The sequence below is a fragment of the Oncorhynchus mykiss genome, chromosome 5 (assembly GCF_013265735.2).
Source record: "Oncorhynchus mykiss isolate Arlee chromosome 5, USDA_OmykA_1.1, whole genome shotgun sequence".
Taxonomy (NCBI): Eukaryota; Metazoa; Chordata; class Actinopteri; order Salmoniformes; family Salmonidae; genus Oncorhynchus; species Oncorhynchus mykiss.
The window spans coordinates 10,255,298-10,373,665 of NC_048569.1; the positions used below are offsets into that span (position 1 = coordinate 10,255,298).

The window sequence follows — 118,368 nt, forward strand, 5'->3', positions numbered from 1 at the left end:
CTATACAACAGTCATAGTTTAACCTTCACATGATAGCAATACAACAGAACAGATTAACAGGAATTATTACATGTCAATCAATCAAATTTGATTTAAAAAGCCCTTCTTACAGCTGCCGATGTCACAAAGTGCTGTACAGAAACCCATCCTAAAACCCCAAACAGCAAGCAATGCAGGTGTAGAAGCACGATGGCTAGGAAAAACTTCCTAGGAAGGCCGGTACCTAGGAAGAAACCTAGAGAGGAACCAGGCTATGAGGGGTGGCCAGTCCTCTTCTGGCTGTGCCGGGTGGATAACAGAACATGGCCAAGATGTTAGTATATTTGTTGCCCTGAAGTGTAATGCATGAATCAGAATAGTTTCTAAAAATAACTCCCTGATAGCACTTACTTTCATACCAGCCTGTATCTTTAGCAGTGTAAATTAATACAAGAGAAGGACCAAAGTACAATATGTGCTTTATGACACATGGGTGGCCACCCATGGGTGGCCTAAAAAGATCCAACTTAAAGCCACGCTCCGACTAAGCCACACCTACAGTCGAGGGTTCCTCCAGAAACTCGTTGCTACATTGAAACATTAAAGGTTCCTCCAAGAACCCATCAACTATGTGTAAATATGAACTATTGACTGGCAATGGTTCTTTGAGTCACCACTAATTCTAATAGTGTATAGTGTATATTCAATGAAATTGCATAACACTTTATTTGTTGCCCTGAAGAGTAATGCATGAATCAGAATATTTTCTAAAAATAACTCCCTGAAAGCGCTTACTTTCATGCCAGCCTGTATCTTTAGCAGTGTGAATTAATACAAGAGAAGGACCTAGATACAATATGTGCTTTATGACACACATCTAGTGCTGCAGTGCATATACTCATAGATATTTACAACTACGGCCACTGCCACTACTGGGTCCAGTAAAATCCATACCAAGGCCCTTATTCATAAAGTGTCTCACAGTAGGAGGGTCTGATTTAGGATCAGGTTTTCCCTGTCTGCGAAATCTTTATTTATTATGATCTAAAAGGCTAAACTGATCCTAGATCAGCACTTCTACTCTGAGATCCTTTATGAATACCTCCACGCCTTTAAACATCAACAATTTTTCAATTTGCATAAAGCAATATTCTGGCTCAAAGATGTGCAAATAGGTACGGTATATCACCCACCAGTGGTAATGGTTTGTTGAGTCAATGTAGTGTGTAGCTGAGAACACATTGGGTTCTGTTTCAGCACTTCACCACTGAATATTACCTTCCATGTCTGTTGACCTGACATGTTCCCACATAAAAGGTTATATTTACTTCTATCTGAGAATAGAAATGTCCTGGAAGCACTGTCCCTGGCCTCTCTGTACTGAATGTACAAACATTCTGGAGCCTGTTGTGTAACATTTTTACTGTTAGAAGGTTCTCCCCTCACAAAATCACAGTGGTAAAAAAAAAATTTTTTTTTCATATACACCCATGTACTTAATGCAAGTATGAAAACAACAGAGCAACTCTCAGATAAAAGGCAATGTCAAATACTGTAACTTATGTATGGGGACAAATAGAATCCCATTCGGTAGAAAAGGCATGTCATCACAATATGTTACAGTTCATCTAATAGGAACGTTTGCCTGCTTTACTTTATGATTGTTTGACCCTTGAAAAGTGCATTCAGACATGGAGAAAAGTCAACAGTGTGTTGCTGGTATACTAGTACTGTCTCTTTAAGATCAGGCTTACTGCTGCTCCATGTCTCTGACCGCTACAGCTGCTGTTATTGTTGTTGGACACTTGTCTTCAATGTGAGCCCAAGGCACTGTGGGATACCAAGACCTGTCTTCACTTTCAAGGTCTTCCTAACACTCCTTGTCCTAACAGTCTTTTGATGTCTTTAAATGTTGCTGAATCTCTTTGCTAAAAATTCACACGGGAACTTTAATATTGTCTAATAATTCTCTTTGATTATATTCCAGTTCAAACTACTGAATATTTGCGGTAGATGGTATGATAATATTATTTTCACTTTCCCATGCTATTAAACGATTATAGTAATAACCTAAGGTTTCTACAATAAATCCCTTACTCCTGTATGTGCAAGAACAATATAATTGTGGTCATTTTCTACAGTTTAACTGGTTTTGTTATAGGTTCAATATCTACTAGTTTTATGCCAATGACACAGATGGAGCATACTGTAAAATTGCTATGAATGACTTTTGCTTCTACTTTCAGCCTTAGTGTTCTTCATTGTTCCGCACAATATTTAGGACTGAGAGAGAATGGGGGAAAATGTAGTCTTACGAATTCCTGTTTATGGATGATGTTTCTCTTGTCTGTTTGCCCAGCACTTGTTTATCCAACATAAAAATGCACAAGTTCTCTTTGTCTAGACATTCTAAGTCTTTGCCTTTTAGAATAAGTATACAAAAAAAGCCAAACATGCAATATACTGTTTATACAGTATAAATCATTCAAATAAATGGACAGTCCTTTTTGTTCTGCTCCTGTGTCATTTTCTAATGATGTAAACCAAGCTGTTATATCAAAGATTGTTTTCCCATGGTATTTCATCTCAGAGATGTACTAAAATGTATGGCCTGTAATTTGCCCTATCAACCGATGTTGTAGTTTAGGAAAAGGAAACTCATTTCTCAATTGAACACAGTAAGGAAAAATTAAATTGAATAAATAGTTTGGGTTGAGGAGTCTCATTTGTATCAATCAATTAATCAAATGTATTTATAAAGCCCTTTTTACACCAGCAGATGTCACAAAGGGCTCTGTAGAAACCCATTCTAAAACCCAAAACAGCAAGCAAAACAGATGCATAGATCCGATATTCTATTTTCATTCAGGCTAGTGGCAATCAGCAGTGAAAACAATAACAAATCGGAATCCCTGCCCCTGTTTCAGTAAAAAAGTTGAGGGATGGGGCTGGACATTTTTTACCACTCTCAAATTCATAAACAGAGCTATGGATGCAAGGACTGACCATCCATGATATCAACATTATAGTTTTAACCATGTTTTGAGTCTATAAAGTGGGTTCTAAAGGGTTGTGACTGTTGAACTAAGCTCATGAGGAATTTACGAGTTATATTCTTCAAGAATCAATGGGTGCATATAGTTCATTTATGAGTCCAAAAATGTCTGATTGCGCCTTTAAAGCTGTTTAGTTTAAGATTTTACATTTGTTTACTTCGAAATTGTTTGAGAGAAATCAGAATAATAACTTTTTTCTTGGCTTATGAAGTCAAACTTTTCTGCCCAGGCAATCCTTGTGTGTGTGTGTGTGTGTGTGTGTGTGTGTGTGTGTGTGTGTGTGTGTGTGTGTGTGTGTGTGTGTGTGTGTGTGTGTGTGTGTGTGTGTGTGTGTGTGTGTGGAGAAAGAGGAAGTGAGAGAGAGAGCGAAAGAGCGAGAGAGGGAGAGAGAGAGCGAGCGAGAGAGCGAGCACGTGCGCGAGAGAGAGAAAGCTTCCTCGCCCAAGGTAGAAGTGACATCTAGTGGATAAAGACAATAACTACGCTCATGTAAATATTAAATCAAGACAGAAAAAAATGTTTGCCTTGTCGTCAGACAAACCTCAGACAAAACACAATAGCTGCTAATCCTTATTGTAAAGTCTATGGTTATTACACCATCTAAATGTAATTTATATTGGGCTATATGGCAGTTCAGACAAATGCCAGATGGGCTGGTCCATCTTTAGCCCAGTGGGCCTGTCTTAATTGGGGCTCTTGCGCAAAATGATCATTGTTTGACTGAAAATGGGCTGGTGTGTTAGACATGCCTGGGCTGATTTCCGGTACCAAATTGCATTTGCTTAAGTCCTGCATTTGAATTGAATTTGGTTTATTTGGGGTAACAGACATATACAACAAAATGCACAATGTGGACCCAGAGGATATCACTTGAAAGTATTAATTAAAACGCTTGTTTCCAAAGTGGTCCTTGATGGTAAAAACAATAACACATAATGATTAAAAGACAAGACAAAACTACAAACAACCATAAATACATTCATTTATATTGACATTCTAAAAAAGTCCCACTAGTCACTGCACTTCTCCCTAACCTCAAAAATCAACCATATTCATTTCACATTAAATACACCTGACCAGAAGTAGGGGCACAAGGGGCAGTGGAGTGGTTTCTCTTACTTAGACAACCTTGTCCAAATTAAAAACTTTGCCTGCTTTTTAAAGCAATTTTTATTTCTTATATGCTTGATCTCCAATTTGTTGTCAGACAACCGATCTCTAACAAAATGCAATTCCTTAGTCAGGGTCTCCTCTATGTAAACTATATTATTCCCTGATGGCAGTATGGCTGAATCATCAGCATAAAGCAAGAGTTTACACTTTAATGTTTCTGGCATATCATTAACGTATAGAAGAAATAAGAGAGGTCCTAAAATTGATCCCTGCGGTGCTCCACAGGATATTTCTTTGGCCTCTGACAGAACATCACCAACATTACATACTTGTGTTCTGTTGATCAGATAAGACCTAAACCAATTCACTGTTACATCCTTTAGACCCATGCATTTCAGTTTCATCAGGAGAATATCATGGTCTGTAGTGTCAAAAGCTTTCTGCAAGTCTAACATGAACATACCTGTATAGCTCCCCTTCTCACTTTCCTGCTTTAATGTGATCAAAAAGGTAGACAAGGCAAGTAATCTGTTGAATGGACTGTTCTAAAGCCAGATTGGAGTTCATAAAGAAGTTTGTGCTCAAGAAGGTATCCCTCAAGTTGATTAAAAACGAATATCTCAACAACTTTGTATAAGGTGCTGAGGATCAACACAGGCCTGTAGTTTCCTACATTTGTTCTACTGCTCTTCTTGTGGAGCGGAAACACCCGGGCTGTTTTGAGATCCTTGGGAAATGTACCACTACTAATAGAAAGTTTTACAATATGTTATCATTTTAGCAGTGACACATGCACAATCCTTTATGAATCTTGCAGGAAGGTTATCCAGCCCAGTTGCTTTGTTTGTGCTCATTAAACATAGTAGTTAACTTTGTCCTCTGTTATCATGCACAGCTCAAATGAATCATTTGTTATACCTTTGCTATGGTAAAAGTTGTTAATGAAAGACTGGACATAGTGTCCAGAGCAGGTGGGTAACTTCTTAACCAGAGATGAGGCTATAGTGGTAAAAAAATGTGTTAAAATAATTAGCAACTTTTGCCTGGGAATAATATAATACATCATTAATATCCAGGCCAATACTACAGGACTTTACCTTACGGGGAGTTTTTGAGCCAATGTCCTTTAACATTGTCCACAGTTTACGAGGCTGATGGTAAATTGTCATTAATAGCATCGATATAATGTTGGGATTTGGCTTTATCCATTTTGTATCTTGCCTGGTTTCTACAGTTAATATAACCGGCATAATCTTGTTGTAGACGTGTCCTTCTGAATCTAGCCAGGTAGCGATCCCTTTTCCTTATGAGGTCTAAGATCTCGGAAGTGATCCATTTCTCCCTGAACGCTGTTTGATTCTAATTTGTTTCATCAGAGCCAGAGAGTCGAGTACAGAAACAGACATTTAAAAAGATATCAAGCTTGATCAAAATCATCACAGTTCAGTACATGAGACTAATCTAAACTTCCAAGGACCTCTACAAAACGTTATTTTGAGTATTGTTTCATAGACCGTACATTCGTATATTTATTACCTGGCTCTAGTAGCATTATGGATTTCTTACGGGTACAGCAGGTTACCATATGATCACTAAAAACCAATATTTAAGACTCCTGACTGACAGACGTTCTCTTGATCTGATACTGTCAATACACACCCGGGTTGGCTCAACAATCAGTTGTTCTTGTCCAAATAACTGATTATAGTTATACAGGGCATTTACTAATGTACTTTTCTTGGGTGGGTGATAACTGCACATTTGCCAAGCAGAATACATGCTCTATCAGCAAATACATTGTGATCACGGCCATTCGATTCAAGTAAATCATAGAAATGATTCTGCTTAGGAGGCCAACAAGTACAGGACGATATTTACGAAGAAGTACATCTACCCATGCAACCTCAAGACCATCCATTCTTAGATCTGAACGAGGGTTAAAATACACATAATTCCTAGTAAAAACACACATGACGCCACTGTTTCAGTTGCAGCCAATTCTATGAATGCTATAACCCGGTAGCTCAACCTCATCCTCCTCAATTGACCCATCGAGCCAGGTCTCAGTCACAGCAACTACTGCTGTTAGTTTTCACTTAGGGCCTATATTTAAAGATATTGAATGCAGCTCATCTATTAAGGTGAAAATGTAGGATTGTCCAACATTTCAATTAGACAATAAGAAAATACAAATTTATTTTTGAAGACTCCTTGCCTAACCAGGAGGTTTGGCAACCCTATTTGAATATGTTCATAACACTTTTATTTACAGATCAAACTGGGGTGCTTATTAATTAAATACTCCCATGATATCAATTAGCGACACATTCTATTCTCCTAATTGAATATCATTTGCATAATGAAAGGAGAACATGTTGAGGAGAATTCCTTGAGGTATTTTTGTTTTCACACGTCAGCCTGGAAACCAGGCGGAGCCAGGCAATCTTCCCACAGTCCTCCTTGCTGGTTCCCATGGTGACCGGCAGCACAATAATTATGAATGGAATGAAAATATGTCTCTCATGAGAGCATGGACCTCTATTGTTTTTTACTGAGAACAAACTCATGGGTCCTAGATTTATCTCACACGCCTTTATACTGTGAACTTTGTTCTTCGTACACGTTGAAACATAGAAAATCATGAATATCCCCCCCCCCCCCCCCCATTCCCTATGCTGCCTAAAGAGTATTGGCTGAGAGAAGCTTTTCAACTTGAAAAAAATAAACATTGAAAATGTATTTTCCCTTTCTTTTCACTCCTCCCGGACTCGGATATCACTCCTTCTGATATTTCTTAAGTTCTTTCAATTTTGGGGATTTGTTCCGTATTGTTTTTATATTGTTAGGTATTACTGCAACGTTGGAGCTGGAAACATAAACATTTCGCTGCACCTGCGAAAACATCTGTAAAATATGTGTGTAAGCGACTGATAACATTTTATTTGATTTGATCCCGTTTTCATTCTGTCAATACCAAATGCTCTTTTAAATCCAGTGAGTATCTAGTATACACAACATTATCAAAGGACACTTCCTGGTGCTTAGCGTCTGTCGACTGGCAGACGCCAAGCACTCTGCCTCTGAATAGAGGCCTTAAAATAGCCTCTCGAAGGGGGCCTTGTGGTTCAGGTGCATACTAATGCAGCCTGGGTAGCTGTGTGGCTGACTTGGGAGTGTGTCGCTCAGTCTGTCAGTGGCTCCACAATGAAAACATCCCCAGTCACCACCGGCAGGCTGCATTTTGACTCTCTGTCTTGCACATGCTCAGTGAGACTCCAGTCGTGAATCTTTTCATTCATGCTGTACATCTCTCTTCCTCCATCGCCTGGCTAGGCAAGCTGCTGCTGTAGCCTCCACCTTACCTCCACTCTGCTCTGTGCTGTCTCTGACAATGGATGATTGATTTCTCCATCCCTCCCGTTTATCCCTCGCTCCTCAGTGGGGAAAAGAAACAAGAAACAGGGGGAACACAAGACTGTCTTGGGGGAATTATTCTCTCTCTCCTCTCTTCTTTCCTGGGATGGATGGATGAGGATTTATATTGGTAATGTAACCCTTTTCAAGGCAGTAAAATACGTGAGAGAAGAGGGAGAAGAGGAGGAGGAGAAGTAGATGAGCGATGTCTTGGGCTACAGTGTGAGGGAGGTTTTCAACAGAGGCATATGTGCCTCTCTAGTCTCTCGTCTCAGTGTTGATTTTGGACAGATGATGATGTTTTAGTTTGACCATGGAGTTCAGCGCGTCATCTGTGTTTGACCAGCAGAAAGGTAAGCAAGCAGGCAACCAGTGTTGGATGTTACATATCACAATAAGGAAGAGGAACTGGAACAGGGGAGAGAGAGAGCGAGAGAGAGGGAGGGAGAGGGAGATGGGGAGTGATGTCGCTGCCGCTGTTGCCATGGAAATGCTGTGTTCTCTCTACTTGGTTTTGGCATCATGATGAGTAGATGCTGGGTTTATGGCTGTTGTGTGGGATGATTAGCTAACAAGATCTAGCGTGTAGGGATCTAGTGTGAAGGGATCTAGTGTGAAGGGGTCTAGTGTGAAGGGGTCTAGTGTCAAGGGATCTAGTGTGCAGGGATCTAGTATGAAGGGACATTATCCATAAAGCGTGGTCTTAAATGAAAAGGTTTTATACCTCTAAGTGGCAAACCCTTTTTTAACCCTCTAAGGGGATTCTACATTGAATATACCACGGTTTAGAGGAAATCTTGCAGTGAGAGGTACTGCAATCCCATTCACAATAACTAGGTACTGCAATCCCATTCACAATAACTAGGTACTGCAATCCCATTCACAATAACTAGGTACTGCAATCCCATTCACAATAACTAGGTACTGCATTCCCATTCACAATAACTAGGACTGCATTCCCATTCACAATAACTAGGTACTGCAATCCCATTCACAATAACTAGGACTGCATTCCCATTCACAATAACTAGGACTGCATTCCCATTCACAATAACTAGGTACTGCAATCCCATTCACAATAACTAGGTACTGCAATCCCATTCACAATAACTAGGTACTGCAATCCCATTCACAATAACTAGGTACTGCAATCCCATTCACAATAACTAGGTACTGCAATCCCATTCACAATAACTAGGACTGCATTCCCATTCACAATTTTTATTTTTTTATTTTTTTATTTCACCTTTATTTAACTAGGACTGCATTCCCATTCACAATAACTGTCCAGGAAGATTATCCAGCAAGAGCTCAATTTTATCTTCCTAGTTAGATATAGTAGATCTAGGGGAACCCTCATTTGTAAGTCATTCTACTCCTTATATTTCTATGAATCATATTTCTTTGATTGGAATTCCAATTTGAAATGGACTAATGTCAATATGACACCCTGGGGCCAAGGAAAGAGTAGCACACATTGGCTGTGGAATCAGGAATGGTGTGGTTGTGGTGTGGTTGTGGTGTGGTTGTGTTGTAAAGGTTGTGGTTGTGGTTGTGGTTGTGGCGTGGTTGTGTTGCGGATGTTGTGGTTATGGTATGGTTGTGTTGTGGAGGTTGTGGTGTGGTTGTGTTGTGGAGGTTGTGGTGTGGTTGTGTTGCGGATGTTGTGGTTGTGTTGCGGATGTTGTGGTTGTGGTGTGGTTGTGTTGCGGATGTTGTGGTTGTGTTGCGGATGTTGTGGTTGTGTTGCGGATGTTGTGGTTGTGGTGTGGGTGTGTTGTAGAGGTTGTGGTTGTGGTGTGGTTGGGTTGTGGAGGTTGTGGTTGTGGCGTGGTTGTGTTGCGGATGTTGTGGTTGTGTTGCAAAGCTTGTGGTTGTGGTCTAGTTGTGTTGCGGAGGTTGTGGTTGTGGTCTAGTTGTGTTGCGGAGGTTGTGGTCTAGTTGTGTTGCGGAGGTTGTGGTTGTGGTCTAGTTGTGTTGCGGAGGTTGTGGTTGTGGTCTAGTTGTGTTGCGGAGGTTGTGGTTGTGGTCTAGTTGTGTTGTGTTGCAGAGCTTGTGGTTGTGGTCTAGTTGTGTTGCGGAGGTTGTGGTTGTGGTCTAGTTGTGTTGCGGAGGTTGTGGTTGTGGTCTAGTTGTGTTGCGGAGGTTGTGGTTGTGGTCTAGTTGTGTTGCAGAGCTTGTGGTTGTGGTCTAGTTGTGTTGCGGAGGTTGTGGTTGTGGTCTAGTTGTGTTGCGGAGGTTGTGGTTGTGGTCTAGTTGTGTTGCGGAGGTTGTGGTTGTGGTCTAGTTGTGTTGCAGAGCTTGTGGTTGTGGTCTAGTTGTGTTGCGGAGGTTGTGGTTGTGGTCTAGTTGTGTTGCGGAGGTTGTGGTTGTGGTTGTGGTCTAGTTGTGTTGCGGAGGTTGTGGTTGTGGTCTAGTTGTGTTGCGGAGGTTGTGGTTGTGTTGCGGACGTTGTGGTTATGGTATGGTTGTGTTGCGGACGTTGTGGTTGTGGTGTGGTTGCGTTGCGGAGGTTGTGGTGTTGTTGTGTTGCGGACGTTGTGGTTGTGGTGTGGTTGTGTTGCGGAGGTTGTGGTTGTGTTGCGGACGTTGTGGTTGTGTTGTGCAGGTTGTGGTTGTGTTGTGGAGCACATTAAGTTGGTGGCACCTTATTTGGGGTGTTGTGGTTGTGTTATGGCGGTTGAGCCAGATTGTGTCATGTCAGTGGAACACCAAGACTGACTTTCAATGTAATGATTTGATGGATTGCATAATATATTCCCTCTTAATCAATCAATGAGAAAAGAAAGGTTCCCTCAATATATTAACGGAGGGATGTCCTGCCACTCCAGGACCTTGAAATGCTTCTTACGAAGCCACTCCTTCGTTGCCCGGGCGGTGTGTTTGGGATCATTGTCATGCTGAAAGACCCAGCCACGTTTCATCTTCAATGCCCTTGCTGATGGAAGGAGGTTTTCACTCAAAATCTCACGATACATGGTCCCATTCATTCTTTCCTTTACACGGATCAGTCGTCCTGGTCCCTTTGCAGAAAAACTGCCCCAAAGCATGATGTTTCCACCCCCATGCAACCCCAGATCGAGGGAGATTATCAGTGGTCTTGTATGTCTTCCATTTCCTAATAATTGCTCCCACAGTTGATTTCTTCAAACCAAGCTGCTTACCTATTGCAGATGCAGTCTTCCCAGCCTGGTGCAGGTCTACAATTTTGTTTCTGGTGTCCTTTGACAGCTCTTTGGTCTTGGCCATAGTGGAGTTTGGAGTGTGACTGTTTGAGGTTGTGGACAGGTGTCTTTTATACTGATAACAAGTTCAAACAGGTGCCATTAATACAGGTAACGAGTGGAGGACAGAGGAGCCTCTTAAAGAAGAAGTTACAGGTCTGTGAGAGCCAGAAATGTTGCTTGTTTGTAGGTGACCAAATACTTATTTTCCACCATAATTTGCAAATAAATTCATAAAAAATCCATCAATGTGATTTTCTGGATTTTTCCTTCTCATTTTGTCTGTCATAGTTGAAGTGTACCTATGATGAAAATTACAGGCCTCTTTCATCTTTTTAAGTGGGAGAACTTGCACAATTGGTGGCTGACTAAATACTTTTTTCCCCCACTGTATATGTACTGTATAACCACATTGATATATATAACCACATTGATATATGTACTGTATAACCACATTGATATATATATATAACCACATTGATATATTTACTGTATAATCACATTGATATATATAACCACATTGATATATTTACTGTATAACCAAATTGATATATGTACTGTATAACCACATTGATATATGTACTGTATAACCACATTTATATATATATAACCACATTGATATATGTACTGTATAACCACATTGATATATTTACTGTATAACCACATTGTATTTGTATCCTTGGCTCCTATAGATTCTGCTGAAGAAGTGGATCTGAACGTCGTTTACCAAGCAGCCGCCAATGGGGATGTCAACACATTAACAGCAACCATACGGGAGGATCCCTCCATTTTGGAGTACTGTGATGGTGAAGGTATGAACTGCTAGGGTAGGAAAACTCGGGTAACCAAAATCCCTGCTTTTCCAGAAATCACGGTTGGAAGATTCCTGGAATCAAGGTGGAATAAGCAGGATATCTGTGAATCCTCCAACCTCCACGTGGAAAAAGTTGTATGAAGTGCTTATGAAGCCTGTATGTACTGTAGTACTTATGAAGCCTGTATGTAGTGCTTATGAAGCCTGTATGTACTGTAGTACTTATGAAGCCTGTATGTAGTGCTTATGAAGCCTGTATGTACTGTAGTACTTATGAAGCCTGTATGTAGTGCTTATGACGCTTGTATGTAGTGCTTATGAAGCTTTTATATATGTTACTGTATATTAGTTGTATTAGTTCACTTGGCTTAAGTATGTCAAAGTGTACTAGTGACAAGCTCCCAACGTCCCACTGATCATCTGTCATGCAGTAGGATGCTGACAGCTGATCTTATTAACTAAAGAAGAAGACATTGCTTCAAATGAAACAGATATCTCTCAGTCATCAGAATCATAACTGTCTTCTTGATGTTCAGTACAGCATGGCTACAGAGCCTTGTTCTGGGATCATGGTTTCAGGACAGGAGGCAAGGAGAGGAAGTTACTTTTAAGATTGCACCTATATTGGCGCAGTGGTTAAGGACGCTGTACTGCAGCGCCAGCTGTGCCACCAGAGACTCTGGGTTCCCGTCCAGGCTCTGTCGTAACCGACCGGGAGGTCCGTGGGGCGACCCACAATTGGCCTAGCGTTGTCTGGGTTAGGGGGGGTTTGGACGGTAGGGATATCCGTGTCTCATCGCGCACCAGCGTCTCCTGCGGGCCGGGCGCAGTGCGCGCTAACCAAGGTTGCCAGGTGCACGGTGTTTCCTCCGACATATTGGTGCGGCTTGCTTCCGGGTTGGATGCGCGCTGTGTTAAGAAGCAGTGCGGCTTGGTTGGGTTGTGTATCGGAGGACGCATGACTTTCAACCTTCGTGTCTCCCAAGCCCGTACGGGAGTTGTAGCGATGAGACAAGATAGTCGCTACTAAAAGAATTGGATACAACGAAATTGGGGAGAAAAAGGGGTAAAATGTAAAAAAAATATTTAAAAAAATTAAATAAAAGATTGCACCTATATGTTTAATGTTCTCTGGCTGTAGGCTCCACCCCTTTGATGCATGCGGTGTCGGGGAGGCAGGTGGACACGGTGAAACTCCTGCTGAAGATGGGTACCTCCATCAATACCCAGGATGCCTGTGGAAGGACTTCGCTCTCCCTAGCGACATATCTGGTACCGAACAATATACAACACACAACACACAACACCTGCTCGCACACTCGTTTTTTTTTAATCCCTATTTTTTGTTAAGCTTCTACAATTATTATTATATAGATATAGCAAGTGTTTTATTTAATTCTGTGTCCAAAACTGATTATACTGACATTCCAATCTCATCTCATCAAATATCAAATACATCATCAAATACATATGGCTGTTCAGCACCTGACATATCGGTAGATAACTTTACATTGGGGCCCCACCATCAAATACATATGGCTGTTCAGCACCTGACATATCGGTAGATAACTTTACATTGGGGCCCCATTTGAATGCTTTGAAAATGCCTCTTCTTTCTTCCTTTCCTCCATCTGTCACGCCCTGACCTTAGTTCCTTTTTTATGTCTCTATTTTGGTTTGGTCGGGGCGTGAGTTGGGGTGGGCATTCTATGTTGTTTGTCTGTGTTTACTTTTCTATGTGTTTGGCCCGGTATGGTTCCCAATCAGAGGCAGCTGTCTATCGTTATCTCTGATTGAGAACTATACTTAGGTTGCCTTTTCCCACCTGGTGTTTGTGGGTAGTTGCTTTCTGTTTTTGTGTCAGCACCAGACAGAACTGTTTCGGTTGTTCTCTTTGTTGTTTTGCATTTTAGTGTTCAGTTTCGAATAAACAATATGAACACGTACCACGCTGCACCTTGGTCCTCACCTTCTTCCACCAACGGCCGTTACACCATCAACAATCTAACATGACACAGTTGACTAGTGAAAGCAATCCAGACACATCAGTGATTCATTACTTAAAAGGGAAGGATGTACTTTCAAGGTATTGGAAGCGGACCCTATGTTTGCCATCCTAATAGTCAGGAGTATGATTCATTTCCTATGAGGTTAGAGTCTAAACTGTACTGAACAACGACCATCCAAGTAGTTGACTGGAAGCTTTTACAGAGTGCATTGCAAAATTGTCAGAAACAATTGTTTTCTTTTTAAAACTAAATCCTTTGTGCATTGTCTTTGAGCGGCACTTTCAAAAAGTCACATGTTTCTGTCATAAAAAAACAGAAGTGCCTTGATAACCTCCATTTTTGTTTGTTTTTTAAAGGGGTGGCTCGAAGGCTGCGTGTGTTTGCTGCGAAATGGAGCCAAGCAAAACATCCCCGATAAAAATGGTCGCCTGCCTCTTCACGCAGCGACCGCTGAGATCGACCTCAAGTAATTCATTTAATACATGTTTAACGTGTAGCTATTATACTGACTATAGAGTACAGATGTAGGATCTTAATTTAATCCAATTTGTTAAAGCAGGAAAATGATCCTGCAGCAACAGGAAATGGGAATTATTACGTGGATTATAATTATGGACATTTTTTGTAGGGGTAGGTACATTTTTCGTGAGGGCAAATCAGATCAGAAATGTTAAAGTGGAAATTACAAACTTCAGAATCCTTTTAAAAACCCAAATACACTACAAGTTTGTATTTCCTACTTTGCATGAACATTCTCAGCAACAAAAGATCTCAGATCAAATTAAGATCCTACATCTGTAGGCATTGAAAACAATGGTGTTAGAAGAAACCGTTGGAGAAATGAGTCATAGGCGTAATCACGGCATAAAAGATGCTGAACAACAAGTGCGTTAGCAAGCATCCAGTTCAGGAAATATAAAGTCCACCTCTGTAAAATTACCCACAGATGGTATCAATAAGCACTCAGTCTCCATGTTACACTGAACATGTTGTATACATAAAAGAAGGCTAATGGCTCAGTGACTGCTGCAAGTTAAGTAGCTTATTTACTGGAACAGGAAAGCCTGGTTTACCAGGGTGTGTGTATGTATGTGCAGTCCCCATAGCGACCACAGACCTTTGCTTGATATGCTAAGGCAGCAGCAGCTGCTCCAGTGGTCTCTCTCTCTCTCTCTCTCCCTCCCTCGCTCTCTCGCTCTCTTTCTCTCACTCCCTCCCCCCACTCTCGCTTTTCCCTCCCTCCCTCCCTCTCTCTCTCTCTCTATCTCTCTCTCTCTCTCTCTCTCTCTCCAACCCTTATCTCGCTCACTCTCTCTCTCTCTCTCTCTCTCTCTCTCTCTCTCTCTCTCTCTCTCTCTCTCTCCCTTATCTCGCTCACTCTCTCTGAATGTGGGAAGACAGGGTCTGTCGATTTGGATCCAGCAGCCCAGTGCTGCATCTGGTCGACAACAACAACAGAGGCACTTTCTCTCGTCCTGCTTCCTTTCTCTCCCAAGCCATCTGGCAAAGCTATTAGCTGCCGGACTTGATAACAGCAGAGGCGTAGCTTAGTAACTTACCCTCAACTCCACAGCCGAGACTGAACAACAAAATATAAGTCTGTAGCATTTGGACACTCCTATTAGTACCATGTTTGCAATCCCTCCATGTGAGCCAGTTAGTGCAGCATAACAGCATGTTTCAGGGGATCAGTTAGTGCAGCATAACAGCATGTTTCAGGGGATCAGTTAGTGCAGAATAACAGCATGTTTCAGGGGATCAGTTAGTGCAGCATAACGGCATGTTTCAGGGGATCAGTTAGTGCAGCATAACAGCATGTTTCAGGGGATCAGTTAGTGCAGCATAACAGCATGTTTCAGGGGATCAGTTAGTGCAGAATAACAGCATGTTTCAGGGGATCAGTTAGTGCAGAATAACAGCATGTTTCAGGGGATCAGTTAGTGCAGAATAACAGCATGTTTCAGGGGATCAGTTAGTGCAGCATAACAGCATGTTTCAGGGGATCAGTTAGTGCAGAATAACAGCATGTTTCAGGGGATCAGTTAGTGCAGAATAACAGCATGTTTCAGGGGATCAGTTAGTGCAGAATAACAGCATGTTTCAGGGGATCAGTTAGTGCAGAATAACAGCATGTTTCAGGGGATCAGTTAGTGCAGAATAACAGCATGTTTCAGGGGATCAGTTAGTGCAGAATAACAGCATGTTTCAGGGGATCAGTTAGTGCAGCATAACAGCATGTTTCAGGGGATCAGTTAGTGCAGAATAACAGCATGTTTCAGGGGATCAGTTAGTGCAGAATAACAGCATGTTTCAGGGGATCAGTTAGTGCAGCATAACAGCATGTTTCAGGGGATCAGTTAGTGCAGAATAACAGCATGTTTCAGGGGATCAGTTAGTGCAGAATAACAGCATGTTTCAGGGGATCAGTTAGTGCAGAATAACAGCATGTTTCAGGGGATCAGTTAGTGCAGAATAACAGCATGTTTCAGGGGATCAGTTAGTGCAGAATAACAGCGTGTTTCAGGGGATCAATTAGTGCAGAATAACAGCATGTTTCAGGGGATCAGTTAGTGCAGCATAACAGCATGTTTCAGGGGATCAGTTAGTGCAGAATAACAGCATGTTTCAGGGGATCAGTTAGTGCAGCATAACAGCATGTTTCAGGGGATCAGTTAGTGCAGAATAACAGCATGTTTCAGGGGATCAGTTAGTGCAGCATAACAGCATGTTTCAGGGGATCAGTTAGTGCAGAATAACAGCATGTTTCAGGGGATCAGTTAGTGCAGCATAACAGCATGTTTCAGGGGATCAGTTAGTGCAGAATAACAGCATGTTTCAGGGGATCAGTTAGTGCAGAATAACAGCATGTTTCAGAGGATCAGTTAGTGCAGAATAACAGCATGTTTCAGGGGATCAGTTAGTGCAGCATAACAGCATGTTTCAGGGGATCAGTTAGTGCAGCATAACAGCATGTTTCAGGGGATCAGTTAGTGCAGCATAACAGCATGTTTCAGGGGATCAGTTAGTGCAGAATAACAGCATGTTTCAGGGGATCAGTTAGTGCAGAATAACAGCATGTTTCAGAGGATCAGTTAGTGCAGAATAACAGCATGTTTCAGGGGATCAGTTAGTGCAGCATAACAGCATGTTTCAGGGGATCAGTTAGTGCAGCATAACAGCATGTTTCAGGGGATCAGTTAGTGCAGCATAACAGCATGTTTCAGGGGATCAGTTAGTGCAGCATAACAGCATGTTTCAGGGGATCAGTTAGTGCAGAATAACAGCATGTTTCAGGGGATCAGTTAGTGCAGCATAACAGCATGTTTCAGGGGATCAGTTAGTGCAGAATAACAGCATGTTTCAGGGGATCAGTTAGTGCAGCATAACAGCATGTTTCAGGGGATCAGTTAGTGCAGAATAACAGCATGTTTCAGGGGATCAGTTAGTGCAGAATAACATCATGTTTCAGGGGATCAGTTAGTGCAGAATAACAGCATGTTTCAGGGGATCAGTTAGTGCAGAATAACAGCATGTTTCAGGGGATCAGTTAGTGCAGCATAACAGCATGTTTCAGGGGATCAGTTAGTGCAGAATAACAGCATGTTTCAGGGGATCAGTTAGTGCAGAATAACAGCATGTTTCAGAGGATCAGTTAGTGCAGAATAACAGCATGTTTCAGGGGATCAGTTAGTGCAGCATAACAGCATGTTTCAGGGGATCAGTTAGTGCAGCATAACAGCATGTTTCAGGGGATCAGTTAGTGCAGAATAACAGCATGTTTCAGGGGATCAGTTAGTGCAGCATAACAGCATGTTTCAGGGGATCAGTTAGTGCAGAATAACAGCATGTTTCAGAGGATCAGTTTGAAGGCGAGGCGCAGAATCGATATCCTTGATCACATAATGAATAGTTATTTGGGTTGGTTGCTATGGTGATGTGTAGATCTGTGATTCTGTGCAGTCCGACTGCAATGTAGTCAATATCAAACCTGCACCATTACTCTTGATACACGTTGTGCAGCTTTTGGCAACACAAACTTTGATTTGATTTGCAGACTCATGGCAGTCCTGCTGCAGCAATCGACTGCGTGTGAAATCAACCACCAAGACAACGAGGTATGAAAACTGTAACAGTGAGACCATAGTAACCTGGGAATACACAGTACCGGCATGGGACAGGATGGCAAATAATATAAAAAGAGCCTCTCCCTGATGTAATGGCATTCTACTAGCTCTGAGAGGGAAAGCATGATGAATGACCTAAATATGGAGAATGAATTACCATCTACGCAGTTATGTACCACAAGTAGGGCCTTGAGTTTTTCTGACCACCTGACAAGGTAAAGGCCCAAGCCCTAGTTTTAAGTTGATGTGTTCAGGTAAAACCATGAAGGAGTGATAAACTAAGATGATAATACATTCAGTGTTCTGGAAAGCTATGTCTAGTTTGCATTGCGACCAATTCTCATTGGTTCTCTGTAGGGCATGACTGCTCTTCATTGGGCATCTTTCCACAACCGTCCTGAGCATGTGCAGGCTCTCCTGCAGAAAGGGGCGGATCCCACACTGGTGGACAAGGACTTCAAGACAGCCCTCCATTGGGCAGTGCAGGTAGGAGACAGCCCTCCATTGGGCAGTGCAAGTAGGAGACAGCCCTCCATTGGGCAGTGCAGGTAGGAGACAGCCCTCCATTGGGCAGTGCAGGTAGGAGACAGCCCTCCATTGGGCAGTGCAGGTAGGAGACAGCCCTCCATTGGGCAGTGCAGGTAGGAGGCAGCCCTCCATTGGGCAGTGCAGATAGGAGACAGCCCTCCATTGGGCAGTGCAGGTAGGAGACAGCCCTCCATTGGGCAGTGCAGGTAGGAGACAGCCCTCCATTGGGCAGTGCAGGTAGGAGACAGCCCTCCATTGGGCAGTGCAGGTAGGAGACAGCCCTCCATTCGGCAGTGCAGGTAGGAGACAGCCCTCCATTGTGCATTGCAGGTAGGAGACAGCCCTCCATTTGGGCAGTGCAGGTAGGAGACAGCCCTCCATTGGGCAGTGCAGGTAGGAGACAGCCCTCCATTGGGCAGTGCAGGTAGGAGACAGCCCTCCATTGGACAGTGCAAGTAGGACACAGCCCTCCATTGGACAGTGCAAGTAGGAGACAGCCCTCCATTGGGCAGTGCAGGTAGGAGACAGCCCTCCATTGGGCAGTGCAGGTAGGAGGAGGCCTCCATTGGGCAGTACAAGTAGGAGACAGCCCTCCATTGGGCAGTGCAGGTAGGAGACAGCCCTCCATTGGGCAGTGCAGGTAGGAGACAGCCCTCCATTGGGCAGTGCAGGTAGGAGACAGCCCTCCATTTGGTAGTGCAGAAAGGGGAAAACTTACTGCCACTGTGGGATTTGAACAAGGCCTTTAAGGGGCCAGATTCCCAGACACAGATTAAGCCTTTTGGAGATTGTCATTTGAGCATGCCTTACTAGCTGTAAGTTGCTCTAGAAAAGGGCGTCTGCTAAATGTAGTATGTAGAATGTTACAGATGCACAAAAATCATACCCAAGACATGCTAACCTCTCACCATTACAATAACAGGGGAGGTTAGCATTTTTTTTTTTGGGGGGGGGGGGGGGGGTATGATATTAATGGCTCTGTAACTTTCTCACTAATCCTTATTCAAGATTCATTCAGGACTATCCATAATCATGGTAGCATCCACAATAATGTAGAAGTGTTAAGTAACATTCTATTCTTAATTACAAAATAATCTGAAACACAACCAAAACAAACAGCAAATGCATCCAACAAGTTTGTAGAGTCCCAAGCTTGATGTAATTATTGTGTGTTAGGAATATGGAACCAAATACGACATTTTTGTCTATTTTAATACACATACAAGTGAACTTGTCCCAATACTTGGTCCCCTAAAATGGGTGACTTAACAAAAAGTGCTGTAATTTCTAAACGGTTCACTCGATATGGATGAAAATACCCTCAAATGAAAGCTGACAGTGTGCACTTTAACCTCGTAGTCGTGGTATAATTTCAAAATGACACACAGAAGGTGTCACTGTCCTAATACTTTTGCTGGTCACTGTATTCATTTATTTGTTGACCCGTTTTAGTTTCGTTACTGACTGTTAATTATTTCTGGCTTCATTCGAGGTTTGCAATAATCCGCCATGTATGAAACCACATTGGCTGAAAGCTTTTACTCTACATATTGTAGTTCTAAAGCTTCTACACGAGTAGATTTGAAAGCTTGCGGGTACATGTGCATTACATACATTGAAGATAAATCCACTCCTAGACTCACACATCTGAGCAACCATGCAGTGATCATGCATTAGTTCTGTTTTATGTCATTTGTTTCCCATTGAGGATACCAGTGCCGCCACCTGGCCAATATTGTGACATGTGAATCCCAAAATAGTCTGAAATGAAGAAGTCTGTCTGGTGGGACAGAACACTGCAACACATTCTATAATGTGGTCAGAGTTGTCTTAGTCAGCTTTGTCAATTTGCCACATAATTAGGTTGTTAATGTCACTGCAATCATTCATAGCAGTGATGGTCAGAGGCTGTATGTATCAAGTGTCTCAAAGTTGAAATGCTGATCTAGGATGAGTTTAGCCTTTTTGATCACAATGAATAAGGTTAAATGGACTGCAGGGACCTATTCCTCAGTCAGCACACATCTACTGTAACTTCCCCTGCACTGTTGCATTAACAAAACCAATACATATCTTCATTACACACTTAAGTCATTTGATTTTTTGTTCTGAGTGCAAATCAGGCCTTTGTATGAAACAGAGGTGGTTCAGTGAACCATGCTTGCGTTGATGAGTAACCTTGCCTGAGACCTGAAGACTTGCCTTAGCTCCCTGCAGCTAACACAGTCTTACTCAATGGATGTAAAACCCTGCTGTTCTAATCATTATTCTCTCTCTCTGTCTCTCTCTCTCTGTCTCTCTCTCTGTCTCTCTGTCTCTCTCTCTCTCTCTCTCTCTGTCTCTCTCTCTGTCTCTCTCTCTCTCTCTCTCTCTGTCTCTCTCTCTCTCTCTCTGGCAGAGTGGCAGCAGATTCATGTGTTCTCTCATCCTGGAGCACAGCCTTGGCTCCTCGGTCATCAACTACGACGACGAAAACGGAAAGACCTGCGTGCACATCGCCGCTGCCGCTGGATACAGCGCCATCCTCTATGAGTTGGCGCGCTTTGCCGAGACTAACCTGCAGGCCCTGGATGTGGACGAACGGTAAACAAAAATGGCAGCACATTGTTTTCTTTGAAAGTGCCACCAGTCTATGTTTCCAGTCTCTGTTTGTCAAACAAAAACACATTGATTGTAAATGTTAAACAATTCATAAATCTCCATACACAAGGACTACTTTTAACAATTTCCACTGAACATTTTGCAAAAATGCATTTACTTGAAGAACAGTGCAGATGCAAAATTTGGTTTGTGCTGTTTGTGCCGTCATTCTGTTACCGTGGAATTTCCCATTACTGGTTGGTAAATTCATTGACTTATCATGAATAACTTCACCGTGGAATTTCCCATTACTGGTTGGTAAATTCATTGACTTATCATGAGTAACTTCACCGTGGAATTTCCCATTACTGGTTGGTAAATTCATTGACTTATCATGAATAACTTCACCGTGGAATTTCCCATTACTGGTTGGTAAATTCATTGACTTATCATGAATAACTTCACCGTTCACGATAGGCTGATTCAGTGGATTGAATAAGATCTGTTCATCCTCCAGGACCCCTCTTCATTGGGCGGCAGCAGCGGGGAAGGAGGACTGTGTCCAGGCCTTACTGCAACTAGGGGTGGAGACAGGGCCCAGGGACATCAACGAGAACACACCGCTCACATATGCAATGTACTGTGGCCACACTGCCTGCATCAAGCTCCTCTCAGCTGACAACAGGTTGAATAACGCTGCATTCCGTGTGTGTGTGTGTGTGTGTGTGTGTGTGTGTGTGTGTGTGTGTGTGTGTGTGTGTGTGTGTGTGTCTAGTTTCCATTAATTACAAGTGGAAAGGCCATGCAATAATTCTGTGTGCAGTCGGACATGTCGATTATTTGCAGATTAGTAAAGCCAAAAATCAATTGGAAAAGAAAATGCCTGCCATCCATTTTAAACCAGAGTTGTGAATAAGACTTCATGGTCTCATTGATTGATTGCCTACAGATCCAATTCAGCCAGAAAGCTGCCTTCCCAGGGCAGTGATCCATCCCAGCTGCCTTCCCAGGGCAGTAACCCATCCCAGCTGCCTTCCCAGGGGAGTGATCCAACCCAGCTACCTTCCCAGGGCAGTGATCCATCCCAGCTACCTTCCCAGGGCAGTGATCCATCCCAGCTGCCTTCCCAGGGGAGTGACCCATCCCAGCTGCCTTCCCAGGGCAGTGACCCATCCCAGCTGCCTTCCCAGGGGAGTGACCCATCCCAGCTGCCTTCCCAGGGCAGTGATCCATCCCAGCTGCCTTCCCAGGGGTGTGACCCAGCCCAGCTGCCTTCCCAGGGCAGTGATCCATCCCAGCTGCCTTCTCAGGGGAGTGACCCATCCCAGCTGCCTTCCCAGGGTAGTGATCCATCCCAGCTGCCTTCTCAGGGGAGTGACCCATCCCAGCTGTCTTCCCAGGGGAGTGACCCGTCGCAGAAGAAGGAGGGCAAGTTCCGCATGCTCAACCAGATTTTCTCTTGCAAGAGGAAGGAGCACTACACCACCCGCCAGAGAGAGCTGGGCCGCGACGGACACCTGAGGGAGGAGACCTCAGAGGTGGATGACATCATCACCATGTTTGATTGTCTGGCTGACTCCTCTTCAGCCAAGGAGCTTGAAAACGAACGCTCCAAAGTCAGGAAACGGCCTTCGATCGAAGCAGCGCAGAAACTCAATCCACTCGACATCCGAACGGCGAAGGACTACAAGGGACTGCCTCCTATACGGACGCAAAGCCTTCCGCCCATCAATCTGGGCACGTCTTTGTTGGCCATCTCCCAGAGTGCTGTGGAGCAGAGTCAAGCCACGAGGCCAATGGTCAACCACTTTGCACACCGTTCTCAGAAAAGCAAGAGTGAGCATGACTTATTTGACAGCAGGCCGAAGGGACAAGCGTTGGTCAGTCATTCCTGGAAGACCGAGGCCAATCAGTCCATTTTGGCCCACAAATCCTGGATATCACCCCCACCAGAAAGGCTGTTGGACAAACTGTACCATGAGACTTATGGACCTACTGATGTCATCTGCCCACACCAAGCCCCATACATACAGAAGAACGAACAAGGTATTATTACTTGAGTCTTTCACAAGGTAGGATGGGTTGAGTTTTTCACAAGGTGGGATGAGTTAAGTATTTCACAAGGTAAGATGGGTCGAGTTTTTCACAAAAAGGAGAGGCTAACAGTCTCTGGTTTAGCAGAGGGGATGTGTGACTAACTGAAACATAAAAACTTGTGGTGCATTCTCATGAGTTATCAAGTGAGTCATCTCACTGTCCTTTCACCAGAGCTAAGCAGCAGTTAGCAAAAAAGCCACATCCTGCTAAAATAATATACAGTAGATAGCTGCACTTGACTTCACTGTTCACACCCTGAGTCCGATTTGATTCAAAACCAGTAGCCCTAACCGTTTTTCTTGCCTAAAATAGCAAGGAAGTGACGCATGAGAAAACGTTTGAAGTTCTATGCAGTTGAGTTTTGATGATTCTTCTCAACAAGGGAACGTAACTTCTGCTTTACATCAACACAATGTATGCATCCAAGTGCATGCTAATAACATTATGTACTTCTCTTCACCACAGCTCCAAATACACACCTGCTAACTCTGGACAGGTTAAACATGAGGGAGACTGCACTAACACGGAACTGCTTGGCCCCCATTCGTGACCACTGTACACACCGGTGTAAGTCCTTGAAAACTTCAGAGCTCTGAATGCATGCATGAATTCGATTCCTTTCTGTGCTAAAACTACAAAGATTGATGTTATATTCTGTAAGGGAAATGTCCTTGGGGATGTATTGTCATATCTTAGCATCACTGCATCGCAATCTATACAACATGTTCCACTACAATTTCAGCATAGCCAGCTACTAGAAGTTACACATAGCTTTTGTGACACTCTGGGTCAAGTCTTGAGGCAGTATTCTATTTTATCTTTATTTAACTAGGCAAGTCAGTTAAGAACAAATTCTTATTTTCAATGACGGCCTAGGAACAGTGGGTTAACTGCCTGTTCAGGGGCAGTTGTACCTTGTCAGCTCAGGGGGTTTGAACTTGCAACCTTCCGGTTTCTAGTCCACAGTCCACTAGGTTACCCTGCCGCCCTGTTCCCCTCCAGAGTGGCAGAGTAACATTCAGTGCACAGGAAATATGTCCAAATGTTGAGAAGTGGAGGTGCGTCCTCTTAATATAGATAGCAAATTGATGAGCCTCCCGGGTGGCGCAGTGGTTAAGGGCAGCGTCAGCTGTGCCACCAGAGATTCTGGGTTCGCGCCCAGGCTCTGCCGTAACCGGCCGCGACCGGGAGGTCCGTGGGGCGACGCACAATTGGCCTAGCGTCGTCCGGGTTAGGGAGGGTTTGACCGGTAGGGATATGCTTGTCTCATTGCGCACCAGCAACTCCTGTGGCGGGCCGGGAGCAGTGCGCACTAACCCCCCCCCCCCCAAAAAAAGCTAATTGAGGATGCAAAGAAGATTATTCTAGGCCTTCTTGTAGAAATGATTGCCAACACATCACCAAACACTTTACAAGCTTTTCCCTCTGCAGTCTCCTTGCCACCAGACCAAGTCTCTAAAGGGGTGAGGAAGTCCAAGTCCCTGCCTCTCAACACTCTTTGTCGGGGACAAGGGGGTCTCCCGCCGCCAGTGATCTCCAAGACCCAGAGGCCAGGGATCCCCCAAAGCCTGTCCTTGTGCTCCTTCCTGCCCATGCTGAATGGAGACCCTCTGAGGAGCGTGCAGGTGCTCCCTGCCATCCCATCCCAGAGGAAATACAGCCCCACTGTGGGCCAACCCAAAATAGACACCCTCAGTAAACTGGACAACAGAACCTGATGCAACCGCATAGCTCATTGGAGGCTTGGGGAGATATGTGGTGGAGTGGACCTGATTGGAAACTGGACTTGGCTGGGTTAGCTAACAGCAGGATATTTTCTGTGGAATTTTGAATGAAATTTGTCCCTAAGTGTAAAAAAAATAATAATAATTGTCCCTGAGTGTAAAAACGGACTAAATTCATCAAGAGGAACTCTACTGTATGCCACAGTAAATTGCTCAAGACTTTGTTAATAAACAGCATCCTATTTTTACACGTTTATACTGTACTTAGTGGTGGAAATTCCACAATTCAAGGCATGCACTGTGTACTGTTTGATTATCTTACACTTTGAAATTGAGACTTTATGTGGAGGTTGTCATGTGACTGTTTCGCTAAATGAATAAAATATATGACATTTTTGTTATTTTTGGCTTGCGTTAGGATATTTTTCAGTTGTGTGAAGGAGACGAGGCACATTTGCATGATGCATGATCAACTTATTGATCCATTCCTGATCACCATACAGGAAATGTCCACGATCCTCCACTATTACTGGTCTGACTGCACCTCTTTTAATATGTTTTTAATTTATTCCCCTTTCATGTATGTTTTCTCCGTCCTGGCGCTAGGGCCGAGATCTATGTTGACCATTATCACTACTGTAACCACTCGGGAGGTCTGAGTATGTGGGAGTGGAAGGGGATGGGGCAGGAAAAGCAAGCATGTTCACGGTGGTAGTGTAGTGACATAGACTTACTACTGAGATCTGAAGACTCCCCCCAAGCTTATAGCCATAGGCTTTAGCTCAGTGGACTGCTACAATGTTGTTGTGGCAGGAGACCTGAGCACACAGTAGTTGGTCCCTGGTCACATTCACGGTGCTTATAAGACAACTGGGTACTCGGAGGTCAAATCATGACATCAGTGATCTTCAGGTCGGATAGTCAACAAGGGGGGGCATTACAAAAGAAGTTCATTAAAACCTGTAGTATTATTAATGAATATGATTTGTATGTGTAGGATTCCTGCCAATGTAAAACATTTGTATGTATGCTGTTTTGTATGTGACTATTCCTCTTTGGTTTGTTGATGTTTGTCGTTCGTTAAGGGGGAAAAAAGGAAAAAGGTTTGAAATCACGTAATGCATTAAATGTTCCATGGTATAGCTTCCTCTGTTCTCTGTTAGCATAGTAATTAAACAAAAAAACATAAGAGTGCTTGTTGTGGAGCTTGTAGTGTCAGGTAGCCTACATACAGCCACAGACAAACAAGTCAAGCTAGGCTCCGTGGGTGGTCATGTCCTGGGGTATAACTAAGCAATAAGGCCTGGTATATGGCCATATATCAAATATCACAAACCCCAGAGGTGCTTTACTGCTATTATAACCTGGTTACCAACCCAATTAGAGCAGTAAAAATAAATGTTTTGTCATATATACTGTCTGATATATACCATGGCTTTCAGCCAATCAGCATTCAGGGCTCGAACCATCCAACCAATAATCCCAGATTTAACAATGAGCCACATATTTCACCTGATGTATAAGGGTGCATTCGTAAATTCACCCTGACTGTCTACTCCGATTTCAGAGCACTCTCGGCTGAATGTGCCACAGCGCTGAATAACTGATGAATTTACGAACGCCTGACACCCGTTGAATATGCCCGGTGTCAGTAACCTTGGCAAAAAAGCGTCATTAAATTGTTGCCAGCAGCACAGTTACAATCACCAACGCTCTGGATAACATGAAAACAGCCTGCCCAGCTCTGCTAGGGTGAGTAAAATGGTCAGAGTGAAGTGTTCTCTCAATTGTGTCTGGAAGTAGCTTAGCAAGCTAGCTAACTTTAGCCAGTTAACTTGGTTTCTTGACTGCAGTTGAGGTCAGAACGCTCGGATCAACCCCTCATCCAGAGCGTCCAGTGTGCGCTCTGAACCCGTCGCTCTGAACCCGTCGCTCTGAACGGTCCTAGAGCGAATCGCTCTGAACCGTTACTCTGAACAGGCTGAGAGCGAATCGCTCTGAACGGTCCGAGAGCGAATCGCTCTGAACGGTCCGAGAGCGAATCGCTCTGAACGGTCCGAGAGCGAATCGCTCTGAACGGTTCGAGAGCGAATCGCTCTGAATTGATTAACGGACAATCTAACAATGCTCTGAATTTAGGAACTCTTATTTCTTGAACTGGATTGTTGGTGCAGGGCTTGTAAGTAAGCATTTCAAGGTAAGGTCTACTCCTCCTGTTGTATTAGACGCTTGTGACAAATAACATTTTATTAGATTTGATGAGAGGAAGCCCAGTATGAGAAAATGGCGCAAATATGGATTTTGGCCAACATTATGATACTTTTCGCATTGATGAAACATTAGATTTCAATATAGTTTCCAAAACTAAAATCTATTACGAACAGAGTGGACTATATTTGATCAATTTGACCCTGTACCAAAATACATTTTTTTTAAAAAGTGTTGGTTAGGAGTGCAAGGGCGAATTTAGTTATTGGACACGCGCACTCTACAGTATAGGCGTTTCCTAACGGAAATATGCAAGTATATGCCAGAACGGCGCCAAATGGATATCGTTAGTTCGTGCTGTCTCTGCCACCCTCCTTGCTTGTTCTGCCCACTATGACTCACTCATTTTTTCCCATTGGGTTAGTTTATACAAATCTTTGGTGTAATCATTAGCCAAACAGTTGCATATGTTGCAACTAAAGCTAGAGTTTCTATTGGACAAATTCAAGTAGATTCAGCCCCGTTTAAGAAACGTTTTGCAACAGAATTGGCGTAATGAATACGCCCCTGGCATATCGTGGCGCATTCAGTGTAAGTGGGTGGAGACTAACTGGAAAACAGTAAGGTAATGTATGCGTTTTGATTGGTAAGTATTTATGAGACAGACAATTCTTCTGGCAAATCACAAGGGAAACTATTCCGCGCAGTTAGTTTGCACAGATCTCTAGACAAGTATTTGTCAAACTGGACACATTCCTAGCTCAACGGTTAAGTTTATATGTCTGTATTATTTACGCTGGTCCCCCGAAGTATTATAACTCGTGATGATTATGCAATGTACTGCTGGAAGTGGCGACAATAAAGTAAGGTAGCCCCAGAGGAGGTATCTTATGGTTTTAGCTAAAATATGTTACATCCACATACTTTTATTTGGCGAAGTAAGATAGTATAGCGTTACAAAAAAAGGAGGAACCAAACAAGAAAAGTACATAAAAGGTGAGTATTTTTCTTGTCATATCTTGTCTGGGTCTTCTAGTTGGCTACGCTAACTAACGTCGTTCTGACCCTATAGGATAAACCTTTTCAATACATCTTTGTAACGCCAAACAACCCAATAATTTATATTAAGCTTGTAGGTACATGCTAACGCTACTTAGCTAACGTTTATGTTGCTCGATATTGTTTGCTCCCGAGTGTCGGTCGCAACGGTCTAAGGCACTGCATCTCAGTCACGACAGTACCTGGTTCCAGTCACTACAGTACCTGGTTCGAATCCAGGCTGTATCACATCCGGCCGTGATATGGAGGCCCATAGGGCGGCGCACAATTGGCCCTGCGCCGTCCGGGTTTGGCCTGAGTAGGCCGTCGTTGTAAATAGTAATTTGATCTTAACTGACTTGCCTAGTTAAATAAAGTAAAAAAAAAAAAAAAAAACTAGCTACATTTGATGAAGGTGTCAAATAGAACCACGTCTAAAGCTGAGAGGTTTCTGGACAGTGAGCAGCAAACACAATCAGCATTCTGGTATTTTCCTAGCTAGCTAGTTATCTAAAATAATCACGTTGATAACTCTTTCATATGATGAAGTTACTGTTACAAGTAACGTTAGCAGGCAGAGCAAGATAATATTGTATTTCTTTTGAAGCTGTCATATGATTGTCTGCCAAGAGTAAGTTAGCTAGCTACTGTTTGTTCCTAATAATATTGCTAGCTACAGTACCTATCCATACTTTTGTGGTTTTAGCTATACCTAGCTGGCTTCATCATTAGTTTCATTCACTATAGGCCCTAGTCAGAGGGAAGGTGTCATAAAACTGAACTGTGACTTATTGGTAAAGTACTCAATATAAAATAAGGTGCCTAACCCATGTACCAGTGATGGGATAAAATGTAAGTTAGTCTTAGTGAGTCTGTGAATTTGTGAATCTTCCCTCAGGCATCATGGACCAGTCATCATACCGTTTGCTGCAGATTCTGTCCTTGGCATGTCTGGCCTGTAGACTCACTTCTAGTAAGTGTACCACTACATTTAAAATTATATTTTTTGCAATTAAGCACTGCTCAGAAGGTGCTCTTATCCAGAGCGACTCAGTCTGATATGTTTGAATAAACCTCTACTGCACATAAACCCTTTAAAGTTGCTGTGTTGCATTGACTTGATGTGTGCTCTGGTCTTTTTCAAGGTTCTTTCAAAAACTACGGAACAATAATCCCACAATCTCCAACAGTGGAAATTGGGAAGGAATTCACCGCTACCTGTGTAGTCTATGAAGCTGCTAAAGCCACAGTGGATGACATCTACTGGACGAGTGGTGGCGTCATAGTGCCCAAAGAGCAGTACACCAAGATAAACGACTCAGCTGTTAACGTAACCATTCCTATCACCAGGGAAACTGGAAAATGGTTACTTTGTAAAAAGAATGAGTCTCCCTCATCCTTAAACAAAAGTAAAACAATCCACGGGATTGAATTGACCAAAGGGTGTAAGTATGCCAGGGATTTCACATAAATAAAGGGTTATTTCATGTAAAAATTTAACATAATGTCCACATAATGTAATTATATTGCCTGTAATTTAGGTTTGAATTTAGGTCTTCATTTGGTAAATATCTCTTTCAATTTAATTTCTGAGTAAATCATTTGGATACAAATGCTATAATTTAGTACAGAAATAAAATCCAAATTCCCCCAAAGGAATATTGTATGTGTGATTTTCTTTCATATTCACACTGAAGGACTTTTAAAGCTTTCTCTCAGTGTCAGGGTTGGGGTCAATTCAGTTTCAATTGACTTCCTGAATCGAAATTAATTGATCTCAACCTGCTCAGTGCAGTAGGTCAGTGGCTGTTAGTTTTGTTTCTCTCGCATGAAATAACAGCAGCTGTTTGGTTTCTTGGCCAGATCCTCCTGAGAAGCCTGAGAATTTGTCCTGCATGGCTGTCCAGTCCGACCAACAGATTTCCTCCAATGTGACGTGCACATGGCAGCCTGGGAAAATGGACGAGAAGATAAGCACAACATTCACCTTGTTTGGAAGTGTAATGTGAGTGTCCCTATACACGTGTGTTATGTTGTTTTACCAGGTTGGTCTCATTGCGATAAACAAATCTATTTTACAACAAAGTACTACAGTTTAAAGACATACATTTACACATTGAGCAGACATGAAGCATTGAGGAGGTGTGGCGCATTAGGGTCAACACATTGACCTTCATTGTCCAACAGAGTTTACTGTGGACTCATTCAGAGACTAGCTCTTGTAATTGCATGTCCTTTTGCAGCTCGTTCCAAGTGGATGGGGCAGAGAACTGGAGTGCTTTAAAAAAAAAAGTACGGGCTTTAGGCACAGTCAACAAGGTACGGTCATGTGAGCGTAGACAAAATTTGTCTGCAGGACAATGTAGGTACTCAGGTAAAATGAGAGCTGTCTCCGTGTGGCCTTATGAATGAAAACGTACCAATGACTTAGTCTACGAAGAGCCAAGGAAGGCCAGCCAAGTCATATCGAGGCTACAGTGATGGGTGAGAAAGTTAAATGGGGTTAGATACATGATTGACATCAACATTTAATTGTCAATAGCTTTCAATAATCAGTGAATGGGAAACCTGGCTCCAGTTCTGAGAACCCCATTAAAAGTGTGTGTGTCTTGTGTAAATTGCTGATTTTTAAAAAATTGTTTAAAAATGTACATCATTATTGTGATTGTCTTTATATATATTTTTTGTCTGGTTCCAAAAATGGTGTGTCAAGATTTGTTTGTGTTCTTCTGCAGTGCCATAAACCAGAACTACAGCACAAAAGCTCAGAGAAGCAGTGGATGCATCTACTTTGGCAACTTTCCAAACTATATGGAACTGGATATATGGGTAGACGTGGAAAACGTTTTGGGGAAGGTTCGATCGGACGTTCTGTTCATAATTGATCCTAATGAAATGGGTAAGTGGAGGCAAACAAACATGCCAAATGCCCTTACAATGATTATCTTCTTCCAGAGTTTAATGGTGTGTGTGTGTGTGTCTGTGACCTTTTTTGCAGTGAAAACGAATCCCCCATCAGACGTCAATATTATTTCAGAGAATAACTTTTCCAGGACCCTCTTAGTGAGCTGGAAGCACCCTATCCATGAAACTGTTGTCAAACTGAAATACAACCTCAGGTTCTGCACGGTGGGCTCTGGAGACTGGACTGAGGTAAATGGCAACAATCTCAGTGCAAGCTAAAGGGATGATTCACTGCAAATTCAGTTTGTTCAACGTTTTTTTTAACTTCAGAAGTTGACTAATGTCGAGATAAGTCTACATCCATCTGTTGTGTAGTCTTATCCAAAATGAATGGAAAGGATACGTTGCCATTAACAAAATGCCCATGAGTGGTTAGTTCAGGGGAAATCTGGGCAGAGCAAAAAAGTTTGCTGCAATTCTACACATTTTGCCATTGGGTGAAGACAAATGCTTGCAGTTTTTAATATCATCTGATGGTCAATGGGGACACCCGGTCAGTAATTCAACCATGCTTACTACAAGTTTAGATAGTCTAGCAGCCAGCTAACTTACCAATCTAAAACAATTTAGTTGACATGGTCCAATTGAGTGACTATTAGTGACTGACATAACGAGAGAGAAACCCTACTATTCTAACTCTCAACAGTAAGTTGAGACCCAGACTCAGTCTCCCCACTCAAATTTTATTGGGGAAATTGATCAGCGGGCTAATAAATATATTTTCAGTAACAAAAATGTATTCTTTTCAGTTGTTTGAAGCTGGTGTTCAAAACTGAAAGTAAAACGATGCAAAAGCGGAACGCGAGGACAGGAAGAATAAAAATACCGCACATCGAACGGTCCTACTGCTTATCAGAGTTGCTTTCATGAAAGTCTATAGCTCACATTTCTATGTGAATTTGGTCAGGTCGCCCACAAAGATCCATACTGAGCCTTTTATTAAGTCATCTATCCTATTCTCATTCTTAGGCGTTCTCAACAGGGAATCAAACATGTTACTCTCATCTGTGTTTTGTCGGAGCTGTTTCAAGTCAGCGTTCTGGTACGCACAAGTTTGTTGCCCCCTCATGTCCGTCAGTTGTCATATCCATTTAATTTACTCTTTTAGGTACCCCCAAATGACACTGAAAGTAGCAAGGAGTCTTTCCGTCTCCAATACCTTAAGCCAGACATGGAGCACGTAGTGCAGGTCCGCTGTATGCATCACACGGGCTACGGCTACTGGAGTGACTGGAGCGCGAACTCTACCGCCAGGACCCCAGAGGACAGTGAGTAGCCATGACAACAAGCATATGTCATACTATCATCTTTCATTTAACATTGTGGGCAACCATGTAAAGCTGTAGAACTCAAGTGGTGACAGTGTGTGTGAGAGTGATTTTTAAGTGCAATAATATTGAGTGTGATCCAGGTAGGTAGTCTATATGGACTGCCCATGTTTTATCATTATGTTTGAAATTGATTCTCTTCTTTACCCAGAGCCTACAAGTAAACCAGACTTATGGAGAGTGGTCATTCCCAGTCAAGGCAAAAGTGAGCGGCGAGTGGAAGTGATATGTAAGGTAATAAAGACCATGCTGACCCTACTATGCTGATTTATCACTAGCTATATGGCTTGAATAATTGTTGGTGCAGGGCTCTACAGTGCAACCATTTTACTAGTATATGCACCTAAATATTTTGCTCTGCGACCTGAAATTTTAATTTAGGAGCGCCAGTGCGCCTAGAAAAATTAAAGATTATAGCTTTAATACCTCAAATATTTTGAATTATGCTCCTACATTTCTTTGTGTGCGCCTATATTTTTCATCTTGGGCGTACATGTGCTCCTTGTAACAAAGGTCAGCATAGAACCCTGTGGTGATTTGTTCGTTGCCTTCTTCCCATCATAGGATCCAGTGGAGTCCAATGGAAGGATACGAGGCTACAACATCAAGATCCAAGATGGAGCCTGGGCGGTTGTGCCGGTCAATGGCTCTGAGCTGAACTCCAGGTCGCAGGAGAGGAAAATTATCCCCCTTTACCAGATTCCACTGTCTGACAAGAGAAGAGGCTCCATTGAATTGAAGGCCTGGAATTCTGTTGGCGAGTCTCCTCGAGCTTCTTTGGGCATTCCTAAATTGGCCCACGGTGTGTGACCTTGTCAGCTATATGTTTTCTCTATGTTACCAATAATAATGAATGATATTGGGTAATATATTATATTAATGTTTTATGTTAATACAATTCTCAAAGCAACAACTGAATGTTTGTCAAAAGAGACAATAGTGACGTCATGTGTTCTGCATGTTAACTGACTGGCCTTGAGATGCTCCTATCATGATGTCATGTTGTATCTGTGTGTGCCTTGTATTTCAGAGCCCCCTCCAGTGGCATCGCTCAGTTGTTTTAACCAGGACAGGAGGCTGTGGGTGGAGTGGCAGCCGCCCAATGTGGAGGCCACAGGGGTGACTGAGTATGTCCTGGAGTGGGTTTCGGTCAGTAACGGCGCGATTGACTGGCAGAGAGAACCTAGACACAACAGGAAGGCACCCATTAAAGGTAAGACTGAGACGCATGCTGATGGGTAGTAACTTCTAAACGAGAAATATCCTTATTCGTGTTACCATACTAGAACTGAGGTTATGGAAATCTACTGAGTGCAGGAAGAACATGTTATTGAAGGGCCACAGTTTTGGTTCCAGTTCAACCGATGAGGTAGGAAGCCGTGAATTGGGGAGGAGTGAGGAATTTGGGCCGAGGTCAGGTAAGAGGAAGTGAGAAAGAACAGGCATTACAAAAGTCTTGTCTAGCAACAGATGTATTGGCTGTCCAGATGTGTAAAGGAGGAGACTCTGCATAGGAGGAAGGTATAAATACTGGTTCTGGTGTAAACATGTCTTTGTCGTTGCAGCTGTTTGACCCAGTGGGTGAATAAACTTGGTTGGAGCTTTTCCTAGTCCCTTAGTTTCAACTTTTTTAAAAATGTTTAGTTAGAACCTAACAATGCCATGTTTTTAACTGACAATTGTCTTGTAGTTTGGCTACTCTGTGGATGTCTTTCTACAAGTTTTGATGATTATGTTGACTAGGGTTGAGTTAGATTAAAATGACATGTTAAATCAAACCCATCAACTAATTGATTATGAAAAAACTTGTTGATCAATCAAAACTGAGATGAAATAAATCCAAACTTTATTGTACTGTTCCCAATCAAGGTACCCTTCAGAAATTTAAGCTCTACAATATATCTGTGTATCCCATGTATTCTGGGTGGACTGGGAAACCATTAACCACTGCATGCTTTCTGGAACAAGGAGGTAAGAAATCGAACTAGTACTGGTCACTACACTACAGTATACACAGTGTAGTATCTATAGGAGTGGTTTCACAAATTAAGAGTAATCCTGGTTTTACAGACATTAAAACTAGTCCTGGACTAAAAAGCATGCTCAATGGAGAATCTCCACTGAAATAGCTCTTCAGTCCAGGACTTGGCTTTATCTGTGTCTCTGAAACCGCCACATAAATTTCAATCATTGATATACCAGTGTTATGATATTTGCTACAGTAGCTGGTGGCAAACATGTAAATGTTGAATAATGTTTACTGCTGTTTTCCCCACCGGATCTGGTTGCTGCAGCTCCACTGGAGGGTCCCTCTGTGAAAGTGAGGAGAACAGGGAAGAGCAACGCTGAGGTGGAATGGATGGAGATTCCGCTGGACAAACGGCGAGGCTTCATCACAAACTACACAATATTCTACATCACGGGAGGCAAGGAACACTGTAAGGAAGTCCACCTTTATTTCTATAGTACACCGAACAAAAATATCAATGCAACATTTCAACGATTTGGCCGAGTTACAGTTCATATAAGGAAATTAATCAAATTAAATGCATGTCTTAGGCTCTAATACAGAGATGCATCTGTTGGTCACAGATACCTTTTAAAAAGAAAAGGATCAGTAGATCAGAAAACCAGTCCGTATCTTGTTTGACCACCATTTGCCTCATCCAGCACGACACATCTCCTTCGCATAGAGCTGATCCGGCTGTTGATTGTGGCCTGTGCGAATATTGTCTCACTCCTCTTCAATGGCTATGTGAAATTGCTGGATATTGGTGGGAACTGTAACATGCTGCCGTACACACATTTTCAGCTTCCAGGAATTGTTTACAGATCCTTGCAACATGGGGGTCGTGCATTATCATGCTGAAACATGAGGTGATGGCAGTTGATGAATGTCACGACAATGGGCCTTAGGATCTCATCCCAGTATCTCTGCATTCAAATTGCCATTGAAAAAATGCAATTGTGTTCGTTGTCCGTAGCTTATGCCTGCCCATACCATAACCCCACCGTCACCATGGGGCACTCTGTTCACAATGTTGACATCAGCAAACCGCTCACCCACACGACGTCCACAAATTAAATTTTTTATTGGTCACATGCAGATGTTAATGCGAGTGTCGTGAAATGCTTGTGCTTCTAGTTCCGACCATGCAGTAATATCTAACAATTTCGCAACATCTAGCGTGTAAAGGAATGAATAAGAATATGTACATATAAATAAGGATGAGCGATGGCTGACGCAGTAGATGGTACAGTATATACATGATGAGTAATGTAGGGTATGTAAACATTATATAAAGTGGCATTGTTAACAGTGACTAGTGATACATTTATTACATCAAATTTTTTATTATTAAAGTGGCTAGGGATTTGAGTCAGTATGTTGGCAGCAGCCATTATGTTAGTGATGGCTGTTTAACAGTCTGATGGCCTTGAGGTAAAAGCTGTTTTTCAGTCTCTCGGTCCCTGCTTTGATGCACCTGTACTGACCTCGCCTTCTGGATGATATCGGGGTGAACAGGCAGTGGCTCGGGTGGTTGTTTTCCTTGATGATTGTTTTGGCCTTCCTGTGACATTGGGTGGTGTAGGTGTCCTGGAGGGCAGGTAGTTTGCCCCCGGTGATGCGTTGTGCAGACCTCACTACCCTCTGGAGAGCCTTGCGGTTGTGGGCGGAGCAGTTGCCGTACCAGGCAGTGATACAGCCCGAGAGGATGCTCTCGATTGTGCACCTGTAAAAGTTTGTGAGTGCTTTTGGTGACAAGTCAAATTTCTTCAGCCTCCTAAGGTTGAAGAGGCGCTGTTGCGCCTTCTTCACCACGCTGTCTGTGTGGGTGGACCATTTAAGTTTGTCCGTGATGTGTACGTCGAGGAACTTAACTTTCCACCTTCTCCACTACTGTCCCGTGGATAGGGGTTGCTCCCTCTGCTGTTTCCTGAAGTCCACGATCATCTCCTTTGCTTTGTTGAGGTCGATCAAGACCCTGGTGAGGACGACGAGTGCGCAGATTAGCTTCCCTGAGACGGTTTCAGTTTGTGCAGAAGTTCTTAGGTTGTGCAAACCCACAGTTTCATCAGGTGGCTGGTCTCAGATGATCCCGCAGGTGAAGAAGCCGGATGTGGAGGTCCTGGGCTGGCGTGGTTACACGTGGTCTGCGGTTGTGAGGCCGCAACTTGAGACATCTGTGGCATTTTTTTGTTGACACAACTGCACATTTTAGTGACCTTTTATTGTCCCCAGCACAAGGTGCACCAGTGTAATGATCATGCTTTTTAAATCAACCTGTTGATATGCCACACCTGTCAGGTGGATGGATTATCTTGGCAAAGGAGAAATGTGCTTTGTTGTGCGTATGAAACTTTTCTGGGATCTTTTTATTTCAGCTCATGAAACCTGGGACCAGCACTACATGTTGCATTTGTATATTTTTGTTCAGTAAATGAATAGAAAACATAACGCCTGTAACTCCTTCCCCCTTAATAAGAATAATAAAATAAAATAACAAATATATCCTATATTTTTGTTGGACAAGTTTGTTCACAACCAACCAGAAAATAACTTCCATCTCACAGCATGATCAATTTAAAGGAGTCCCTACTTAAAGGTGTCGCCTTCTCCAATATAAACATGGTGTTCTTAAAGGAATACCTCAGGATTTTGGCAATGAAGCCCTTTATCTACTTCCCCAGTCAGATTAACTTGTTTATACCATTTTTATGTCTCTGCATGCAGTTTGAAGGAAGTTCAAGTAGGGTAGGGTAGCCTAGTGGTTAGAGCGTTGGACTAGTAACCGGAAGGTTGCAAGTTCAAATCCCCGAGCTGACAAGGTACAAATCTGTCGTTCTGCCCCTGAAGAGGCAGTTAACCCACTGTTCCTAGGCCGTCATTGAAAATAAGAATTTGTTCTTAACTGACTTGCCCCAGTTAAATAAAGGTAAAATAAAAAAAATAAAGATAAAAGGCTTCATTGCCAAAATCCTGAAGTATCCCTTTAATCATACCTTTTTTTTATGAACATGTTGTTCTGACTATGGATCCCCTTTACTATTATTATATATATACCAGGAAGTACTGATATTTGTAAGTACAGTTAGTGCTGGTATTTGTCCAACTTAAACATTTACATCTGCAAACAAGAAAAACATGAATTTGAATGAATTTCTTTGTTTTTCAGCAATAGTTGTCTCCCCGGACACCTACTCTTACACAGTGGAGGGCCTGGCCAGCAACAGTAAGCAGGTGGTGCGGATCATGGCCTCTACAGTACGAGGCTCGACAAATGGCTCGGATCTGTCGTTCAACACTCTGATGTATGGTGAGTGAGGCATTGTTTAACGGACACTTCATGCTATATACAGTCTATTCAAAGTTATTCAGACCCCTTGAATTTTTCCACATTTTGTAGATTGAGGAAAATCCTTTTTAGAATCGTAATCCTTTTTTAAGAATAAGGCTGTAACGTACCAACATGTGGGAAAAGGGGGAAGGGGTTTGAATAACTTTCCGACTGTTCCAGTCCAGTACTGTTCAATATATTTTGTATCCCGATAATGCTTTGTCTATGTAACATCCTGACAATGACTCAGTCTGCAATAAGACCTCGAGTACTCAACACTTTTTAAGGTGCAAATACATGTAATAGTCACTACTTGATTCTATTCTGTGTGTCCTCCTAGCTCTTTTCCCTGCAGTAGTTGTACTAGATCTTCAATCTGTGTTTGTCCACAGGTTTTTTTTTTTTTTGTTTTGTTTTTTAAGGAATGTTTTCCTGACCAAGATGGTTGTCCGTTCGTTCTAGTGTCCTTTTTTTTAAATGTAATTCTATGTGTTTGTCCCTCAGCTCCTGGGCAGATGGAAGCCACCGTGGTGTCTGTGTGCATCGGCGTCCTGTTTGTCATAGTGCTAACTGTGTCCCTCTGCATGTACAAAATTGACTTGTAAGTCACAACCACACACTATTGAAGTGTTTGAAATAGAATGTACTGCTCTACATTTTACATTTTGAATGTGTACAATTGCTTCAGTGTGATGTTGAGTTGTAAGAGCGTTGACTCAGGGTTGCGTAACACAAATTCATTATAAACCCCCTCCCCCCTGAGTCAGACATATTTTAAGAATTCTGGCACGATTGCACTTTTGACTTCAGGTACTCAACAAACAATGTTTATTGAAACTTGTATGGCAGAAACTCTATAGGAAGAGAGACCGCAGATTCTTTCAAACAACTTTATTATCAGATTTGCAAAAGTGAATCGGATCAACCATCACTAAGAGTCGTTCAGAGTTGAAAGCTTCACGAATCAAGTTGTCTCCTTTTTTATGGAAAGTACATCCTTTTATTTTTGACAGGATGCAGATGTGCTGAAACAGGCCCTGGGAGCATGTAAAAAGTCATTTAGCTCGTCTGTGTAGATCAAGATAGCTGATATGGCCACGATTCTCTGTTCCTCCCTGCTCTTCCCACATAGCTAAATTCCTGCCAATCGTCAACACGTACTGCGGTCACACCCAAAAGGCTCATAAATCTAATACGCTCAGATTTTATGACTAAGTCACTCACACAAGACAAGTTTGTATCAGCAAAAAATACTATCATATAACAATGGACAATTCTTTTAAGTCAAACAGCATAGTATGTCATGAATATTAATTTCCTCCACACTTGATAGCAGATTAGTTCAACCATGCTCTCTTGCTGACGCGTTACTGCTGGGACAAACGCTTCATACCACACATCAGCGGGTCTGTGTTTTAACAAGTAAACACTCCCAAGGAAAAACATAGGACTGTGTATGGAGAGAATCTTATTCCTAGCGCCTTTGTCCATTGGTCAAGAGCCTTCACTCATGATAATACAAGTCTAGTGTGTGATACTAAATCGGCGTCCCAAATGGCACCCTATTCCCTATATAGTGTACTACTTTAGACCAGAGCCCATAGAGAATATGGTGCCATTTGGGATGAGTCCTAAACAACATGTTCTAATGAAACTCTGTCCCATTCTTCTGTAGGATAAAAAAGATCTGGCCACCGGTTCCAGATCCCTCCAACAGTACTATCGCTAACTGGTCTCCTGATTTCCCCACCAAAGTAAGTTGAAGTGCCTCCTGTGCTGATCTATGAGAGAGTTCAGAACATCACACTGGCTGAGTCACTTTTTTTGACTCACAGTACCATCTGTAATTTTTGGGACAGGGAAGCGTTCTTCCTTTAACTCTATACTTCAACAGTTTGGATTTGAAACCAAACAATGACTACGAGGTTAAAGTTCAGACTGTCAGCTTTCACTTGAGGGTATTTTCATCCATATCAGGTGAACCGTTGTCATTGTATTTTCACTTTTATTGAAAATAAGAATGTATTGTTTTTTAAACAGTTCTGCATGAATGTGGATGCTACAATGATTACGGAAAAAGTGTGAAATTTACAGACTCACAAACATCATACCCCTCCAAAAGACGCTATCCTCCCCTGTTATTGTAATGGTGAGAGGTTAGTATGCCTCGGGGGTATGATATAAAACGCTATCCTCCCATGTTATTGTAATGGTGAGAGGTTAGTATGCCTCGGGGGTATGCTATAAAACGCTATCCTCCCCTGTTATTGTAATGGTGAGCGGTTAGTATGCCTCGGGGGTATGCTATAAAACGCTATCCTCCCCTGTTATTGTAATGGTGAGAGGTTAGTATGCCTCGGGGGTATGATATAAAACGCTATCCTCCCCTGTTATTGTAATGGTGAGAGGTTAGTATGCCTCGGGGGTATGATATAAAACGCTATCCTCCCCTGTTATTGTAATGGTGAGAGGTTAGTATGCCTCGGGGGTATGATATAAAACGCTATCCTCCCCTGTTATTGTAATGGTGAGCGGTTAGTATGCCTCGGGGGTATGATATAAAACGCTATCCTCCCCTGTTATTGTAATGGTGAGCGGTTAGTATGCCTCGGGGGTATGCTATAAAACGCTATCCTCCCATGTTATTGTAATGGTGAGCGGTTAGTATGCCTCGGGGGTATGCTATAAAACGCTATCCTCCCCTGTTATTGTAATGGTGAGCGGTTAGTATGCCTCGGGGGTATGATATAAAACGCTATCCTCCCCTGTTATTGTAATGGTGAGCGGTTAGTATGCCTCGGGGGTATGCTATAAAACGCTATCCTCCCCTGTTATTGTAATGGTGAGAGGTTAGTATGCCTCGGGGGTATGCTATAAAACGCTATCCTCCCATGTTATTGTAATGGTGAGAGGTTAGTATGCCTCGGGGGTATGCTATAAAACGCTATCCTCCCCTGTTATTGTAATGGTGAGAGGTTAGTATGCCTCGGGGGTATGCTATAAAACGCTATCCTCCCCTGTTATTGTAATGGTGAGAGGTTAGCATGTCTTGGGGGTATGATATGTGTGTCTCTAACTTTCTCACTCATCATTATTCACGATTCTTTCAGGATTATCCATAATCACGGTGGCATCCACATTAATGTAGAAGTGTTTAGAAACATTCTATTCTTCATATTTACAATACAAGAGACTCCAAAATCACAATACATTATTTACCATGAATTTCTATTGGGCACAGAATAATCTGAAACACAACCAAAACAAACAGCTAATGCATTCAACAAATTTGTATTCACAAGCTTGACGTAATCATTGCGTGCTTTGAATATGGGACCAAATACTAAACCTTTTATTACTTTAAAACACAAGTGAAGGCTCTAAACGGTTCCCCGGATATGGATGAAAATACACTCGGATGAAAACTTAGTCTGCACTTTAACCTCAGTCATTGTATCATTTCAGAGCCAAACCACCACCACCAACAACAACAACATGTGTCACTGTCCTAATAACTATGGAGGCCACTAAAATTGATCTGTGATGAGCTATGAATATTTACTGGGATCCTATCTACTCTCCACTGATCGTAACGTCATTGTGGTTGTGTGAGCAGTACGTGTGGTTCTCCTAGACGACAGGTGATAGGACCAACAGGGCAAAATAATTCACACCGTTCAATTTGGAGTCACCTTAAATGTTTCTTTGCATTTTGTTATCAGTAGACATTTATCTACTTTACTTCCCTCACTACTTGGAGTGGCTATGGCCCTCCTCACGCTCTCTAGCTGTGGCCCTCCTCACGCTCTCTAGCTGTGGCCCTCCTCACGCTCTCTAGCTGTGGCCCTCCTCACGCTCTCTAGCTGTGGCCCTCCTCACGCTCTCTAGCTGTGGCCCTCCTCACGCTCTCTAGCTGTGGCCCTCCTCACGCTCTCTAGCTGTGGCCCTCCTCACGCTCTCTAGCTGTGGCCCTCCTCACGCTCTCTAGCTGTGGCCCTCCTCACGCTCTCTAGCTGTGGCCCTCCTCACGCTCTCTAGCTGTGGCCCTCAGGGTTGTGCTCAATTCCATTCAGTTCAAGATGAGAATTAAAAATATAATTCATAAGTTGCAAAATCCTTGAAGATAACGGTTTGTTTTTCAGTATGTAGTTAACGTTAGCTAGTGCTAGTCGGCTGTACCTGCGCCAAGGGTATTCCCTCTTCTATAGCTTGTTCTCCATCTTAAAAAAAAAAAAATGGTGGGCCAACATGTTTTCAGCACTTTTATTTCCATGACTGATCAAAACTCGTCGTCTCTCTGCAGCAGACATATAGTGAGCAACATGTTTGTCACATCATAACATCAGTAAAATCGCAGTATCAAAATACAATATATCGAATCACAATCATATCGTATCTACTCCCCTGTAAGGTGATGATATGGTGAGGTCCCGCTGTGTGGTGATGATATGGTGAGGTCCCGCTGTGTGGTGATGATATGGTGAGGTCCCGTTGCGTGGGGATGATATGGCGAGCTCCCTCTGCGTGGGGATGATATGGTATGGCGAGCTCCCTCTGCGTGGGGATGGTATGGTGAGCTCCCTCAGTGTGGGGATGATATGGTATGGCGAGCTCCCTCAGCGTGGGGATGATGTGGTATGGCGAGCTCCCTCAGTGTGGGGATGATGTGGTATGGCGAGCTCCCTCAGCGTGGGGATGATGTGGTATGGCGAGCTCCCTCAGCGTGGGGATGATGTGGTATGGCGAGCTCCCTCTGCGTGGGGATGACATGGTATGGCGAGCTCCCTCTGCGTGGGGATGACATGGTATGGCGAGCTCCCTTTGCGTGGGGATGACATGGTATGGCGAGCTCCCTCGGTGTGGGGATGATATGGTATGGCGAGCTCCCTCTGCGTGGGGATGATATGGTGAGCTCCCTCAGCCTGGGGATGATATGTTATGGCGAGCGCCCTCTGTGTGGGGATGGTATGGTGAGCTCCCTCGGTGTCGGGATGATATGGTATGGCGAGCTCCCTCTGCCTGGGGGTGATATGGTATGGCGAGCTCCCTCAGCCTGGGGATGATATGGTATGGTGAGCTCCCTCTGCGTGGGGATGACATGGTATGGCGAGCTCCCTTTGCGTGGGGATGACATGGTATGGCGAGCTCCCTCGGTGTGGGGATGATATGGTATGGCGAGCTCCCTCAGCCTGGGGATGATATGGTATGGCGAGCTCCCTCTGCGTGGGGATGATATGGTGAGCTCCCTCAGCCTGGGGATGATATGTTATGGCGAGCGCCCTCTGTGTGGGGATGGTATGGTGAGCTCCCTCGGTGTCGGGATGATATGGTATGGCGAGCTCCCTCTGCCTGGGGGTGATATGGTATGGCGAGCTCCCTCAGCCTGGGGATGATATGGTATGGTGAGCTCCCTCTGCGTGGGGATGATATGGTGATGATATGGTATGGCGAGCTCCTTCTGCGTGGGGATGAAATGGTATGGCGAGCTCCCTCTGCGTGGGGATGATATGGTATGGCGAGCTCCCTCTGCGTGGGGATGATATGGTATGGCGAGCTCCCTCTGCGTGGGGATGATATGGTATGGCGAGCTCCCTCTGCGTGGGGATGATATGGTATGGCGAGCTCCCTCTGCGTGGGGATGATATGGTATGGCGAGCTCCCTCTGCATGGGGATGATATGGTATGGTGATATGTTTAATATGGTATGGCTTGCTATGTTTAAAAAATAATAATAATAATTTTCTCCCAGATTTCATGGTTTCCAATTGGTAGTCTTGTCTCATCCCTGCAACTCCCGTATGGACTCGGGAGAGGCGAAGGTCGAGAGCCGTGCATCATCTGAAACACAGCCAAGCCGCACTGCTGCTTGACAAAATGCCCACTTAAACCGGAAGCCAGCCGCACTAATGTGTTGGAGGAAACACAATGCACCTGGCGACCGTGTCAGCGTGCACTGCGCCCGGCCTGCCACAGGAGTTGCTAGTGCGCGATGGGACAAGGACATTCCTGCTGGCCAAACCCTCCCCTAACCCGGACAACACTGGGCCAATTGTGCGCTGCCCCATTAGTGTCTGGGTCGCAGCCGGCTGCGAGCCTGGACTCGAACCAGGATCTCAAGTGGCACAGCTAGCACTGCGATGCAGTGCCTTAGACCACTGCGCCACTCGGGAGGCGAGGTCCCTCAGTATGGTGATAATATCGTGTCGTGATGTCACTGGCAATTCCCAGCCCTAATTACTATGGCTTTCTATTCACTAAGCACATGTTGCTAGATGCAGATGTGCATCCATTTCAGTCATTTTACCATTTTTCTTTTCTCAGTGTATAATAACATGGATGTGAAATGGACCTTACATAGAACTTGACTTAACCCTCCTTTTCAATCTCAGGCTGTCAGTCCCAAGGAGAGCGTGCTGGGCGACGTGAGTGTGGTGGAGGTGGACGTATTCGACAGGAAGTCGCTGTGCGAAGAGGATAAGGCGGGCCTGCCGCTCAAGAAGGACAAGTACCTGTCGGAGGAGCACAGCAGCGGCATTGGCGGCTCTTCTTGCATGTCGACGCCACGCCAGAGCGTCTCGGACAGCGAGGAAGGCGGTGACTCAGGCCAGACCACAACCAGCACCGTCCAGTACTCGTCGGTGGTGGCCTCCAACGGCTACAAGGGCCAGTCCCCCTGCACTCTGCCCCAGTCCCCCTGCACTCTGCTCCAGACCCCCCAGTGCGGCTCCTCACAGTCCCAGACGCCCAGCTTCGCCCGCTCTGAGTCCACCCAACCCCTGCTGGACAGCGAAGAGAACCAGGAGGGCAGTGGGCAGTCCCACCAGCGAAACCCCTACTTCAGCCGTTCACCTGTGGCTAGCGAAAGCAGAGACCCGGGGGACAGGAACCAGCTGGAGATGGAGGAGCAGGGGTTGGCTTCGCTCCGGTTCTGCCCTCTGGGGGAGGGGTCACAACAGACCACGCCCACAGATGAAGGACAGTCCCCTGACGGACAGCCAGGCCCTGTTCCTAGCTATATGCCTCAGCTGAGGGGCCACAGGCAACCGTGTTAGGAGAGGAGAACAAATGGTGACTTTAGTTCGAAGTCGTCTCACTTCATTCATTTATCCCTCCTTTGTGCCTTGGTTCATTTCAGACATTCATTTATCCCTCCTTTGTGCCTTGGTTCATTTCAGACATTCATTTATTCCTCCTTTGTGCCTTGGTTCATTTCAGACATTCATTTATCCCTCCTTTGTGCCTTGGTTCATTTCAGACATTCATTTATCCCTCCTTTGTGCCTTGGTTCATTTCAGACATTCCGTTCAAGATTTCAAATGATGAATTACGTCGGCATATTATTTTTGCACCCATCATGAACTTCCTACAGACATCCTAACTTGCCTCATTAAATATCTTTAAGTGGATGACAGTTTGGCTCCAAGCCTTCAGCTTGTATGTGGAGTTTTTGTTTTAACATTCCAAGAAGCAAATAGACCACTTTTTCATGTTATCATCATAGTGTAATACATGTGATTCTGAGACGCTATATCTTATAGTTAAGACTAGACGGGCAGTGTATAACATCTTTTCTCTTAGTAACCATCATCTCAATCAGTTCACATGACAGACACAGGTCAGGCATTACTAATCAATGATGAACATCTGATTTTCATCCTTACAACACATATGCTGTACATGAATGTAATTAACAGATCTCGTCGGTCTCAAACAGCAATGTCCCAGAGGGGCTAGGCACCAAACAGTAGAAAACAGGGAGGAGCTACATGGACCTGTCCAATAAGAAATGCTCATTTTTGCTAGTCGGCCCTAATGAAGATGACTGTGTTCCCAGGATGGTAGATTGAATGGTAAAGTGTTGCAGTGTGGCATATTTTCTTTCTTCATAGTAACTAGGACCATGTCTATGGACTGAATTAATGCCTCACAATGAAAAGTTTACTCAATTTAAAAGCCTCTTCAGTAGCTAGTGAGCTTTGTACTGTTTATCATTCGTTGTGTTAGCTTCACCTGTCGTCTGAAGAGCATAGTCTAGAAGTGGGCGCTGATCTCTACAAACTGGCCAAGTTGAATTTATAGTGCATTTGGAAAGTACTTGGGACCCTTTCTCCACATTTTGCTATGAGACTCAGATTGAGCTCCGGCGCTTCCTGTTTCCTTTGATCATCCTTGATGTTTCTACAACTTGATTGTAGAAACACCTGTGGTAAATTCCATTTATTGGACATCATTTGGAAAGGCGCGCGGCACACACCTGTCTATATAATGTCCGAAACAAAATGTGGAAAAAGTCCAGGGGTCTGAATTCTTTCCCAATGCAGTGTAGAATAGAAAAGAGGACTTAAAGGAAGCCAACATGTGACACTAACCAATACAACAGGACCCCTTGAAATATGCTACACTAGTCAGTGTATGACTGGTGACATGGTGTCATTTCAGGTAGGGAATCGGTAGAAAAACTGTTTGACAGATGTATATTTGCCTTTTTACAATGCCTTTAGAATTTGTATTCAAGGTCTACTTGACATGCCGTTATGAATTCTGCTCCAAGTCATCTTTAGACTTGATCTGTTGCCAAAGACCTTAATACCCAGGAATTACAAAATGTTTCATGTTCATTTCAAAACTCTATGAATTACTACTTTAAAAAAAAACACAATATTATATTTTAAATTGATCCGTTAATAAGGACATTGACTTGTGGTTAAATGTAACTATAAGTAAAGCAGTGCTATGCAAGTTCCCTGCCCATCTGGTTCCAGGTCAGATTTAGAGAGATTACTGGTACAGTATTATATGTACTGAAAAGGAAGATTGTGTATTATTTCTTACAGGTATATCTTTTTTTTTTTTTTTTATATGAATTTTTGTCTTGTCATGAAAAGAGTTTAAGATGTGTTTGTTTGGAATGTACAGATCTCAACTGGACCTCCAAATGAGTTTCTACAGCAAGGAGTATGCTCAGAAATTAATGTACGTTTACCTACATTTGAATGTTGCTACTTCTGAAAACTATTCTGACATCACTCAATTAACACTACGTTTCCATGTATACAGAGTACAGCCTAGTATTTCACTGCATGCAACCATAACATGCACCCTTTTTTTGGAGCAGTCTTAAGTATGAAATAAACTAGTTTAAATGCCTGATTTTTGTCTTCATCATTTCACAAAGTCAACAGTATTAACCACGTGAAAGAATCCAGTGTTATCCATGTGAAGGAATCCACAGTGTTGTGTTATCCATGTGAAGGAATCCACAGTGTTGTGTGTTATCCATGTGAAGGAATCCACAGTGTTGTGTGTTATCCATGTGAAGGAATTATTTGTTTATGCTTCTTGTCAAGCAGCATACAGGTAACTGCCAAAATAAAGGAAACCCCCCAACATAGTGTCTTAATAGGGCATTGGGCCACCACGAACCAGAACTGATTCAATGCGTCTTGGCATAGATTCTACAAGTGTCTGGAACTCTTGGAGGGATACGACACCATTGTTATATGAGAATTTCCATAATTTAGTGTTTTGTTGGTGATGGAAAACGCTGTCTCAGACGGACCTCCAGAATCTCTCAGAAGTGTTTAATTGGGTTGAAATGTGGTGACTGAGACACATACCTTTTAACCCCCTATGGTCCTGTGAGACCCCTCTTTCAAAGCCTCTGAGATCTCTTCTAGCCATGGTAGCCAAAATAATGGGAAACTGGTCGTGTTTATACATGACCCTAAGTGTGATGGGATGTTAATTGATTAATTCCGGAACCACACCTGTGTGGAAGCACCTGCTTTGTATCCCTCATTTACTGAAGTGTTTCCTTTATTTTGGCAGTTTCCTGCATCTTTAAAGGTATTTTTTTCCCAACAAGAACTTCATTAATAGAATAAAACCAAATATATTAATAAGTCAGAAATTCTGATTTTGTTACGCTCCGTCACATTAGAACATTTTGTTATGCCACAAAATGTCATCAGGCAGACCATAGACTTGGAGTGAGGACTCTGTGAATTATATTTTTTGTTGTAAAGAACAGTATAGCGTCAAAACAAGGGTGAGCTTCATGTCTCTAATCACTGGCTACGTCCCAGAATGCACCCTAATCCTTATATAATGCACTACTTCTGACTAGAGCCCTGTACACAGAGGACAAAATATTAGGAACAACTGCTCTTTCCATGACATAGACTGATGAGGTGAAAGCTATGATCCCTTATTGATGTTACCTGTTAAACCCACTTCAATCAGTGTAAATGAAGGCGAGGAGACAGGTTAAAGAAATTTTTAAGCCATGGGAAATTGAGACAGGGATTGTGTATGTGTACCATTCAGAGGGTGAATGGGCAAGACAAAAGAGTTAAGTGCTTTTGAACAGTGTATGGTAGTAGGTGCCAGGCACACTGGTTTGTCTCAAGAACTGCAACGGTTCTGGGTTTTTCACACTCGACATATGTATCAAGAATGGTCCACCACCCAAAGGATATCCAGCCAACTTGACAACTGTGGGAAGCACTGGAGTCAACATGGGCCAGCATCCCTGTGGAACTGAGACTGTTCTGAGGGCAAAAGGGGGCGCAACTCAATATTAGAAAGGTGTTCCTAATGTTTTGTACACTCAGTGTATACTGAAAAGTGCATGTATAATTTGTCAAATTGTTATGAAAAACAAATGAAATGCCTCCCTCTTCTGTCTGCATCATTTTACAAAGTGAATGAGTGCTTTACATTCAGTGAGACATTCAACATTAATAGAACAGAATATATTAGTCTGTCAGAGACTAAAACATGTGATTTTGCTTGGCTCCCATTCCTAACATTATTTTAAAAAATAAGTTATTATTCAATAAAATGTCATCGGGCAGATCATAGACTTGGAGTGATTTAGTTTTTTCTTTCCCATGACCCAGTGAATGATGTTATTTTAAAGAGCAGTACAGGGTCAAATCAAGGATGGGCTTCAATGTCTCTAGTCACTGGGTGTGTCCCAAATTGCACCCTAATAGTTATATAGAGCACTACTTCTGACCTGAGACCTACAAGCCCTAGTCAAAAGTAATGTATTTTATATGGAATAGGGTGTCATTTGGGACACAAACATTTACATTCTACTTTTGAGTCATTTAACAGACGCTCTTATCCAGAACAACTTACAGGAGCAATTAGGGTTAAGTGCCTTGCTCAAGGGCACATCCATAGATTTTTACCTAGTCGGCTCTGGGATTTGAATCAGTAAACTTTTGGTTACTTTCCCAACTTCTTAACCGCTAGGCTACCACCCAGCCAGTAACTCGGAGACATGAAGCCTTGCTTTGACCCTGTTACTAAAGTATTTCCATCTTGGCACACTTGCTTTCTGTTTTTAGGAAGTGGTGCTGCAACAGCCCTCCCCCCAAACCAAACGGCATACTTGTAATGGACGGGAAGGGGAAGCGCTTAAATTGTACCAACAGCAGTCCTTCTCAACGACAAGAAACTAAAACATTTGATGAGATATAGTCTACCACATACAACAGTATAGATTGATATTTATGAGTCAAATTTAAAGAACTGATATCTATCCACCTTTACAATCTACAAATACACATACTGTACAAATTGTCACTCAAGTATAATTACAAAATGGATATTTCAAAGTACCACTAACACAAAAACACAATAGCCTATATGAGACATTAAAACTGAATGAATAAAAGGTTCTAGGAAAGACTGAGAAGTCCACTGGATTCAGGAGTGTGTTCATGTCCGTTTACTTGACCCTCACCCTGTGTTCAAACATGTCCAGAGTGACGTACGCAGTGAGAGGAGCTATGCTGCTATGCTGCTGCGTGTCCAACAGGCTCCTACTCTCCTCTGTGGTGCCCGACGTCGCCTCGCCTCCCCCCAGCCCCAACCTCACAGGGCATTCCCCTGGCGTCTGCAGCCTGTAGGGGTTGACGGGACAGCTCTCGGAGGCCTGGAGGTCTGATGGCTCTGATGATGAGTCCTCAGAGGTAGTTGACTCCAGCAGGTTGATTTCTCCGTCTTGTTGAGACAGTAAAGGGAGGAGGGTTGGGGCCAGGCCCAGGTTACTGCTCTCCTCTCTGGGTTGGCTGTCACAGAAGGTCCTGCTACCGAAGCCAGAGCTCCATCTCTCTGTCTGGTCATAGACTGTCTCTTTGCCCATGTCCTGTATGTCCCCGTCTTCGGTAGAGGTTGACCCCATGATGTCGTCCGTTATGGTATTCACCTCACAGGGGTAGATCATCTCACAGAAGGTCTCGAGTTCAGACGGGTTGTTAAAGGGTTGGATCTGTGGGGTGACAAGGACATATTTCCAAAAAGGAATGGTGAAGACAGTAGGGACGATGGAAACTGGAGCCTATTGAGCCAACATGAAGACCAACATTTGATTTATTTCACCAGGTATGTTGACTGAGAACATGGGGACTAGTTACAGGGGAGAGAGGAAGGGGGTTGAATGAGCCAATCGGAACACAAACAGTTTAATCCATAAGTAATAGTCATAAAGTGAAAGATTTGTGTTGAAATGTAACAAATGAAATGTATATCAAATCCCTTTTCTTCAGACGAGTGAAATGGAAGGACATGTACAATACAGTATCCATTGTCTATACTATAGGATAGGGCTAAATGGAATGTGTTTTGTGTTTGGGGTTTTAGGCTGGGTTTCTGTATAGCACTTTGTGACATCGGCTGATGTAAAAAGGGCTTTATAAATACATTTGATTGATTGACACAATATAAAAAGATGATCATGTCATTATCATGTTTACCTTATGACAATCCTGTGAAGACCAGAATTTCAGGGAGCTGAGACCGGGGTTGGGCACTATCTTCCCCTTAAATCGTTTCCACCTAGGGATCAGTTAACCAATGTTACATAGAACATCCAATCATCTGACTTGTCTGACATAATTGACTTGAAGTGAGTGATGGGCAGTGCACTAAATAGGGAGCCATTTGGAACACAACCATTTACATATACAGGGAAGAACATCTGCAGCTTTAAAAAGGTTCTGAGATCTACGGCAGAACATACTGAACGACGCAGAAGAGTCCAGTGACTAGGACGATGATGACGCCGAAACCACCGAAGACACAGGACATTATGATGAAGGTCCTGCCTGATGGGACAGACACAGAGACGTTATGATGAAGGAATACAACAGCAAATACTGTTTTTGGACAATTGAGCAGTAGTGTATGCATGAGGCAAAATGCTTAGTTAGAATATGTCAGAAAACCACAGAATTAAAACCACTGGTACAGACGAGTGCACGCAAGATGGCCGCAGGTCCAGCCTGCACGGAAGATCGACTTGAATGTCCGTTTTAGTAACTGTAATTCTATGGTTAGAACATTTGCTACTATAACCATGTGCTTCAAAGTGGATACATGGAATGAATATATAGCACCATAAAGAGACTTTTAAAGTGTCAATCTGTGTTACCATGAGACACTATCAGATGGTGGGTGAAGCCTACAGACATGACCTTACCGTATCTGCTCGTTGTGAAGTGAATGACGCTGCTATTGGTTGCCCCAGTAACAGCTCTGGCCATAACATGGACACTGTATCTGGTGTCTGGTTGGAGAGGCTCCAAAGTCACTCCCTGTTTCCAGCTATTTACTGTCAAATCTGAGAGGGGAGGAAAAACAACAGGAAATGACACTCGGTACAGTCGACATGCCGTTATAACAAAGTTGAAACAATGTTTCAGGAGACTTACTCAGCTCTGGTTGTGTTTCAGTCTTGTAGAACACAGTGTAGTTGACGACATCACCGCTACATTGGCTCTGAGGCACAGCAGTCCATTTGACCTGAGCACTTTTGTCTTGAACGTGTACATCGACAGAGGAGATATTCCCTGGAGCTGAGTCGATCAAGAAAATATGATTTAGTAACCCATTTATTTGGGACAGATACAATTAAAACATTTAAATAATTTTTTATAAATAAGAATATGAAGATACATAGCCATTACCCCAAAGGACTAATAGAAAGAGAGGAAAGTGTGAACGGTACCTCTTTGTACTGAGCAGATCTGAATGACCTTTTCGAGTCCTGTCTTGTCATCGTAGAGTGGAGTTACTGTGATGTTGTATAGTTTAAAAGGCTGCAGGCCTATGAGAGGGAGGGAGAAAATGAAAACATCCCAAAGTAGATTCCTCCAATTGTTTACTGGGATAACAGGAGGAGTGGTGTTCATTTCATCTGGGATGTAATACACACAATATTACCAGTTGATTGAATAATGTTTACATACTGTTTTACCCACTTTATATGTATATAATGTATTCTAGTCACGGCTCATCATATAAAAACAAAAATATTGATAGGTGTAATACCTAATTGTAGCTAGAATTACAAGCATTTCGCTGGGCCTGCGATAACATCTGCAATTATGTGTACTCGACCAATAAAGATTGACTAGATTTCTGATCCATCTAAAAGCCTTCTGTTTATCTTTCACCACATCAACGACAAGCTCAATGGATCTTCCTCTAATGCACATTCTATGAGTCTATTCAAACCCATAGAGAAACCACAGCAAAATAATTAAAATAATTCCTAATGACCACAGTAGAAAATTAAACTCAAACCTCGAGTCATGTCAAGCACTCCAATGTCAATGTAAAGTTACATAAAGTAACATAATCAGGATCCAACTATACATCCACCCATCAACCCACCCGTCCATCGACCCACCCGTCCATCGACCCACCCGTCCATCGACCCACCCACCCATCGACCCACCCGTCCATCGACCCACCCGTCCATCGACCCACCCGTCCATCGACCCACCCGCCCATTGACCCACCCGTCCATCGACCCACCCGTCCATCGACCCACCCGTCCATCGACCCACCCGTCCATCGACCCACCCGTCCATCGACCCACCCGTCCATCGACCCACCCGTCCATCCATTCTTTAGAATCCCAGCTCACCAGTCAATGTGATGTGAGTGTCTTGGCTCTGTAGCCAGGTGTATGAATCTCCATCGGTGGTCCAGTCTATGACGTAGCCATGGACACGGTAGAGAGGAGGAACAACCCAGTTGACCTGGATGTCACCGTCATAGGCAGAGGCCTGGGCGCCCCTAACCTGGGGGAGACCTGACACACATAAACTCATATGAATGTGACACTGTAGTACACAGAGGCTTAAAACCACTTCTAAATAACACTGTAAATTACAAACGAGGACAGGTACTTTTTCTACAGGAAAACTGTGCCTTTCTTCAACTGTCCAGAATAATTTTTATGAAAGTAGAAGAAGTTTAGTAGTTTAAAATTGTTAGAGGCTTTTGTTGAAACATTGAGTTTAGTGTAGCAGTAGTGTCTGTATTATAAAGACTCTAGTGAGATAGTGTGATGTACCTATCTATCTGGTAGTATAAATGGATCATGATAGATATGACTCATATCTGCTAGCTAATAGCTTTGCAATGAGTCACATGATATTAAACAGGATAACTGGCAAATCATATTGAATATGTGTCAAATATAGCAACTAACTTTGTCCCACGGCTGGTACATAGATTGACTGTTCAGAAAACGTGGTGTCGCCGCGATAGGCAGCGAGAGTGACTCTGTATGCCCGCTGGTCCACAGTGATGGAAGCCTTATCCACAACGGTGTCCAAATGTCTGTCAGGCATGTGCTTTTCATCAGCCATGTACGTCAGCCTGTATCCATCAATGGCCTTGCATGCAGGGGAGATGCTCTGTACAAAGTAGAAAAGAGGAAGTTAGAAAATACGTCACACCCAGTCTGAATCATCCCCATTTAGAAAAAAATATATATATTTGGGTAAGGTTTGAGATTTACTCATATTTCTTAGTAGGGTTACAATGTGGGGGGGTAGGGGGGGGGGGGGCTATTACTGGTACCTTTCGATGTTAATCAGTAAGCTGATTGGTAAAGTTAAAGTATTTGATGGAATTTATCACATGTAGATAATAGGCAGAATCTACCGCAGACCCACAGCTGATTAGTGAATGTGCTGGAGGCAAAACTTGAGAAACAGGAAAAAGTCTCTGCACACTTCCTGTCAGATGCAAATGTATTTAATTGTAGCTGAGCTTCCAGTCAAGTCGACCTTCATCAGGTTGACTGAAAGCTCAGCTTTAAAATACATTTGCATCTGATTGCATCTTTTTCCTGTTTCTCAAGGAATTTATCACACAATATCTAGGGGCCTTTTTGGGTACTTCAGATTATCACAGCTGTCTGTAATGACCTCTGGCACTTTGGTGAATACCATTGGTGTTTAATTTTTACATTTCCCTTACATTTAACCAGGCAAGTCAGTTAAGAACAAATTCCAGCCAAACCCGGACGACACTTGGCCAATTGTGATTCAGCCTAGATTCGAACCAGCGACTGTAATGACTGCACTGAGATGCAGTGCCTTAGACCACTGCACCACTTGGGAGCCCAAATATGAGGGTTTCAACATGAGATATCCTTTGTTTATACTATTTACACTGTTTATTGTAAATATGAATTTGTTCTTAATTAAACTTACCTAGTTAAATAAAGGTTAAATAAATAAAATATAAAAGTAGTATGTCTTTGTTGTAAATGTTTTGGTGTCAAACTGGTGAAAATTATGTAAAAAGTACATTTGGAAGAGTTGCAGAGTTAATTGAAAATAATGCTAATGTTGATGAGATGCGTTTTTCATTAATTAGGCTTTCCTCTTGAACCATATGGTCTATCCACTAGAAATCAATGGACAATATATAAAAAATGTTTACTATAGATGAAAACATAATTTAAAGTATAAATTACCAAAGGTACCATACATAGATTACCATAGATGATCTGTTAATTACCAAAATTACAACAACAAAAAATCGTAAACTTTTTGCAAATTGCCGGTAGTTTTGCAACCCTAGTTTTGAGGAAGGACACTTTTGGTAGAGTTATACATCTTTGAAAGGCTTTAGACCAAGGGTCTCCAACTGTGGTGCTGGAGAGATACTGGGTGAGGAGGTTGTAGTTTCAACACACCACTAACACACCTGTTTCAAGGTTTCAAGGATGCCACATTTCAGGCTTCAAACATAAAGATATAAAACTGTATTTTTTTGTGAAGAATCAACAACAAGTGGGACACAATCATGAAGTGGAACGACATTTATTGGATATTTCAAACTTTTTTAACAAATCAAAAACTGAAAAATTGGGCGTGCAAAATTATTCAGCCCCCTTAAGTTAATACTTTGTAGCGCCACCTTTTGCTGCGATTACAGCTGTAAGTCGCTTGGGGTATGTCTCTATCAGTTTTGCACATCGAGAGACTGACATTTTTTCCCATTCCTCCTTGCAAAACAGCTCGAGCTCAGTGAGGTTGGATGGAGAGCATTTGTGAACAGCAGTTTTCAGTTCTTTCCACAGATTCTCGATTGGATTCAGGTCTGGACTTTGACTTGGCCATTCTAACACCTGGATATGTTTATTTTTGAACCATTCCATTGTAGATTTTGCTTTATGTTTTGGATCATTGTCTTGTTGGAAGACAAATCTCCGTCCCAGTCTCAGGTCTTTTGCAGACTCCATCAGGTTTTCTTCCAGAATGGTCCTGTATTTGGCTCCATCCATCTTCCCATCAATTTTACCCATCTTCCCTGTCCCTGCTGAAGAAAAGCAGGCCCAAACCATGATGCTGCCACCACCATGTTTGACAGTGGGTATGGTGTGTTCAGGGTGATGAGCTGTGTTGCTTTTACGCCAAACATAACGTTTTGCATTGTTGCCAAAAAGTTCAATTTTGGTTTCATCTGACCAGAGCACCTTCTTCCACATGTTTGGTGTGTCTCCCAAGTGGCTTGTGGCAAACTTTAAACAACACTTTTTATGGATATCTTTAAGAAATGGCTTTCTTCTTGCCACTCTTCCATAAAGGCCAGATTTGTGCAATATACGACTGATTGTTGTCCTATGGACAGAGTCTCCCACCTCAGCTGTAGATCTCTGCAGTTCATCCAGAGTGATCATGGGCCTCTTGGCTGCATCTCTGATCAGTCTTCTCCTTGTATGAGCTGAAAGTTTAGAGGGACGGCCAGGTCTTGGTAGATTTGCAGTGGTCTGATACTCCTTCCATTTCAATATTATCGCTTGCACAGTGCTCCTTGGGATGTTTAAAGCTTGGGAAATCTTTTTGTATCCAAATCCGGCTTTAAACTTCTTCACAACAGTATCTCGGACCTGCCTGGTGTGTTCCTTGTTCTTCATGATGCTCTCTGCGCTTTTAACGGACCTCTGAGACTATCACAGTGCAGGTGCATTTATACGGAGACTTGATTACACACAGGTAGATTGTATTTATCATCATTAGTCATTTAGGTCAACATTGGATCATTCAGAGATCCTCACTGAACTTCTGGAGAGAGTTTGCTGCACTGAAAGTAAAGGGGCTGAATAATTTTGCACGCCCAATTTTTCAGTTTTTGATTTGTTAAAAGAGTTTGTAATATCCAATAAATGTCGTTCCACTTCATGATTGTGTCCCACTTGTTGTTGATTCTTCACAAAAAAATACAGTTTTATATCTTTATGTTTGAAGCCTGAAATATGGCAAAAGGTCGCAAAGTTCAAGGGGGCCGAATACTTTCGCAAGGCACTGTATTTATTTGTAGAATCAGATGTGTTGGTGGTGGGCTGGAACAACAGCCTGGGTACACTGTAGCTACCCAGGACCAGAGCTGGAGACCCTTGGTAGTGACTAACCAATACTGAACCAGAACAATGCCTATTTAAGCAATAAGGTCAGAGGGGCTGTGGTATATCACTAATATAACACGGCTAAGGACTGTCCTTAAGCACGATGCAACGAGGAGTGCCTGGATACAGCCCTTAGTCGTGCTATATTGGCCGTATACCACAAACCCCAAAAGATGCCTTATTGCTATGAAACTGGTTACGAACGTAATTAGAACATCCGTGGTATACAATCTATTATAAACTGGGTGGTTCGAGCCCTGAATGCTGATTGGCTGAGAACCGTGGTATATCAGACCGTATACCACGGGTATGACAAAACATTTATTTTTACTGCTCTAATTACGTGGGTAACCAGTTTATAATAGCAATAAGGCACCACTGGGGTTTGTGATATAGAGCCAATATACCACGTGTCCTAGCACTCCGCCTTGTGTCGTGCATGTGAACAGCACTTAGCCGTGGAATATTGGCCATATACCACACCCTCTCGTGCCTTATTGCTTAAATATTCCACGGCTGTCAGCCAATCAGCATTCAGTTTATAATGTTGATTATGTAAAGTGCCATACATAAGCTTCCTTGCATAGGCTCCCTACCTTCCACATCAGGTGCACTGTTCTAGTCCCAGTGTTGTCTGGTGCATCCATCTTCCTCCACAGGTCCAACTGCACTGTGCTCACTGTTGACATAGAAATAATAGAGTTTAGACAGAGTTTAGCCTAGTTATAATAAACACGTCATTTTGTGATGTACTGTCGGAGAATGTGTAGTAACGTTCAATACTAAGACTGAAACTGAAACGTAGCATTCAATATTAAGACAAACTGAAAGCATACTGCGGCTGACTAATGTGTTCCAGAAAACGGTGATGGGTGATTAGTTCACAATGTTTCTCACCACAATCCATTTCACAAACCCTACGCCACCAACTAGACTCAGACCACAGCACTGTTTAAAAGACTTTCAAAATGCATCCTTCCTATTATTTCTCATCGAATGAGACAACTGGGTTGATGAAATTGTTTCAGCCACATTGCTTATCTCTATCAAACCATGGCAGATTATAATGTGAGGAAGCTTACAGCAAATTTTTTTTTTTTTACATGATAACGTTTGATAAGGGTGCATGACAAACACACAGACAGTGCGTGCTATTCAATCAAGGTCTAACGACTCATTTTTCAAGCACAGCAAAATATGTGCATTCAAATTCATGTCTACAACGACCTCAAAATGTTAACAGTGAAAAACAAAACAGACGACAGAGACATCAAAGCCTCTCAGAGTTGGAGAGCTGATCCTAGATCACATTTAGCCTTTTAGAGCATAATTAATAAGATTACATGGACAAGGGGGAGCTGATCCTAGATCCGTACTCTGAGACATATATCTATCATCTCAAACATGCCTTCTGAAAGGGTAGATTAAAAAAAAAAAAAAAAAACTTATCCTGAAAACCTGTATAGCGATTGTGATTTACTGGGGCTTTATGTTTTCTTACCGTTGAGAGAGGACAGTACTGTCACCTGCCTGCTCCATTCACTCCAGGGGGCCTTGTCTAAAGCACAGCGGACAGACACTGTATGGTTGGTGCATGACTCCACTTCAACAGAAGTGACAGAGGCTGTCTTGGCCACTGTGTCCATAGATGTATCCATTACATGCTGGACATTTACACAGAGAGAAGAAACAAAGATATGAGAGGCAAAAAAACAAAAAACAGTCATGTTAACTTCCAACTAGTCCGGGAAAATAGCACATTGCACTAAGCAACAAACAAATCACAGACAGCGTAACATTGAATAAATGAGCAGTGTACCTTGGCATATTTGACTTGACAGTGTATGACCTGGTCAAGAAATGCTGTGCCTCCTGGTCTTTCCCATTCAACCCTTAGATGAGCAGGGAGAGGAACCACCCGCACATTCTTTGGAGGGTCAATTTTCACTTGAAAAACAGGGTAAGTAATGTCAGGTTAGGTGAGTAATGTCAGGTTGGGTGAGTCATGTCAGGTTAGGTGAGTCATGTCAGGTTGGGTGAGTAATGTCAGGTTAGGTGAGTAATGTCAGGTTGGGTGAGTAATGTCAGGTCGGGTGAGTAATGTCAGGTCGAGTGAGTAATGTCAGGTCGGGTGAGTAATGTCAGGTCGGGTGAGTAATGTCAGTTCGGGTGAGTAATGTCAGGTCGGGTGAGTCATGTCAGGTCGGGTGAGTCATGTCAGGTCGGGTGAGTCATGTCAGGTCAGGTGAGTCATGTCAGGTCGGGTAAGTAATATCAGGTTGGGTGAGTAATATCAGGTCGGGTGAGTAATATCAGGTTGGGTGAGTCATGTCAGGTTGGTTGAGTCATGTCAGGTTAGGTGAGTAATATCAGGTTGGATGATTAAAGTCAGAATTCAATTACACAAACAATACAATAGATAAACAAGAAATACTGGTGTAAGGATATTGAGCTTTACGATGGACAACAATCCAATTGTCCACTGGTATGACTGGTCATTTAATTTGCTTTGAATGGTGTGTACACACACAACTAACTTACAGTGCCAGTCAAACGTTTGGACACACCTAGTCATTCCATATTTGTACCATTTTCTACATTGTAGAATAATAGTGAAGACATCAAAACTATGAAATAACACACATGGAATCATGTAGTAACCAAAAAAAGTATCCAACAAATCCAAATAGATTTTAGATTCTTCAAAGTAGCCACCCTTTGCCTTGATGACAGCTTTGCACACTCTTGGCATTCTCTCAACCAGCTTCATGAGGTAGTCAGTCACCTTAAATGCATTTCAATGAACAGGTGTGCCTTTTAAAAGTTAAGTTGTGGAATTTCTTTCCTTCTTAACGCGTTTGAGCCAAGATATACAGAAAATAGCCCTATTTGGTAATAGACCAAGTCCATATTATGATAACAACCGCTCAAATAAGCAAAGAGAAACAACAATCCATCATTACTTCAAGACATGAAGGTCAGTCAATCTGGAAAGTTTCAAGAACTTTGAAAGTTTCTGCAAGTGCAGTCATAAAAACCATCAAGCGCTATGATGAAACTAGCTCTTATGAGGACCGCCACAGGAAAGGAAAACCCAGGGTTACCTCTGCTACAGAGGATAAGTTCATTGGAGTTACCAGCCTCAGAAATTGCAGCCAAAAATAAATGCTTCACAGAGTTCAAGTAATAGACACATCTCAACATCATCTGTTCAGAGGCGACAGCGTGAATCAGGCCTTCATGGTCGAATTGCTGCAAAGAAACCACTACTAAAGGACACCATGAATCAGGCCTTCATGATCGAATTGCTGCAAAGAAACCACTACTAAAGGACACCAATAAGAAGAAGAGACTTATTGGGCCAAGAAACACAAGCAATCGACATTAGAGCGGTGGAAATCTGTCCTTTGGGCTGATGAGTCCAACTTTGAGATTTTTGGTCCAAACCTCCGTTTGTTTGTGAGATGCAGAGTAGGTGAACGGGTGATCTACGTATGTGTGGTTCCCACCATGAAGCATGGAAGAGGAGGTGTGATGTTGCTTTGCTGGTGACACAGTTTGTGATTTATTTAGAATTCAAGGCACACTTAACCAGCATGGCTACTACAGCATTCTGCAGCAATACGCCATCCCATCTGGTTTGCGCTTAGTGGAACTATCTCCAGGCTGTGTACGGCAATTTGACCAAGAAGGAGAGTGATGAGTGCTGCATCAGATGACCTGGCCTCCACAACCCACTGGTATGATGAGTTGGACCGCAGATTGAAGGAAAAGCAGCAACTGCTCAGCATTTGTGGGAACTCCTTCAAGACTGTTGGAAAAGCATTCCAGGTGAAGCTGGTTAAGAGAATGCTAAGAGTATGCAAAGCTGTTATCAAGGCATAGGGTGGCTTCTTTGAATCATTTTAAATATATTTTGATTTATTTAACACTTTTTGGTTTACTACATGATTCCATGTGTTATTTCATAGTTTATTTCTTCACTATTATTCTACAATGTAGAAAATAGTTTTAAAAAATAAGAAAAACCCTTGAATAAGTAGGTGTGTCCAAACTTTAGACTGGTACTGTATATAAAACATCCTTATTTGATTGCAAACTGCTTCAGAGAGTCAAAGCTGTGCATTCTGACTACATACCTGTATCCCAAGGATCCAATTCCAGTGTGTCCGAGATTGTCTCCCAAACTGTGCTTTCAGCTCGCACAGTGATGTAATTTAGCTTTGAAAGAATCGGCAGGCTCTTATTAAAAGTGCATGACATGTTTCCAGAACTACAATGATCAGTCTCCCATACATCTTGGCTCTTTTCCCTACACAAAAAGAGACAACAAAACAGAAACGTTGGTTACGTCCCAAAAGGAAGACATATGGTTACATACCCTGACGAAGACAGCTTGTCTGTCGATACGTTGGTTATTAAATTATTGCATCTCAGCTGCAGGGCTCTCTTTTTTTACGTCCCAAATGGCACCTTATCCCCTACATAGCGCACTCCTTTTGTGCGTTATTCCATATGACAAGGGAATCTTGCAGTCTACGTTGCTATACTAAGAGGAAGCTAGGTTTCGAGTCAGAACTCACCATTTCCTATAAACGGTATATGTTATTTTCGATGTGGGTTTGATCTTGTGCTCCCAGCGACATGTAAAATCTTGTTGTGAGATATACGTGACACACAATATGTTTCTGGGTTTCCCTGTTGAAAAAAATTAAAGGACATGATTTATTCTCTCGTAAAATTCATTCCCCAGATGCCATGATAACGTTGACGTATTGAAAGTAACGCACACCAACAATGTAAGTAGGTACGTACAGTATGTTTGTATGATGGTACCACCCAAGACTTGCTGAGTTAAATGGCTGTGACATTGTACTATTGCTTTTGGAAGGGATAGATTGTAGATGGTCACCGCAGCAAAGGAGGTGTTGGTTTCATAGAGGCTTTCATCTATGCTCTTGTTGTTGATCGTCCAATAGATTTTGCCGTGGCTGTCTGAGATTGTCTTGTTGCATGTCTTCTTGAATTTAATCTTAATATTGGAGCCAAATTCAATGTATGGGTCTTTTGGGATAACTTCACATCTATGTCCATATTGTCCTGTTGATAACAAAATGTGAAACTTTGTAATAAACAAACCATGGCAAAGAACTTGAGAGATGACAGTGCGGAGATAACAGTACAAAAGACCAACATTCAGCACAGAAAAGTACATAGAGAATGAGCGATGACCGCCAACTCCCCAACTTCTAACCACTCAATATGCATTTCAAACAAAGTGGTTATTTCGATGCTATTCTGGTAAACAGCTGAGGGATGGTGCTGGAGATCTGTGACCATTCAAATGCAGACAGAGCTATGGATGTAGGGCCTGACGATCTACAATATAAAAAATTATAGTATTGACCATGTTTTGATGCTACATAGTGTTTAAATACAATTGCATTGTTCACAAACATTGGAGTTAAACAACCATATATTTGGTTTCTGATATGGTACAAGAGTTGAACTAAGCTCATACACTGTACAAAACATTAGGAACAGGTTCCTAATAATAAATTGCATCCCTTTTGCCCTCAGGACAACCTCAATTCGTCAGGGCATGGAATACGTGTCAAAAGTGTGTCACAGGTCCTATTGGTGGTGGACCATTCTTGATACACACAGGAAACGTTTGAACTTCAAAAACCCAGCAGTGTTGCAGTTCTTGACACAAACCACTGCGTCTGGCTGGTTCAGACACAAAATAATGCTTGCCCATTCACCCTCTGAATGGCGCAGACACACAATCCATGTCTCAAGGCTTAAAATCCTTCTTTAACCCATCTCCTCCCCTTCATCGACATTAATTTAAGTGACTTTAACAGGTGTCGTCAATTTGGGTTTATAGCATTCACCTGGTCAGTCTATCACAGAAGATGTCCCGTTTTTTATATATATATATATTTTCAATAATATATCAATTTGAAAGTTTAAAAAAGTGGAAGTTCCAATCAGATTGTCCCTTTAATGCATTACTATCACATAGGAACTCACCTTCAGAAATTGCTGGGAGCAAAAGGAAGATTGACAGGACTAGCGGAGTTGCCATCCTTCTCAGACCCTTGGCAGATAATGGCATGTCATGTCTTTCAAGTAATACAATTCCCTCTCCAGTAAGTGGCGAAACAATATCACTACAGCTAAACTAAGTCGTAATTATAAGCAACGGGTTTAATAGCACAAACGGTAATTAATGCCGCACCTACAACTAGGAAACATCATGACGTCTGTCATCTAGCAAAAGGTCAGTTGGTTGACTCCAAACCGATTTATTTTCCATTCGGAGTGCGTTTGAGTTCAGTTGTTTAAAAGCACCGAAGTCAGATTTCCGAGTTGCCAAATTGTTTTAAACCGCGGCTACTGGTCAAGTTACTCCATTATAAACCTTTATACTTTCATACACAAATGTCTTGTGGGAAGTTGGTCGTCGTGCCTTCAATTCACAACCCCTAAGAACAAGGACTGGATGGGTGTGTTGGCCATTGCACAACAATGGCAAGTTTAACAGGAAATGAGGAAACAGGATGAATGCCTGGGGACCGAATTTAAGCGCTCTGCAAGATTTTACATGTGAGAAACAACGCAAAGCTTTAATCGCCAATAGCGGAAACAAAATAAACAAGCCAGACAAATTATCCAAGACATTCTTTATTTTGAATAAAATGGGACTTCATCCATATTTCAAATGTCTGCATGAATTAATCATGTAAATCAAATGTATTGACTAATTTTGCCTGGCACAAAATGCCATGAATATTTTATACAACATAAGCACTCTTGTACATCCGTTACAACAAGCGATCCAAAACGTGGGTCAACTCAGACTGGTTAACAGAACCACAGTTAGGTCTAAACGCAGAATCCTTACAGAAATACAACGCTTTACATGTATTATTTGGGGACAGACACGCGTTACTCAATAGTTCAGTTCAAAACACACTAGGGTGTAAATGGCACATTTTCAACGAGGTAAAACATTTGGGTGAAAAAGGAAAATAATAAGTTCAAGTGATGCGTCACAATTCAAACCACAAGAACCAGTAGCACTAATAATAGCTAGAACATTCATTTGTGAAGTTTCACCTCAAGCACACAGATTTTAACCAGTGGTTGACATTAATGGGTTTTCCCATATCCAGGACCACACGCACATTTCCAGAAATATCAAGCAGTGCAAAACTATTTTCTTTAAACAAAATAACACTAAAAGAAAAAGTTAAATCGAACCAAAACATGACTTGAAAACAAAAACTAAAAGAATATGTAGATGTGCATCATCACTCCCATTCGTCGTCGTCTGCGCCACTGCTCAGGGCAGCAGCTAGATGACTTGCCCCATCTCTCTGGAAAGAGCCACCCTGTGGTCAAGAGATGAACCATGTGTCAATGAGAACACTAAATATGTAGCCACTAAACAGTGTTCAATGGAAAATAACAGCACTCAACCTATTCCAGATCCATACCTTCCTGCTATCAGTAGAGGCAAAGGTTCTGCCACCTGGGTTGAACCCTGTGGTGCCATGAGCACTGAAGGCAGCTTCCTCCAGCCATTTGGGCACCTCCTGCTGGGCCTGTGAAAAGTAATTGCAGTGAGAATACATTTTTATTCTAGTTCAAAGTCAGCTTTGACTTACTTGCTAGCAGGCCTTAAAGCTGGAATCCTTCATGGTGAAACTTCCCGTCCGTTTAGGATTTTACAACAAAGAAAAAGATTATCCCCTCTCGGACAACATCGCACACACACTAGAACAGCAGAATATACACTTCATTTTTTCTAAAACACTTCCATCCACAAAACAATAAAGGTGTTGGGACGGACAGTGGCGCCGATCCATCTTTAAAGGTTGCTTTTGACCAGAGAGTGAAATCACTTACCCCAGACAGGACTTTGACCAGGGAGCGCGCCAGGTTGCCGTCAGCCTCCGGGTCAAAGAAACACACAGCTCTCCCGGTGTTCCCACAGCGACCTGTTCTCCCGATGCGGTGGACGTACTCATCAATGTTGTTGGGGAGGTCAAAGTTGACTATGTGTTGGACATCCTTGATGTCCAGTCCGCGGGCAGCAACAGAGGTGGCCACCAGGACAGGACACCTTCCGGAGCGGAAGTCGCCGAGCGCCTGTTCACGCTCCCTCTGCTCACGGTCACTGATAACACAATAAATACCAAATAACACGTCATACAACTGGACAAAGACTAACAAGACATAAGGTGATCTGGGGCCCAACTAGCAATGACTATAGGGTAAATCACTTGAAGACAGTCCCTTACCCGTGAATACTAGTAGTATTAACCTTCTCCTGACACAGGAACGTTGCTATAAAGTCAGCCTGCCTCTTGGTTTCCACAAAGACCATTGTGCGTTCAGACCCTTCAACATGAAAAGACAATTTGATTTACTGGAAAGTGGGTGAAGCGTTTGCATGAGAGGTCATACAACGAGGTGCTGATGGGTACCTGTAGTCTTTAGGACCTCCAGTAGTTGGTCTCTTTTGGAGAACTTGGTCACCTGAACCACGACCTGCTCCACATCACTGCAGGCTCCGCCCACCACACCCACAGCAAGGAACAGATAGTCCTTCTTCAGGAAGTCAGCAGCCAGTCTTAACACCACAGGACAACAAGGCATCAGGGGCCCACCCATCTCATTTAAAAACACACAACTACCATTTAGAAATCATGCCATGACTGGTTTCTACTGCATTATCCTTTACATTAGCTGCACAAATATCTAAACATTAATTTTAAAAATCATTGTTTATCTCAGTTATCTGTGGCGGAGTGTGGGAGACAGACTTTTGGATGTCCTCGGGGTAGGTAGCGCTGAACATAAGGGTCTGGCGATCCTCTTTAGCTGGCATGCCTGGGGACCCCACCAGCTTGCGCATCGCAGGCTCAAAGCCCATGTCCAGCATCCTGTCAGCCTCGTCCAGCACCAGGTAACGCAGCTTGCTCAAGCCAATCTGGGGAAGTAGACAGAAGAGGCCGTATATCCATTTGCTAAAAAGGACTATGTTAACAGATGGCTTCACCCGGCTGCCAACTACAAGATTTGGTTCAAAAAATGTGTTTGTTATTGAAGCACCGATTACCTTTCCTCTTCCAATAATGTCCATCAGTCTTCCTGGAGTCGCACACAGCACATTGCAGCCCTTCAGTATCTCGCGAATGGTGTGACCGGTGCTTATGCCACCGTAAACCACCACAGGACGCACACAAGTTCTACAATAGACAGTGGGAAAAAAGTATCCAGAATCAGTGTCCATTTGATTCCCCCCCCCTAACATACCAATCTAGAAAGAATTTACCTCACAATTTGTTCTTTTTATGGCAAAAGTTATTTGCATCTAGCGCCATTTTCACTCTATTACTATTGAAAAGTGCAGGTGGGGTGAACATACTGCCTTTCGAATTTGCAGTGAACATAACTTCATACCCATGGGCAAACTTCCTGGCTTCCATGTAGATCTGGTTGATCAGCTCCCTGGTTGGGGCCACTATAATAACCTCTGGCTCCTGGATCTCGCTGAACTGACTAGCTGCCACGCCGTCCACCATCAGCTGCTGCAGGATGGGCAGTAGGAATGCGGCCTGGGGGACGACAACAAACGTTAAAATACTTTGTCTACCCACAGGCTTACCAGACCTGCCAACCCTGTCCAACTTTTTAGAGTACCAGACATGCACAGAAAATTGGAGAGTCAACTCACAAATCAAGTGCAGAGGCATTTTTAGAAGCATTGCCTCTAGCTAACAGACATTCATTCTTCATCGCGCAGTCTTCTAAACTCCCGACTCCATTTAACTTATTTGGGACTGGAGCCAGTATTGAGTAGCTTGGATAGAAAGGTGCCCAGAGTAAACTACCTACTACTCAGGCCCAAAAGCTAGAATATGCATATAATTAGTAGATTTGGATATAAAACTCTGAAGTTCCTAAATCTGTTTGAATAATGTCTGAGTATAACGGAACTCATGGCAGGCAAAAACCGGAGAAAAAAAAATCCAACCAGGAAGTGGGAAATCTGAGGTTTGTAGTTTAAGTCATTGCCTATCAAATATAAGGCGTCTATGGGGTCATACTGCACTTCCTAAGGCTTCCACTAGATGTCAACAGTCTTTAGAACCTGGTTTCAGACTTCGACTGTGAAGGGGGAGAGAAAGAGCCCCGTTTCAACCAGGTGTCTGGCAGAGTGCCATGAGCTGATCATGCGCGCTCCTGTGAGAGGTAGCTGCGTTCCATTGCATTTCTAAAGACAAAGGAATTCCCCGGTTGGAACATTGAAGATTTATGTTAAGAACATCCTAAAGATTGATTCCATACATAGTTTGACATGTTTCTACGAACTGTAATAGAACTTCTGACATTGTCTGAACAAGTGATCGCGATTTATGCATTTGGATTACTGGGCTAAACCACGCAAACAAAAAGGAGGTATTTGGACATAAATGGACTTTAACGAACAAAACAAACATTTATTGTAGAACTGGGATTCCTGGGAGTGCATTCAGATGATCAACGGTAAGTGAATATTTATAACGCTATTTCTGACACCTCTCCTTTGGAAAATGGCTGGATGTTTGACTAGCGCTGACCAAACAATCGCACGGTGTGTTTTCGCCGTAAAGCCATTTTGAAATCTGACAGCGGTTGCATTAAGAAGTTTCTACATTTCCATGTTTAACACTTATCTTTTATCAATGATTATGAGTATTTCTGTAATTTGATGTGGCTCTCCGCACTTTCACCAATGTTTGTTTGAGACAACGCATTTCTGATCATAACAGACCAATTTCATGTGAGGTTTTTGGACAGATTAACTTTGTCGAACAAAACACATTTATTGTGTAATATGAAGTCCTGTGAGTGCCATCTGATGATTATCAAAGGTTAGTGATTCATTTAGTAGCTATTTCTGATTGTGAACCCTCTCCTTGGCTGGAAAATGTGACGCAGAATAAAATGTATATCACATTCACAAAAAAAAAAAACTTGTCGCATTTGTGCATTTAATTTCTTTCACTAGTAAAATGCAAGTGAAGTGTTGGTACTTTAGAGCCCACTGAATGTCCATCTTATGTTGTCTTGAAACCATTAGTGTTTACTTTCCCACAACATAGTCGAAAAAGGGATTTGTTCATGTTTTTACAGACAGCTGACAGTCGACAAACTCAGCATCACAACAGGAGGCGCAGACACGATGCAGCTACGTCGAATAATGATGTATTCATCTCCTTGTCCGTTGACACAAACTCTGTACATGTCTGTTGCAGCTTGAGAGTCAGGATGTTAGATATACTCAGTAAATTGGTTTATTATTTTTTTATTCAGGCCCTATTAACTTCTGTGTAATTTTAACTCTGATCTCGTACATGGACAGAGAACTGAGTAGTTGGTACACAAAATGCGTGCATGTTGGCAGGTCTGGCTTACACATGGCGGCCAACACAAGCGCTGTAGATTTATACCAGAATAGGTTAACCTGGGTGACGGAGAAGGCATACAACCAGAGCTCCATTTCACATGCGAGTATTTGAACTACAAGAAAAAGGCGCTTAAGACTGCTTGCTAAACAGGGAATTTCAGTTCTACAGGGGCAACTTACCGTTTTCCCAGATCCAGTCTGGGCACAGGCCATGAGGTCCCGGCCAGCAGCGATGATGGGAATGCCATGCTTCTGTACTGGGGTGGGCTTCTTATAGCCAGACTTACTGATGTTCCTGTTCAGAGATTCACACAGGGCAGCCTCTTCAAAACCCTGAGGATAATAGGTTAGTCAGTCTCAAAATCACAGCAACGTTGCCATTTACCAATACAACAATCCATCTGTTTATTTATTTGACAATCCAGCATTTATGTTGCAAGTGCAACTCTGGGGCCATCCCAACATCTTAACCTTTTCCTTGTTCTTTCCAACAAAGCAACCAATATTGTGGAAGTCCATTCAGTTGTGAAGGTAAGGAGATTAATAAAATAACCCATTAACACTAAGAACACAGCCACCAGTAAGGCACTCACCATGATTGCCTTTGGCGGATTGCTGCCGCTGACATCGACCAAGATGTCATCGTACTTATCAAAGTTGATGCCTGACTCATAATGAGCAAAAATAGACGACTCCTTCTCACAGAGGGCTTCGGGCACATAGGTCACCTTTGGGGGACCTGGTGGTAGAGTGAGGTTATGAGAAGGTGATAACCTTCTGAAGTATTTAATTATAGAAACCACTGAAAGAACATCTCGGATGCAACTTTCTACAACTGAATGTTGTTAATAAGAGAAGAGCAGCAGCCTTCTTGTCAATGTTGAAACGAAACCGAAGTAGTAGTAGCACCACTCAGAGGATGTTTAATTACATTAAGTTACATGGAACAAAAACAATATGCAATGGTTCCCTTTAAGTATTGTTTAGAAAAGCACGGAAGTTTTATTTGTCTTCTGTAAGGGATACATCAGGGTTCCCCAACTGGGGGCGCAGGCCTGGTCTTATTTGCCCCCCCCCCCGCCCCTGAATCTAGTTGATCACTGGTATACATAGTCAAACAAAACTTGTATAACATACAAACCTGGATTGCCACCATCTCCACCACCATCCATGGTTGAGCCTAAATAGGCGAAAATCTCACATGAGACATTTTCAAATGTCAAAGTATTCAACATCAAGTCAAGGAAATTAATTAGTAACAAATGAAAACATGGAACCTTTAGAGAAAATTTCTTCATCTCGTCCACGATAACCTGGAATGATAAGACATGGGAAGTTTCACAATAAGGCTTGCTGTGACTCAATCTCGAAAACGCAAGGCCAATTACTATGGCTCTAAAAATCAACGCAAAAATAACTGATGGAATAACAGAATCCAGACCAAAACAGAATGCAACAATATGAAACAAAGTAATGAACTTAAAAAATATTTATATATTTTTAAAAACCTTTATTTAACTAGGCAAGTCAGTTAAGAACGAATTGTTATTTTCAATGACGGCCTAGGAACAGCGGGTTAACTGCCTGTTCAGGGGCAGAATGACAGATTTGTACCTTGTCAGCTCGGGGATTTGAACTTGTTAGTCCAAATGCTCTAACCACTAGGCTACCCTGCCGCCCCAACTTAATGTAATTAACTATACCGAACAAAAATAAACATGTAATGTGTTGGCCCCATGTTTCATGAGCTGAAAATAATTTCAGAAATGTTCAATATGCACAAAATAATTTCTTAAATTATGCACAAACTGGTTTACATCCCTTTGTGAGCATTTCTCCCTCTGCCAAAATATGCCACACCTGATTAAACAGCATAATCATTACAGGTGCATATTGTGCTTGGGACAATAAAAAGCCACTAAAATGTGTTTTGTCACACAGATGTCTCAAGTTGAGGGAGTGTGCAATTGGCATACTGACTGCAGTTATGTCCACCAGAACTGTTGACAAATAATGAAATGTTCATTTCTCCACCATATGCCACCTCCGTCATTTTAGAGAACTTGGCAGTACGTCGAACCGGCCTCACAACCGCAGACCATGTGTAACCATGTCAGCCCAGGACCTCCACATCACCATGCGGACTGTGATGACTTTTTTCTGTAATGAAGCCCTTAGGTGGACAAACTATTTCTGATTGCTGGACCTGGCGCCCCAGTGGCTTGTTCTTGGTCCCAAGTGGGTGGGCCAATGCCCTATGCGAAATCCATAGGTTAGGCCCAAATTAATTTCCTTAAGAACTAACTCTGTAAAATAATTAAAATTGTTTCATGTTACATAATATTTTTGTTCAGTATAAATGTATTAAAAATGTGTTTGCTAAAGTTAGAGGAAATGAACAGAATGAGTCAGTGATTTGCATTTCCTGCAACTTTCTGAAGAAGCAACAAGAATTCCCCGTCTGTGCGGTGCACACATCTATCATCGTGTAGCCGTTAGCGATGTTGCTAATGAATTATTATCAATTAGTCATTTGTATTGATGCTAATGAAAAGTCTTCTGGTAGATGGAAAGGCTTTCTTAACTACAAAGTAGCCTATGCTTACCTGGCATATGATTTTAATCAAGCCAGTGAGTTTTTATTTTGCAAACTCCATATGTGCATTACAAAAACAGTGCCTCTTGCTCAGTGCACACTGGAATTAAAGGGTAATTATACCCAAAAATAAACATCAAATTTGTCCTAGACATCCTGATGTGATTTAGGCCTTTTGGACTTAGATCAAATGTAGTAGTTTTTATATTAAAAGTGATTGAGTGAGAACTGAGAAAACAGAATTTGGGGAAAATATAAGCGTATAGGGCCCTAAAATTACCTCCTCCGCCAAATCCTCCGCCATCACCACCACCTGAAACAAACCATAGTTAGCAACAACTTTCCCTCAAGCATTTCAACTGATTTAAAGTATGAAGAAAATACAGACATGACAACCATGAATATTTTTTGAGTGCCATGTCAGCAACACCCCCACACTGCTCAAATCATAGGCAAATACACTTTTTGCCTAATGTTGGTAAAAGGCTGCCTCAGAAGGAATGGTAGGTAATACGGTTAACTTGGCTGCTCTTCAGTAGCTAACTAGAAACATGTTTAAATGTACAAACAAGGGATAAGGTTGGGTAGGAGGGGAATTCCAGAGTAATCTTCTTTCTCAGGAAGTTGAAGCAGTTTTTCCCCCCTGCAGCTGCCATTTCCTGAAACCGAGTCTACAATAATATCAAACAACGCAGCCAACAAATAACTCTGGTTTGATCCTAGATTAAATTCTGGTCAAAATCCTACAATGTACCAACTAGAAGCCCATTATATGGCTGTTTCTCACACCAGCATACTTGCACCTCAAATTGCGTGCATGGTACGCAAAATGCACACAGGTTGGCAGGTCTGAAAATATTTTTGCATTGCCATCAACTAGGCATCTTTGAATGATACTCACTGGTAAAAGACCGAGGATAGATTTCAAATCACATATTTTAGAATTTCTGTAAGTGAGGTGCTGATTTACCTGACCGGAAGCCTCCCCTGCCACCTCTGCCTCCCTGGCTACCTCCAAACCCTGAAATGTGAAGGATTTGAGCAAAAAAAAAGCCATAAAAAACAGCATGATACATTTCATTAGCGTACCACCATTTCAATAATGAGAACTAAAACTTAGTCTAGACCATCCACAAAAATGTTAACATTCCATATTTTAGCAGACACGTATTCAAAGCAATTAGGTTTAAGTGCCTTGCTCAAGGGTACATAGATTTTTTTTTTTACCTGGTCGGCTCTGGGATTTGAACCAGCAACCTTTAATTGGCCCAACGCTCTTAACTGATAATCTACCTGACCTTTTTAAATCACTAATATCGGACAAGAGCATGTTCAATTTATTTGAATGCAAAAAGACATGCAGAAACACTTGGGAGGACAACGAGAGCGTTCAAACTGAGCCAACCATCTAGAATAACTACATTTTCTTGCATTTAGAGAATATGAAAACCAACATACCACCGTCATTGCCATCATCCCCTGTCAAAAAGTAGATTTCACAAAACCCATGTGTAAAACATTACATCCAATAGCTAGATGGATAAGACAATATTCAAGAAACACTTGAAAATCAGGGGCACAATGTTTATTAAGACTCTGCTCATCAAGAAAAATTACAATGTGGGGCATGAGAACTAGAGGATAAGAATAGCTCTTACCATTTCGGATGCCTCCTCCCCTTGATCCTCTGCCGCCCCCTGTTGAGACAACAATTTGAAGCATTTAGGGAGACGAAAATCACAATTAAGAGTCATGCAATTACCCATCGTTCCAGAAAGTTAATTGTCCAGAAAATATATAATTTTTTTCTCATTTGTTTATTTCGGAAGGAACCACAAGTCTCACCTCTGCCTCTTCCCCTGAAGCCTCCACCACTGTTCCAGGAGCTGTCTTTATCTGTACAGAACCGTTCCAATTCAAAGAACAGCAATGTTAATACAATTCGAGGTATGATTTAATAAAAAGTCACGCCGAAGACATTTGAAGACCCTCAAAATGCCAGCGGCACCAGCACAATACATTTTGGAACTCTGAAACGTATCAAATACCTTGGACAGTATTATGCCTCTATTCTATTTTAGTGACATCCCCATGAATTGATCGCAGTGTGACAATTTGCTCAACTGCAGTCTTGAGCTGCAATATAAGTTAACAAGTCAGTCACTTACCTTCATTCCCATTCTCACCAGCTCCTGTTGACAAAGGGCAATATACTTAAAAAATAATTACCTGTAAAATAATTATTTCCAAGATGCCTTAGGCATACATCTTGAGTAAATACTCAATTTTACACAGCAAGAATTACATCAAATATAAAGTATTTTAAATAATATTGAGACTATGCACCTGAAGAGAAACTCTTGAAGTCTCCACCACCTCCCCTGGACCCTCGGCCTGCAAGTAAAAATTGCAAGAATTTCAAGTCAGTAGAGTAATAACTCAGACCAGTGATCCCCCCCCCCCCCCAATAAGAACCATTTATTTTAAATAACTTGCCTCTGCCGCCACCAAAGCCACCACATCCACTGTTCCAGGAGCTGACTTTATCTGAAGAGATCACAAATATTAACATTGTTTCAATTCTTGCTAGTTACCTAATGGATATAAAAGGCACAATCCTACCAGTCGGTCTCCCAAAACTGGAACTTTGGCCACCACTGGTCCACGAGCTCAATCCACTTTCTACAAAAACACATTCAAGCTCAGCCATTAATCGTTTGTTACATCCTGTGATTATTTTGTTTAAAGGCTTTCCCAACACCCGTGAAAAATCAAGTTGCATCCAAGTGACAGGATGCACTCTGGCTATTACAGAAAACATGTCCATTTTGCCAAGGGAATCCAGCTAGTCCACATACAAATTACATGAACCTACCATTACTTGTGGTAACCTGCAAAGTAAAATAAAAATAAAAAATGGTTCATTTTTTTTAATGTTGCATTCACATATGCTGATTTAAGCCAATATTACACATATTGTCACTACTTGGTGTGAAATGTAAGCTTTGGTTCACAAATGACTCCACTAATATGTAAAGCATAACAGCTCAAATTACTGGTTTAGAGTAATTTACCTCATCCCAGTTGTCCATGATCTACAAATGTGGTTCTGAAATCAAGAAAAGCCAAAAGTCAATTAACTGCACCTGGTTATCTATTACCTAGCTTGCTACATTTTAGGATGCGTTGGTAAATTAAATTTCACAGAACTCCGAGTGTGCATAGTAACTAATGAATTCACAACACCTGTTAAATATAACCGTGTGGCTATCAGCAACGTTCTAGATGACATGAAAACAGCCTACCCAGCTCTGCTAGGGTGAGTAAAATGGTCAGAGTGAAGTGTTCTCTCAATTGTGTCTGGAAGTAGCTAGCAAGTGAGCTAACTTTAGCCAGTTAACTTGGTTTCTTGACTGCAGTTGAGGTCAGAACGCTCGGATCAACCCCTCATCCAGAGCGCCCAGTGTGCGCTCTGAACCCGTCGCTCTGAACGCTCCGGGAGCCAAACCTCTGAATTTACAGACAACCAGAACGCACTCACACTCAATGTATAATTTAAACACATCTTTAGTAGTCAATGTTTCAGACGCGTCTAGGAGGTTCTCTAGTTAACTAGCGCTACTAGAGTATTTTCAATTAAAACAAGTGTGACCACTGACTAACGTTAGTGTACTTTGTTGGGAAAGTAGAATCAAAGCACATAATGACATTGCAAGAAATTAGCTAACTAGGTTGTTACACAGCCACGAGAAAGTACTTATTTTTTCCCAATACTGTACAATGACAAATGAGCCTCGGAAGATGAATAGTCAGTGATATCAGTAAATCAGCTCCCATCTAGGCCGCACTAAGTAACGCTAGTTAACTACTTTTCAGGCCATTTGTCTGCGGTCATTAACTCACCAAGTTCGCCCAACACGTGCAGCCATTGATTTCGAAATGTAAAGACAACATTAACTAACTAGATAAGCATGTCTAACAAAGTTCAATAATGTTAAGAGAGCTAGATAACATTTAAAGTTAGTTATCCAAATAACTGACTATTTAGTTATTTAAAAAAATTAGCCAGTCATGTACAATATGTAGCTAGTTGGCAAGCTAATGTTACCCTAGTTAACTGGCTGAACAAGCAAATTAGTCATGCTCGCCATGTTGACTAGGTAATGTTAGCTAGATAGCATTATGTAGCATTATGTAGATTTATAAATAATCTGTATAATGTCCGAAATGGCACAAAATAACAATATGAATGGTTATATATAACAAGTTATTGTGATAACTAACTGAAAAGTTTAGTTAACACCAAAGTGGCTTCCTATGGCGCTAATTACCTAGCCAACACGAACCTAGCGGTCTTCTAGCTAACCCATAAAGAAGATTACTAGTTAAACAGCTAATCAACTTAAAGATAGGTTTTCTCTGCAATCATTACAAACATAAAAGCATTTTGATGCACTGAGGAAAAAGTAATATTTAAACCTCCGTACATTGTCGAAACGCTTTCCCGCAGCGTCTTGATGTTCTTCCACGTGGCAGAAGGTTGTGGATCGTCAAAAAGAGAGCGCGCTTGTTGGGGACGCGATAAAAACCCAGCTGGACGGCGGGAGGGAGACAAGGATGAAAGGGGGTGTTACTTTTAATTAAAACATTTTATAAAACCACTTCTCTGGATTTATTTACTTATCATTGAAAGGTCATATCAAAACGAAATGTTGATTTACAAATATATATATGTTTTTAAATATAAAACTAGAAAGCTTTCTATGGCAGAGTAAGTGAGGGGTTACTATTTAATGTGACCTCCCATCTTTCTCATTTACATGTTGCTCATCCATATTAGTAATTATTTCTTCCTGGTATTTTTTTATTGAAACGGAGGGACTGTGAAAATATCTTTGTTTCAACAACTCAGACAAAATGTGTAAACAAGAAGCGCTATAAAATCGATGTCATCCATGTTGTGATTGGCAATTAGGGTAATTGCTCCGGTCACGTTGTGTGTTAGGTCATGTCAATCACCTGGAGGAATGTTTTGGAACGTTCAGATAGAAAAATGTAATGTAGAACAAACATGCCTCTCTAACATGTACAATAAGGAATCATGTCGGCTCTAGTGATATAATTTAAACATGGTTCAGAGGAAACACAATGGTCCAAAATCATCTTAATTGTTTGATTCTTGGTGATTGAGGTCATCTCTGGGCCGAGGAGAGCTTATCCTTGAATTGGGCAAATATTTTAGTGTGACCAGTGGTGCGTTCAGCAAGACAACGTTTTGGAATGTTCTGATAGAAGTATCAATGTAGAACAATATATGCTTGTTCGACAAAAAGACCAAGAAATCATGTTGGCTCTATTCATGGCATTTCTTTCTGCAACGGTTGGCAATTGAAGGTGGCCCTGAGTTCCTATTCCCAACTATCTTTTCTTCTGTACCTAACATTATTTTTCCACTAGAGGGCAGGAGCCTCATCTGACAAAAAATTCCCCGATTGTAGTCTTATAATAACACTACAATATAGATTCACACTGTTCGATATGATCATTTAGCCTGGTTGCCAGTCTCTGTAACATTCCACTCCTTGTACTCTGTTTCATGTGCCAAAGAACCATGAATGTGAACTATTTAATTAAAGATGAATTTTAAAGTTACAATATGTAACTTTTCAGGGACAGTACTGTCATTCTCAGTGAAAGCAAGTCTAAGAAGCAGTATATCTGCTCTACGTGTGCTATTCCTATAATTCCATCTCTTAAGTTTTGTTTTTATCTTTTACGTTTGGTTTTGTACACCAAATTCAAACAGCTGGAAATACAATATTTTTGGTTATTGAACATTTATTTCACAGCGGTTCAGATGGTACAATGATTCTCTACACTATGCATTGCTTGTTTTGTCACATAAACTGAAATTAGGGGAACTAGACATTTAGCAATCAGGAAATGACAAAGTGATTTTTGCATATTGTACCTTTAAGCAAAGAGTGGAATTTGTTTGTTTTGCATGGCCCAGTGCCCCTGGTGGGTGAAGATTTCACTTAAAGGAATAATCCACTCGAAACCACAAATTCTTATGATTTTTGTTGTTAAATAATGCAAATATGTGAGAACAATATATGCTGTGAAATGCTTTTGCATTTAATTGTTCTAAGAAGGTAGGAAGCAACATGTCACCGGGGGCATCACTATTGGCGAGTCCAGATGGGAGGAGTCTACAGTCACATGTGGCATCCCACAGGGGTCAGTCAGTGTTGGGGCATATCCTGTTTTTAATTTACATGCTTTATCAACTTCCACTAATTCATAAAATCATCTTCCACTGCTACGCTGACGATTGGTCTACATTAACACCAAACCGGACACCCTCTCTGCCCGGGCAAAACTCAGCAGCTGCCTAGAGGACATCAGGGCATGGATGACAGAGACCTTCCTCCAGTTGAACAGTAGCAAGACTGAGGCTATACTTATTAGGACACCCAAGCAGGTCATCAGTGCCGGAAACATCTGTCCTACAATCAACTGCCAGATCATCCACCTGTCCTCTGTCACCTCCAACCAAGGAATCAAGTTTGATCCTTCTCTGTCCTTTGAAGCCCACATAAAACAAATATGTAAAACATAATTTTTCCATCGTATAAACATTGTCTAGGTCATACCGTCACTCTAGGCGCAGAGAAACTGTGAGGATTGGATTATGTTGAGCTGCCTGAACAGGCAAAAGCGGTTAGGGAGGAGCACCCTTCTTAAACCGAACAGTAATCTGCGGGCGCTTGGTCATGTTGTCAACAAGGCAGTATGGGAGCATCATCCAGAAACAGACATCTGTTTTCCATAAAATATATGTTTGAATTTTCAAACTAGTTTTCATTGGGAATGCAGATAAAGCTTTTTATATCAAAAGCAATCACTTTTACATGTGAAAACACAGAATCCTACTCATTACTTCACATGCTAATTATGTCACTTTTGTTTCGCTGTGGGCTTTGAACGGGGCACATGGCTCACACCCGGGAGGCAGCCCAGTTTCCAAAACAAATGCAATCAACTTTCCTGGTGCAAAACACGCTTACCCGTGCTCCCGGGCCAGATTATTCAAATCCTCTCACTCATCAACGCCTTTAATCTTCTCTAGGATCAACTACGGCAAAGCGCTGTTTGGGGGCCTCCCAGCCAAATCACTACAGAGGCTCCAACTAATCCATAACAATGCTGCCAAAGTCAGACCATATCACCCCAATCCTGGCTCAACTTCATTGGCTACCAGTCAACTACAGTAGAGTTTTCCAATCTCGGTCATGGGGCACCCCCTGGGTGCACATTTTGGTCAAATCAAATGTTATTGGTCACATACACATGATTTGCAGATGTTAATGTGAGTGTAGTGAAATGCTTGTGCTTCTAGTTCTGACAGTGCAGTAATATTTAACAATTCCCCAACAACTACCTAATACACATCTAAAAGGGTGAATGAGAATATGTACATATAAATATATGGATGAGTGATGACCGAGCGGCATAGGCAAGGTGAGGTAGATGGTATAAAATACAGTATATACATACAGTGCAAGTATTTGATACACTGCCGATTTTGCAGGTTTTCCTACTTACAAAGCATGTAGAGGTCTGTAATTTTTATCATAGGTACACTTCAACTGTGAGAGACGGAATCTAAAACAAAAATCCAGAAAATCACATTGTATGATTTTTAAGTAAATAATTTGCATTTTATTGCATGACATAAGTATTTGATCACCTACCAACTAGTAAGAATTCCAGCTCTCACAGACCCGTTAGTTTTTCTTTAAGAAGTCCTCCTGTTCTCCACTCATTACCTGTATTAACTGCACCTTATTTATTTTACCTTTATTTAACTAGGCAAGTCAGTTAAGAACAAATTCTTATTTTCAATGACAGCCTAGTGGGTTAACTGCCTGTTCAGGGGCAGAATGACAGATTTGTACCTTGTCAGCTCAGGGATATGAACTTGCAACCTTTCGGTTACTAGGCCAACGCTCTAACCACTAGGCCACTAGGCTACCCTGCCGGATACCCTACCCTGCCGCACCTGTTTGAACTCGTTACCTGTATAAAATACACCTGTCCACACACTCAATCAAACAGACTCCAACGTCTCCACAATGCCCAAGAACAGAGAGCTGTGTAAGGACATCAATAATAAATTGTAGACCTGCACAAGGCTGGGATGGGCTACAGGACAATAGGCAAGCAGCTTGGTGAGAAGGCAACAACTGTTGCTGCAATTATTAGAAAATGGAAGAAGTTCAAGATGACAGTCAATCACCCTCGGTCTGGGGCTCCATGCAAGATCTCACCTCGTGGGGCATCAATGATCATGAGGAAGGTGAGGGATCAGCCCAGAACTACACAGCAGGACCTGGTCAATGACCTGAAGAGAGCTGGGACCACAGCCTCAAAGAAAACCATTAGTAACACAATACGCCGTCATGGATTAAAATCCTGCAGCGCACGCAAGGTCCCCCTGCTCAAGCCAGTGCATGTCCAGGCCTGTCTGAAGTTTGCCAATGACCATCTGGATGATCCAGAGGAGGAATAGGAGAAGGTCATGTGGTCTGATGAGACAAAAATAGAGCCTTTTGGTCTAAACTCCACTCACAGTGTTTGGAGGAAGAAAAAGGATGAGTACAACCCCAAGAACACCATCCCAACCGTGAAGCATGGAGGTGGAAACATCATTCTTTGGGGATGCTTTTCTGCAAAGGGCACAGGACGACTGCACCGTATTGAGGGGAGGATGGATGGGGCCATGTATCGCAAGATCTTGGCCAACAACCTCCTTCCCTCAGTAAGAGCATTGAAGATGGGTCGTGGCTGGGTCTTCCAGCATGACAACGACCCGAAACACAAAGCCAGGGCAACTAAGGAGTGGCTCTGTAAGAAGCATCTCAAGGTCCTGGAGTGGCCTAGCCAGTCTCCAGACCTGAACCCAATAGAAAATCTTTGGAGGGAGCTGAAAGTCTGTATTGTACAGTGACAGCCCCGAAAGCTGAAGGATCTGTATGGAGGAGTGGGCCAAAATCCCTGGTGCAGTGTGTGCAAACCTGGTCAAGAACTACAGGAAACGTATGATCTCCATAATTGCAAACAAACGTTTCTGTACCAAATATTAAGTTATGCTTTTCTGATGTATCAAATACTTATGTCATGCAATAAAATGCAAATTAATTACTTAAAAATCATACAATGTGATTTTCTGGATTTTTGTTTTAGATTCGGTCTCTCACAGTTGAAGTATACCTATGATAAAAATTACAGACCTCTACATGCTTTGTAAGTAGGAAAACCTGCAAAATCGGCAGTGTATCAAATACTTGTTCTCCCCACTGTATGATTTGAGTAATGTAAGATATGTACACATGATTAAAGTGGCATTGTTTAAAGTGACTAGTGATCAATTTATTAAAGTGGCCAGCGATTGGGTCTCAATGTAGGCGGCAGCCTCTCTGAGTTAGTGATTGCTGTTTAGCAGTCTGATGGCCATGAGATAGAAGCTGTTTTTCAGTCTCTTGGTCCCAGCTTTGATGCACCTGTACTGACAAAACTTTCTGGATAGTAGTGGTGTGGACAGGCTCAGTTGGTTGTTGTCCTTGATGATCTTTTTGGCCTTCCTGTGACATCCGGTGCTGTATGTGTCATGGAGGGTAGGTAGTTTGCCCCCGGTGATGAGTTGTGCAGCTCTGGAGAGCCTTGCGGTTGAGGGCGGTGCAGTTGCCGTACCAGGCTGTGATACAGCACGACAGGATGCTCTTGATTGTGCATCTGTAAAAATTTGTCAAGATTCTGGGTGACAAGCCAAACTTCTTCAGCCTCCTGAGGTTGAAGAGGCTGTGTGAGTGGACCATTTCAGTTTGTCTGTGATGTGTACACAGAGGAACTTAAAACTTTCCACCTTCTCCACTGCTGTCCCTTCGATGTGGATGGGGGGTGCTCCCTCTGCTGTTTCCTGAAGTCTACGATCATCTCCTTTGTTTTGTTGACGTTGAGTGAGAGGTTGTTTTCCCGACACCACAGTTTGAGCGCCCTCACCTTCTCCCTGTAGGCTGTCTCGTCATTGTTGGTAATCAAGCCCGCTACTGTTGTGTCTTCTGCAAACTTGATGATTGAGTTGGAGGCGTGCATGGTCACACAGTCATGGGTGAACAGGGAGTACAGGATGGGGCTGAGCACGCACCCTTGTGGGGCCCCAGTTTTGAGGGTCAGCGAAGTGGAGATGTTGTTTCCTACATTCACAACCAGGAGGCGGCCCGTCAGAAAATCCAGGTTTGTTTCCCCAGCACTACACAGCTGATTCATATAATCAAAGCTTGATGATGAGTTGGTTATTTGAAACAGCTGTGTAATGATAGGGCAAAAAAACGAAATGTGCACCCAGGGCGGGGGGGCTGAGGATGGGAAACCCTGAACTACAGGATCAACTTCTAAATTGTTACGCTTGCCAGCCAACCAGAAAATCAAGGCGAAGCAATTCAGGCATTCTTGAAAGTCAGGCCAATCCTTGTCCTGCAAAGAAACATTATTTGTATCGTTGATTTTTTGTTGTTGTTGCAAGTAGTAGGAATTTAGAATGAAATGTGGAGTGGAGTTCATACTTACATGATGACATCACATACGTACCTTCAAAAGTATTCAGCAATCATCATTTATTTGAAAAACACAGTTTCCAACATAATTTTGTTGCAATAAGGAACGTTCTACAAAGGAACAATTCAGTGATAACTGGGGTGGCGTTAAGTGTGGAGGAAGATCAACTGTGACGCCCACTGTTTAGTGCGATTTATTTATTTTATTTCACCTTTATTTAACCAGGTATGCTAGTTGAGAACAAGTTCTCATTTGCAACTGCGACCTGGCCAAGATAAAGCATAGCAGTTTGACACATACAACAACACAGAGTTACACATGGAATGAACAAAACATACAGTCAATAATACAGTAGAAAAAAAGAAAACAAAGTCTATATACAGTGAGTGCAAATTAGGTCAAATAAGGGAGTTAAGGCAATAAATAGGCCATGGTGGCGAAGTAATTACAATATGGCAATTAAACACTGGAATGGTAGATGTGCAAAAGATGGATGTGCAAGTAGAGATACTGTGGTGCAAAGGGAGCAAAATAAATAAATACAGTGTGGGGATGAGGTAGATAGATGGGCTGTATACAGATGGGCTATGAACAGGTGCAGTGATCTGTGAGCTGCTCTGACAGCTAGTTCTTAAAGCTAGTGAGGGAGATGGGAATCTCCAGCTTCAGTGATTTTTGCAGTTCATTCCAGTCAGTGGCAGCAAAGAACTGGAAGGAAAGGCGACCAAAGGAGGAGTTGGCTTTGGGGGTGACCAGTGAGATATACCTGCTGGAGTGTGTGCTAGCGATGATGACCCGGTGGAGAGTGTGATGAAATGGAGAGGACACTATCTGTCCTGCTGAGTTTTGATGCAGTCTTTGCTTGACAAGGTCAAGTAAGGATATGTCATTTATCCCATGAGAGCTTTTGTCCCAAACTATTATGGTGTTTTAGGTGTTGGTCATGTTGCAGGAGTGTGTAGGAGGAGATTCCTATGCACACCATGTTAGAAGTGTGCAGGAGGGCATGAGACAAAGGACTGTGCAGTATCGGTGGAAAACGTTGTGCGTGTAAGCTGTGGGGGTGCCCATTGTGCTGCAGATCGGAGGTGTCCGGTTAAAGAAAGGCAGGTTGATGTTGCCAGGATCAGAGTAGTACAGAAGGTGTCGTATGCTGAGGCAGTGAAGAGAATAGTAGAGGAAGACGGGTAGATGGCGAGGGATCCTGAAAGGATTCCTGTGAGTAGGCCGAGGTCAAATGAGTGATGGGAATAATATACTGTATGTTTCAGGAAGGGGGTTTCTTAGAGTTTATAGCCAGTCACAGAAAATAGAGGTTGTGGTGGGAGCTGCAGAGAAGTACTTGGGATTGTGCGATTTTACTGCAGAAGAGTTGCAGGCAGTGGAGGCTCCTCAGAGGACCATCCACCTCAGTGAATTTCAGAAGAAAAAACATTTCTGAAACATTAAAAAAGTAAACATGTTTTAGATAAAACTATATTAAATATATTCACTTCACCAAATAATGTATTAAAACACACTGTTTTGCAATAATAAATACAGTGTGGGGCGGCAGGGTAGCCGAGTGGTTAGAGTGTTGGACTAGTAATCAGAAGGTTGCAAGTTCAAATCCCCGAGCTGACAAGGTACAAATCTGTCGTTCTGCCCCTGAACAGGCAGTTAACCCACTGTTCCTAGGCCGTCATTGAAAATAAGAATTTCTTCTTAACTGACTTGCCTAGTAAAATAAAGGTACAATTTAAAAAAAATTAAGGTATACAGTAGCCTCAACAGCATTCTGTAATGTAGCACCATGGTGTAGTCAGAGGACAGCTAGTTTCTGTCCTCCTCTGTGTCCATAACTGTACATAACATTTCTGTCCTCCTCTTCAATACAAAACCTAGGAGGCTCATGGTTCTCAACCCCTTCCATAGACTTACACAGTAACTATGACAACTTCTGTAGGATGTCCTGGCCAGGATAAAGCAAAGCAAAGCAATGTGACACAAACAACAACACATGGAATAAACAAACATACAGTCAATAACACAATAGAAAAAGTATATATACAGCATGTGCAAATGGTGTGAGGATGTAAGGCAATAAATAGGCCATAGTAGTGAAGTAATTACAATTTAGCAAATGAACACTGGAGTGATAGATGTGCAGATGATGATGTGCAAGTAGAAATACTGGTGTGCAAAAGAGCAAAAAAGTAAATAAAAACAATATGAGGATGAGGTAGGTATATTGGTATCTTTAAGTTTGTTTCAGTGTATTAAATTAAGCATAGAGTTGAAGTCGGAAGTTGACATACACTTTAGCCAAATACATCTAAACTCAGTTTTTTGCAATTTCTGACATTTAATCCTAGTAAAAATTCCCTGTCTTAGGTCAGTTAGGATCACCACTTTATTTTATTTTAAATGTCAGAATAATACGAGAATGATTTATTTCATATTTGATTTATTTCATCACATTCCCAGTGGGTCAGGCATTTACATACACTCAATTAGTATTTGGTAGCATCGCCTTTAAATTGTTTAATTTGGGTCAAATGTTTTGGGTAGCCTTCCACAAGCCTCCCACAAAATGTTGTGTGAGTTTTGCCCCATTCCTCCTGACAGAGCTGGTGTAACTGAGTCAGGTTTGTAGGCCTCCTTGCTCGCACATGCCTTTTCAGTTCTGTCCACAAATTTTCTATAGGATTGAGGTCAGCGCTTTGTGATGGCCACTCCAATGCCTTGACTTTGTTGTTCTTAAGCCATTTTGCCACAACTTTGGAAGTATGCTTGCAGTCATTGTCCATTTGGATGACCCATTTGTGACCAAGCTTTAACTTCTTGACTGATGTCTTGAGATGTTGCTTTAATATATGCACATCATTTTCTTGCCTCATGATGCCATCTATTTTGTGAAGTGCACCAGTCCCTCCTGCAGCAAAGCACCCCACAACATGATGCTGCCACTCCTGTGCTTCACGGTTGGGATAATGTTCTTTGGCTTTCCTCCAAACATAACGATGGTCATTATGGCCAAACAGTTCTAGTTTTTGTTTTATCAGACCAGAGGACATTTCTTCAAAAAGTACAATCTTTGTCCCCATGTGCAGTTGTAAACCGTAGTCTGGCTTTTTTATGGAGGTTTATAAGCAGTGGCTTCTTCCTTGCTTAGCGGCCTTTCAGGTTTTTTCGATATAGGACTTGTTTTACTGTGGATATAAATACTTTTGTACACGTTTCCTCCATCATCTTCACAAGGTTCTTTGCTGTTGTTCTGGGATTGATTTGCACTTTTCGCACCAAAGTACGTTCATCTCTAGGAGACAGAATGCGTCTCCTTCCTGAGCGGTATGACGGCTGCGTGTTCCCATGGTGTTTATACTTGCGTACTATTGTTTGTACAGATGAACGTGGTACCTTCAGGCATTTGGAAAATGCTCCCAAGGATGAACCAGACATGTGGAGGTCTACAATTTTCTTTCTGAGGTCTTTGCTGATTTATTTTTTATTTTTTTCCCATGATGTCAAGCAAGAGGCACTGAGTTTGAAGGTAGGCCTTAAAATATATCCACAGGTACACCTCAAATTGACTCAAAGGGTGTCAATTAGTCTATCATAAGCTTCAAAAGCCATTACATAATTTTCTGGTATTTTCCAAGCTGTTTAAAGGCACAGTCAACTTAGTGTATGTACACTTCTGATCCACTGGAATTGTGATAAAGTGAATTATAAGTGAAATTAGCTGTCTGTAAACAATTGTTGGAAAAGTTACTTGTGTCATGCACAAAGTAGATGTCCTAACCGACTTGCCAAAACTGTAGTTTGTTAACAAGAAAATTGTGGTGTGGTTGAAAAACGAGTTTTAATGACTCTAACCTAAGTGTATGTAAACTGATGTTTAAATGTTTAAGTTGAAATGGTGCTGGAATAGCGGAGGCAGTGCTCCTGTTGTCTTTGTGCTGACTTGCAGTAACTCCATGGTTAAGTCAGTAGTTGTTTTAGTAAACGGTCAAAAACATTAGTTTTGAAAAGGTTTTTTCACCTGGTCGCTGACGTGTTGTGCACTGAAGTCCACATGTGAAGGGAAAAGGTGAGAGGAGATGCAAGAAGTGCGAGAAGTAATTATACAATGTGCAAAGTGATCATGTTGTTTGTGTGTGACTGCTATGAAAGTAAATTGTGTTTGCGTGTGATCGGGGATGTATTCATTCCGCTGATTCTGTTGAAAAACTTTTCTTAAACGGAAGCAAATGGAACGAAACAGGGATAAACATACTGGAATTTGTCCAATAGAAACTGTTGGACTAATGATTACACCCTGTATCAGCTCGATGCAGACAAGAGTGTGCAAGGCGGTATTGAATGTGTCTCTGTCTGTCACCTTGATTATTCAAAATGTTCTCTCGACCTGTGTACCTATTTTGTAAACTTTCATTCATAGGCTAGTTTGTCACAACCTCATGATGGGTATAGGAAGAATGTGAGTATCATGTAGTAGCCTTAACTTATCGATGTTACATTGAGCTGGGTGAATGGAATATGAATGACAGTCATCCCATATGCTGCAATTGAAATAAGGCCATGTCCATTAAAAAAATAATTGTCCTTCTCGGTTCTTGACATGGACTGATATAGGTGCCGGTACTCATTTTGTGTGCCAGTACTGTTTACATTTAGGTGCAGGAGCTCCACAATACTTTTAAACTAATGTTTTATAAGAGGACCTGGAGCTCAGGCAGTGGACTGGACATGTGAGTTGCTGGTACTCAGCTCTGGTGAGCTCCTGCCCAAGTCGCACTGGTCCTCCCTCATCTTAAACGGCAGTGACCGCCACTGGTTGAGGTGTAGTGTTCTGTCCTCCAAGGCCGTCGACCGGGTGTAGGATTAGATAGGGTTAAACGACAGTTTAATAGTTGATTAAACGACAGTTTAATAGTTAATAGTTGGCAGGGTAATTTAACTTTTTTCAAATTTTGTATCATATTTTACCATATACAATGGATTGTACAGTAGGTGGCGGCATGCACCAAACATTTGTTTACGGACCGCTATAATAGTATAGAAGAAGAAGAAGAATGTTCATGACACGTTCGTGTTGTTTTCTTTTTCAAACTGTACGTTCGGACAAGTAGTCTTGGTGACGGGCAGCCTCCGGAGGTGAGTATCAGACATTTTTATAATGTGTAGTAGATACGTTTGCAAAGCTGGACTAAAACACAACCTCGAGGTAAGAAGGTTTATTTAGCTAAATAGTTTTAGAAGCTGTTTTGTGTTCAAATAGCCAGCCCCCCCGGCTCGCTACAGTAACGTTCCTGTAGCTAGCTAGCTAGCTAGGTAACATTCATATGTTTACACCCCCCCACTTTGTTTGTTATCCCTTAGCTAGGTATGTCATAGGTGGTCAACGAGATTCTTGGTTAGGTGCCTATTGAGTAAGTATGCGGTGTATGTAATATCAATTAATTGCTATTGATAACATAGCACGCTATAGTAGCTGTTTCTCATAATGAAACCTTGCCCACTAAATGAGCTCAATTGCTCTCCGATGGAAGATGAGTGTGATCTATCTAGTATCAGATTGTTGCAGAGCGCAAGAAACACCATTTGTTTTTTTTAACCGATAGTAGAACACCGTACTTAACAGACGGGAAATTAGGCAATATACTGTTTTTAACACGCAGGTGTTTTAGGGACTGTCGTAAAATTGCAAAACCGGTGATTGCTCGTAAGCAAAAATAAAACATGTTTTTGCATTCCCATCCAGGACTGTTAGCCATATATGAAGATTACACACTGCATAGGGCCACCAATTGCTAAATGGCCCAACATTTTATTAGTTACCTATAACTACTGTGCTATATTTGACCCATTTACAATACTTTTCAAAAGCTTCCTGTCTAGGTAAAATGGAGATGTAAAACCACATAATGTGAAGTCACTGACCCCCTTCATGCATGCAACATTCATTAGAATTCCAGTTCACCACTTCCCTGATTTTATAGGTATATTTCTTATGAAAGCTAGGCCTTTTATGTATAAATTATTTTTTATATATATTTTTACAAGTTTTTACCCCCTTTTCTCCCCAATTTCGTGGTATCCAATTGTTAGTAGCTCCTATCTTGTCTCATCGCTACAACTCCCGTACGGGCTTGGGAGAGACGAAGGTCGAAAGCCATGTGTCCACCGAAACCCAACCAAGCCGCACTGCTTCTTAACACAGTGAGCATGAGACAAGATAGTAACTACAAACAATTGAATACCACGAAATTGGGGAGAAAAGGGGCTAAAATCTATTTTTAGAAAAAAAAAGTGCATAGTATCCCCACATTGAAACCAATATAAAGTCACTTTTTGAAAACAACTGTGGGAGAAAAAAAAGCTTTTACCTTGCTTTATTGAGCTGTACCTTGCTCTATTGAGCTGTACCTTGAAATCATCTGATTTCTAGAAATATCAACTAGGACTTAACTTTTTTTAACAGTAGTTTATTTAGTAAATATTTTCTTAACTCTATTTCTTGAACTGCATTGTTTTTTATTTTTTATTTATTTAACCTGTATCTAACTAGGCAAGTCAGTTAGATGGTCTACCAAAAGGCCTCCTGCGGGGACAGGGGCTGGGATTAAAAAATATAGACAAAACACACATCACGACAACACAACACTACATAAAGAGAGACCTAAGACAGCATGATGGCAACACAGCATGGTAGCAATACAACATGGCAGCAGCACAACACCGGGTACAAACATTATTGGGCACAGACAACAGCACAAAGGGCAAGAAGACAACAATGCATCATGTAAAACTGTCAGTAAGTGTCCATGATTGAGTCTTTGAATGAAGACTGTCCAGATTGAGTGTTTGTTTGCAGCTCATTCCAGTCGCTAGCTGCAGCGACCTGAAAAGACGAGCGACCCAAGGATGTGTGTGCTTTGGGGACCTTTAACAGAATGTGACTGGCAGAACGGGTGTTGTATGTGGAGGACGAGGGCTGAAATAGATATCTCAGATAGGCCTCGCTCCCCCCTAAGAGGGTTTTTATAAATAAGCATCAACCAGTGGGTCTTGCGATGGGTATACAGAGATGACCAGTTTACAGAGGAGTATAGAGTGCAGTGATGTGTCCTATAAGGAGCATTGGTGGTAAATCTGATGGCTGAATGGTAAAGAGCATCTAGCTGCTCGAGAGCACCTTTACCACCAATCTATAAATTGCGTCTCCGTAATCTAGCATGGGTAGGATGGTCATCTGAATCAGGGTTAGTTTGGCAGCTGGGGTGAAAGAGGAGCGATTACGATAGAGGAAACCAAGTCTAGATTTAACTTTAGCCTGCAGCTTTGATATGTGCTGAGAAAAGGACAGTGTACCGTCTAGCCATACTCCCAAGTACTTGTATGAGGTGACTACCTCAAGCTCTAAACCCTCAGAGGTATTAATCACTCCTAGTCATTGAGCGAATGATTATCCATTTAAAAGTCTCAGTAGAAATATGTATGTTTGTATGTGGGTCACCACTGCTAAATTAATATAGGGGGAACACTGTTGAGCTGCTTTGTAGGTCATGTTTTTTAAGTTCTTGTTGTTAGAACAGCCTTTAGGCAATAGGACAAATTAAATATTGTTTATCTGACACTGGTGATAAGATAAGATTGCTCTGTTTATAAGATACAGTGGCATTTTGGCTACCTTAAGTGTGTCACTGTCACTACCAAGCCTCAAGTACGTGTGTCTCCCTCGCTAGGAACGTAAGACAGAGCTGTGAACTAACACTTCCTGGAAGTGGCATATGTTCTGCAAGTTAGTCTACATAGTTGTACATACACGCTCTCAATATGTTTTATAACAACAGCTCTTTTCCCATGTTTAACTGGGGTACCTATGACCTTATCTTCCATGTAACCTGTAATGGTAAATTACATATTAGCCTTTACAAATTCTTCAAAAATAATAACAATGTTAAGAAATTGGTGCTATTGCAGATCACTCTGTAGATAATCAATTAACTTTGGTTGTTTTTTTTGTCCCACATCCTAATTTCATTAGTTAGTCATTATTGTTGTTGATTGATTTTTTTTTTGTTAGTTCTGGATGATGATACTAAAGAGATTTGAGTTAGACTAGTCTACTGTAATGCAATCTAAAATGTTATTTTTAATTGGCTAAAGGCTACAGCTGGCCTACTTGTTGTAAGTGGATTACATTTGTCCCAACACAATGACCAATCGGTGTGATTTTAATGTAGCCGATACAGATTTGCTACAGTACCATTGGACTCTAAGTACTCTTCTTACATGACATCATAAGGCTTTGTCCACTATTTTAGTTAACAATGGAGGTAATCAATGATAGGCCAATCTAATAATCATCACTAGTTGGAGTAGTCCATGGGCCAGTGCAAAAATGTGTCCACTTCGGGGTGGCAGAGGTTTCGCTGTATCAAATTGTTCGCCACAAGCCCCTGATCAAAATGGAAAGTGGCATGCATTGTTGTTGGATTGTCCTCGCTCGAGGTTAGGTGGCATGTGAGTTCTCACCTCTGACCCCTAATGAGTCATGCAGTAGTAGGCAGCTCAGTAATGGATATTCCTGAGGAGGGCAAATTAGGTGTAATTCTTTATCAATGAAAGTGTTTTGTGAAGCAACAAGAAACCAAGCTGTGTAACCACAAAGCTGTGTGTTGAGGCTTTAAAGGATGTATCTAGTTTTTACAGTTGGGATAAGTTGGTGGATGGAAGTATTAACATTTTAAAAAAATCTAAAATGTTGATTTTTTTGTTCTTCTCTACTCAGGTGAAGACTGTAAGGCACTGATTTAAAGCATCATGGAAGGGGACAATAAACCACTACTGGACCCAGTGTGTAGAGGAAGCTACACAGACAAAGGCTCCACAGATTCACTGGACCGAGGGGCAAGGAGGTAAGATATTTCATAATCTCATTTGTACTGGGAGTACCTCACAGTGGAAAATCTGACGGAATAAGCATACACAGCTTTTGTATGAACGTTGCTAAGATTATAATACTAGTATTTTATTGTCTGTTATTGAGCATTTGTTATCCGAAACTTACCTCACAAATGGTTTGACTCAATATTTTCAAGCTTCCATCTGTAAATTCAAGTGAGATCTCTAACCTGACAGGTTAATTCAAGTTAATCACTGACCGCTCATGTGCCACACAATCGGAACTAGCATTGCTTTCACATGGCACAGTGCCAAAAATGTTTTTCTAAAGCCATATAGATCCACTCTGGGAGTTATGACTGCATGTGAATCTACTGTGCACATTAGCCCCCCCCAGCATGCCAGTGAGTTGTTTACTAGCCAGGAGAAGCCCTTAACTTTTATTTAACTTGGTTAGTTCCTGGTGTAACAGTCTTGTCACAATTTATTAAATGTTTTTTTTTTTTTTTTAACCTTTTATTTAACTAGGCAAGTCAGTTAAGAACAAATTCTTATTTACAATGTCGGCCTAGGAACAGTGGGTTAACTGCCTGTTCTGTGGCAGAACGACAGATTTTTACCTTGTCAGCTCAGGGATTCGATCTTGCTACCTTTCGGTTACTAGTCCGACGCTCTAACCACTAGGCTACCTGAGCTGAACCGAACCAAGCCAAGCCAAACTGTGCCGAGCTGGTCTGGTTACCATCCACCATTAGTATCAGAGCCAGCACAGTTTGGTTTGACACAATAAAGTGAAAAGGGGAAGGCGGTCAACCCGTACTCTGCTTCCTCAGAAGAGTAATGATCTGTCAGTGTTTGAAGTCAACAGCGTGCCCTCACTTCACCCAGGGATTGTTTCAGGCCGCATCACAACCCAGGCACCCAGTGGATTAATCCACTTTGGTATTTCACAAATTCTAACAAGGTGATAGCTTGATTTATTAGAAAGATGCAGCATTGCTTTGCTGTAGACTTATCCCAGATCCCCGGAGACATTGTTTTTCACGCTGCAGCACCAACTACACCATGTGTGTGGGATATTCCGTCCAATGAAATGCTTACTAGCAGGTTCCTCCTCGACACTGCAACAGCACAAAGAAATGTAGGACTGGAGAGGTCAATGTTTCTTATTTTGTCAAGTCTTTTTATGAGCAATTTAACTATCAAACTTAACTGCTTTGGACAATGCTTTTCTGATGTCAGTAGAATCTGTTTTGTGGGATGACAAAGTACACAAGTGTTTTCATCACTGCTGTCTAATGTGTACCGGTCTCTTTTTCTCTCATTGTGTAATGACGGTCATACTGTGTGTGGAATAGGACGTTTCTGAGGCAAAATCCTGACCAATGCTTTAGGAAAGGTTGTGTAATTGGTTCTGGAAATCTTAGAAAATAATCTTCTTGCTCATTTAATCAGGGCTGTTCCATTATGGTATTGTACTGCGTGGACCTGGTTCCATCTAATACCTTTTCAGATGTTTCCTTCCTTGTTCCCTTCTTTGAGATAATCACTGATCTGTACTGTAAGTGTGTGTGGTTAGGCATGGTTTCACACCCTTGCTTTCACCAATTATTCATATGTTAGGTCAGTGGGTTTCTCAAGATACAGCATTTTTTTTAAGTTTTCAAACTGGATCCATGAAACCAAATAATCTGCCTAATCTGTCTCTGTTTGTGTTGTCTTCAGGCCTTTCCACGTGGAGCATCGGAATATAGTGGAGAATGACCCCTCTGAGAGGGTGTCAGCAGAGGCCTCTGTCCTCAGCAGCAGAGTGCACTACTACAGCCGACTCACTGCCTCCTCTGACAGACTGCTGGTAGGCCACACACACACACTGACAGACTTCTGGAACAACACACACACACACACACCACATGCGTGCACACACACACTCACCACATACACACCTGTTTTAAGACCAGTAGATGCATATTGTTAGTAGTATTCCTATTGATCAGACTTGTTGTATATGAAGTGGTTTAAATAGTATTCATGAACACCCAATCCATCAGCCCATACACGTGAAGCTGGGAGCTTGCACATAGGAACCTGTGTTCATGCCACTTGTATGTGGAGAATTGCGTGCCAATTGAGAGGACAATCATTGGGAGAGTAGATGAGCAATTGTCAATGGCTTCATTTTTCCTGCAATGATCTGTTGAGAATGGTTTTGGTATGGCATATTACACAGTCCCGCCACTCTGGCGAATAAAAGTCCTGTTTTGTCTCTTAACAACAGTTGGCCGTGTCAATAACCTTAAGGCGTCCCGCATGCTTCCCAGACGAAACAGTTTGGAAGAGTTTGAATGTGTCATGATGACTTTTTGTGACATTTTGGACTTCGGTAAAGTTTTTTTTGGGCTGTTCCGGCACACACATTTTTTTTCCCCCTCGAGGCAAGCCGAAGTCTACGCCCCGTTCGTCTGTGATTGATTGGTCAACAGTAGGGATTCTTCAATAAGTCTTTCATTCCAGAGACATGCATCATTCATTCATATTTTTTCATTGAGAAATACTGCACCAAACATCTTAGTTAAGATGTAAAATTGTGCAACTAAGTTCTTCCTTAGCAAAATGTAATGATAGATTTTTTGTTTGTTTGTTGTTATCTTAGATTCATTCAGACTATTTTGAGGAAGTGTATACTGGCTCCAGCATCTCAAAATGGACAAAGTTCTATTGCCGCTTTCTCCAAGTATTTCAAGTGAAAGTGTCTTATGTATGTAAACACACTTGATTGGTTCATCTAGGCGTCGGCCAAACTGAAGCATGCTGACGCCTTTACACCCTTCCAGTTCAAATTGACCGCTTTCAGACAAGCAGTTGATCATCCACTACCATAACCTGTGAGGTTTCACAGAGAATAGCACCGTTACCTAAAGAGAGTGTAGTCCGGCATCCCATTGTGATGTGGTTATGAGACCACCAGCCGCGGGGGACGCACAGCCCGACTGCACACCTCCCCACAATTCCCAACATACCCATCGCCGATACGCACCCTCTATTCATTTGAATGTGTTGAGAATTTGAAAAGTATGAAAGCCAATGGTCCAATATTCTAGAACACTGCTGTGCGTGCACGTTTGGTGCTCTGATAGACCCTTTAGGAAGTCTTTAATCAATAATGCTTGGTATGTAGCTTCACTCTGCTGTGGCTGCAAAGCACAGGTCACTGGACCGTCTGTGTGTACATTTAGACTCTGAAATCCTATTGATTTGGTTAGAGCTTAGCCCCTACTAAGTGAGGTGGTTGTTGATTCAGCTCTGGGTCATGTTCATTAGGCACCAAACAGAAGATAACTATTTTTTTCCCCCCCATGTCAGAGCCCTCCAGACCATGTGATCCCCTGTCAAGAGGAGCTCTACGTGTACAGTCCTCTGGGGATGGCCTTCAAAGTGACTGGAGGGGACGGAGGGGCCAAAAACCCCAGCATCATCACGATGTAAGCGCTCAACCATCACCACTGATATTTGCTCCATAGATTAGTTGCATGGTGCTAAATGCCTGTAAAAAAATATCACACTACTCATCTTACCTCTTTACATCAAGTTGACAGGTTTACATGTAGGTTTATTATCTTACCTCACTACATCAAGTTGACAGGTTTACATGTAGGTTTATTATCTTACCTCGCTACATCAAGTTGACAGGTTTACATGTAGGTTTATTATCTTACCTCGCTACATCAAGTTGACAGGTTTACATGTAGGTTTATTATCTTACCTCGCTACATCAAGTTGACAGGTTTACATGTAGGTTTATTATCTTACCTCTTTACATCAAGTTGACAGGTTTACATGTAGGTTTATTATCTTACCTCTTTACATCAAGTTGATTGGTTTACATGTAGGTTTATTATCTTACCTCGCTACATCAAGTTGACAGGTTTACATGTAGGTTTATTATCTTACCTCTTTACATCAAGTTGATTGGTTTACATGTAGGTTTATTATCTTACCTCGCTACATCAAGTTGACAGGTTTACATGTAGGTTTATTATCTTACCTCACTACATCAAGTTGACAGGTTTACATGTAGGTTTATTATCTTACCTCGCTACATCAAGTTGACAGGTTTACATGTAGGTTTATTATCTTACCTCGCTACATCAAGTTGACAGGTTTACATGTAGGTTTATTATCTTACCTCGCTACATCAAGTTGACAGGTTTACATGTAGGTTTATTATCTTACCTCTTTACATCAAGTTGACAGGTTTACATGTAGGTTTATTATCTTACCTCTTTACATCAAGTTGATTGGTTTACATGTAGGTTTATTATCTTACCTCGCTACATCAAGTTGACAGGTTTACATGTAGGTTTATTATCTTACCTCTTTACATCAAGTTGATTGGTTTACATGTAGGTTTATTATCTTACCTCGCTACATCAAGTTGACAGGTTTACATGTAGGTTTATTATCTTACCTCGCTACATCAAGTTGACAGGTTTACATGTAGGTTTAGTATCTTACCTCGCTACATCAAGTTGACAGGTTTACATGTACTGTAGCTGGTCTAATTGTATGAATCCTCCAAATAACCATGGGGATTTTCTCCTCTTAGTTTTGCCATATGGAACACGATGATGGGGACATCTATACTCAGTATACCATGGGGGATAAAGCAGGTAATTCATCTATACTCAGTATACCATGGGGGATAAAGCAGGTAATTCATCTATACTCAGTATACCATGGGGGGGGGGGTGAAGCAGGTAATTGTGATTCATTTATCTATCCTAACTGAATAGTCATATTGCAATTCTACCAGACAACACTGTAAGTAATAGCCCACATTATCCCAGATCTGTTTGTGTTGTCTCGCCAACTACTACTACTGATTTTGTCATAGTTAACATGGTTATACAGATCTGGGACCAGGCTAAAGTGTAATGCGTAGCCAACTCCCACTCTTCTACTTGCAGGCAGGGTTCACGTTGGGCATCATCCTCCTGATCTCTATGGGTCTGCTGACCCTCTACTGCTGTCTCAGAGTGCTCAAATCACCCAAGTCAATACGTAAGACCATCAGCAGTGACTTAAGTGTTTCCCCTACCCTTGTAAATGTGGGACGGTGCCCCTCACGTGTCTTTCTTGCACCTCTGTCTAAAAGTGTTTTAGATCAGGGCTGTCAAACATCTGGCCCACGTGTGGTTTTAGTAAAACAAATAATGATATATATATATATATATTTTTTTTTACTAATTATTAATCGACATTGAAATGACTAAAACCATATAGACGCTATAGAAATTATAATGGATCTACATGTATTGTCTTCACTCTGCTAACAGTCATGTAATCGAAACAAAGCTAGACAGTCAGGGAGCATCAAATTGAAGCGATGGATAAGAGGCCTTTTTTATTTGTGCAGATTTTACGGCAAGGAAATATAATACATTTTAAGACTTTGGTGAAGACTGAATGCTGCCCCAGGTCAAAGAGTTTGACACCCCTGGTTTAGAGTTCAAATTGTATTGCTTTCAATTGACAAGTCTGATGCCAGAAGGCCTGAAGGTATTTATTTCAGCAACAGTTGTGATCGTATTAAATCTGTCACAAGTTTACGTAAAAAAATTTAAAAAAACTTTGTATAGGTAAGTGCCAGACTTTTGAGAGGTTAGTTATGTGACATGGGATGATTGACAGCCTTGTTGTCCCCTCACATTGTGTAGAGTAGCTGTTGTCTGTAGAACATTGTAGAGTAGCAGTTGTCTGCAGTTGCCCAGTGTAGATGAGGCTGCTGTCACACCAGCATGCTACTGTTAGCACCTCGGGGCATGGTGCGCTGAGTAATGTCATAGCTAGGCAGTTTAACCCCGGTCACATGTGGGACAGTACTTTACTGTTTTACAAGCCTACAGTACATGTTCTATAACAGTGCATGAGGAAAGTATTCAGACCCCTTCCATTTTTCCACATTTTGTTACATTACAGCCTTAATCTAAAATTGATCATCTACACACAATACACAATACCCCATAATGACAAAACAAAACAGGTTTTTAGAAATTTGTGCCGATTTTATAAAAAAAATAAAACAGGAATACCTCATTTACATAAGTATTCAGACCCTTTGCTATGAGACTTGAAATTGAGCTGAAGTGCATCCTTGATGTTTCTACAACTTGATTGGAGTCCACTTGTGGTAAATTCAATTGATTAGACATGATTTGGAAAGGCGCACACCTGTCTATATAAGGTCCCACAGTTGACAGTGGATGTCAGAACAAAAACCAAGCCATGAAGTCAAAGGAATTGTTCGTAGAGCTCCGAGACAGGATTGTGTCAAAGGCACAGATCTGGGGAAAGGTACCCAAAAATGTCTGCAGCATTGAAGGTCCCCAAGAACACCGTGGCCTCCATCATTCTTAAATGGAAGAAGTTTGGAACTACCAAGACTCTTCCTACAGCTGTCTGCCCAGCCAAACTGAGCAATCAAGGGAGAAGGGCCTTGGTCAGGGAGGTGACCAGGAACCCGATGGTCACTCTGAAAGAGCTCTAGAGTTCCTCTGTAGAGATGGGAGAACCTTCCAGAAGGACAACCATCTGTTCAGCCCTCCACCAATCAGGCCTTCATGGTAGAGTGGCCAGATGGAAACCACTCCTCATTAAAAGGCACATGACAGCCTGCTTGGAGTTTGCCAAAAGGCACATAAAGGACTCTGACCATGAGAAACAAGATTCTCCGGTCTGCTGAAACCAAGATTGAACTCTTTGGCCTGACTGCTAAGCGTCACATCTGGAGGAAACCTGGCACCATCCCTACAGTGAACCATGGTGGTGGCAGCATCATGCTGTGGGGATGTTTTTCAGCGCCAGAGACTGTGAGACTAGTCAGGATCGAGGGAAAGATGAATGTGCAAAGTACAGAGATCCTTGATGAAAACCTGCTCCAGAGCACTCAGGACCTCAGACTGGGGCAAAGGTTCACCTTCCAACAGTACAATGACCTTAAGCACACAACCAAGACAGTGGTTTCGGGACAAGTCTCTGAATGTCCTTGAGTGGCCCAGCCAGAGCCTGGACTTGAACCCGATCGAATATCTCTGGAGAGACCTAAAATAGCTGAGAGTCTGAGAGGATCTGCAGACAAGAATGGGAGAAACTTCCCAAATACAGGCGTGCCAAGCTTTTAGCGTCATACGCAAGGAGACTCGTGGTTGAAATCGCTGCTAAAGGTGCTTCAACAAAGTACTGAGTAAAATATCTGAATACTTATGTAAATTTGATATTTCAGTTTTTTTATTTGTAATAAATTTGCTAACATTTCTAAAAACCTGTTTTTGCTTTGTCATTATGGGGTATCGTCTGATTGAGGGGATTTAAAAAAAATGTAATTCCATTTTTAGAATGAGGCTGTAACCGAATGGACTGCATGCCAGTGGTACACGACCCTGGGGTGCGTTCAGTTCGCTTCAACGTTTGCTATATTACGGGGCGGTTTTTGCTGAACGATACGTGTCCCCAAAACAGTGCACACCTTTCTTCAACAGCCTTTGAGGTACGTTTGGGTCCTGTGTGGTGGGTGTGGCCTGATCAATATGGGTGTGACCATTTTGAAAATCGGAAAACACGTGCAGCACACCATATGGTCACTTCCTTCTGGGTTACCATAATCACAATGTTTTTCAACTGGTCGTTCAGTACCGTTTCCATTGAATTTGACGTTGCACACTGTACTGAACGCGACCCTGCTGCTTTTGTCTCTATAGAACTGAATGCTAAAATCACATGGTACCAGGGGACTGTTCAGGAGGGGGTGACTTTACTGAACTTTCAGATAGAAATGTATTGTGTAGATCAGGTATAAATGTTTCATGTAAAACTGTGAGCCATGTCAGCTGTACACATTACATTTCTACCTGTTGTGATTGTTTCATGCCATTGAACACCCCTGGTTACCCAGACAGGTCAAGATGGTGACCCCCTAAAAAAAACAATGTGTGGGAAACCAGTAGACAGTGGCCCTCGGGGACCCTTACATTGTTCACCCCTGTTACTGACTTGAAACACACATCCTATTTGTCTGTCTCCGTTTTTGCAGCGTACATCGACACGTCAGACTGGGAGTTCCCTGACGTGTGTAAATATTACTTTGGGAAGTTTGGCCAGTGGTCCAGTCTGGTGTTTTCCATGGTGTCACTCATTGGTGCTATGGTGGTCTACTGGGTCCTAATGTCCAACTTCCTCTTCAACACGGGCAAATTTATCTACAGTAAGATCCTTTATAACTATAAACTCTATAAATTAATCTACAGTAAGTCATAACTATAAACTAAATACATTTGTGTACTGTAATTAATATTCTCAATTATACAAAATATAACCTATAGTACAAATACTGTGATTTACAACAGAGTTTAGAGAACTATACAAACTTGACGTTATTTATGTTTTCAGAAGTAGAAAGGAACCGTCATTTAGTGATACACCAAAGGATTTCTGAAAAGTTATCTTGCTCATCTTGAACTGCTACTAATCTGTTTCCACCTTCTACAGACTATGCGCATAATGTCAGCATGTCAGATACAGAGTTTGGAACCAACGGGTCAGAAAGAGGTGAGACTCGTTCTTCATGTGTCATTTATGTATCACTATCCAATCTCTGGTTCGCTCCTCTCTCTCCCCATAGCCTGCTCTGGTTCGCTCCTCTCTCTCCCATAGCCTGCTCTGGTTCGCTCCTCTCTCTCCCCATAGCCTGCTCTGGTTCGCTCCTCTCTCTCCCCATAGCCTGCTCTGGTTCGCTCCTCTCTCTCCCCATAGCCTGCTCTGGTTCGCTCCTCTCTCTCCCCATAGCCTGCTCTGGTTCGCTCCTCTCTCTCCCATAGCCTGCTCTGGTTCGCTCCTCTCTCTCCCCATAGCCTGCTCTGGTTCGCTCCTCTCTCTCCCCATAGCCTGCTCTGGTTCGCTCCTCTCTCTCCCCATAGCCTGCTCTGGTTCGCTCCTCTCTCTCCCCATAGCCTGCTCTGGTTCGCTCCTCTCTCTCCCCATAGCCTGCTCTGGTTCGCTCCTCTCTCTCCCCATAGCCTGCTCTGGTTCGCTCCTCTCTCTCCCATAGCCTGCTCTGGTTCGCTCCTCTCTCTCCCCATAGCCTGCTCTGGTTCGCTCCTCTCTCTCCCCATAGCCTGCTCTGGTTCGCTCCTCTCTCTCCCCATAGCCTGCTCTGGTTCGCTCCTCTCTCTCCCCATAGCCTGCTCTGGTTCGCTCCTCTCTCTCCCCATAGCCTGCTCTGGTTCGCTCCTCTCTCTCCCCATAGCCTGCTCTGGTTCGCTCCTCTCTCTCCCCATAGACAGTCATGTAAATGACTGCCGCACACTGTGTATACTTGCCAAACAAATAACTTTTTACTTTCGTTTTTGAATCTTCTACGCATCTGTCTAGGTGTTCCATCACGATACGTTCAGATGTGCAAAAGGGCTTTTTCTATAGTCACCATCCTCTAGCCTGGTCCCAGATCTGATTGTGCTTTTGCCAACCATTGGCAAACTAAACTCTGTCCTAAAGTACCGCACCCTTGTCCTGTCCTAACTGCCTTCCCCAGTGGTCTGCCTGTTCCCTAACACCCATCTGCCTCCCCCAGTGATCTGCCCGTTCCCCGACACGGGGGACCACAGAGGGAACTGCAGCAGCGGCATCAGCGGCCTCTACCTGAACACCAACAACAACTACTACTACGGCAACGACACGTCAGACACAGCCGTGTTCGACCGCTGGTGGAGCAAGACCAACACCATCCCATTCTACCTCATCATCCTGCTGCTACCGCTGCTCAACTTCCGCTCTGCTTCCTTCTTCGCCCGCTTCACCTTCCTGGGTAAGGACTGCAGGAACAGCCTATGCCAGAGTTTCTCAATCCTGGTCCCGGGGACCCAAAGGGATGCACATTTTAGTTTCCTCCCCCTAGCACTACACACCTGACTCAAATAATGAACTCATCAAACCTTTTGAGTAGAGGAATCAGGTGTGTCACGGCAAAAACAAAGATGTCCCCGGGACCAGAATTAAGAGCTGGTCTATGCTAACTGAAGCTAAGTCCCAGTTCTTTTGCACTTTCCCTGTCATGGTTTAAAAGCATTGGTTAGGTGTAAGCATTAGTTAGAGTGATTTTCCACCAAGGGAGTGTTCAACTGTACACTTTGGGAGAAAAGTATAAAATCTATGCATTTTATAAATTCATTATTTATGTTTGTGAGGAGCTATTATGGATTTTTCCAAGTTTTTTTTTTTTTGTCTCTCTATCGTTAATGAAAGCTCAGTTCAATGATATAACCTTTTTTGCTATGGCTAGTGAAAGTAGTAGTCGTTTTTGCTCATGGTTGTCAATGAGGCATGCAAACAATGGCTTGACTCTGAAAAAGCAGTCAGCTTTTTATTAAAGTGAAGTGAACGGCTTGACGCGAGTCATTGTTTGGTGTCTCTGTTTTCTGGCTGCCTTGTATGACTTCTATTGCCTCATTGATCTCTGTCGACCCCCCCCCCCCCAACCCCCCCCAGGCACCATATCTGTGGTCTACCTCCTCATCCTGGTCACACTGAAGGCTATTCGTCTGGGCTTTCATCTGGAGTTCCACTGGTTAGAATCCACTCAGTTCTACGTCCCAGGTAAATTATTATGATGACTAGGATTTCATTGTTTATGAAAAAAAGGTGGCAAAGGTGATGGATGATGATGATGATGATGTAATTGTATACAAATAGGTGCCGATAATGATGAGTCACGATGATGTTAATGTTTACGATGAGGCGGCCCAGCAATTTTTTTTATTTTTTCCCACAACTTTGACCCCAAAATACCTTGGATATTGTCTGCCCATTAAACAACAATGCTATCTTAATCAGTGTTTGCAGACAGTTGGGGTGCCTTTTCCTGTTCAATTTGAATGTCTGGGTAGATTGATACCTTAGTTTGCGGCCATGCCTTTACAAATCAATAGGATAACATGTCAAGTTTTTAACTATGACAGACCCCTCCTTATTGGCTCTAAGTTAATTTATGCAACTAACTTAGTAACGTGTGTGTGTGTGTCCACCCCCCCAGAATTCAGGCTGCTGTTCCCTCAGCTGACTGGTGTTCTCACTTTGGCCTTCTTCATCCACAACTGCATCATCACCTTGATGAAGAGCAACAAGCACCAGGAGAACAACGTGAGTTAGTTGGCCACGCTAGCGGTTATGTCTCCATTACACCAGGAGAACAACGTGAGTTAGTTGGCCACGCTAGCGGTTATGTCTCCATTACACCAGGAGAACAACGTGAGTTAGTTGGACTGGTGCCCACATACCTTACTTACCTCCTGAACCCCAACACTACCACCTGTTCACTGTGCCCCTCTGACACTGGCCTCCTGAACCCCAACACTACCACCTGTTCACTGTGCTCCTCTGACACTGGCCTCTTCACCCTCCCTCGCACCAGGCTCCGCTCTATGGGAGACCAGGCTTTCAGCAGTGCAGCTCCCCAGCTCTGGACCTCCCTCCCTCTCCATGTCAGAACCTCACGCTCCATACACATATTCTAGTCCACACTAAAAACACACCTCTTCACACAGGCTTACCCAGATTCTCTGTTGACTTAGATTTGATCCTCCATCTAGTTCACTTTCCTGGATAGTCTGTCATTATGTTTAGTGTTCTTTTATATACTTATTTTTAATGGGATTTTCTAGCTTTTTATCCTGCTGATTTTCTTGTATGTAAAGTGACTTTTAGTGTCGCGAAAAGTTCTTAAAATAACTCTATTACACCAGGCACTATCTCTAGCCATCAAACTACCAGAGACCATTTGAAAAATATATTTTATGTTTGCTCACAATGTAAAGAGTGGGGATTCTTATTTATTATATATATATTACGCACTAAAGAGCTTTGTGATTAATGTCTGTAAATGAAAACCGCCTACAAATGCAATTTATTTCCAATGGGTGAACAAGACATGACTGTTAGCGACCATGAGCTAGTCCAATCAACTCATCGAAGTCCAAAGTTTAGCCAAATTAGCAGTGACGTGACCGCACGGTAACCAATTGGAGGACGGATAGGTCTCGCCAGATAGGCTAACAGCCAATGTGACATTGTGCATGCTGTTTGGAAGATGCACCCACACAGAGAGAGCTTTGCGATGCCTTACTGCTCTGTAGCGTTCGGTCTAACTGGGCCGTTAACCACTTATTTTCTCCAATTACATCAGTTTGAGACTGCTGATGTTATGTATGACTAACCATTAACATTTGACCACACACATTCTTACCTTTTTTAAAATTTGTACTTTTTTGCTGAACGGGCTATTTTTTTTAACATTAGTCACACCGTGTCAGTGCTTTTTGTTCTGAGAACCACTGTTGAGACAGAAAAGAAGTGGCTTGTCAGCGTTACGGACTAGACTAATCGTACGTCCCAAATGGGACCCTATTCCCTACTGCACTTTTGACCAGAACCCGGTTCACTTCCCATTGTTCTATTGTTAAGTCTGGCTGCGGTCTCTGTTTCCTGTTCCTACTTTTTTTTTTCTTCTCTCTCTTACCCACAACCCCCAGTATATTCAGTCTCTAGTCTCACTACCGTTACTGTTGGAAGCAAACTTTGGACGCCTCACATGCTTGTCCTGCAGATTTTGAGCAATTCCTTTACCTGATAAAATAGACTACAATTGTCTCTTTTGCCAAGCTTTGAACTCTGGTGAGCATGACTAAATATTAGCATAACCTGGTCACCAACAGTGCTGTGAAGAACAGTCTATTTGACCATGGTTTTGTTGCCCTTGAGCAAGGCACTTAACTTTTAACCTACTTTCCTCCTACGGCTGACCCTGTGCTGCACCCAGCCTGTTGTGTGAACACTGTCAGCAGCAACAACAAAAAGTTTCCCTTAAGTAATAAAGATGTAATTCAAATGTATTTATAAAGCCCTTCTTACATCAGCTGATGTCACAAAGTGCTGTACAGAAACCCAGCCTAAACCCCCCCCAAACAGCAAGCAACTCAGGTGTAGAAACACATGTTCCATCTGTGGTGTCTATTGTGTTCTATCATGAAATAAACAGTGTTGTGTTGTGATTTCAGGTGCGGGACTTGTCTGTGGCCTACCTACTGGTGGGACTGACGTACCTATATGTGGGAGTGTTGATCTTTTCTACGTTCCCCTCCCCTCCTCTGTCAAAAGACTGCATTGAACCAGTAAGGCTTTTCACTTCACTTTTGAAGAGAGAGGGTTTTATCATAAATGACAGGAACTGAACAATACAAGTACAAGTCCTGAGACATGGAGGAGAGCAGAGTGGATATTATTCCCCTCTTCTTTGACTTCACCTCTAGCAGTTATGTCTTAATTCTCATGTCTACGCTATATATACAAAAGTATGTGGACACCCCTTCAAATTAGTGGATTCGGCTATTTCAGCCACACCCGTTGCTGACGGGTATATACAATCAAAGTTGCTGACGGGTATATACAATCACGCACATAGCCATGCAATCTCCATAGACAAACATTGACAGTAGAATGGCTCGTACTGAAGAGCTCAGTGACTTTCAACGTGGCACAGACTTTCAACATGGGCACTGTCAATTTCTGCGCTGCTGGAGTGGCCCCGGTCAAATATAAGTGCTGTAAGTGTCTCAATGCCAAGCGTCAGCTGGACTGGTGTAAAGCTCGCTTCCATTGGACTCTGGAGCAGTGGAAACGCTTTCTCTGGAGTGATGTATCATGCTTCCTCATCTGACAGTCTGATGGACAAATCTGGGTTTGGCAGATGCCAGGAGAATGCTACCTGACCGAATACACTGTGCCAACTGTAAAGTATAATGATCTGGGGTTGTTTTTTATGGTTCGGGCTACGTCCCTTAGTTCCAGTGAAGGGATATCTTAACGCTACACCATACGACATTCTATATGATTCTGTGCTTCTAACTTTGTGGCAACAATTTGGGGCCATTCACTGTTAAAGCATGACAATGCCCCCATGCACAAAGCGAGGTCCATAGAGAAATGGTTTGTTGAGATCTGTGTGTAAGAACTTCACTGGCCTGCAGAGAGCCCTGATCTCAACCTCATCAAACCCCATTGGGATGAATTTGAACGCCGACTGTGAACCAGGCCTAATTGCCCAACATCAGTGCCTGACCTCACTAATGCTCTTTTGGTTGAATGGAAGCAAGTCCCCGCAGCAATGTTCCAACATCGAGTGAAAGCTGTTATGGCATCAAAAGGGGGACCAACTCCATATTAGTGCCCCTGATTTTGGAATGATATGTTTGACGAGCAGGTGTCCACACACACTAAATGACTACAAGTATCTGAGTTGGCTCCAGGGTGGTTTCCCGTAGGTACAGATCTAGGATCAGCTTCCCCTCCCTCAATCCTAACCATAACCATCTAGTGGGGAAAATGCAAAGCTGGCCCAAGATCAGCATCTAGGGGCAACTTCACCCTACTCCTTTTTAAGTTTGGGGTTATGAAATGACAGTTGCCACCCTTCTGACATTCTGTCTTGTCTGTTTACTACAGAACTTCCTGGATAACTTCCCCAGCAGTGACGTGCTGGTGTTTGTGGCACGGACCTGTCTGCTTTTCCAGATGACCACTGTCTACCCCCTGCTGGGCTACCTGGTGCGTGTCCAGATGATGAGCCAGGTCTTCGGCAAACACTACCCCAGGTAACAACTGCCCCCACTGGCCCTAGCCTTGTCCCACAGTGGACGAGAAACCCTAGATGACTCAACCCTGGAACCGGAGTTTAGAAACTCTAGAGAATTAAAAAAACTGTACACCATTCTCAAGGAACACGTATTGTTTTAACACCAGAACTGCTGGGCTTCTCAGCCTCCAAGCACCTGTTAAAGATCCGGCTGTCGGGTGCAGTGTCCTTCAGCCTACGAATCAGATGAACATACTGTTTTGTTATTAGAGGTGTGACAACCTGGCTATACTCGTGATCGTATCCGTAAACTGACAGTTGATGCTCGTATCCGTAAACTGACAGTTGATGCTCGTATCTGTAAACTGACAGTTGATGCTCGTATCTGTAAACTGACAGTTGATGCTCGTATCCGTAAACTGACAGTTGATGCTCGTATCCGTAAACTGACAGTTGATGCTCGTATCCGTAAACTGACAGTTGATGCTCGTATCTGTAAACTGACAGTTGATGCTCGTATCTGTAAACTGACAGTTGATGCTCGTATCCGTAAACTGACAGTTGATGCTCGTATCCGTAAACTGACAGTTGATGCTCGTATCCGTAAACTGACAGTTGATGCTCGTATCCGTAAACTGACAGTTGATGCTCGTATCCGTAAACTGACAGTTGATGCTCGTATCCGTAAACTGACAGTTGATGCTCGTATCCGTAAACTGACAGTTGATGCTCGTATCCGTAAACTGACAGTTGATGCTCGTATCCGTAAACTGACAGTTGATGCTCGTATCTGTAAACTGACAGTTGATGCTCGTATCCGTAAACTGACAGTTGATGCTCGTATCCGTAAACTGACAGTTGATGCTCGTATCCGTAAACTGACAGTTGATGCTCGTATCCGTAAACTGACAGTTGATGCTCGTATCCGTAAACTGACAGTTGATGCTCGTATCTGTAAACTGACAGTTGATGCTCGTATCCGTAAACTGACAGTTGATGCTCGTATCCGTAAACTGACAGTTGATGCTCGTATCCGTAAACTGACAGTTGATGCTCGTATCCGTAAACTGACAGTTGATGCTCGTATCCGTAAACTGACAGTTGATGCTCGTATCCGTAAACTGACAGTTGATGCTCGTATCCGTAAACTGACAGTTGATGCTCGTATCCGTAAACTGACAGTTGATGCTCGTATCTGTAAACTGACAGTTGATGCTCGTATCCGTAAACTGACAGTTGATAATCGTATCCGTAAACTGACAGTTGATGCTCGTATCTGTAAACTGACAGTTGATGCTCGTATCCGTAAACTGACAGTTGATGATCGTATCCGTAAACTGACAGTTGATGATCGTATCCGTAAACTGACAGTTGATGCTCGTATCCGTAAACTGACAGTTGATGCTCGTATCCGTAAACTGACAGTTGATGCTCGTATCCGTAAACTGACAGTTGATGCTCGTATCCGTAAACTGACAGTTGATGCTCGTATCCGTAAACTGACAGTTGATGCTCGTATCCGTAAACTGACAGTTGATGCTCGTATCCGTAAACTGACAGTTGATGCTCGTATCCGTAAACTGACAGTTGATGCTCGTATCCGTAAACTGACAGTTGATGCTCGTGAACGGAAAAAAACTGAAGGGTTTTATTATGCTGACGTAGATGTTGGCAAAATACCAATGTCCCTGCAGGTTTATAGAACAAAACAGCTGCAGATTAGTAGCAGCGCGCAGAGAGGTGTGTCTGTTTACTGTCCTCAGCAGGCAGACATGTTTGTGGTCACTCAGTCAGAATGCTCATCAGCGGTTCTTCTTCTTTCCCTACTCTCACTTTGCTTGCTAGATATTATTCACATTGATGGCTTGCGAGCAAACATCCTCACCTATGGATGTATCATAGTAGCAGGCTAACAGGAGGCAGCGGCAATCTAAATGATCAGATCCAAACATGCCATGACAAGTGATCGGGGGAAATATGAAGTGAGAGACTGCTTCACGTTATCCAATCAGAACATTAGGATCGGCAGACCGGCTACCTAGCCAGTTGAGTTATTTAGAACACAGTACATCTCCCCTGTGGTGTGTGAGGGGGACGATGACGACACGCTGTTGGCAGCAGTAGCTGCTTTCTTGGTATTCAATCACCTTCACCCGCCTCATATTCATCATTCAGTTCATTAAAATGTAATTGTAAAGTCATGTGCACAATTACCAGTTTCTATCAGCCATTCATCTACTGACAGCATTCATTCAGTGAGGAGAGGGAGACATTCGCGTCTGGGTACCAGCACCCAGCTGCCCGTTTTGTCTTGGCACCTTAATAGGGATGTAATGGTTCATCAATATGCCTGATTTTAAATATATGACTGCATCGGTCAGAAAATCTATTCAAACGTTATGAATCGCCGATTCACTCAAATGTTTTTTGCTGATATTACCTTAAGAAAATACCTTTTTATCTTCTGTGACGTCTTCTCCTTCAGTGATGAACTAAGCATGTAACTGTGTTCAGTCATTGATCTACAAGTCATTTTGTGTGCTGAACAACCCCAGGTAATATCAGTAGCCTAGTCAAACTGCTGCACTGTGCCCAGCTTCGTGCTGACCAGACTGAGGTAATATCAGTAGCCTAGTCAAACTGCTGCACTGTGCCCAGCTTCATGCTGACCAGACTGAGGTAATATCAGTAGCCTAGTCAAACTGTTTCACTGTGCCCAGCTTTGTGCTGACCAGACTGAGGTAATATCAGTAGCCTAGTCAAACTGCTGCACTGTGCCCAGCTTCATGCTGACCAGACTGAGGTAATATCAGTAGCCTAGTCAAACTGCTGCACTGTGCCCAGCTTCGTGCTGACCAGACTGAGGTAATATCAGTAGCCTAGTCAAACTGTTTCACTGTGCCCAGCTTCGTGCTGACCAGACTGAGGTAATATCAGTAGCCTAGTCAAACTGCTGCACTGTGCCCAGCTTCGTGCTGACCAGACTGAGGTAATATCAGTAGCCTAGTCAAACTGCTGCACTGTGCACAGCTTCATGCTGACCAGACTGAGGTAATATCAGTAGCCTAGTCAAACTGCTGCACTGTGCCCAGCTTCGTGCTGACCAGACTGAGGTAATATCAGTAGCCTAGTCAAACTGCTGCACTGTGCACAGCTTCATGCTGACCAGACTGAGGTAATATCAGTAGCCTAGTCAAACTGCTGCACTGTGCCCAGCTTCATGCTGACCAGACTGAGGTAATATCAGTAGCCTAGTCAAACTGTTTCACTGTGCCCAGCTTCGTGCTGACCAGACTGAGGTAATATCAGTAGCCTAGTCAAACTGCTGCACTGTGCCCAGCTTCGTGCTGACCAGACTGAGGTAATATCAGTAGCCTAGTCAAACTGTTTCACTGTGCCCAGCTTCGTGCTGACCAGACTGAGGTAATATCAGTAGCCTAGTCAAACTGCTGCACTGTGCACAGCTTCATGCTGACCAGACTGAGGTAATATCAGTGGCCTAGTCAAACTGCTGCACTGTGCCCAGCTTCGTGCTGACCAGACTGAGGTAATATCAGTAGCCTAGTCAAACTGCTGCACTGTGCACAGCTTCGTGCTGACTAGCCCGAGGTAATATCAGTGGCGGCCTGTTCTGATCTTGAACTTCTGCACAGCACCTTCAGTTTTCAAATGCTAAAATGGCTTGTTGGATATTAGGCTTTATTAGTTGAGTGACAACCTATGTAATTTGCTATAGGTTATTTTCTATGTGCTGTTGAAAATGGTGTTTTACCATAATAAAATTAAGTTACCGGAGACCACTCATCTGGCTATTCCTGCTGAACTGGCTTACAGTAGATTTAATTTAGATTCTTCAGGTTCACCATCAGTAATAGTTTTGCTTTAAACAATCAGTATTTTATGGTAATTTTTAGATATACAGGGTCAAGTTTAAAAACATATTTTTAAATTTTTTAAATTTTATGTCATAACGAAGACTGCAATCATTTTGCGAAGCGTACTGACTGCATGGCCAAAGCAGAAGGAGGAAAAATAAGGTCACTGAACTTCCAAATGGTGAAAAACATTCGATTTTGAGAACACCTTCCTAATATTGAGTTGCACCCTCCCTTGCCCTCAGAACAGCCTTAATTCATCGGGGCATGGACTCTACAAGGTGTTGAAAGCGTTCAACAGGGATGCTGGCCCATGTTGACTCCAATGCTTCCCACAGTTGGGTCAAGTTGGCTGGATGTCCTTTGGGTGGTGGACCATTCTTGATACACACGGAAAACTGCTGAGTGTGAAAAAAGTTGGGGAAGGAGGACATTGCTTTCAAAATCGCAGATTTGTTTTAATTACAACATCTAACGGCATGGGTTATTGGCCTATGGCAGATCTATTGTGAAAAGGTGATGTTTCTTAGTTGCAGCCTTTACCCCAGCTAATGTACCCCTCATTGGAAGGGGGGCCAGTCTTGTGTGTTGAAGCTTTTGATGGTTAAAACAAGCTTTCTACAAAATGTTTACAATTCTTCATCTCTTTATCCCCTAGTTTCTTCCACGTTTTCACTCTGAACATTTTCATCGTTGGCACTGGTGTCTGCATGGCGAAGTATTACCCCAACATTGGCTCCATTATAAGGTAAGATGGCTGCTGAGACAGTTAACTGAGAAATTATGAAGATGTTTGTAGATAAAGAGAACCAAAAACAAGGTATTCCTTGCAAATGGAAAATAAAAATGTATTGAAATTATCCTTCAAATTCCCCCATTGACATTAATGCACGATTGACACTATAACATTTTATTTTCACACACGTTTAGCCCATAGTCTCACAGTAAAATAACACCCCCTCTTTTGCTCAGTCCATATAGATCTGTTCTCTGTTTCTCCTCCCAGGTACTCGGGGGCGACGTGTGGCCTGGCCCTGGTCTTTGTCTTCCCCTCTCTAGTCCACATGATCTCCCAGAAGCGTAGAGGGGAGCTCAGCTGGCCCTCGGCCATCTTCCACAGCCTCCTCATTGTCCTGGGCGTGGCCAATGTGGCAGGACAGTTCTTCATGTAGTTATGCCACTACTTGGTTGGTCTGTCCCTCAATGAAGCTGGGTCGTGTTCATTAGTCACCAATCGGAAGAAAATGAACAGAAACAGGGAGGTGGGACGACTTGGACTTGTCCATTGTGAAATGCTAATTTTAGTTTTCCGATGAGCGCCCTGATGATTACGACCCGGCACAAGCCTTTTGTATACATTGTGTACGGTTCAGAGAGATGCAGGAGACGGCATCCAACTCTCATGGTCTGGTTTGCACAGGGAGCAGTCTCTGGGGAATTCAAGCTAATGTCTTTGTCTTTCTACTTTAACTGATTGCTTCTATTCTCACTAACTCTTTGGATATTTCCATTAGTTTTGCTCCCTCCACAAACATGTTAATGCTAATCATTCTGACTTTGTATTAAGGGCATTGACTTTCACCTCAGAACTATCCTCCTTCAACATGATGGTGCAGAAATGTTTTAGGTTATATTATGTTGATTTAATTATTATAATTTTTTTGGTAGTTCAGTAGGACTGAGCTAGCCTTGCACAGCCTTGTTCACATGTACTGTTCTGATAACTGATATTTCCTCCTTTTTTAGGTTGATTTATTTTGGGGTTTCCATTGTAGTTTGAACAATTTAAGCACGGTTCTTCTCATCAGTGTAAAATACACTCATATTTAATTTTTTGGTTTAAATGCAATTCATATGTAGAACATAGAAAGCAACCCAATTTAATAAGTTGATTATAAATAATGTGTGCGTAGCTTGCGTCAAAGTAGACCAGTGCAATGGCAATAAGTCTGTGGGAGAGTTGTCAATAGTTAATCATGTGGTCAGACTTTCTGTAGCATAATTCCCCAGAGAGTGAAGCATTTGACTGACAAATGTTACTGAATGATTCCCTTAAACACTTTCCCCTCCCTCCTATTCTCCCCCTTCTGTTTGAACACTATACGTTCTTTATAGTTCATATTATTCTGGGGAAATGCACAAATCATGTCCTGTATTCAGTCTTATCTTTTTGAGGGGGAATCTGGATGGAATTTGTGGTGACTATTAGGCCTTTTGAATCGTCTTGGCCCATGTGGATATTTGGGTGGAATTGGAGGGAGTTCATTTGTTCCCTGGCTCTTAAAGGGAAATGCCACTCAAACTATTTTCATGTTTGTTTCATTAGTCCACTGTTGATACGGTCCAATAATGTTTTGCATGTCAAGCAATCAAGTTTAAAATACAACTTTCAAAATAATTTGTATGTCTTTTCATAGCATTATACTTTGACACTTTGTGTATTTTTGGAAGTTCTATATCTTAAACTTGATTGCTGACGTAAAACATTTTGGGGCCATGTCAACAGTGAACTAATGAAACAAATGCGAACGAAAATAGTTTGAGTGGTATTTTTCCTTAAATGTATTACATTGTTATTGTAAGGTAAAGTTGCCTCGAGATGCTGATTTTGTAATTTCCCCACTAGGATTTGGAAAGCTAATCCTAGTGTAAACCTCGTAATGTTCATCTGCCATAGTCATTTTGGAGCACCAACCGTATACTTGAACAAATGGAAGCTAACTCTTTTGTTGTTGGTTATCGCCACATACGGTTCTTCACTCTTAATTCTTCAGAGAAACTGCACCTTAATGTTATCGGATGGATAAAGGGATTGTGTACGTTCACTAAAATGTTGGTTGTCATACAAAACCTGGCCTCATTCTTTGGTAAGTAAGATGATAGCCGTTAGGGTGTTTTTAATGGCAGTTCACAGGGTGTTCTAAGTGTGTGTGGTTGTCTGAAAATACAGAATTAAGAGAGCAATGATGAGTAATTCAAATACAGTAATAAACAATATTACAAGGAAGTAACAAACTGCTATTTGAATCATTTATAACCAATGATGGTTAAATGCACCATTGATTTCCAAAGGAAAACGGCAACTAAAAAGGTCCACAAGGGAGCAGACTTCTAGAAACAGGCCAAATAGCCCTTCAGCATGAGGAATGACAACGAAGCCAGTCTTAGCATACAAGCTAGCAATTATGTCTCCATATTAACATAGAAGTTAGTGCTAAATAACTAGTGGAGAAATGTACATAAGCACATGGACAGAGTATTCACCGTAAAGCACATGAAAATAATACCTCACTGTAAATTACTTTGCGTGTCCGTAGTTATAACAAGGTAACTGTATACTTGTGCTCTATAGAGCTCACCAGCTTGTCCTAAAGTGAGTTACCTCTGGTTCGTTTGGTCATTCCTTTCGGAATATAATCGGGATTTGGGATAACCTCAGACCTTATTTTTCTGTTTAACATCGGTTTAGGAGATTTTATATGTATTGTTCTATGAGAAGTCAGTTAACATGACCTTTTATGAATTATGAAGCCTCAGTGCTTTTTTTAATTACATAAATGCTTAAAAATTCAATGTTACATTAGCTGATGAAGATTTTCATAGAAAAAAGTGTGACCTCCTCAGCCTGTGTTAACTACAGAGTTTTATCCAAAAACCCTACAGAAATGAAATTCCCCATAGGCTTTGACCAACGAGCCATGGTGGCATTAGTGCCTACAAAAATACGCCATTACTATTGCTCTCTATACATAGTGCATTTGGAAAGTATTCAAACCCCTTGACTTTTTACACATTGTTACATTACAGCCTTATTCTAAAATGATTAAACTGTTTTTCAATTTACACAATACCCTTGAATGGCAAAGTGGAAATATGTTTAGAAATTTTAGCAACTGTAATGTAAATGTGTTTATTTTTAAAAGTATTCAGACCCTTTGCTATGAGACTCAATTGAGCTCTGGTGCATCCTGTTTCCATTGATCATCCTTGAGACGTTTCTACAATTTGAGCTGTTGTAAATTCAATTGATTGGACACGATTTGGAAAGGCACACACACACCTGTCTATATAAGGTCCAGTAGTTGACAGTGTATGTCAGAGCAAAAACCAAGCCATGAGGTCGAAGAAATTAGGAGAACCTTCCAGAAGGACAACCATCTCTGCAGCCTTCCACCACTCAGGCCTTTATGGTAGAGTGGCCAGATGGAAGCCACTCCTCAGAAAAAGGCACATGACAGCCAGCTTGGATTTTGCCAAAAGCCACCTAAAGGATTAAGGCCATGAGAAACCAGATTCTCTTTTCTGATGAAACCAAGAATGAACTCTGGCCTGAATGCCAAGCATCGTGTCTGGAAGAAACCCTAGGTTGAAGCGTGGTGGCAGCATAATGCTGTGGGGTTGCTTTTCAGTGGCAGGGACTGGGAGACTAGTCAGGATCGAGGGGAAAGATGAACGTGCAGAGATCCTTGATGGAAACCTGCTCCAGAGCGCTCAGGACCTCAGACTGGGGTGAAGGTTCACCTTCCAAAAGGACAACGACTTTATTTTACCTTTATTTAACCAGGTAGGCCAGTTGAGAACAAGTTATCATTTACAACTGCGACCTGGCCAAGATAAAGCAAAGCAGTGCGGCAAAAACATACGTACAGTCAACACAGAAGAAAAAAAAAAAATAAATCTATATACAGTTTGTGCAAATGTAGAAGAGTAGGGAGGTAAGGCAATAAATAGGCAAAATAATTACAATTTAGCATTAACACTGGAGTGATAGATGTGCAAGTAGAGATACTGGGGTGCAAAAGAGCAAGATGGTAAGTAATAGTGTGGGGATGAGGTAGTTGGGTGTGCTATTTACAGATTGGCTGTGTACAGGTACAGTGATTGGTAAGCTGCTCTGACAGCTGATGCTTATTAAAGTTAGAGAGGGAGATAAGACTCTAGCTTCAGTGATTTTTGCAGTTCGTTCCAGTCATTGGCAGCAGAGAACTGGAAGGAAAGGCGTGAAATATACCTGCTGGAGCACGTGCTACGGGTGGGTGTTGCTATGGTGACCAGTGAGCTAAGATAAGGCGGGGCTTTACCTAGCAAAGACTTATAGATAACCTGCAGCCAGTGGGTTTGGCGACATATGTAGTGAGGACCAGCCAACGAGAGCATACAGGTCGCAGTGGTGGGTAGTATATGGGGCTTTGGTGACAACGGATGGCACTGTGATAGACTACATCCAGTTTGCTGAGGAGAGTGTTGGAGGCTATTTTGTAAATGACATCGCCGAAGTCAAGGATCGGTAGGATAGTCAGTTTTATGAGGCTGTTTGGCAGCATGAGTGAAGGATGCTTTGTTGCAAAATAGGAACCCGATTCAAGATTTCATTTTAGATTGGAGATGCTTAATGTGAGTCTGGAAGGAGAGTTTACAGCCTAACCACACACCTAAGTATGTAGTTGTCCACATTCTAGGTCAGAAGCGTCCAGAGTAGTGATGCTAGTCGGGCGGGAGGGTGCGGGCAGCAATTGGTTGAAGAGCATGCACTTAATTTTACTAGCACTTAAAAGCAGTTGGAGTCCACGAAAGGAGTGTTATGGCGTTGAAGCTCGTTTGGAGGTTAGTTAAGTGTCCAAAGAAGGGCCAGAAGTATACAGAATACAGAATGGTGACATATACAGAGAAAAGAGTCGGTCCGAGAATTGAACCCTGTGGCACCCCCATAGACTGCCAGAGGTCCGGACAACAGGCCCTCCGATTTGACACACGAACTCTGTCTGAGAAGTAGATGGTAAACCAGGCGAGGCAGTCATTTGACAAGCCACAGCTGTTGAGTCTGCCGATAAGAATGTGGTGATTGACAGTCGAAAGCCTTGGCCAGGTCGATGAAGACTGCTGTACAGTACTGTACTGCGGTTATATCGTTTAGGATCTTGAGTGTGGCTGAGGTGCACCCGTGACCAGCTCGGAAACCAGATTGCATAGTGGAGAAGGTATGGTGGGATTTGAAATGATCGGTGATCTGTTTGATAACTTGGCTTTCAAAGATTTTAGAAGGGCAGGGCAGGATGGTTATAGATCTATAACAGTTTGGGTCTAGTGTCTCCCCCTTTTGAAGAGGGGGATGACTGCGGCAGCTTTCCAATCTTTGGGGATCTCCGATGATACGAAAGAGGTTGAAAGGGCTAGTAATAGGGGTTGCAACAATTTCGGCAGAATTTTAGAAAGGGAGGGTCCAGATTGTCTAGCCCAGCTGATTTGTAGGGATCCAGACTTTGCAGCTCTTTCAGAACATCAGCTATCTGAATTTGGGTGAAGGAGAGGCGGGGGTGGGGGCTGAGATGTTGGCTGGGGTAGGGGTAGCCGAGTGGAAAGCATGGCCAGCCATAGAAAAATGCTTATTGAAATTATCGGTGGTGACAGTGTTTCCTATCCTCAGTGCAGTGGGCAGCTGGGCGGAGGTGCTCTTATTCTCCATGGACTTTAGTGTCTCAAAACCTTTTGGAGTTGGTGCTACAGGAAGCAAATTTGTTTGAAAAAGCTAGCCTTTGCTTTCCTAACTGACTGGGTGCTGAAGGTGGTCTATAACAAGCGGCAATGGCGAGTCTTGTTTCTGGAAAGGTGTATTTCTTAAAAGTAGAAGCTCTAATTGTTTGGGCACAGACCTGGATAGTATGAGACCTCTGAAGGCTAACTCCGCCCCCTTTGGCAGTTCTGTCTTGTTGGAAACTGTTAGTTAGTGATGGAAATTTCTGGATTTTTGGTGGCCTTCCTAAGCCAGGATTCAGACACGGCTAGGGCGTCCGGGTTGGCGAAGTGTGCTAAAGCAGTGAATAAAACAAACTTAGGGATGAGGCTTTTAATATGCATGCAACCAAGGCTTTTTTTACGGTTACAGCCGTCAACAAATGAGAGCGCCTGGGGAATGGGAGTGATGCTGGGGGCTGCAGGGCCTGGGTTAACCTCTACATCACCAGAGGAACAGAGGAGGAGGAGTAGGATAAGGGTATGGCTAACGGCTATAAGAACTGGTCAGCTAGTGCATTCAGAACAGAGAGTAAAAGGAGCAGATTTCTGGGCGTGGAAGAATAGATTCAAGGCAGACGGGTACGGTAGGATGAGAGTACAGTGGAGGTAAACCTAGACATTGAGTGACGATGATAGAGGTTTTGTCTCTGGAGGCACCAATTAAGCCAGGTGAGGTCACTGCATGTGTGGGGGGTGGAACAAGAGGCCAAAACAGCAATAGACAAGGCATTTTGACATTAGGGAGAGGCATTAGCGAGAGATCATTAGCGAGAGATCATAGGGTGAGTGAGTAGCTAGGTGAGCTGGAGACACGGCGATTCAGACAGCTAGCAGGCTGGGGCTAGCAGATGGCACACAGCCGGGACAAGTCTGAATGTCCTTGAGTGGCTCAGCCAGAGCCCGGACTTCAACCCGAACATCTCAGGAGAGACCTAAAAAAATAGCTGTGCAGCAAAGCTCCCCATCCACCCTGAAAGCGCATGAGAATCTGCAGAGAGGAATGGGAGAAACTCCCCAAATCCATGTGTGCCAAGCTTGTAGCGTCATACCCAAGAAGACTCATGGCTGTAATCGCTGCCAAAGGTTCTTCAACAAAGTACTGAGTAAAGGGTATGAATATTAAATGTATATTTAATGTATTTTTTTGTTTTGTCATTATGGGGTATTGTGTGTAGATTGAGGGGGGGGGGGGGGGGGGAATTTAATAAATGTTAGAATAAGGCTAATGTAACAAAATATGGAAAAAATCAAGGTGTCTGAATACTTTCCGAATGCACTGTATAAGCGATTACTGGGCATGATGCCATCACCTGCAAATCAATTAGCTAACAAATGGAAGAAGGGTGCTTTTGAATGGTAAGGAAAAAGCAACTGACTGTAGGAGTGAAGGTGGGGGAGGTGCATCGGCGACAGCCGAAAGTTGGACACTGATTTTCCAACAGCAAGGCTCAGATCAACATGGCAGTGTTGCCATAGTTTATAAAAGGTGTTCTTTATGTCGAAATAAAGATGGCTTCAACCCCCATATAACACAAATTGAAATTGTGTGTACATTGTACAATCACATCAGTGAGAGAGCATCAAATAGTACATTTGTATATATCCACTGTTCATTCCCGTTTCAGTCATGTCTTTGGTCACACTGGTGTGGGTCAAACAAAAACACCCTAATGATTGGTTGGCAATAGAGCTTCCCACAATGCAGCTGATGACTGGTGAAGGGCAGCTGCAGAAACTTGCTGTCCACTGCAGCGGCGATACTGGATATTATGGGCTTGTTCAACATTGCAGGTGACTGCCGACTGACTGATCTACAAAGAGCCTTGCATTGTAAATAAACAAGTCATTACTATTTGTAAATCAGTCAGTTAATTTACATAGGATACGTCAGAGTTCTGATCTTCTCGAACACAGCTAATGACAAGATACTTGTCTACACCCTCAATGGGATTTGTTGTCCACAGAGCGGAATGGTGGGCTGTCAAGCTCCTGCCTACTCCTCTTTGGATTGATGGATACATGTCGTTATTTAAATGAGGGGTGTTGACGTCAACTGCCTGTATTCAATGGAGAGTAAGACGCTATGCTAGACTCGTGAATATGCATAGACCATCTTGAAATGAACAGAGACAACGCCGGTAGTGTTTTTTCTCCAAGTTGCCAGGATGTCATCCTATTTTTCCAACTTAATTGAGGAAAATAAGAACAATCTGAAATGTATTATTGATACTGTTGCAAAGCTAACTATAAAGCAGCATTCCCCACGAGAGGATGGCTTTCACTTCAGCAGTAATAAATTCATGAACTTCTTTGAGGAAAAGATCATGATTATTAGAAAGCAAATTATGGACTCCTCTTTAAATCTGCGTATTCCTTCAAAGCTCAGTTGTCCTGAGTCTGCACAACTCTGCCAGGACCAAGGATCAAGAGAGACACTCAAGTGTGTTAGTACGATATCTCTCGATACAATGATGAAAATAATCATGGCCTCTAAACATTCAAGCTGCATACTGGACCCTATTCCAACTAAACTACTGAAAGAGCTGCTTTCTGTGCTTGGCCCTCCTATGTTGAACATAATAAACAACTATCCGCCGGATGTGTACCAAACTCACTAAAAGTGGCAGCCTCTCTTGAAAAAGCCAAACCTTGACCCAGAAAATATAAAAAACTAAAATCGGCCTATATCGAATCTTCCATTCCTCTCAAATATTTTAGAAAAGGCTGTTGCGCAACAACTCACTGCCTTCCTGAAGACAAACAATGTATACAAAATGCTTCAGTCTGGTTTTAGACCCCATCATAGCGCTGAGACTGCACTTGTGAAGGTGGTAAATGACCTTTTAATGGCGTCAGACCGAGGCTTTGCATCGGTCCTCATGCTCCTAGACCTTAGTGCTGCTTTTGATACCATCGATCACCACATTCTTTTGGAGAGATTGGAAACCCAAATTAAGATCCAGTCCCACCTCCGATTTCATTGTGTGAGACAATAATGTTTTAGCCTCCACCTGAAATAAGCTATATTAAGGACAGAGCCCTCCACACAACCTCTACAATCGGTCTTGTGAGAGAGAAAGAGCTTGGGGACAGGTTTGTTAGTAAGTTCTGTCTCCTATGACTGCTGGGTGAATCACTGAAGAAGAAAGAAGGCCACAGTAAACATGTCCCCCATGAATGATGCAGCACCTCCCTTGGGCCAATCAGTGTAATTTTATAAATGCCAGATCTCTATGACAAGAAGCACCATTCCCCAGTTTCGTCAAAATGCGTGCCAGTGGTGTTCGAGATATCGCATGGGTTAGCTAGACACACATCCCTGAGCATGTGTGCCAGATTTCAGCACTCAGTCAAATAGATCAAGAGATATAAACATGTGCCAGTTATAGTGTCTTGACAGTGTTTGCAACGTGTACCAAATTGTGTTCCAATACAAATATTCTTGACTGATTTTTATGCGTA

At 42.5% G+C, this 118,368-nt stretch overlaps 5 protein-coding genes across 7 annotated transcripts; 3 read left to right on the top strand and 2 right to left on the bottom strand.

The window, feature by feature from the left end:
• The first annotated feature begins 7,407 nt into the window (after positions 1–7,407).
• On the top strand, positions 7,408–26,053 carry ankrd55 (ankyrin repeat domain 55). The gene is made up of 11 exons (XM_036976750.1): positions 7,408–7,915; positions 11,479–11,598; positions 12,742–12,872; positions 13,966–14,075; positions 17,664–17,724; positions 18,091–18,219; positions 20,660–20,844; positions 21,359–21,526; positions 21,791–22,887; positions 23,404–23,505; positions 24,370–26,053. Exons 1-11 carry the CDS (start codon positions 7,876–7,878, stop codon positions 24,654–24,656), a joined length of 2,430 nt encoding a protein of 809 aa, XP_036832645.1. The 5' UTR covers positions 7,408–7,875; the 3' UTR covers positions 24,657–26,053.
• Positions 26,054–27,702: 1,649 nt separating this feature from the next.
• On the top strand, positions 27,703–44,949 carry gp130 (interleukin 6 signal transducer GP130 protein precursor). The gene is given in 16 exon segments (NM_001281326.1): positions 27,703–27,866; positions 28,807–28,881; positions 29,054–29,353; positions 29,772–29,913; positions 30,644–30,807; positions 30,907–31,061; positions 31,981–32,140; positions 32,352–32,434; positions 32,765–33,002; positions 33,231–33,413; positions 34,070–34,171; positions 34,495–34,638; positions 37,378–37,518; positions 38,044–38,140; positions 39,215–39,293; positions 43,929–44,949. Coding segments are annotated over 15 exon segments (2,721 nt in total). The 5' UTR covers positions 27,703–27,866; positions 28,807–28,811; the 3' UTR covers positions 44,592–44,949.
• Positions 44,950–48,343: 3,394 nt separating this feature from the next.
• LOC110523172 (interleukin-31 receptor subunit alpha) lies at positions 48,344–62,791 on the bottom strand. The gene is made up of 15 exons (XM_036976751.1): positions 62,303–62,791; positions 61,082–61,366; positions 60,850–60,964; positions 60,406–60,578; positions 58,086–58,213; positions 57,768–57,930; positions 56,863–56,945; positions 53,054–53,261; positions 52,484–52,651; positions 51,560–51,658; positions 51,264–51,407; positions 51,032–51,172; positions 50,573–50,657; positions 50,307–50,388; positions 48,344–49,822 (listed from the first exon to the last, which is right to left on the bottom strand). The coding sequence occupies exons 1-15, from the start codon at positions 62,385–62,387 to the stop codon at positions 49,280–49,282; spliced, it is 2,502 nt and encodes an 833-aa protein (XP_036832646.1). The 5' UTR covers positions 62,388–62,791; the 3' UTR covers positions 48,344–49,279.
• A 147-nt stretch (positions 62,792–62,938) lies between these two features.
• On the bottom strand, positions 62,939–75,137 carry ddx4 (DEAD (Asp-Glu-Ala-Asp) box polypeptide 4). 3 transcript variants are annotated; one of them, XM_021601243.2, is made up of 25 exons: positions 75,117–75,137; positions 74,817–74,922; positions 73,404–73,438; positions 73,205–73,220; positions 72,952–73,011; positions 72,826–72,876; positions 72,676–72,723; positions 72,498–72,521; positions 72,175–72,225; positions 71,988–72,026; positions 71,788–71,808; positions 71,300–71,350; positions 70,610–70,642; positions 69,011–69,046; positions 68,875–68,913; positions 68,327–68,472; positions 67,914–68,066; positions 65,744–65,898; positions 65,400–65,529; positions 65,104–65,270; positions 64,765–64,910; positions 64,579–64,678; positions 64,184–64,454; positions 63,772–63,879; positions 62,939–63,666 (listed from the first exon to the last, which is right to left on the bottom strand). In XM_021601243.2, exons 3-25 carry the CDS (start codon positions 73,419–73,421, stop codon positions 63,586–63,588), a joined length of 1,944 nt encoding a protein of 647 aa, XP_021456918.2. In that variant the 5' UTR covers positions 73,422–73,438; positions 74,817–74,922; positions 75,117–75,137; the 3' UTR covers positions 62,939–63,585.
• Positions 75,138–85,934: 10,797 nt separating this feature from the next.
• slc38a9 (solute carrier family 38 member 9) lies at positions 85,935–111,404 on the top strand. The gene is made up of 15 exons (XM_036976752.1): positions 85,935–86,088; positions 89,729–89,855; positions 91,567–91,696; positions 93,205–93,323; positions 94,448–94,511; positions 94,809–94,902; positions 97,931–98,101; positions 98,386–98,445; positions 99,467–99,700; positions 100,381–100,488; positions 100,925–101,031; positions 102,945–103,058; positions 104,389–104,537; positions 109,052–109,141; positions 109,400–111,404. The coding sequence occupies exons 2-15, from the start codon at positions 89,761–89,763 to the stop codon at positions 109,563–109,565; spliced, it is 1,701 nt and encodes a 566-aa protein (XP_036832647.1). The 5' UTR covers positions 85,935–86,088; positions 89,729–89,760; the 3' UTR covers positions 109,566–111,404.
• The last annotated feature ends 6,964 nt before the right edge of the window (positions 111,405–118,368 follow it).

Excerpts from the sequence above, each read along its gene's own strand:
- ddx4 (XM_021601243.2), bottom strand. Across the intron at positions 72,877-72,951 it reads CAGTTTTGGGAGACCGACTG|ATAAAGTCAGCTCCTGGAAC; the intron begins GTAGGATTGTGC and ends TGATCTCTTCAG. Across the intron at positions 71,351-71,787 it reads GGATGATGGCAATGACGGTG|GGTTTGGAGGTAGCCAGGGA; the intron begins GTATGTTGGTTT and ends TTCACATTTCAG.
- ankrd55 (XM_036976750.1), top strand. The coding sequence starts at position 7,876 with ATGGAGTTCAGCGCGTCATCTGTGTTTGACCAGCAGAAAG. Across the intron at positions 12,873-13,965 it reads TCTCCCTAGCGACATATCTG|GGGTGGCTCGAAGGCTGCGT; the intron begins GTACCGAACAAT and ends TGTTTTTTAAAG. Across the intron at positions 17,725-18,090 it reads TCAACCACCAAGACAACGAG|GGCATGACTGCTCTTCATTG; the intron begins GTATGAAAACTG and ends GGTTCTCTGTAG.
- LOC110523172 (XM_036976751.1), bottom strand. The coding sequence starts at position 62,387 with ATGCCATTATCTGCCAAGGGTCTGAGAAGGATGGCAACTCCGCTAGTC. Across the intron at positions 56,946-57,767 it reads AGTACTGTCCTCTCTCAACG|TGAGCACAGTGCAGTTGGAC; the intron begins GTAAGAAAACAT and ends CTATGTCAACAG. Across the intron at positions 50,658-51,031 it reads CTTCACAACGAGCAGATACG|GCAGGACCTTCATCATAATG; the intron begins GTAAGGTCATGT and ends CTGTCCCATCAG.
- slc38a9 (XM_036976752.1), top strand. The coding sequence starts at position 89,761 with ATGGAAGGGGACAATAAACCACTACTGGACCCAGTGTGTAGAGGAAGC. Across the intron at positions 89,856-91,566 it reads CTGGACCGAGGGGCAAGGAG|GCCTTTCCACGTGGAGCATC; the intron begins GTAAGATATTTC and ends TGTTGTCTTCAG. Across the intron at positions 98,446-99,466 it reads AACCAACGGGTCAGAAAGAG|TGATCTGCCCGTTCCCCGAC; the intron begins GTGAGACTCGTT and ends TGCCTCCCCCAG.